The sequence below is a fragment of the Hylobates moloch genome, unplaced genomic scaffold (assembly GCF_009828535.3).
Source record: "Hylobates moloch isolate HMO894 unplaced genomic scaffold, HMol_V3 SCAFFOLD_6, whole genome shotgun sequence".
Classification (NCBI taxonomy): Eukaryota; Metazoa; Chordata; class Mammalia; order Primates; family Hylobatidae; genus Hylobates; species Hylobates moloch.
The window spans coordinates 50,046,169-50,190,347 of record NW_026652281.1 but is presented as its reverse complement, the minus strand read 5'-3'; the positions used below and the strand labels follow the sequence as shown (position 1 = coordinate 50,190,347).

General features: G+C 37.5%; 2 long non-coding RNA genes across 2 annotated transcripts; both read right to left on the bottom strand.

Moving 5' to 3' along the window:
- Window positions 1-33,100: 33,100 nt before the first annotated feature.
- LOC116470373 (uncharacterized) lies at window positions 33,101-103,881 on the bottom strand. Its single transcript, XR_004248596.1, has 5 exons — window positions 103,589-103,881; window positions 103,342-103,434; window positions 102,956-103,061; window positions 40,791-40,962; window positions 33,101-33,516 (listed from the first exon to the last, which is right to left on the bottom strand). It is a non-coding gene; the product is annotated as an uncharacterized LOC116470373 (long non-coding RNA).
- On the bottom strand, window positions 87,867-97,944 carry LOC131383799 (uncharacterized). The gene is made up of 2 exons (XR_009214104.1): window positions 97,722-97,944; window positions 87,867-88,058 (listed from the first exon to the last, which is right to left on the bottom strand). It is a non-coding gene; the product is annotated as an uncharacterized LOC131383799 (long non-coding RNA).
- Window positions 103,882-144,179: the final 40,298 nt, after the last annotated feature.

Genomic DNA, 144,179 nt, shown 5'->3' with positions numbered 1-144,179 from the left:
AAAGGACAAAAACCATATGATCATTTCAATTAATGCTGAATAAGCATTTGATAAAATTCAACATCTCTTCATGAAGAAAAGCGCCCTAAAAACTGTGTACAGAAGGAATGTGTTATCAAACTGAATGGAAAAAAACTTATAAAACTTTCCTCTGACATCTGGAAAAAGACAAGGTTGCCCATTTTCTCCACTGGTATTCAACATAGTACTGGAAGTCCTAGCTAGAGCAACCAGATGAGAGAAAGAAATAAAGGATATCTAGTTTAGAAAGGAAGAAGCCAAATTATTCTTGTTTGCAGTCAGTATGATCTGATATTCAGAAAAACCTCCTCCAGAAAACTATTAGAACTGATAAGCAAATTCAGCAAAGTTGCAGGATACAAAATCAACATACAAAAATCAGTAGCATTTCTATATGACAAGAGTGAACGATGCAAGAAAGAAATCAACAAAGTTATACAGTTTGCAATAGCTACAAATAAACATAAATATCTAAGAATTAAACAAAGAAGTGAGTCTTGACAATAAAAATTAAAACATTGAGGCAGGAAATTGAAGAGGACACAAAATATGAAAATACATTCCATGTTTAGGATTGGAATTATCAATATTATTAAAAATGTTCATACTATCCAAAGCAAGCTACAGATTCAATGCAATCCCTATGAAAGTACCAATGACATTCATCACAGAAATAGAAAAAATAATCCTAAAATGTACATGGACCACAAAAGAACAAGAATAGTTAAAGTCATCTTAAGCAAAAAGAACAGAACTAGAGAAATCACATTATCTGACTTCAAATTATATTATAGAGCTATAGTAGCCAAAACGTGACAGATGCTGGCATAAAAACAGACACATATACCAATGGTACAGAATAAAGAAACCAGAAATAAATCCATGCACTTAAGTAAACTCATTTTTGACAAAAGTGCCAAGAACATATATTGGAGAAAGGACAGTCTCTTCAATAAATGGTGCTGGGAAAACTAGATATCCATATGCAAAAGAATGAAACTGGATCCCTGTCTCTCACCACATTCAAAAAATCAAATCAAAATGAATGAAAGACTTACATCTAAGACCTCAAACTATGAAACTACTAAAGGAAAACATTGGAGAAAGTCTCTAGGAGATTGTACTGAAAAAATTTTCTTGATTAGTGTTCTATAAGCACAGGCAATGAAAGCAAAAATGGACACATGGGATCATATCAAGTTAAAAAGCTTCTACACAGCAAAAGAAACAATCAAATAAGTGAAGAGAAAATGCACAGAACAGAAAAAAAAGTATTTGCAAACTATCCATCTGACAGTGGGTCAATAACCACAATATACAAGGAGGTCATACAACTCTATAGGAAAAAAATCTAATAATCCCACTAAAAATGGGCAAAAGATCTGAGTAGATTCAAAAGAAGACATACAAATGGCAAACAGAAATATGAAAAGGTGCTCAACATCACTGATCATCAGAAAAATGCAAATCAAAACTGCAGTTATCTCACCTCAGCTAAAATGGCTTTTATTCAAAAGACAAGCAACAACAAATGCTGGCAAGCATGTGGAGAAAAGGAAACCCTCATACATTATTGATGGGAATGTAAATAAATACAGCCACCATGAAGAACAGTATGGAGGTTCCTCAAAAAACTATAAATTTAGCTACCATATGATCCAGCAATCCCACTGCTAGGTATATATTCACAAGAAAGGAAATCAATATACCAAAGAGATAATATGCACTTCCATGTTTATTGCAGCACTGTTCACAATAGCCAAGATTTGGAAGCAACCTAAGTGTCCATCCACAGGTGAGTGGATAATGAAAATGTGGTACATTTACACAGTGGACTACTATTCACCCATAAAAAAATAAGATTCTGTCAATTGCAACAATATGGATGGAACTGGAGGACATAATGTTAAGTGAAATAAGCCAGGCATAGTCAGACACATTTTGCATGTTCTCATTTATTGGTAGGAGCTAAAAATTAAAAAAATAAAACTCATGAAGACAGAGAGTAGAATAACGGTTACCAGAGGCTGAGAAAGGAAGCTGAGGATGGGAAGATTAACATTTATATAGTTAGATAGAATGAATAAGATCTAGTATTTAATAGCAAAACAGAGTGACTACAACCAACAATAATTGATTGTATATTTTTAAATAACAGAAAGAGTATAATTGAAATTTTTAACACAAAGAAATAAATGCTTGAAGTGATGGATACTCCTTTTACTTTGATGTGATTGTTATGCACTGTATAACTATCAAAATATCTCATGTACCTCATAAATATATATACTTACTACATATCCATAAATGTTTTTTAAAGTTTCAAAAAATAAAATTCAATTAAAGTTAAAGTAGTAAAAAGTAATAAATTATAAGCCCCCAATAAATTGAGTAAAGAAAAAGAAATTATTATCCAAATTACATACCTATGAAGAGGGGTTGTCAAAATTAAAAACGAATGCACAAATCCACTTTAAAATACGAGAGGATTAAGCCTCTGTGAGCTTTTGTCATCAATTATGTTGGGAATTGGTCCAAATTCTGTCTTCATGCATGAACAGTTCATATTCAGATGGATGAGGCTGCCCCTTAGAATTCTAGGCCATACTTTATCCCACTACCTACAGGCAATACTGTTTATAAAAGCAGTCCTGTAGAAGGGCTGTTCCTTATATTTCAGAGAAGTAAACATTGGCGTAATTTTAAAATCACAGCCGCAGAGGTTCACAGACTGAAATTGTAAACACAAGTTTGCAGCACTGACATTGATTCTTAAAGATTCAAAATCTTCCAAGCTTCCATACATGGTAAAAAATTGTGTTGGAATGTGGAGGAAAATAGCTGTTAAAAGATTTCTTAAATAAATTGCTCGTTTTTTCAAATGAGCGGTTACTTTTCTCACGTAACCATTCAACTTGTATTTTGAAATATTGCAAAAATCTTGATTTTTTAGTTTATCTTCAGAGCATTATAGTAATTGAAATTCTTAAAAGTTACATAAACTACCCCACTATTAATAAAATAATAACATTAGCTATTATTTATATAGTGTTTATTATGTTCTAGACAACTCTTAAGAGATTTTACTTATATTAGTTTGTTAAATACCAGCCAGTTGTTCAGTAAAAAAGCTATGGGACGCAGATACAAAATATAAAGCATCTACATGAATGAATTGGCTGTGGACCCAAACTTCAGAATGGTTCTAATTGTTTCCTTGGGCTGTTAAAAAGTGTATAAATAAGTGGTGACCAGATAGCCTGCATTATCTAGTATAGCACTAAATTAATATGTTCTTTCTCATGTTTAAGACTCTGGGATATTCCAGGCTTACAACACATGTTCAGCTATCTACATTTTAAAGAAGATTCCAAGAACTGAGGACAGAAAAGTAGAGGTAACTATTTTGAGACAAAAATGAAATCTGACTTCTCATTGGATAACTCCAAGTTAAAATGTCTCAGGATCCACTGGATCAAGAGTTAGAAAAAAATTCACGGAGGAGTCCTCTAAAATTTCAAAAGCCACTAAAAATATAAGAACAGCTGGAGACTCTCCTATAAAATGTGGAGGTATCTTCGGTAGATGCTGTTTACTGAGGCTATTATCACTGTGAACTGACTTTAAATACAATGTATGAAAATCAACTATTTTTATGACAGAAAAAAATGAGTACAGTAAAAATAAAATTGAAACATTACAAAAAGGTATGAATTGATGTCTCACTTTCAACTGTGATCACCTGTCTCTCAGGGACAAACATATTTTATTTGTTTTTGTAACATCCTAGGTATTCTGTGCGTACAGAAATTATGACGATTCATTCATTTTACAAAAATGAAAAATGGGAAACATAAATGGTTTAAAACAGCAGAATACTACACATACTATATTTGGAAGATTATTCCAAATAGCATGTATTTATTTTAATGGTTGCATAATATTCCATTGTATGAATGTAACATAATTATCAAACCAATGTCTTTTCATCAGATGTATGTTTGGTTCTAGTCTTCTGGTATTATAAACTATACTGCCATGGGTCACCATGTAAACATTTGTTCAAATATCTCAGAAGTAGAAATGCAAAGTTTAAATATAGTCTTAATATTAATACACATTGCCCAATTTCCCTTTGGAGAATTTGTAATAGTTTGAATGCTTATAAGAAATGTATGAGTGTTTTCCACTCAGTCAGAGACCAACACAAAGTGTTATCAGACTGATCTTTGCAAAATTAACAGATGAAAAATGAGCTCTAGTATTTTTAAGTTGTATTTATTTCATCTTGAATGCCATTGAGTACTTTGTCTTAAATTTAAAGGATATTATTTTTAAAAAATTTTGACTTCTCTAATCATATTATTTGCAAATATTTTTTTCCTATACCATAGTTTGTATTTTGGTAATTAATTTTTTCACAGGAAGAAAATTTTACACTTTGTATAGTTAAATTCATTAATCTCCTATTTTGGGCAAAATTTGGGTATGATAATATAGATGCACTAACTCATTCCAATGAGTTTTTGATTAATTAACAAACTTACAATGGATTTTATTTATTTTTTCTTGAGAAAGAGTTATTCTTAAAATTTTGGCTCAAGATCAGTTTGCCATTGAAAATGAAACAATGAAATTATTTTCTCCTTTTTACCATATTGAGCAAGCATTCCTATCCGTATTTTGTTACAGAAGACAAATATTTGGAAACATTAATGATTTTGCAAAATAACATATGTAATGCATCCATCCAAATATTCTGATTTTAAATGTACTGTGCTTCCTACTATACTGCTCTCTTCTCTACCCTAATCAATTTTAAAAAATATATTTTTATCTAAAATTAACAAATGTCATGTTAATGGTTCAGGATGTCCTTTTAATACCAATTATCTTAGAATGATTCTAGGATGTATTTATCAAGACTCAGTATATGAATAGGACTAAAAAAACTGCAGCAAAGCTCACCTTGGGAAAGTCAGAAACCAACCTATAAATATGGATGATTAATTGAAATACATTACTTAGGATTTGATGTAGAGACATATGCAATCAAAGTCGAGTTACAGTTGCCAAATAAAATAGATGAATGAAAATATAGTTTGACACTCTTGGACTAAGTTCCCAATAATATAAGGTGCTATTTATCACCATTTAAATTGATTTACATTCACATTTAATACCCAATTAAGGCTGATATCCTTTTTATTGTAGATTTTAATTATTGAAGCCCTATAAGGCAGTTAAGTATATTAATTCCTCCCAAAGCAATTGTTATTGTTTTTAAGCAAGAGCTCTTCTACACTTTTCCTGTTAAGATATGTCTTCTCCTTTTTGATATCTATGCCAAATGTGATTTCAGCTGAAGCACAGAAACACTGATGCTTTGGAAATTATAAATGTACCTTTCACTTCTCAGTATCATGTCTCCAATAGTGATACTTCTATGCACACCAACACTAAATATTTCACAATATGTCCCCCTTTTAGGATCATGCCATGTTCATATTCAGTTTTAGAACTTGACTTCAGGGGTGTTTTTGTTTGTTTGGGGTTCTTACAAAAATAAGAAATCTAACAAAATGATGTCTAAGTCACTTCCAGGTTTAACTTCTATAATCCTGTGATGCATCAATAAAAAAAAAAACCTAGAACCTAGGTATGTTTGAGAAAGTAATTGGACTTCAACACAAAAATCTTAGATTTTTACTAAGAGACATGCATGTTTTTTAAGTTTTCTCTATTAGATTGATTTTACTATTAGTATGAATATTTTATAGCTTTGAAAATTTCTCATCCCTTAGGAAATAATGCCACTTGACTATAACCCACATACAATATTGGAAATGCAGTGTTTTGAAGGATGATCAGGTTGTTTCTGACCATTTCCAACTGCATCTTCCCTGTCATCAGTTTACATGTTCACGCTTACCCTGTTCCTCATTTATGACGGCTATTTCTTTTTCCCCTACTTGCTAAATGTAATGTCAAATTTATCACTAGAATTCAATCTTCTAAAAGAATGTAAATATTTCCCCTTGAAAGACAAATAAAATTGTTCTGCAAACATAATGAAAATCATTAAAAACATACCACTGATACCCAAACACATTATATACTAACTTTACTCTCCATTGACTCTATTAAATATGTGCATTTGATCTCACAACATCTTTGCTTAATCTAATATCCTTTACAAATAACTAGCATTGAGTGTTATACATGTAAAAATCAAGGACTAAGTTGTGTTGGATTCTATAAATACTTAGAGTCCTGCATGGCTTGTGTATATAACAATATATATCAAGATTGCTCTGATTTAAGAAGTAATGTGACTCAATTATGCGTGATAAAAACTGTGAGCAAAAAATAAACAAATTATTTTTTGTACTTTAGTTACTCCACATAAGTATAGGAATTCACCTCATAGGGAGCAATGTTAAGCTCTTTAATTACAAAACACATAAAAAGCACAAAGAACTTTCTTATTTTGAACATAATAAAACCAGGGTTATAATTAAGCATTATTACATATATACAAAATACAGAGAAGGGTATGTACCCAAACGTGTAGTATCATGAGGCTATTTTTTTAAAGCCTGTCATAAAATTTACATATCCATTTTTATTTTGTGCCCTCACTACCTCCCTGATTACATTCGAAAGGTGAGTGATGAATTAATCTAGTCGACTTTTCTGTTCTTGGCTCACTATCATTATTGGTCTAAGCAAAGTTCCTCTCTTGATCAAACTATTTTCTAGTCCCATTATTTTCTCTCTTATTCTACAGGTTACTATTCTATATTTATGCATATGCATTCTTTTGTGCCTCTGTGAAATATTTAGTGGTGGTGTGTATAGAAGTACCTTAAATTTGTGTAAATAATATTGTGTTAAGTTGCTGATTCTTTCTTTCTCCACTTACCAGTGCTTGTAAGGCCTCCCTATTTTGCTACATCTGCATCATATCAGTTGCTTTTCATCCTCTCAGAAACAGACAGCTGTACTATGCTTAACAGTACAACGTCACACACAGACACAGAAAGCTGTAATGGGCATTCCCATTCTTGATCTCCTATTTACCTGTCTTAAAATCCTCAGCAACACATAAAACATTAAAAAATTATTTATAAATAATGAGAAAAATACTTTAAAAAATATATGTCAGTAAAGGACAAACTAATATTCCAGAATACATGCTCAAAACAATATAAAAGATTAGTAGTCTGTTAATTCCATCTGCTTCCTATGTAAAGGGGAATATGTAAGATAGTTTCTGTTGTTGTCAGAACCCATAAAAAGAAATTCCTATGAGGATTTCAGAATAAATGTATAGGAATAGATTTTAAGAAAGAACTCTGTAAAACCAATATGTTGAAACTTATAAAAATATGCTGAAGAACATAAAAGATAATGAATAAATGGAGTGTCATAATATGTGTCTAGATTGAAGGAGTCGGTATTTCGATGATGTCAATTTCTCTCAAATTATTCCATGAAACCATCGAAGTGAATACCAAATGTTAACAAAATATATCATGGAATTTTCATGATTAATTCTAAAGTAAACACTGAAGGAAAAATATCTAATAATAGTCAAGAACTTATGAAAAATGAAAAATAAATGGAATGAGTTATTTTACCAGAAATCAAATATATAGCAGCAATGTAAAGCTTGAACAATTAAAATGACAATATATTGGGGAGGAAATGCACAAATATCTATGTATCAAAATAGAAAATTTAGAAACATACTAGTGTATATGTGGAAATTTAGTATGATGTAGATGTAGAAATCAATGGGGTAAAAAGAAACCTAGGAAAACTTAATATGCATTTAGAAATAAATTCGTGTTTTATTTAATCCTTATCTGTCATAATTTGCAAAGATACCCCCAAATGGTTTAAAGATGTATATTTAAATCATGAATTTAGTAGAATAACCTACAGACTAACAGTTAATTATCTTGAGATGGTGAGAGTTTAATCTGATTAAAATGAGGAATCCAGAAGCCAAAATATAGTTGGATATGAAAAAATGCTCAACATTACTAATCATCAGAGAAATGCAAATTAAAATCACAATGAGATTTTACCTCCCAACTGTTAGAATTGTTATCATCAGAAAGACAAAAGATGAGTGTTGGTAAAGATGCAGAAGGAAGGGGACACTTGCACACTGTTGATGGGAATGTAAATTAGTACAGCCATTATGAAAAATATGTAGATTTCTCAAAAAATTATAAATAGAGGCCAGGTACAGTGGCTCACACCTGTAATCCCAACACTTTGGGAGACTGAGGTGGGCAGATTTCTTGAGCCCAGGAGTTCGAGACCATCCTGGGCAACATGGTGAAACCCTGGCTCTACAAAAAATGCAAAAATTAGCTAGGCATGGCGGCCTGTGCTTGTAGTCTCAGCTACTTGGGAGGCTGAAGTGGGAGGATCACTTGAGCTTGGGAAGTTGAAGCTATGGTGAGTCGTCATGGTGCCACTACACTCCAGCCTGGGTGACAAACTGATACCTTATCTCAAAAATAAATAAATAAATAAAATAAAAATAGAACTATCATACAATACAGGAATCCTAGTACTAAGTCTATATTCAAATAAAATGAAAGCAGTATGTGGAAGAGATATTTGCACTACCATGTTCATTGCAATGCACTACAATGCCAATGCCATCATATATAATAAAACAACCTAAGCATCCATCGGTTGATGAATGGATACATAAAATGTGTTTACATATATACAGTGGAATGCTATTTAGCCAAAAGGGAAGGAAATATTGTCATTTGTGACAACATAGATGAGCCTAGGGGACATTAAGTAAAGTTAAATAAGCCAGGCACAGAAAGAAAAATACCAAATGATCTCACTTATATGTGGACCTTAAAAAACAAATTGATTTAGTTGAGGTAGAGAATAGAATACTAGTTACCAGGGGCTGGGAAAATGTTAGCCAAAGGACAGAAAATTTCCATTGGATAGGAAGAATAAGTTTAATAGATCTATTGTGCAACCTGATGACTGCAGTTAATGACAATATATTGTATTCTTGAAAAATACTGAGAGTGAATATTGTGTTTGCACCCCAAAAAATGATCACCATATATAATAATGCCCATGTCAATTAGCTAGATTTAGTCATTCCACAATGTGTAGATACTTCAAATATCATATTATATATAATAATTATATACAGTTTTATCTGTCAATTTAAAAACATTAAAACAAAAAATATAAAACATAATAGTTTGAAATAGATACCTACAAATTAACTGTAAATATTTTACAAGGGACACAGATGGCATATATTAAAGAGAGAGAAAAAGAAAAAGACGGAGAGAAAAAACAGGAATATCTGTCACAGATAAAACAAAGGCTTGTTATCCATTATAAATATCATAAATCTATCATAGATATCAAAAATTAATTTAAAAACCCTAATTTTTTAAATGTACAAATATATAAGCAGGCAATATAAGCAGGAAGAATGATTTTAAAATTACAGAAAATATATAAGTACATCCTTAACCTCACTGGTGATCAAGTAATTATAAATGTATTTATTGGTCATCAGCTTTCCAAAGAAAAAGAATTTAGAAATTGCTAATACTGAGAGTTGTGAAGGTGTGGGAAATGAGTATCTAGATCTGTTTCAGAATGCAAATTGTTTATCAAAATGTATTGTGTGCAATTACTATTTTTTTTGGAGATGGGGTTACACTATGTTGATCAGGCTGGTCTTGAACTCCTGGTCTCAAGTGATCCTCTTACCTCAGCATCTCAAAGTGCTGGGATTGCAGGCATGAGCCACTGCACTCATAAAAGGATTTTTAATTTTTTTTTTGAAACAGAGTCTTTCTCTGTAGCCCAGGCTGGAGTGCAGTGGTATGAGCGTGCCACGATGCCTGGGGATAATTTTTTTTTTTTAAATATTGTGGACAGGAATCTTGCTATGCTCCTCAGGCTAGTCTCAATCTCACTGCCTCAAGCATTCCTCCTGCGCTGGCCTCCCAAAGTACTAGGATTACAAGCATGAGCCATCTTGTCTGGCCCTCCAATCATTTTTGATTCTAGAAACTCCACTGACATTTACAGTTATACATAATCATAGATATATGCATGTGTACATATGCACATGGATGTTCTTTACAGCACTGTTTGTAATATTGGGAAAAAGTGGAAATAATCTATATTGTCATCGCTAATAAAAAGGTTAAGAAATCATGTGATTCTATGGTATAAACTACTATGGAGCTTTTCTTCCTTACATGAAATAGTATTCTATGTACACAATGAAATTATCTTTAAGACATTTTGAAAAGTATAATAAAGCTAGCTGAATAACTTGTATAGCGTAGGATTTCATTTATGTAAAATGGCACACAACGTGCACTTGTTCGTGTATACACATGTGTATTTGAACATATAGAAACATCTCTAGAAGTAAATATACCCCACTTGATAATGATTATCTGAAAGAAAAGAGTGAGATTAAAGGCAATAGGGTAGAAGCGAGAAGACTTTTACTTACTATTCTGTGGATCCTTTTGAAATTTTTTAAACTTCAAATATTACTACATTTAATTAAATTATTAAAGGACAATTTAAAAGTGAGAGCTAAATACAGTAACTACCGTTATTGGCATTCAAAGACATGTTTTAATAAAAGATGAAACAAATGTTTTGAACACTGGCTAGAGCAGATAAGATCAATCTCTCTGTAACAAATACGAGGGTTTATCTTTTTGTTGGAGTCAGAACCAAAGCTCAAATCTCAAATCTGGCATCTTAATTATTTCTTTAATTTGAACATCTTGACTGCAGAAAAAGCTGCCTGGTTGTTTCTAGGAGGCATGAGGAAAACTCAGAGACACTCCCTCTCCATGTGCCTTAGAGCCCGGAGCCACAGGGAGGACACCCCAGGGCAGCTAGGGTGTTGGAGAGTTTTATGTGCAGCTGCAAGAACTTATGCCCACAATTTCACTGTGTTCAGTCTGAAAGAGCAGAGAGAGTCATCAAACCGCCTGAATAGAGGGAACGTTTTCTATTGAACCATCTACTGGGCTAAATTAATTGAGCAATGGAACATGACAGTTCAATAGGTGAGATTATCAAAAGAAAACTGCCCCCCTAGGGCAGGAGCCTCAGATGGGTGCCTGAGCTTTTCCGAGAAAAGTGATTGCTTCATGATGAAAATATAATTGCCCCTATTGTTACATTGCCCTTTAATGAATCCCATCCAGCACCTACATATGACAAATAGGAAGGGATGGTGTGCAAGAGGGTTGACAGTTACATCTGATGTTAAACCATATCAGGCTACATGGCTTTGAAAAGTTGCCAACCTTTGTCTTGTTAAATCAAAGAACCTTGTCTTGGGTGCTTCAGCTGGACTTTCAATGTAAAACTTGAAGAATGTTGCACCTTATTTTCAATGACCCAAATAAATTATCTCAGAAAAAAATAAACCAAAAAGGCGCTTTTTTCTGTGAGAAAAACATAAAATATTAAGTGAAAGGAGCTTTGTAATTTATTTATTCTTTTATTAGTTGGCCAAAAAAATGTGAGTAAAGGATTAGTTATAATGACAGCATCCACCATTTAAGGGAATCAAAGTTCTTATTTGGTGCACAAAATATCTTAATGTTTAATGTTTAAACAGCTTAACTCTAATTAGCTAGGATGCTTCCAGCTAGAAGGAACTGAACACTTAGCTCAAACTGGCTTAAATAACAATGGCATTTATTTGTTCACATGTCTGAAAGTCCAGGGGTAGGGCAAGTTTCAGGACTGATTTAATCTCATGTTTGCAGTGCTGTTTCATTGTGATTCTCTAGACCAACACCATCCAATAGATCTTTCTCTAATAATAGAAATGTTCTTTTCAACACTATGCAGTGTTAACCATTAGCCACATGTGGCACTGGGAAAGTGCAAGTGACTTTTAGAAACTAATTTTTTTATATTATTTAATTCTCAGTAAGTTTAAATTTAATAACCACTTAGGGCTAGTAGCTTCTATATTAGACAGTGCAACACTACACTCTTTCCCCCTTAAATACTGTGTGACAGCATCACTCACAGGTTTATCATGTGTTGGCAGCAACCAAACATGAAATCATTCAGATCAAAACAAGAAATAGCTATGAAAGTTCACCCAGAAGAGCAAATTCCTTCTTTTCACGCTGCATTGGCCAAAACGAGATCATAAGCCTATTTCTGAACTGTTTACTTGCAGAAAGATGATATAATCATTAGTCCTCTTGTGCGCATTCCTGGAATAGGAGCAGAGTTGGCTTCCTCTGGGAGGAAGGGCTATGGGCTTCCTCTGGGGCCCATAGCCAGGGTGAGATGGATGACAAATGTTAGTGTTTGCATGGGAGGAAGAAAAGGATGCGGTGAGTGCAACTAACTACATCCCTCCTTGCTCTTTAAATTGCAGTTAGTACCAACTAGAAAAGGAGCTAAATGTCTGAGCTTTGGTTCCTGCCACTGCCTCATGTCTAATATCCTCACTCTGCCAGTCTGCCAAAAGTTACTGGGAAAAACATCTCCTTATGAGATTTCTGCTCATATCCTCAGTAGGGTTGCTACAAGTGACCACAATCTGCCCCTTTCCTATCCTTCTATGGATCAACTATATTCCCTGACATTCAAAAACCACTAAACTTTCATTTGAGTCTCACAAAGCTCCTGATGTTGTTTTGATGTAGCCATACTTAGATTATTGCAGTTTTCCACCATGCTCCCTCTCAGTTAACATATTTCAAATTTATTAAATTTCTTTATATGCAACTCCTTGCCACCATCTCCACGAGACATTTCCTTTTCCAAAAAAGCTTCCTAGACCCATCCAAGTCTTAAGTTCGGTATTCTGTTTTGTGCTCCTATAGTGTTCCAATCTTTCACTGTCTTAGCCCTTCTCAGACTCTTGTTTTCTTTATTTATTCGTGTTCATCTTCTATTGAACTGAAAGGTCTACAATGTCAGGGATTTGATTTTATTCACTTGAATATCGTTAATGTATATCACACGTATGTAGCAGGCAATCAATAGCTTTTTGAATTTATAAATGATACATGTTGAATAGATGAATCGGTTAATAAACGAATAGGGTGGCCAGTCTATATCTAATATATCACATCATGTAATACACATATTTGTAACCCTAAAAATTCCTATGTATATTTATAACACATATAAAATGCTTCAACTAGTTATATTTTAATAGTCAAATTCTTAAAATATATTATTTTCTAAATTAAAGATGTGCTGCTTACTTCCCAAATTTTGATTCACCAACATTGGCAAGACTCTCCTGATTCAGAAATTTCATAGTTGATCTTTTGGGAATCTATCTACAGAATTTCATTTTCAGCATCTGTGTGCAACACAGTGCAAGTCTTTATTTCCAAATAGATCATCTCATTTAAAAGGCTGGAAATCCTTTGGGAAGTAGAGAAAACATTGCAGCAGACCCTAAATAACAAGATACAAAGTCCTAGAGTGAGCCTCCCATGCAAATACTCTGTTTTTATTCAATACAGCATGCTTTTCATCATTATTTGTTTTGTGCTGACTGCAGAAACCCATTTCTGTCTTACTCTCTGCATCATTAATTAAAAGCTTTAAGGAGTTAAGACACAATATAGCAAAGTAAGTCATGCTTTATTGTCATCATCCATTATGTGAATCTGCTGGACTATATACAGTCCTGCATTCCCAGGAAAAGAAAACTACAACTCTTAAAGCCCTTTCTCTTTAGAGAGGGAAATTTATTTCTTAAATGCAGAAGTAAAAGTAGATATTCTCCACCTTCCTATGTATATGTAACTTTAATCTTAGGTTTTAGCCCTTTATTTCCATAGAAAATAGGTTAGAAGCACATTGAGGACAATAGCTGAGCATCTAGGAACATAATCAAGAAGGCGTATATTTGACTACAGAGTCAGAAAAGGTGCTAGTGTAACAAAGTTGTTCCTCCTGTGGAAGCTCACAGAGGGGCTACACTGGAAATTTATGGGCATGTATTCTTGATTTATAAAACCCGCACATGTCCTGATGCTCAATATGTATGTATAGAGAGAAACTCTAATAATTTTTAAAAATTTAACCAACACTTTTACACAAGCTACAATTTCAACCTTAGAGACATAATAGTTAAAATACAGATTATTGAGAACCCACTAGAATGGCACTTCATAAAAAGCTACTAACAGTGGAATGAATAAAACTATGTAAGGTAGCTTAGCCTTTAAATAGCAGTAAGTAAGGGGGAACACCAAATAAAGTAGTCATCACCTACAAAAGTCAGTGCTTTTTACCCTTAAAAGCACTCATTTATTTGTTTATTCAACAAATATTTATTGCTCAACTATAACGTGCTAGACATGGAAAGATCTCCGTCCATAAGTAGACAATAGTTCAATAGATAAAATAACTATTAGCAAATATAAATTACAAAATCTAATTGATATTGTTTGATACATGGGTGTACCAAATAAAGATGGTGGAAATGAATTATAATAATCTTGACTTTCAAGCTGGGTAAACTTTCATAGAAGAGGGATGATACGGTTTGGCTGTGTCCCCACCCAAATCTTATCTTCAATTGTATCTAATCCCCATGTGTCATGAGAGGGACCCGGTGGGAGGTAATTGAATCATAGGGGTGGTTTCTCCCATGCTGTTCTCATGATAGTGAGTTCTCGCAAGATCTGATGGCTTTATAACCATCTGACATTTCCCCACATGGCACTCATTCTCTCTCCTGCTGCCCTGTGAAGAGATGACTTCCGCCATGGTTGTAAGTTTTCTGAGGCCTCCGCAGCCATGCGGAACTGTGAGTCAATTAAACCCCTTTTCTTTATAAATTACCCAGTCTCAGGTATTTCTTCATAGTAGCATGAGAATGGACTAATACACGGCGCCACTTTTGCATGGGACTTGAGACTCATATGAGTTTGGTAGAGGTATGTAGAGGGAAAAAGATTCCCTTCAGGCATATGTTAAAGTATGGAGGCATACACTGCATAATATACTTAGGAAATAAAAGAGACCTATGCAGACAGAGAAAGATATCCTTGAAGAAAACTGTCAAAAGACTAATATGAAAAGATAATTGTGGTCAGAAAGGCAAAGAACCTTATAGTATAATCTACCTAGAACTTCTTCTATAGATAACAAGGTAGGCTTTTAAGCAGCATAGAACACACATAAATCACACATTTTAAAAGATTTTTCTGACAAAAAGGAAGAGAAAGACATGAAGCAGGGAGAGATTGGGAAATAACTTCCTTTGATACCATTAGGGGAAATGATAAGCATTTGGATGAAGACACTCCAGGGGGCAGTGAGCAGGGGATGAAGGTACAGAGGACATGGGAGAGGTAGGCAGTCTTTGTTGATTGTATGGGGTGGCAGCCGTAAGAAATGAGTTAAGGATGGTTAAGGCAACTGGCTCAGTGATAAAAATATCATGCTGGATAGGAAATACTAAAAGAAAAGTACAGTTAAAAAGAAAGGGAGTTTAATTATAGACATGCTGAATCTCTCATATCTCTAGGACCACCAGATGTGGTTGCTCAGTGAGCTGATGAGAATATCCATCTGGAGCTAAGGGAGAAAGTTAGAGCCAGAGGTATAGAAACTGGAGTTATAGCTATAAAGATGATTTGTTCTCTGAAAGTAGATGAGATTTTCCGCATTCAGAGAATGTAAAACACATTTACATAGATGTGTAAAACAAAAATGGAAGAGTCTGCAAACTACACTTATGGAGTTCACTCAACTAACTAAATAATACACAGAGGTTGAAGAGTCTCTGACAGGACAACTGGAATGAAGAACTTTTTTTTGTTTTTTGTTTTTTCAAAAGTAAGAGTGGAGAGAAATCTGCATGACCAGATGCTACTGGGAAGTATAACTAAATAGAAAAAAAAAGTCCCTGGATATAGGTAAAGGGAGATCTATAGTGACTTGAGTGATGTTTTTTCTGTTCAAGTCATGTAGACAGAAGCTGGAATGCAGTGCATTGGATTGTTGATCACTATTCTAGGAAGGCTGACAGTATAGACAAAGGGAGAGGACAAGAGTAGGTAAATACTGTCAAAGAAACTCCGTACATACCATTGTGAATAAAGGAGGTATACCTATTAATAAGGGACACTAAAATGCCAAACTTTGGCAAAAATATCTTTTTTAGAAGTATTGTGTTTCTAATTTCACCAGTCGTTAGCCTGTAATTTAGATCCTCCATCAGCTAATTGAAAATTAAAAATATTAAAGAAATAAATACCTTTGGGTAAGTTGGTACTTAATATTTTAGCACTATGCTCTCTTGAACGTACCCTATGACAACATGTAATTATGTGTTTGGGACAGTGGTATTGGGAAGCAGCTATCGGCAACACTTATGCGCAATCATTAGCATCATTGTCACAGCCATAATATGAAATAAATGGGATATAGTTTTATTCTGAAGAGACCTTATTTTGCTTTTCTTTGTTCTCTGCTAGCTAGCTACAACATTTAATTACTGAGGATACAACAAACATAATATCTGTGAGCTATGCATAATTGTCTTCCAGTTCCAGTGAGAATCACTTATATTTTCCCCCTGAAAGTAAAATTGAAACCGAAATGCAAACTAGATGACTCATATATAAAATCAAAGCCCTGTGGTGTGTCTTTCTATTCTGGATACATCTGTCACCTTTAAAATGAAACAGTTTCTTTCCTCTTGAATTTGTACTTAAATCTTTTAAATAGTCTGAGTCTGAATTAGATTTGGGTTCTAAAAGCTTATTCATGCTATTTATGTGCTTATGAATGTGGACACCTGGTTATATTTTTAGGTATTAGTCTAATTTAGCCTATTTTTTTCAACCAGTTTCCAATGTGAGTCAGTGTAGGCTTGATGCAAGAAAAAACCTTAAGCCTAGCTAAGGCAGACTCTTGCATACCCTACACTAGTAGTATATAACTGTGTCTCTGAGACTAAAGTGGATCTTTTCCTATCATGTGACCCAAACTTCCAGGAATGAATTCACTTTTACTTTCTGTTATTCCTGAGTCTAGTACATTAAGTGGCATATGCAAGGTTATATTTTATTGTAACCAAAGAAGTAGAGACCTAAGTTGAAACTAAATTTGCTACCACTTATTTGGGTAATTCCCACCACTGCTCACAATCTTGCTGTTGTGTTTTCAAAACTTCTGTTCATCTCCTGCAAGAAGCTCAGTCCTCAGGGCAAGCCTCCTCAAATCCTTGGCCTCGAAGAAGACAAAATCTTTGATATTGTGCTCAAATCCATACAACGCATACACTGTAATGTCTCTCAACTCCAAAATATTAGTTTTCACTCAACAATAAAACTTACATAGATGGTTAGTCTGTATCAGTTTAAAATTATTATTTAATCATGTATGTTAAGTTGGATCTCACACATTATATCACATAAATATGCTTGATAATGCACTAATCCAATAAAAAAAATCACTTTAGTTGAACACAAATGTACTTTTATACCTGCTGGACTGAGCAATTAGGTAGGTATAGAAACTGTGGTAGACAGTTTCTGATGTCGCTTCCAATTATTCCTGCCTCCCAGTCTTCATGCCCTGTGTTATCTCCTCCCCTTGAGTGGAGGCTGGATCTAGTGATTTGCTTCTAATGAACAAAATAGCACAAAAGTAATGGGATATCACTTCTGTGATTAGTTTATAAAAAACTGTGACTTCAACCTCTCTCTTACTGACTTTGATGAAGGAGGTGCTATATCTGAGTGGCATGGAACTGAGAGTATCCAATGGCCAGTAATAGCCAATGAGAAATTGACATCTTCCTTGCAGGAGCCCTGAGGAACTGAACTTGGTCAGCAATCACATAAGTGATCTTGAAAGTGGATTATTCCTTAGTAGAGCCTTTCAGGTAACACTCCCAAAGCTTGATTAAAGCCTGGTAAGAGGCTGTGATGATTGAAGCTGATTTAGTTGATGTGAGAAGAAAAAAAAAAAAAGAGAGAGAGAGAGAGAGATAGACTGTAATACATAGGGCCTAATTAATCTGCGCCCAGATTCTGGACCCACAGAAACTGAGATATTAAATGTGTACTATATTAAACTGCTATATAAGTATTGAGGGTAGTTTGTTACAAATAATAAACTATTGAGGGTAGTTTGTTACAATAAATAAGTATTGAGGGTAGTTTGTTAGCTACAAATAACTAAAACATTTAACATTCATCAAATGGCAATTAAGCAGGACTGTAGGACTGTTCAATAGCTAGTAAAAAACAGGATTGAGAAGAAAAAAAGAAATTCTCAAATAGATAATGATCTTAACTTTATTATTTAACAATAGTGTCAGGTCTTCATCCAATTCTTATTTACTCTTACTTCAGAGACAATTCTAAAAATCTAAATTATCAGATTTTCCAACAAACAAACAGAAGCAAATTTTTTAAAAATTGAGGTGGAAACTAAAATACATCCATATCACCAGCAGTTAGATGTGACTCTAGGGAATCCAATAGGAAAGAAAGAATGTATTGTGAGGCTAAGTTTTAATAAGATAATTTAATGCATGAAAAAACAAAGTTTAAAAGTTCTTTGACAGAATTAATATATTCAACACCTTAAAATAATTAAGATATTAATAACTATCAATAAAAACTTAGAATATAATTTTAAAATAATTCTAAATATTTTTAAATTGATTGTAATTTCAGTAATCTTTGGAAAGATTTATTACAAAAGTATTTACATTGGCATTAAAAATAAACTATTTACTTCAACATTTGTTTTATAGAGCAATTTATTCCTAAATGAAGCTGGGTAAATGAAGTGCTGCTTTTATAAAGAATTGTGTGTTTGGAATAAGTCATTATGTCCATCTCATGCTTTCAAGAAAATTTAAACCATTGCCAAAAGAGTTGAGAAGGTGACCTGCCTGTGAAAACCTCCAATAAAGAGATTAGAGTTTTCATTGGTTACACATTCCATGCCTTAATAAATATCACTGTCAGAAAATTCTCATATCCAACATAAATCACTTTGGTTTCACTTCAAGCCCAAATAGTTGTGTTCTCTGTATCACACAGATGGAAGACAGTTGGTGGCTGAGCTCTGTGAAGATACCATAAGAGACTTGAAAACAAGTATCATGCGCTGGAATCCTTCACACTGATTGATTCATAGCTCGGAGCTTTTAAATAACAGTGGTGTCACTGCCATCCCTACTCCAGCCCCACTCTAGAGATATGCTTTAATTGACCCTCATGGTATAGAGTTTTGAAAAGATGAAAGTCAATATTTTGAGAGTCAAGAAAACAGCTCTTTCCATAAATTGCACGCAGAAGGGCCTATGGCTATGAAAATTCCAAACAGATATGTTCTCACTTTCTCATCACATTTGTTCAAACATTGGGAAATCACTCTCTAATCACTATTATTTTCTCCTGTAGAATGAAAACGTTAATCTTCCTTCTATCGATTCTTTCTGTTAATATGAACTTGGGATCTCTTCACTATTCTGATCTTTTCATCCGGACACATTATGGCATGTTTCTATGTTTTTCCAAATTTCATTTTCTCTTTTATTAGCATATAACTTTCATATTCTCTCAATGGACTATGACTGTGACTGAGACTAATGGTATATTTTGTCTACCTACTCTACCTACTGCAATTTTAAAAGTTTTTTTTGCTTTATTTTCAGAAATTTGTATTTAAATGTGCTAAAATAGTTTTTGATTTTCAAATTCAAAATATTATATTGAACTGATTTTCAAATTCAAAATAGTATTATTATATTGAGTATTATATTTGAATATTATATTGAATATTATATTTGAATATTATTACATTATTATATTAATATTATATTCAAACTAAGCATTTCTATCTGTGATTTTTATACCACCAGGAGACCTATGTCACTTACCTTTAGTTCACAATAATTGCACATAAGTTTGAATTTTTTTCTCAGATTATGTGACGTTGAGTTAGTTATAATACTCTAAATATTATGTGAAGTAATATAGACTTCAAAGAGATGTTTAATTTCATTCATATGGCAATATATTTATCACATCAACCAACCAGGGCAGTTTAGTAAGTTTTGACATTCAGAGATTTTAGTGAGTCTTTATTATGTAGGTGTGATTAATTGATTGACTTCCGATGTGTTTGAACTCAATCTTCCTTTAAATTGAACCACATGACCAAAAGCCCCTACTCCGAAGTGGCCAGCCTCCATCCCAAATCACATGGTTAGCCTGTATGGCATGGCCAGCCACCAATCTAACTGTCTAGTGTGGCGAGCCCCACCCTAAGCAAAGGTACTGTCAGATATTACATAGATTAGATTCCAGAAGACAAGACAAACGCCAGACCTCTTTTTTGACAAGGGAAATTTTTTACTACACACAGACAATCTCTGCTTTTTAAGTGACGTAGTTAGACCATTAACATTTAGGTAATTATTGATATGGTTGAATTTAATGCTACCATTTTGAAATTTGCCTTCTATTTGTCTTATCTGATTTTTTCCTCTCTTTATGACTTTAAATTGATTAATATTGATTTAATTTTATCCCCACTATTAATTAGTTACATCTCTTTGCTTTTATTCTTAGTAATTGCTTTAGAGTTTATAATGTACATACTTAACTATTACAGTCTAGCTTCAAATATTATCATTTTATTGTATGATATATGAGAACCTGACATCAGTATACATCCATTATATCTCTCTTGGGCTTACTTAGTTTTATATGTCATACATTTAAATATGGTATATCTCTTTTGATACATTCTTATTATTTTCATTTCAAACATTTGGTTATCTTTCAGAGGAATAAAAAATAAGAAAAATTATATTTCTCATATATATAATTTGTGGAGATATAAATTCCTTTTTATAGTTCCAAATTGTTATCAGGTATCATCTTCCTTTTGTCTTTAGCCTTTCTTGCCATGCAGGACTGTGGTTATAAATACTCTCAACTTTTTTTTCACTGAGAAATGGTTGTTATGTTTTGCTGGCTGAGGAATTCTAGGTTAATGTTTTTTCTTTCACTGTTTTAAAGATGTCATTCCACTATCCCCTGGCTGGCATTCTTTCTGACAACAATTTCTGCTGTTATTTTTTGTTGCTGTTTCTTTGTGAGTAGAGTATCTTTTTGCTCTCACTGCTTTAAATTTTTGTTATTAATAATTCATTGAAGTTGATTATGGTGGGCCTCGTTGTTTTATTTAGCTTTCTTTATTCTGCTTGAAGTTCATTAGGAAAATGTTCTGATCTTATTTTTTTCCCATATTTGTATGTGCTTTCATCTTTTCCTTTCATCTTATTTTGGTATTCCAATTATACATATATTATTGGGCCATATGAACTTATTCCACAGCTCTCTGATACTCTGTTCAGTTTTATTCTCCTTGTGTTTACTTTTGATGTTTCTCTTGCTATATCTTCAAGCTCATTAATTTCTTCTGTAATATCTAATATACCCTCAGTATCATATGATGTGTTTTTTTCTTAGACATTATAGTTTTTATTTCCAGAAATTTGATTTGTGTCTTTCTTATATATTTTGAACATCTCTAATGTTCAATCTTCCTTCTTGCTTCTTGAACATATAGAATGTCATTTTAAAAACTGGTTTGATTTTATTTTCTACTAATTTTATCATCGGAATAGTTTCTGGGTTCTTTTAATTTGTTGATTTTTTTCCTCTTGATGAGTTACATTTTTCTACTTCTTTTCACTTCTGGTAATTTTAGATGTGTTGTAGCTACTGTGCATCTTATATTATTTGATTTGGATATATTTATAATTCCCACAAATATTCTTAAGCTTAATTCTTAGATGTAGTTAAGTAACTTGGAAAAAGTTTTATCCTTTTGGGTCTTGCTTTTAACCCACACCAAACAGGTGAAAAGCATCATTTTAAAAAGGGCAGATTTTGTGTCATTACTGATGTAGGAACCTTCTAAAAAGGCTACCTGATGCTGTTTTTCAATTTTGCTGGTGGTAAAAGGAATGATTTACGTATTTGTGTTTTAAAGATACTTCCATCTAATCCTTTCAAAGGTTAATTTCCCAGCCTTGATTAATTTTCCTGCATGAATGACTTTATAAGTGTTCAGCTGATAGACTTGAGGGAGAACTATGGATATATTAGACCCTATCAGTTAGGCTTTGTGTCCCCACCCAAATCTCCTCTTGAATTATATTCCCCATAAATCCCATGTGTCAAGGGAGAGACCAGATGGAGGTAATTGGATTATGCGGGCACTTTCCCCATGCTGTTCTCATGATAGTGAGTTCTCACCAGATCTGATGGTTTTATAAGGAGCTCCTCCCCTTCGCTCGGCACTCCTCCTTCCTGCCACCATGTGAAGAAGGAACTTTGCTTTCCCTTTGCCTTCCACCTTGATTGTAAGGCTCCTGAGACCTCCCAGCCACACTGAACTGTGTCAATTAAACCTCTTTCCTTGATAAATCACTGCCTCTGGCCATTCTTTATAGCAGTATAAAAATGGACTAATACAGACACAATCAGTAAAAAGATTGTAACCATAATCTTTTATGCCACAATCTAAGAGTTTTATCTTATTCAAAGGAAAATATCTAGATTTTATCAATTATAATCAGTATGAGAAATTGTAATAAATCTCAAAATTTGACAGAACAGGGGAAAAATAGACATGTTTTAAGTATAATAATTAATATATAAATTCATCTATCTTTCCACTCTTGTGCTTAGCAATCTTTTTCTATCTATTGATACAGATCATGGAGGTACAGTTCATAACCCTGACAAGGCGGTCAGAATGGCTTTCTGAAGCTGAGCAGACAAAGCAGAGGAGGAAAATGTCAGACAGAGAAAGTAGTATGTGTTAACTAAGGCACAGAGTCTTGAGAAATAATGCCCCATTCAAGGCTGTAAGTACAGAGCTAATTCAGTATAACAAGAACATTGGACGGCCCTTTGAAAAATGATCTGAAGGCTGGGCATGGTGGGCTCATGCCTATAATCCCAGCACTTTGGGAGGCCAAGGTGGGCAGATCATCTGAGGTCAGGAGTTCAAGACCAGCCTGGTCAACATGACAAAACCCTGTCTCTACTAAAATACAAAAATTAGCTGGGCATGGTGGCACACGCTTGTAATCCCAGCTACTCAGGAGGCTGAGGCAGGAGAATCGCTTGAACCCAGGAGAAGGACGTTGCAGTGGGCTGAGATCATGCCACTACACTCCAGCCTGGACGACAGAGCGAGACTCCATCTTAAAAATGAAAACAAAACCCCAAAACAACAACAAAAATATCCAAAGAGATACATAAGGAGTCAGTCCGGAGAGGTTTTTTTTGCCTGCCAGATTGCCTAGATTTTTTATCTTGTTAGTGATAAGAAAACTGTTTGTTGCATACACCGTAAGCTCTGGATGGGAGTAGGCTTAGCTCCAAATGTGACTTTGAGACTTACCAGTTATGTAACCTTGTATACTTTACTTGGCATTGCTGGCTGTCATTACTCTCTTCAGTAAAATGGGGGTAAAAAATGCTTAACTGTAAGAGTAGGAGTGAAGATTAGAGCTATGTAGTATGGGACATATTGGAGCTACTCAACAAATATTAGCATTGTTTCTGAAGCAGAAGAGTAGCATGGTAAGTTTTTCCTTTAAAAATTGCTGCATTTTCAGCAGGATGGAGCAGGAGACACAGAAGAGCCATGGAGATGCCTTTGATAATCAAGGTGAAAAATTATATGGCTCTGAAATAGAGCAGTGTTGGGAGTGAGTGAATGTGGGGTTGAAGTGGAGGGAAGGGAATAGGTTAATTCAACTTTTCTGGTTCGACTTATTCACTTAAAGAGGAATTGCATGAGCAGAAGTAGGTTCGGAGGTAACAATCATAGCTGCGCGTATAGAGCTCTTACTAATTTCAGGAATATAGTGACTACTACAGAAGTATAACTACCATATGGTCATCAAAATCAGCATATATGGTTACTGCCATCTCCATTTTACAAATAAGGAAAGTGGGATATAGAGAGATACATTTACTGGCCCAAGGTCTCACAACTGATAAATGGCAGAGCTGACACACAAACCTGGCAGAAATGTTCCATTAATCATGTTGTTAACCATTTTACTCTATTGCATAATTACGAAAATCTTATGAAATATGTAAATCAGATGAGGCAATGTTCTGAGTCTTTCCACTAGAATACTTAAAATATTAGTCTTAGTTTCCTCACCTGTAAATTGTGATTATAAGGGTAGTTGAGAATTTTCTTTCATTTCTAAGATGCCATTAACTTTACATTAATAATGGTGAAGAAGAAAGCCAGTGATATACAGAGAGGTAGCAACAGAGTCTAATTGGGAATACAAATTTTAAAATCCAATTATTTTTCTATAGTAAGGGCTAAATGTAATGGGATTTTAAAATTATTATTTAGTTTTGTTTTGTTCACAGAAAATATTACAGCACATACGCAAGCAAGCATCGAGATGAGCTTGTGCTTCTCTCTATCTCGGTTCATCTTCCTTATCCTTGGACCTTTATCTCATTGCGTCCAGCCACCCTTTGTATAAAACATCCCCGTACAAAAATAAAAAGATGGTATAGTTATTTTAAATACGAAAGTACTTTTTAAAAGAGCACAGTAAAATAAAATTAAATGAATATCTCGTGAAATATATTATGGAGTAAAGTTGTACATGGCTACTCCACTACCAATCTGTTCATTAATACCTCTCTCTCTTTTTTACTCTGTTATTCATATTTGGAAAGGAAAAATTAAGAATAAGAGGGAAAAGGTGACTGCAGAAAAAACATGAAGCCAGCTGTAGGAGAAAAAGCTAAGAGACAAAAGAGAAAACAGAGACTAACAAAGTAGAAAAGAAGAAGAAAATGAATCAGAAATAATGAAAATACAGATGGGGTGACAAAAGGAAGGCTGATTTATGAGAAACTGTATGCCACATTAAATTAAAATCCTTAAGCAAGAAAATACACACAGTTTTAAAGGTTTCTTTAAAAAAAATAGGTGGTTATGTGGCTATTTTATCTACCAGCTTTTGATGTGCAGAATTTTACAACAAGAACACTTGGACACAGGAAGGGGAACATTACACACCACACCAGGGCCTGTTGTGGGGTGGGGGGAGGGGGGAGGGATAGCATTAGGAGATATACCTAATGTAAATGACCAGTTAATGGGTGCAGCACACCAACATGGCACATGTATACATATGTAACAAAACTGCACGTTGTGCACATGTACCCTAGAACTTAAAGTATAATAAAAATATATTTTAAAAAAGAATTTTAATAATATTTCTTGAGCACCTCGTATTCTGTACCATTTGCACATGAGTAATTAATGAGAATGCTGTTGTTGCCATCTTAGTATTCACCTAAGTGCATACAAGATTATTTGTTATGCAAATAAGATGTAAATGAATCCATTCTGACTTAAAACAAGAGACTAGATGACTCAGGGCTATCAAATTCACCTAGGACAGGCAGTTAGGAAACAGAAAAGCAGCATTAACTACTGAATGTGTTATAAAAGAGACCAGCGTGATGGTGATTTGACGGGCCTGGATGCTGTTCAACGTGGAGCTCTTTTCCAGATGTAATGCTGGCTGTAATGTTGCCTAAACCTATAGTTAATTTATCTTCTTCCATCAAGATCCAAATCACACACAATATAACTGCCTTTGTAAGTAGACTATCCATCATGGCTAATGATGCAAAGATGAACCAGATGGCCAAAGGTCTGATACACTTATCTTTTACAGAATAAAAGAAAAGAACATCTGATTTTTTCATAATATACAAGTCTCCAATAGGTAGAAATACTTTGAATTCTTAAACTAGTTGGGTTTTAATCAGTATACCCTGGCCATCTCTAATTTTCAAAATACATTGAATTTCAGCAATATATACCAATTCAAAAATATTTTTTCTACAGGAGAATGTTAGAAGTGGTGGTTAGTTTCCAGGCCAGCCCCAGTAAGCCTAAATTCCTTGAGTCCTCATGTATTATGTATCAGGCCTCTGAGCCCAAGCTAAGCCATCATATCCCCTGTGACCTGCATGTACACATCCAGATGGCCGGTTCCTGCCTTAACTGATGACTTTATCTTGTGAAATTCCTTCTCCTGGCTCATCCTGGCTCAAAAGCTCCCCAACTGAGAACCTCGTGACCCCCACTCCTGCCAGAGAACCCCCCTTTTTCCTTTACCTACCCAAATCCTATAAAACGGCACCACCCCTATCTCCCTACACTGACTCTCTTTTCGGACTCAGCCTGCCTGCCCCCAGCTGATTAAAAGCTTTATTGCTCACACAAAGCCTGTTTGGTGGTCTCTTCACATGGACGTGCATGAAATTTGGTGCCGTGACTCGGATCCGGGGACCTCCCTTGGGAGATCAATCCCCAGTCCTCCTGCTCTTTGCTCTGTGAGAAAGATCCACCCACGACCTCATGTCCTCAGACCGACCAGCCCGAGAAACATCTCACCAATTTCAAATCTGGTAAGTGGCCTCTTTTTACTCTCTTCTCCAACCTCCTTCACTATCCCTCAACCTCTTTCTCCTTTCAATCTTGGCGCCACACTTCAATCTCTCCCTTCTCTTAATTTCAATTCCTTTCATTTTCTGGTAGAGACAAATGAGACCCGTTTTATCTGTGGACCCAAAACTCCGGCGCCAGTCACAGACTGGGAAGGCAGCCTTCCTTTGGTGTTTAATCATTGCAAGGATGTCTCCCTGATTATTCACCCAGGTTTCAGAGGTGTCAGACCAGGCAGGGATGCCTGCCTTGGTCCTTCACCCTTAGCGGCAAGTCCTGCTTTTCTGGGGGAGGGGGAAGTACCCCTCAACCCCTTCTCCTTCCCCCTTAGCGGCAAGTCCCACTTTTCTAGGAGGCAAGAAGCCCCAATCCCTTGTTTCCACACCCAGACCTCTTATCTCTGTGCCCCGATCCCTTATTTCTGCGCCCCGTCCTCTTATCTCTGCACCCTGATCCCTTATTTCCATGCCCTGACCTCTTATCTCTGCACCCCAACCCCTTATTTCCGTGCTCCGACCCCCTTCCCACTTTTCTGGAGGGTAAGAACCCCCCACCCCTTCTCCGTGTCTCCACTCTCTTTTCTCTGGGCTTGCCCCCTTCACTACGGGCAATCATCCACCTTCCATTCCTCCTCCTTCTCCCTTAGCCTTTGTTCTTAAGAACTTAAAACCTCTTCAACTCTCACCTGATCTAAAATCTAAGAGTCTTATTTTCTTCTGCAATGCCGCTTGACCCCAATACAAACTTGACAGTAGTTCCAAATAGGTGGAAAACAGCACTTTCAATTTTTCCATCCCACAAGATCTAAATAATTCTTGTCTTAAAATAGGCAAACGGTCGGAGGTGCCTGACCTCCAGGCATTCTTTTACACATCGGTCCCTCCCAAGTCTCTGTTCCCAAAGCAACTCGTCCCAAATCTTCCTTCTTTCCCTCCCACCTGTCCCCTCAGTCCCAACCCGAAATGTCGCAGAGTCTTTCTAATTTTCCTTTTCTACAGACCCATCTGACCTCTCCCCTCCTTGCCAGGCCGAGCTACATCCCAATTCTTCCTCAGCCTCCACTCCTCCACCCTATGATCCTTTTATCACCTCCCCTCCTCACACCCGGTCCTGCTTACAGTTTCGTTCCATGACTAGCCCTCTCCCACCTGCCCAGCAATTTACTCTTGAAAAGGTGGCTGGAGCTAAAGGCATAGTCAAGATTAATGCTACTTTTTATTTATCCCAAATCAGATAGCTTTTAGGCTCTTTTTCATCAAATATAAAAGTCCAGCCCAGTTCATGGCTCGTTTGGCAGCAACCCTGAGATGCTTTACAGCCCTAGACCCTAAAAGGTCAAAAGGCCGTCTTATTCTCAATATACATTATATTACTCAATCTGCTCCCGACATTAAATAAAACTCCAAAAATTAAATTCCGGCCCTGAAACCCCACAACAGGACTTAATTAACCTCGCCTTCAAGGTGTACAATAATAGAGTAGAGGCAGCCAAGTAACAATGTATTTCTGAGTTGCAATTCCTTGCCTCCACTGTGAAACAAACCCCAGCACATCTCCAGCACACAAGAACTTACAAACACCTGAACCGCAGCGGCCAGCGTTCCTCCAGAACCGCCTCCCCCAGGAGCTTGCTACAAGTGCCAGAAATCTGGCCACCAGGCTAAGGAATGCCCGCAACCCAGGATTTCCCCTAAGCCGCATCCCATCTGTGCAGGACCCCACTGAAAATCGGGCTGTTCGACTCACCTGGCAGCCACTCCTAGAGCTCCTGGAACTCTGGCCCAAGGCTGACTCCTTCCCAGATCTTCTCGGCTTAGCGGCTGAAGACTGACGCTGCCTGATTGCCTCGGAAGCTCCAAAGACCATCACGGACGCCGAGCTTTAAGTAACTCTCACAGTGGAGGGTAAGTCCGTCCCCTTCTTAATCAATACGGAGGCTACCCACTCCACATTACCTTCTTTTCAAGGGCCTGTTTCCTTTGCCTCCATAACTGTTGTGGGTATTGACAGCCAGGCTTCTAAACCTCTTAAAACTCCCTAACTCTGGTGCCAACTTAGACAATACTCTTTTAAGCACTCCTTTTTAGTTATCCCCATCTGCCCAGTTCCCTTATTAGGCCAAGACACTTTAACTAAATTATCTGCTTCCCTGACTATTCCTAGGCTACAGCTGCACCTCATTGCCACCTTTTCCCCCAGCTCAAAGCCTCCTTCACATCCTCCCCTTGTATCTCCCCACCTTAACCCACAAGTGTAAGACACCTCTACTCCCTCCTTAGCGACCGATCATGCACCCCTTACCATCCCATTAAAACCTAATCACTCTTACCCCACTCAATGCCAATATCCCATCCCACAGCACACTTTAAAAGGATTAAAGCCTGTTATCACTCGCCTGCTACAGCATGGGCTTCTAAAACCTATAAACTCTCCTTACAATTCCCCCATTTTACCTGTCCAAAAACCAGACAAGACTTACAGGTTAGTTCAGGATCTGCGCCTTATCAACCAAATTGTTTTGCCTATCCACCCCGTGGTGCCAAACCCATATACTCTCCTATCCTCAATACCTCCCTCTACAACCCATTATTCTGTTCTGAATCTCAAACATGCTTTCTTTACTATTCCTTTGCACCCTTTATCCCAGCCTCTCTTCGCTTTCACTTGGACTGACCCTGACACCCATCAGGCTCAGCAAATTACCTGGGCCGTACTGCCACAAGCCCTCACAGACAGCCCCCATTATTTCCGTCAAGCCCAAGTTTCTTCCTCATCTGTTACCTATCTCAGCATAATTCTCATAAAAACACATGTGCTCTCCCTGCTGATCGTGTCCGGCTAATCTCCCAAACCCCAATCCCTTCTACAAAACAACTCCTTTCCTTCCTAGGCATGGTTAGTGCTGTCAGAATTCTTACATAAGAGCCAGGATTGCACCCTGTAGCCTTTTTATCCAAACAACTTGACCTTACTATTTTAGCTTAGCCCTCATGTCTGCGTGCAGCAGCTGCTGCTGCTTTAATACTTTTAAAGGACCTAAAAATCACAAACTATGCTCAACTCACTCTCTACATTTCTCATAACTTCCAAAATCTATTTTCTTCCTCATACCTGACGCATATAGTTTCTGCTCCCCGGCTCCTTCAGCTGTACTCACTCTTTGTTAAGTCCCACAATTACCATTGTTCCTGGCATGGACTTCAATCTGGCCTCCCACATTATTCTGATTGCCACACCTGACGCTCATGACTGTATCTCTCTGATCCACCTGATATTCACCCCATATCCCCATATTTCCTTCTTTCCTGTTCCTCACCCTTCTCACATTTAGTTTATTGATGGCAGTTCCACCAGGCCTAATCACCACACACTAGCAAAGGCAGGTTATGCTATAGTATCTTCCACATTTATCATTAATGCTACCACTCTGTCCCCCTCTACTACCTCTCAGCAAGCCGAACTAGTTGCCTTAACTCAAGCCCCCACTCTTGCAAAAGGACTATGCGTCAATGTTTATATCGACTCTAAATATGCCTGTCATATTCTGCACCATCATGCTGTTATATAGGCTGAAAGAGGTTTCCTCACTACGCAAAGGTCCTCCATCATTAATGACTCTTTAATAAAAACTCTGCTCCTTTACTTCCAAAGGAGGCTGGAGTCATTCACTGCAAAGGCCCTCAAAAGGCATCAGGTCCCATTGCTCTAGGTAACACTTATGCTGATAAGGTGGCTAGACAAGCAGCTAGCTTTCCCACTTCTGTCCCTCACGACCAGTTTTTCTCCTTCATATCGGTCACTCCCACCTACTCCCCCTCTGAAACTTCCACCTACCAATCTCTTCCCAAACAAGGCAAATAGTTCTTAGACCAAGGAAAATATCTCCTTCCAGCCTCACAGGCCCATTCTATTCTGTTGTCATTTCATAACCTCTTCCATGTAGGTTACAAGCCGCTAGCCTGCCTCTTAGAACCTCTCATTTCCTTTCCATCATGGAAATCTATTCTCAAGGAGATCACTTCTCAGTGTTCCATCTGCTATTCTACTACCCCTCAGGGATTGTTCAGGCCCCCTTCCTTTCCTACACATCAAGATCGAGGATTTGTCCCTGCCCAGGACTGGCAAATTGATTTACTCACATGCCCCGAGTCAGAAAACTAAAATATCTCTTAGTCTAAGTAGACACTTTCACTGGATGGGTAGAGGCCTTTCCTACAAGGTCTGAGAAGTCCACCACGGTCATGTCTTCCCTTCTGTCAGACATAATTCCTCGGTTTGGCCTTCCCACCTCTATATAGTCTGATAATGGACCAGCCTTTATTAGCCAAATCAGCCAAGCATTTTTTCAGGCTCTTAGTATTCAGTGAAACCTTTATATCCCTTATAGTCCTCAGTCTTCAGGAAAGGTAAACAGACTAATGGTCTTTTAAAAACACACCTCACCAAGCTCAGCCACCAACTTAAAGAGGACTGGACAATACTTTTACCACTTTCCCTTCTCAGAATTCAGGCCTGTCGTCAGAATGCTACAAGGTACAGCCCATTTGAGCCCTGTATAGATGCTCCTTTTTATTTTTATTTATTTTTTATTTTTTTATTTTTTTTGAGATGGAGTCTCGCTCTGTCGCCCAGGCTAGAGTGCAGTGGCGCAATCTCGGCTCACTGCAAGCTCCGCCTCCCAGGCTCACACCATTCTCCTGCCTCAGCCTCTCCGAGTAGCTGGGACTACAGGCGCCCGCCACCACGCCCGGCTAATTTTTTGTATTTTTAGTAGAGACGGGGTTTCACCATGGTCTCGATCTCCTGACCTCGTGATCCACCCGCCTCGGCCTCCCAAAGTGCTGGGATTACAAGCGTGAGCCACCGCACCCGGCCGATGCTCCTTTTTATTGGGCCCCAGTCTCATTCCAGACACCAGACCAACTTGGACTGTGCCCCAGAAAACTTGTCATCCCTACTATCTTCTGTCTAGTCATACTCCTATTGACCATTCTCAACTACTCATCCATGCCCTGCTCTTGTTTACACTGCCGGTTTACACTGTTTCTCCAAGCCATCACAGCTGATATCTCCTGGTGCTATCCCCAAACTGCCACTCTTAACTCTTAAATAAATAATCTTTGCTGGCAAGGCTATGCTGAACCTCCTTAGGCACTCTAATTAGATGTCCTAGGTCCTCCCAATTCTTAGTCCTTTAATACCTGTTTTTCTCCTTCTCTTATTCCATTTAGTTTTTCAATTAATACAAAAGTGTATCCAGGCCATCACCAATAATTCTAAATGACAAATGTTTCTTCTAACAACCCCACAGTATCACCCCTTACCACAAAATCTTCCTTCAGCTTAATCTCTCCCACTCTAAGTTCCCACAGTGCCCCTAATCCCGCTCGAAGCAGCCCTGAGAAACATCACCCATTATCTCTCCCTACCACCCCCCAAAATTTTCACCGCCCCAACACTTCACCACTGTTTCTTTTTATTTTTCTTATTAATATAAGAAGACAGGAATGTCAGGCCCCTGAGCCCAAGCTAAGCCATCATATCCCCTGTGACCTGCACGTACACATCCAGATGGCTGGTTCCTGCCTTAACTGATGACATTCCACCACAAAAGAAGTGAAAATGGCCTGTTCCTGCCTTAACTGATGGCGTTATCTTGTGAAATTCCTTCTCCTGGCTCATCCTGGCTCAAAAGCTCCCCTACTGAGCACCTTGTGACCCCCACTCCTGCCTGCCACAGAACAACCCCCCTTTTTCCTTTACCTACCCAAATCCTATAAAACGGCCCCACCCCTATCTCCCTTCACTGATTCTCTTTTCGGACTCAGCCCGCCTGTACCCAGGTGAGATAAACAGCTTTATTGCTCACACAAAGCCTGTTTGGTGGTCTCTTCACACGGACGCACATGAAATTATGGAACACTCTTTATGTGCCAGGCAGTAATTTATGTTCTTGGAATACAAATACAACAATGAACAACAGGGATGGGTCCTTGCCCACAAAGAGCAATAAATGAACAAACAAAAAAGTAAATAAGCCTGGGTGCAGTGGCTCACACCTGCAATCCCAGCACTTTGGAAAGCCGAGGCAGGCAGATCATGAGGTCAAGAGATCGAGACCATCCTGCCCAACATTGTGAAACCCCGTCTTTACTAAAAATACAAAAATTAGCTGGGCATGATGGCACGCATCTGTAGTCCTAGCTACTTGGGAGGTTGAGGCAGGAGAATTGCTTGAACCTGGGAGGCAGAGGCTGCAGTGAGCAACAGAGCGAGACTCCATCAAAAACAAAAAAACAAACAAACAAAAAAGTAAATACACAGCCTTGCCTTAGTTGCTATGAAAACATATATATATATATATATATATATATACACTAGACAAAGAGGAGGTGAAGTAACAGGAAATAGTTTCAGGTAGGTATCCCACTCTAGGTTCTGTGAAATACTAAGCAGGTACTGAGACAGAGTTTGGAGTTCAAGATTTTTATTCGTTTTTAATGCCTGTGAAGTAAAAGGAAAAGAAGAAAAAATGAATAGTGGAAGAAGTCAAGCTGTGATGCAGGCAAGACACACCTGAGAAGCCACTGTGGAGCTCTGGAGCAGGTATTGCTCATTAATGCCCCTGTAGGGTGAAAATTATCAGTCCTTTTTTATCTCTGCCTCACTCAGTGGTTGAATGTAGACTGCTATAGGAAGGGCATAACTTTGAATGGACCATTTCTGCAAAGAAGGCAAACCTTGAAGTTGCTGACAGACCAAGGTTTTCCACTGATTGTACTTCCTACAACTCAGCAGCATGTTCTTCCCTGGAATGGGATCTAGGTGGCACAGTTTTATGTCCACCACAATAGGATCACCAAGGAAGGTTTTTTTCTGAACAGAAACCTGAATGAAATACAGAAATAAACTTTGCTAACATATAAAAATGTATAGCCACACTCAAGACCCTAAAAAAAAAATTAATAATCTATTTTACCATTCTTTAATTTTATTAAGCAACAACTTTTTTTATAAGAATATCTGAAGGAAACAAGGGACAGGCAGTCAATGAAGAGATCAGGAAAGGGGTTCAGAGAGCCTGGGAAGTGATAATAAGGACAGAAGTACAAGAAAGGGGAGAGAAGATAAGGGTGTACTAGGCACAACGATCAAAATATTCATTGAGCCAACATTTCTTAATAATTGAAGGTGCCTCATGGCAAAGGCAGCCAGGCGGCCATGTTAAGTTCTAGGCCACCCTAAACCCACCTTGGCATAGCCGTTTGAAGCCAGCACAGATACTTCACCCAGGGAAAACTAGCTCACACAGGCTAGACAGCACCTATGACTTGGCATGTCATAGAACTATAGCATTTTTTTTTTAATTCAAAGAAAACAAGCCAAAACAATACTTATTTGCAAAAATCTTTGTTGATTTATTCGACCTTACTTGATGTGCATTATTTAACTTCACAGCGAGATTAAAAAATTCAGCCAAACTATTCATAAACGTTAGAATATAATTTCATATAATTCACTAATTTCATATAATCCTAAGTAATCTACTATAAACAACGAAAGTGAAGAGTAGCTGAAGCATTTTAAAGAAGAGACGCTAAGACCACCAAAAGTGAGAACCAGCAATATTTAGGAATAAAAATATCTGTACAAATCTACTTTCTAGATGAGCAGTTTTTGGATGTATTTTAGAACATGCATAGGTAAGCCTATAGATTTCAAATTATATATTCACAGACAAATCAGTTTTCTAGGATCGTAGAATGTGACAAGACAGAAAAACAAAATGAAACAGCAGTATATTATAACAAATATCTAGTAATACAAAGCTCAGGCTACTTCACAGCCCACCATTATCCTTAATTATGCCAACAGTTAATAACAAAAGTATTTTATTTGCAATATTACATATCTGTGGGAAAGTCATAAAGCTGATGGAGACCTACCAGGAGCAATAGCCCTGCCCAGAATTCACAGATGACAGAATAAGAAATGATGCTGAATTTCATAAGGTGCCTGATATTTAGTAAGCAACACAATTATCATTCATTTTTTCCATCAATATTTATCAAATGAGAAAAAATGTTTATATTTTACTATTTCCAAAATCTACTTCCCAAGCAATTAGCCTTTTTAAAATAACCAATTAAAGCACAAAAATGTGGCATTGAATTTTTATATTTATGTCTTTTTTTGTATACAGTAATTAATTATAACAAAATGTTTTAGTTCTACCCAAAGGGAGTTATGCTTGAAAAGTATAAGACAATTTACTTTAATTAGGTAACACCCTTATTTGAGCTATGTTATATGAGAATTTTTAAAATATCTTTTTTCTCAATATATTAGGGTACAAACAATTAAAAAGATGGAAGTCAGAGACATTTTCAAAAGTACGTTGAGCTTGGTTTAGCTGCTGAAGGATAGCAGATATACAGACACGAAGTCTTCAATATTTATTTTGATGTTGTCTGGGGATATCTGCTGAGCATGGCAGCCCACTCTCTTTAGATCTGGCTTCAATCTTTAGCAGTGCAGGAAAAGACTAGGCTAGAAGTGGGCTGGCATTGACAGAACTGACCGTCTCTACTCTTAGTCCAAGCTCAGTGTCAAAATATATGACAATATACAGAACGACTCAGACAAAAAGTTACCAAGTAGGTGAAGTCCCATGATAAAGTATGAGAGTATCTCAACAGGTGCCTGGGAAGGTGAGGGCTGCAATGGTTGAGGTGATACTTAGGTAATCATGTCAGCAGAAAGGTCCTTACCACTGCACCAAAATCCCACTCACTAGCAAGTTCTGCTCAGACCTATCTGTGGTTATAGGTATGAGGAAAGCTACTGAAATAAAAGCTTGGGAAAGGAAGCATAGATCAAGCATAGTTATATGATATGAGGCACCAGATGTGAGCTCCTCCCTGGGACTAGGAAGAAACACAATTGGTCTGACTATGTGAACTGATCTCCAAATGTACTCAGTACTTCCCCATGTCAAATGAAAGAATGCTTTTATTTGGTCATAACTTGTCATCTCTCTTTTTTCTTCCCTTCCAAATATCTTATTTAATGAAATTGAATTAACTCTAATTTTTACTCACCAGTATCACCAGTACCCAGATAACTCTCAGATCCAATGGTTTCATTTCAGTCCTCACCCTGAAACATACGTCCCTGTGTAGAATACTTCCACTTTTTTGGAATCAGCTCTCACTTCTCTTCCTTCTTTCTCTCCCTTCAATCCTGGGACAGAGCAGGAAAGAGGAAGAGAACTGCAAGATGGGTAGATTTTTACAATCCATCCCAAGAGGGAGAAAAGAGGAACTCTGAGGTTACATGAAAGCCAGGTTTTGAGAATTATTTAGACTCGTCATTGTATTCAGTGGACTGAAACTATTATTGAAAATAAAAAAAAAAATGACCACGGTCATTTTTATAATAAGGAATTATGTAGAGAAGGATCTGTTGAAGATATTATCCAAGTGGTTAGAAAATAGCTCTTTGTGAGAGTTTTAAGGGCCAGTGAAAAGAAAGGATAAAGCTATTTTCTGCTTATAAGTAATGAAGTCTGGGATTTCCACATGGATAATTATGCTAATGAGTATCAACATGCTATCTTCAGCCCCCAGCTCATTTAAGACTCACATTTCCAGCTTCCTATTGAGTATCTTCACCTGTTAGTCAGGCACCACGTTATTTTCAGGCATCTTAACCAAGCATACTCAAAACCAAATTTGTACCTATCAAGCATGTTTATTTTCCTATATTCTCTCTCAGTAATAAGGACATTATAGTTCGTCCAGCCTAACATGTTAGCCATTTCAAATCAATTCTGACTTCTACTTTTCTCATGAGTCTGACATTTAATTCATCAAGTACTTTGTCCTGTCTCTTAAAGAAATTTCACTTCTAGCCCTTGTCCTTCTTTGTGTCCAATCCATTGACTAAATTCTAACCATCAAAATCTTTTGTCTAGACTTTTGAAATACTCCCTTATCCATCTTACTGTCTCCAATGTGTGTTAGTCCATTTTCACACTGCTATAAAGATACTACCGACTGGGTGCAGTGGCTCACGTCTATAATCCCAGCACTTTGGGAGGCAGAGGCAGATGGATCACCTAAGGTCAGGAGTTTGAGAGCAGCCTGACCAACATGGTGAAACCCCATCTCTCCTAAAAATACAGAAGTTAGCCGGGCATGGTGGCATGCACTTGTAGTCCCAGGTACTGGGGAGGCTGAGACAGGAGAATTGCTTGAACCCAGGAGGCAGAGGTTGCAGTGAGCCAACATCATGCCACTGCACTACAGCCTGGGTGACAGAGCGAGATTCTGTCTCAAAAAAAAAAAAAAAAAAAAAAAAGATACTACCTATGACTGGGTAATGTATAAAGGAAAGAGATTTAATTGACTCACAGTTCCACATGGCTGGGAGGCCTCAGGAAACTTACAATGAAGGTGAAGGGGAAGCAAGGCACATCTTCAAAAGATGGCAGGAGAAAGAGAGCACAAGGGAAACTGCCACTTTTAAACCATCAAGGGGGAAATGGCCCCCACAATCCAATCACCTCCCACCAGGTCCCTCCCTGGACATCTGGAGATTACAGTTCAAGATGAGATTTGGGTGGGGACACAGCCAAACCATAGCACCCTGATTAAACAATTAGCCCCTAAACTAGGGACCATGTAGCAATATAATTCCTGATGTGTGCTTAATTTATCATCTCTATGAATTTTTTGTCATAATTTAGAAATTTCCTTTTTTTGGTAAAAATTCAACATGTATTTGTGATTTTAAAACAACTTCTCAGTAGATTATGAATAAAAGGAAAATATCTTTATTTTTTATATTTATTTATTTATTTATTTATTAAAGACAGGGTATCCCTCTATCATGTGGCAGGATCATGGCTCACTGTACCCATAACTTCCCAGGATCAAGCGAGTCTCCTGCTTAGCTTCTGGAGTAGCTGGGACTATAGGCGTGTGCTAAGTTTTGTAATTTTTTTTTGTAGAGACAAGGTTTCACTATGTTGCCCAGGCTAGTCTTGAACTGCTGGGCTCAAGCAGTCTGCCTGCCTCAGCCTCCCACAGACATGAGCCACTGTGCCTGGCCCAAAATTTCTTCTTATTATTTTTTTTAGAATTTTTAAATTGACAAATGAAACTTTAAATTGACAAATGAAACAACAAGTTGTTTTGAAGTCTGTATACACTGTGGAAAGACTAAGTATAGCTAACTAACATGCATTACCTCTCATAATTATGATTTTTGTGATGCAAAGATTTTATATCCACTCTCAGCATTTTTCAAGAATATAATTTATTGTTAGCTATGGTCACCATGTTGTGAGATAGATCTCTTGAATTGAATCCTTTTTCCTAGCTGAAATTTTGTATCCTTTGACCAGCATCTCTCCCCTGCCCCCCAGCCAACCACCCAACTCCTGGTAACTATCATTCTACTCTCCAATCTATACTAATGTCCTAATAGATAAGATATCTCCAAATGACATATGATGGCAACAGTGATTGATGCATGCAGCAAAACGCAGGGCACTCTACCTTGAAAATGATACTGTAATGCTGTAGATGTAGAGTTAGTTAACAATTGTAAACTAAACAGATATATATCCTTAACACCAATAATTTCACTTCTACACATAAGCCATTTGAGAAAGGAGATTCTGTCTCCATGTCTCCCAAAATGCCTAGCACAGTGGTAAAAAAGATAAATATGTAATAACTGGTTATCTGTTAAAATTGTGTAAAATTTTTGAGGAGGCACAGACAGGCACCTACTTCTTTCTTGGGTATTGCAATTTTCTCTTCCCACCATTTTCTATTACTATAATCATAGTCATCTTTATTACTTACTTACAATATGTGACTGTTATGTTATCATTGCAGAGACCTTTTCCTTATTACCAATCTTCTTTTAAAGCATTACATGGAGGAACATGAACATTCAAAGTTCAAGATTTCAAGACAATCAGTTCTGTTTGCCTGATTTACAGGATGAAGGTAACAATAAGAGAAAGTGATCATAATAGTCAATATTTAATACATATTTTATATATATATTTTTTTTAGATTTAACAACTGGTTAAATCTATTAACCATATATCACCTAACCATTTCTATACCTTCCTATCACTCTTCTTTTCCCATTCTCTCTTAATTCCAATTTTCCTACAACACACACACTCATATACATATACACACACATGCACCCACTATCCATAAGACCATCACGTCTGGAGATTTTGGACATACAGAGACTAATAAAATTCAGCAACAAAGATCGTTCAAATTCATAACTCAAAAATTATCAGATACAGAAATATATGAGCTGAGATGAAGAAAAGCCAAAATACTGTGAGAAGTGGAGTATCTTTCACAAAAGACCTTCTAGGAAGATCATATGGTACTGTTCTGCAAATCTTTCCTTTTACAATATTGAATGTTTTAATGTGAGCTTTGCTGATTCAGTTTCAAATCTTATCACTAATCCTGCCCCTAAGCAAAGCTGTAAAGAAAGTGAAATTAATTTTATACATTTCCTATTCTGCATTCTGTGATCCTCACCTTCCTTTGAGGGTCTAGCAACCACTTTCTGCTTGTGCCCATTACAACCCAGATTTTCACCTTTTGCACCTGGAACAGGCCTGGCCTTCCACAATGCTCTATGTGCTATGAAATCCAGTTTCTGCTATTATCAGTGTGTTCTATTATTTCATGTATTTTCTAATAGCCTTAAAGTTTACTTTGAATAGGCCTGGAATCTCTAACACAATTAAATACTATAGCAGGCATATAGTATTACCAAGGAAAGTAAAGCAAGATATAGAACAAACTTGAATGACGAAAACTGAGACAAACTGGAGACAGGGACCATGTCCAAAACGGACATCCATTATTCAACTGTAGCCTAATGTTATCATGTGGGAATGAAGGCCTGGTGTTGTAAGATTTTAGATTTTTAAAGAGGAGCCAGAAATGTGGATCTTCATATAAAAATTTCAATATTTGTAAAACACTGTAAAAGTGAAAAAAAAACCTATAAATCAGAATTTAGACTATGTTGACATTAACTTGCTTCCTCTGTTATAAGCGATTTTAGAATAAGATTTTATTCTTGCTTAATTCTTCTCTTCAGAGATACCTAGTGTAGTAGAAAATCTAACACTTAAAAACAGGTCAGGTATGGTGTCTCACACCTATAATCCCAGCACTTTGGGAGGACAAGGTGGGTGGATTGCTTGAGCCTAGGACTTTGAGAGCAGCCTAGGCAACAGAATGAGACCCTGTCTCTACAAAAAATACAGAAATTAGCCAGCTGCAGTGGCCTATGCCTGTAGTCCCAGCCATTTAGGATGCTGAGGTGGGAGAACACTTGAGCCCAGGAGGTCAAGTCTGCAGTGAGCCATGATCATGCTACTGCGCTCCAGGCTGGGCAAGAGAGCAAGACCCTGTCTCAAATAATAATAATTAGTAATAATACTAACAATTTTGTGATGGGTGATAAATATCATAGGGGCAAAATGTCATGGGAGCACAGAGAAGGGAGAGGGGACTTTCATAAGCCTAGAATGTTCTCAAGGAGTATGTCTCAGAGAATATGAACCTCAAATGAAAGTAGGCCTTTACCAGAGAGAGAGAAAATAAAGGGTATTCCAGAGAGCTGTGTGTGGGAAGATGCAGATGTAAGAAACAGCAGCATTTACTTGGGGAAAAAATAGTTTAGGTTCTGTTCCCAGGTAAGTGGAATTATAACAGATACAGTTTTTGAGGAGAGTCTATTTGGGGCAGGAGGGCCTCTTGAGTTCTTATTAATAGTTTTAAAATGTGAACACACCTTACTGCACATTCGGCACATGTACCCCAGAACTTAAAGTATAATAAAAAAAAAAAATTTTTTTTAAAGAAAAAAAATGTGAACACACCTCTATTTCTCTCTCCAGGTAATTTTAACATGACCTTGCTACTCCCTTGGATGAAAGGATCATCACAAAGTTTTACAACAAACTTTATGGTTATGGAAGTTCTATATTTACATTTGGAAGATGACAAGTTTGCCAGTAGCAGATATTTTAATTAAAAATATTTTCCTTACTGTTCCAACATCTCTAATGTTTTTAAAAGTAGATTTATGTTACTTACAGGTTCATATGAGGTAATTGAAAACATGGTGATCTCAGATACAGCAGCACACATGTGAGGAAATGTAGTAGTCAGTCACATTGGAATACCTTCAAAATCTTCACTAAAATATGGTTGACGTTGACAAATAGTTCATTTTCTCTATAGAGCTGTCCACAGAGGCTAAAAATAGCTATAAATATAAGAATCCAGATAAAATCATGTTGTATCATGTGTCATATCAATAGTAATATATACAAGTGAAAAATATTGTGAAAATAGTAGAGGTAGAGGTCAGATATGTTAATAAAGGGGTTTAGAGATAAAAGCATGGATAAATAAATATGGCATAGGTATTTTGAGCCAGGCTTTTCAACGATCAAAACATATTCTATATTTATATATTCACATATTTTTGCATATATACAACCTATTCACATTCAAAGAAGTTGTTGCAAGAGTGTACAAAAATGTCACTAAGAAAAACAAGATTTATCAGGTAATTGCAGTGTTTGCCATTACTTTTAATTACTTTTAATGGCGAACACCGCAATCCCTTTTGCACCAACCTAATATGTGGCCTCAGGTAATATGCCTGTAATTAGCTTGTTGGTTTTATTTGAAAACAACTATTGTGTAGCAATTGGAAAGTCATTAGCAGGACTCTTTTGTCACATTCATTTTATGCAGGATAACCTTGAGTCCACTCTGTTATATACCTATTTGCAAGAAAAGTCAGTTTAGTTCATCTGTTTCTTTTACCCTGTTCCCCCACCATGTTCTTATTTTATGAATGTATTTTGAGTGTGTTTACTTAACCTGTAGATTTCTATTTTGTGTGGATTTTTTCATGGCATTTTCAGCTGATCTGTTGATTAAATTTATTCATATTCTTCACCAAATCCAAGCATGCTGATCAATATTTTCTGAACAGAATTGAGTGTGAAACACCAGATAATAGGAGCAAATGCACATTCATTGATGTTTCTCTACAGTGAAAATTATTTTAAGATGTGGAATGATTTATGTGTGTGGATGTGTGTCTCTTGAGATATGATAGTATAATCAATATGTCCCACTGAGGACAAAGTCCTAAGGCTAAATGGTTTCAGCTGGGCTGTGAAGGAAAGCAACTGAGAGTATCATTATTTTGAGAAAAATATGTATGAGTTTATCTAGATAATGAGAGTTTGCACTGTAGCAACATTCCTAGATGAAATCTCTGTACACCAGAGGTTTCCTCTAAAGCTTCATCTTATATACTTAGGTGAGGGTGAGGCAAGGGTTAGGTGGCCCACTAGAAGGAGACTTCTGTGAGATTCTTCATTATGCATCTATTATTCTAGGATTTTCTCACTTGCTGAGTTCCACAGTTTTTATTTATTCATAAATATCAGGAACAGGAACAACCAAGCCAGATTCAAAGAGCCTAACAAGGAAGAAGATAAAACAGCAAAAGTTGAAAATGAAATGTAGATGATGACACATAAAATTAAGGCATCACTGATTCATTTTTAAAATAATTTTTAAAAAGTCTTTCTTTTGTGAAAATCCAAAGAAAAAGCTCCTGGATAGAGTAGGGGGAAGAAAATGGCATTTTCTTGGTATCCTTCATCTCAGCCAAGAAGGAAATCTTAAGTTAAAAATGAGTGGTTGCGTTAAAACCTTTTTTTTCTGAGAGTCTTTAACATCATCAGAATAAATTATCCTTCTGTATCAAATTCAAATGAAATTTATCTGGAGCATTTAATGTAGGTAATATGGCTTGGCTCTGTGTCCCTATGCAAATCTCATGTTGAATCGTAACTCCCAGTGTTGGGGAGGAAACTGGTGGGAGGTGATTAGATCATGGGGGTGGATTTCCCCCATGCTGTTCTTGTGATGTGAGTTCTCACAAAATCTGATGGTTTAAAAATATGTGGCACTTTCTCTCTCTCTCTCTCTCTCTCTCTCTCTCTCTCTCTCTCTCTCGCTACCATGTGAAGAAGGTGCTTGTTTCCCCTTTGCCTTCCACCATGATTCTAAGTTTCCTGAGGTCTCGCAGTCATGCTTCTTGTCAAGCCTGTGGAATTGCGAGTCAATTAAACTTCTCTTCTTCATAAACTAAACAGTCTCAGATAATTCTTTATAGCAGTCTGAGAATGAACTAATACAGTAGGACTATCAGTTTAAAATACATAAGAGACAGAGAATTACGTAGTTTAAACTAATTTTTGCAGATGTGAGGTGTTCTTTCCTCTTTTAATTACTAGACAAAACATTTGAATCTTAAATGTATTCAGATAGATGAAATCACTTTTCCACCAACCCATCCCCAAGGCCGTCATGAACTACCAGTTAAGAAAATCAAATTCTGTGCATTTCTATTCTTTTAACTTTTTAATTTTATAATTTATACTCTAATCCAGTATTTATAGCTTTTTGGGTTGTATATATTTTGGGGGCAATATTACTTAGGGATAAGAAAATGGAGGCATGAGAACTTTATCAATTATTCTAATTTTAAAGTGCAAGTTGCACTGTAAACAGATCTCAAAGTACTGTGTGAAGTAGATTGGAGTCACAAGTAGTACTATTAAAATTGTGAATAGCTTGATGTTGCAGCTGCAGTTGAAGCTTGAACAAGTAATTGTGAATGTGATACAAAATGAGACTGATCAGCCAATAACCAGAGTCATTGCTTTAAGTTCAATGTCAAAGTCACTTCAGACATGCAGCACAATCTTTTTGAACAGACTTGAGTGTGTAATAAGTGGAATAAATGTTTACCTAATAATTTACCTCTGCAATATAAGTTATTCTAAGGTATGAAATGCTCCTTGAGCATTTACGTGTTCTCCAAGGTTATGATGGAATAATTTATTCATTCTTTTAAAGATCAATTGCTAAAGCTGCATAATTTCAGCTAGAAATGAAGGAAAGGAAGAAGCAATTGCATCATGCTTAGAAAGGCAAATGTGAGTTACATTGAGTAATAATGGCTTACACATTCCAATGAAACCTCTGTGGCCCAGTATCTCCAAAAGTAAATAAATGCCTTGAAGAAAGTAAGATATAAACCTAAATGGCCTGCTAAGCAAGCTCTGATCTAAGGCCTTTCATTTCGTATATCTGTTATCCCAGGCATGTATCTTACTAACAGGACTGTAGATATTGATTTATGCATAAGGTGTCAGACATAGGAGCTCACATCTTTGGTCTGAATATGGTTTTTAACAGTGTATCTATCACGGCAGCTTTTTAAAGTTAAGTTCCTTCAGGATATAGAAAACCTTTAAAGAAAAAAAAGTGACATGTGGATAAGTTGTTTTCTTCTCATTTCCAAGGATGGACAATTTTTTCCTTCCTTCCTTCTTCCTTTCTTTCTTTTTTCTTTTCTTTTTTTTTTTTTTTTTGAGGTGGATTCTCACTCTGTCACCCAGGCTGGAGTGCAGTGGTATGATCATAGCTCTCCACAGCCTTGACCTCCTGGGTTCAAGGAATCATTCCCACCTCAACCTCCAGAGTAGCCGGGACCACAGGCACATGCTACCATACCCAGATTGCCATTTTTTTAATGCAATATTTATAAAAAGTGTTTTCCAAGTCTATAATCTATGTGATATAAATGGCATTTATTCACTTTATAATCCACAAATATCATTTTTCTCATTTGAGAAAATCCGTAATTATGAACATTGTGGCCAAATAATTGGCACCATGCTATTTACATTTGCTGTCTCTAAGTTTTATAACCTATTTTTATTTCTTGATCCTGATTATTTTATTTAATGATTCTTCTATATTTAATGAGATGCCTTCTAGTTCTAATATTCTAGAGCTGAATAAATATTAATCATATTCACATCTTTTATAATTTTATAAACTTTGATTCCTCCAACCCTATGTTCACTCTTACCTCTAAGTTTTTGTCTCTTTAAATCACATGTCTTAAAAAGCCCATTGATCTTTGTACAGTTGTTCTTTTCTGGATCAGTTTCTATATTGTTATTTCTTTCTTAAGGTATGGCATACAGAACTGCATTCAGTACACTAATTTCAATAAATTATATTTTATTCAAGGATAAGAATAAACTAACTAGCTAATTTTCCTTTTAACTACATTCTCAATAATAAGCCTTATTGTTCTGTTGACCTCATGTTTTTCAGAAAATATTCTTAGGAATGATTCTACAAGAGGAATGCATTTTCCTCGCAGTACAGAAAGTATGGATGTGAGTATTGTGTGTGTGTGTGTGTGTAATTTTTATTTTTCAAATGCATTATTATACTAGTTCATTCGGATATTTATCTTCTACTCATATGCCAATTTATACGTAAGACTCAGTTGTAGCCTATACTCCTCCACCAGACATTTCATTTTCTTTAAGTATTTAGTGCTATTTGAAAGTCATGAAGTTTCCTTGCTGACTTTCTTTCATAGTGAAGATGTTCAGGTAGGTCTTGGCAGATCACCAAGAAGGTTAAATCTTATGTATTAGTCAGGGTTCTCCAGAGAAACAAAACCAACTGAATATATAGAAAGAAAGAGTGATTTATGGTAAGGAATTGGCTCACATGATTATAGATGTTGGCAAACCCAAAATCTGCAGAGCCAATGTCCCAGTTGGTGACTGAAATTGGAAAGCTGCTGTAGAACCAGGAAGAGCTGATGTTCCAGTTTGAGGACCATCAGGCAGGAGAATTCTCTCCCTCAAGAAATTGTCAGCCTTTTCTTCTATGTAGGCCTTCAACTGATTGGATGAGGCCCATCCACACTATGGAGGGCAATCTGCTTTTGTCTAATGACTTCATTGTTAATCTCATTTAAAAATACTCTCACAGAAACACCCAGAATAATGTTTGTCCAACTATCTGGGCACCTGTGGCCACTGTTACATCATGGTATCTGTTTCTCATTTTTGAAAGGAGCCTATCGCTCCCTAGCCTTTTTTTTCTGTCTACGAGTCATCCCCTCTTTAAAGAATTTGTTCTTCCCACTTCATACTGATCAACTGCTTTTAATACCCTTAGTTACATAATTTTGTATAATTTAAATTCTGAATAAATTGTTTCTCATATAAATGATCTATCAAATAATTCTAAAATTAATAGAAACAATTTCCCTTGAAAGAATACCATATTGCCTTTCCACTAAATTTCTATGCATATTTAAGTGTAAAATAATCTTGCCTTTTATTGTAATTCCAGACAGTCAGATATGGTAGTGTATTTTAACAGTTTGTACTTTTCGGGGTCTTTTCTGGGTGCAAATTACATTAGCTATGAGCTTGTTCCAGTTGTTCAGCAGAGTATGGATTTGGATGTTGTTTCTTGACAAATGAGCTGAATAATTACTTACTTTAGCCATGATATTGTTTATATTTAAGTTCTAGATTGCAATTAGATTTGGAACAGTGATTCCTAAACAAACCAATCATCAAAATCACATGGAAACTTATGAAAAATACAATCATAGGCCCCCAAATCCATAATTTTAAAATATTACTTTTCTAATTCTAAGCCATTGATGAAGAGAATATTTGGATTTACAAAGTATTTTTATTAATTGTCTGGTTTTTTTATTTTTTACAATTATGTATAGCTAGATATTAGGTAACTTTTTCATAATAAAAATCAAAATAAAGAATCCATTGATTCTCTTTGTTGAATTCTATTTCAAAGGTCAGCTTTTCAACTATCATCATTGTATAGTCCTGGTGATTCTCAAGCTGGCATCCTACTATTGATTGATTGATTGATTGATTGATTGATTGATTTAAAGATGGCGTTTCACTCTTCTTACCCAGGCTGGAGTGCAATGGCGCAATCTCGACTCACTGCAACCTCTGCCTCCTGGGTTCAAGCGAGTCTCCTGCCTCAGCCTCCTGAGTAGCTAAGATTACAGGTATGCACCACCACACCCAGCTAGTTTTGTATTTTTAGTAGAGACAGGGTTTCTCCATGTTGGTCGGGTTGGTCTTGAACTCCTGACCTCAGGTGATCTGTCTGCCTTGGCCTCCCAAAGTTCTAGGATTACAGGCATGAGCCACCATGTCTGGCTGTTGATTTATTTTTTTAAAAAGCTTTTATTATTTTCTTTGGAATATAAAGCACAGTATTCCTTAAAGTCTTTTTTTTTTTTTTTTTTTTTTTTTAGCTAGTCTTATGGGGTTTTTTGCACCTGATTTACCTTACTTAATAGATTTTCTTGTTTTGTCCCCTTTACCAGTTGTACCTTTAAAAAATGCCATCTCCTTTTCCTCACCCACAATGACCTTTTTTGCTTTGCCAGTTAGGCATACAGGGTTTTTGTTTGAGCACCTGGGTTTCTTGATCCTTGGCACATATTTTCCCTGGGCTTCTAATAAGGTGTTTTAAACAGTTTCCAGGTTTCTGGTAGATTATTTGCTTTTTTTTTTTTTCCAACTCCCTTGCATTTTATTCTAATATTCACATTTTGATGTAGGTCTCTTTTCCAAAAGTGAGTTAGCATGTGTTCTATGTTTCTTGGCTTTTCTACCCTCAGTAGAAAGTGAAACTTAATCATATACTAATCACTAATATATAATGATTTGTATAATTCCTGATTCACTTCCTGTCTTTTATGCAGAACTTAGTGTATTTCCTTTCAATGTGAATTCGAAAATTACTTAATCTAAGAAGCAGTTATTTATTCTCTCAAAAATGTATTCCTCATACCTATCCTTAATGAGAAAAATCTATGAATCCAGATGTGAATAATTAAAATTGTATTTGATTACCGTCTGTACTGATTTCGAGTATTCACACCTAGTGTCAATATTCTTAGCATATATATTATATTATGTGTATAGCATATTACACATACTAGCATACATACATGTAGCATATTATATATGCTAAGAACATATATATATAATACATATATAATATGTATTTGGGCATAAGATGAAGAGGATTGAAGTAATCATAAATCTCAGTGCATAGCACATTATTTTTATTAGCTTCTCTCTTGATTGACTGATTAATTGATCAACTATCTTCCTGCCATAGTTCTCTATTTTCTCCTTCTAGACATGCAATGATGCTAAGAAATTTAACACATCATTTTGCTTATTTGTGTTCTTGCAAAATGTGCATTGTTATTTTATTTGTATTTTGTTGCTTATTGTACTTGGTATATTTGTAAAAAGTATTTTGATAGATATTTCCCACTGTTCTTTATGTTTAAATCCGTGCTCTGTTTCTGTATAGTGCTATGAGTCTATCTAACCTTTTGTTTCTAACTGCTGTATAGCACTCTGTGGTGGACATCCATGACTTTTCCTTTATTTTCTCTTTTAGTGATGGTGACTCAAAGTGCCTCCAACTCTCCTACATTATTTAGCCCTGGTTTATGGCACCATCCACCACTAATCTCTTGCTTGCAATTAATTTAGGAAATTAATTCTCCTCCAAGTGGTTTCATAGTAAAATCTTTATTTAGATGAGTGCTTCTGAACCTTGGCACTTTTAACATGTATTGTAGGATATTTAGCAGCATCCCTAGCTCCACCCACTACATGCCAATAGCACCGTATTTGTGAAAATTAAAACAAAAACAAACAAACAAAAACCTCTCTAGACATTGTCAAATGTCTCTTGGGGGAGCAGAATCAGTCATCGATGAGAACAATTGATATAAATCTTCTAAATTTGTATTTAGATGCTACTTTTGTTAAATCTGATATATTCTTTGTTGTCTATTACCACCTGTAACTCAGTGGCACTATATCTTGGCTTCTTTTTCTACTCATTTGTTGTTTTTCCAAGATGTCAATTACAGAATTTTACTCATTTCTTGACAAGCATTTTATTGAGGAATACAATCTATCTGCTTGCTTGATTGGATTTTTACATAATCACTGGGGAAGAAAATCCTGGCTTCTTTGCCAAAACACTTCTGACATTTTTCAGTGACTAACTCCTTGTATGATTTTTGTTTTTCATTTTTTTGACAGGGTTTTGCTCTGTCACCCAGGCTGGAGTGCATGGCCTGATTAAAGCTCACTGCAGCATCCACCTCCTGGGCTCACACTATCTTTAGACTTCAGCCTCCCAAGTAGCTGGGACCACAGGTGTGCCACTATGCCTGGCTAATTTTTCTATTTTTTATAGAGATGGGGTTTCACCATGTTGCCCAGGCTGGTCTCAAACACCTGGGCTCAAGCATTCTGCCTGCCTTAGCCTTCTAAAGTGCTAGGATTAAAGGTGTAAGCCACCATTCCTGGCCTGTGTACATTCTTTATATATAATGATGTTCTTTTTTACTTAATACACATAAGGCAGACTTGAGGTTAAACAGAAATGTCAGCACTTATCTTTAATTACTTAATTTCAAATTTGCAAGGAAACAAGCCCATGATTTTTGTCATACCCTGATTTTAATTATAACCTGAGTTATCCAATTATTTCACAGATTTGATTTTAGGCTCCTTCTGTCTGTATTAAAAATGAAGCTTCACCAAAAGGTCCAAGATCTCATTACTCAATTAAGTGGCAGATTCATTACCCAAAGAATCCAACTATCAGCAGCTATCTTCTTTTTAATTACTATCAAATATGAACAAGAAAATTACATATTTAGAGCCTGAATTAACATTTCATTTCAATGACTTCTAAAAATATATGAAATGTTATGTTGAACTTCCAATTCATATGGTCTGAAATCATGCAAGCAGCATATTTTTAGAAGTTTAAATTAGTGACAAGGTTACAACTCTCAACAAAGGGTTGAGAGTCAAAATATTTGAGTTTAATAACTGATTTGTCCTTATTCATTTTGCTTTAAAGTCTCTAAATTTTGTTTTTTCAACTGAGAAATGGCAAAATTATTTTAAGATAAAATTACATTAAAGTCCATTAAACTCAAAGATGCTATCAAATAGATGGGATCATTTAATTCTTTACTGGAATTTTAACAAAATTTTGACTCTGTCATGTATGAGACCTTATTTGTAGTGGCAGGAAATTATCTAGAGAAATTCATCTGGACTCCATGAAGCTACCAACATCATCTGGTATTGGTTACATACTCATCTTTGATGCTCCCACCCCTCTATTTCTGCTATGACATCATAACTCACCACTTCCAGTTTGTCATTTGTTTTTCCTCCCTATCTTATCCATCTATTCTTGGCCAACACAAAAGATCTGCTTACTTCTGATTTTTGGTCCAACATTTCTTCAACCTGTCCCCCACCCAGCTCTGGCTCACAAATATTTCTCACTAAATATTCCATTAATGGACCTAGTCATAATCCCTAAACTGGTGTTCTTATACATGGAACTCAAGAATATATATTGCCCATAAAGATCCAGCTTACAGATATTCATCAAAAGAGCAGAAACAAGTCAAGATAGTATTGGATTCTGAGGTCATGTAATGCCCCCAGTGAATAGTCTCCATCAGCTTCCCATTTAACCGAGAATAGAATTCAGTATCCCTACAAACACATCCAAACATGATTTGACATATCTATACCATCTAACTTCATCTGCTGCAGCTGTACCCTAGCACATTCTACTTCATCCACACTGATTTTGTTTCTCATCGTTGAATAATACAAAATAGACCTTGCAGAGTTGTTTTTCTTTCCGCTTGGAATACACTCCTTTCACAGTAAATGCCTAATAAGTATTTGTTGAATGAATGAATGTTTCATACCTCTCACTTACCTCTGTTGCCACTTGTAAGGGCTAAGGATGAAAGCCAATGTTCTATTATGTGACTTACAAGGCCATCTCATCTAAATGCTATGTCTATTCCCAGTTGCTCACTGGTGGTTATCCACTGAACTTCCCTCCAAAAATAAATGCATAACTATGTATCAAATTAATATTTTCATAAACCTAAAAGGTCAGTATGTAATAATATATTTTACAATATTTTAGAATAGATCACGTGAACTTAAAATATGCATTTTTTGTACCTGATCTGTTTTCCAGCTATACAAATCATAAAAAGTAATTATTAGTTAATGACATTAAAAATCTGTAACCAACTTATTTTGCTATTAGTTATGTGAAAGTTGTTGTTGTTGTTTTGAGACAGAGTCTCGCTCTGTCCTCCAGGCTGGAGTGCAGTGGCACTATCTGGGCTCACTGCAAGCTCCGCCTCCTGGGTTGACGCCATTCTCCTGCCTCAGCCTCCCGAGTAGCTGGGACTACAGGCGCCCGCCACCACGCCCGGCTAATTTTTTGTATTTTTAATAGAGACGGGGTTTCACCGTGTTAGCCAGGATGGTCTCGATCTCCTGACCTCGTGATCTGCCCGCCTTGGCCTCCTAAAGTGCTGGGATTACAGGCATTAGCCACCACTCCTGGCCATGAAAATTTTTTTACTTCTGTGTTTATTGATTTATAAAATATAAATGAATTTGTATGGAAAATGGGTAAAGTAAAAAGGAATGAAAATGTTTATAACATTCAAAATTGAAATCTGTGATACGTAATTTTTTAATGATTACAGGAAACTGGCAGACCCATGAAAAGCAGGTTAAATTATTGTTTGGATTGATTCTCTTTATTCATGCTGAACTTTGCTAATACTATCTAACATATGAAGAAGCTGCGAGCTTAATCGTTGCCATAATCAGAAAATATAATAGTGATAATACACTGCAGGCTCGCATAGTGCTGTGTAATGTTTCCAGCCAGCTGCAATCTCTCTCTGGCAACCAGATATGCCGAGCCGTATCTCCTGGGGGATGAAGGAGAGACAATGCATTTATACATTCAAGTGAGTGTGTATCCAATTTGAACATTCTCATCAATGAGAAAGACTGGTATTTTATGATTATTTTTCCTTTTGTTTCCATTTCTGCATAAAATGCTTCTTAAACAACATAGTAGGAGGAGGTTATTAATATCTGTTACATAAACTACCTAAGTGAAGAACACCAGCACTTACATGTTAACAGGCCATTGGTGTTGAGTCATAAAAACATCTAAATCTCAATTCTGCCATTTATAGCTAAGCTTGGGCAAGTTTCTTCATTGTTCATAATTTAGTTCATGTCAGTAAAATGGTGGTAGGTGATGTTTAACTTATAGGTCTAATCAGAAAGATTACTGTTTAAATGCCTTGCACAGTTGTTGACCCACTGAGCACTCAGAAAGTTTAGGCCTTGAAAAACCACACCATCAATTATCTAACTAATGATAGATTCAAAGCCATGTGGGCAGCACTCCATTGAAGAATTTTTATTGGTGTTATGGTTAGGAACCATGTCTTGATTGACTTGGTGTGATTAGGATCTTGCTCTGTGCCTGGCTCATGTGTGATTAGGATTGTGCTCTTTGCCTCTCTCATAATACATGCTCATCAAATGTTGATTGCTGTTGAATGATACTCAGCTGTTCAAAGTGAATATGGAGAACCGAGGGTAGGGGAGAAAGGGGAAGGTGGGTCATCTCCCTTTGTTTACCTTTCTACCAAAGAGTTTGTTGATTGTTTTTATCCTAATGATTTGAGTGTTCTCTCATCAACACTTAGTTTCTCAACAGCTTTGAGTTTAGCAATCTGAACCTTCCCCTTGTCTTCTACTGGCTAGACTCTGGATTATTTTTTAGTCCCCTGGGTTAAGTCCTGGGTGATTATCACAGCATCCCTTTCCTCCAGATCTTGCTGCTCTACAAAGCCATACAGAGCCCTTCAGATATTCAAATATAGAAATGGTTTCATAATAATTTATTTGTAACAGAACTCTGTTGTTTGCTTTTCTGAGATCTGCTCACTCAGGAAGCAGGGTTCCTTAGGGCAAAATCTCTGTGCAAGGCACAAGGTGAGAAGCTCAGAACATACTGCACCGATTTAAATAAAAAAGCCTCTCCTAGGCCTGTGTGTCTAACTCCTCTGCTGACAAAGTCTTTCTCATAGGAGAAAGAAGAGAACCAGGAAAGGTGGTCTGCCCTAAACACACTCTACCATCTTAGATATCTTTAAAACAGGCTTTCAGAACTCTTGTGGGGGACATATTGCACTGCCCAATTTAATTGCCAGTGTCCTGCAGTATCTTACCAGGGCAGCTATGGTTCTGCCCACTGTCAATAAAATGGGCAGAGTTTCAGTGAAGCAAAATAAACAGGCTCTAGAGATCTGCTGTAACCACTGTCAACAATAATATACTGTACACTTAAAAATGTGTGAAAAGAATGGATCTCATGTTGTGTTCTTATCACAATAAACTAAAATTTAAAAAAACACGTATGTTTTAAAAAATAAATAATACAAAATTGTGCCTTCTTCCCTACTAGTGTGGGAAGAAAGGAAGCTAGACTCTTAGAAGCAGCAAAGGCAGGCATAGAATAAGATGAAATCACATTTTAATGTGGTGAAATCTAACAGCAAAATTTTGCGTGCAGGGAGGGGAGGGTGCAAGGGGGAAGGAAACGATTTACCATTCTCTGTCACTCTGGGGTTAAAATTAGTTTCAGTGATTCACTTGTTATTGCTGTGTACTGTGAAGGCTTTATTTAGCTTCCCATTTGGGGATTTAAGTCCTTTGTTCATTTAAAACCAATAAGGAGAGAATATTAGTTCATGAAAGAATAATATTCTTCGTATCATCTCTCAAGGACATCTTTTCTCGTTCTTCCAGAAACCTGGGGCTATTGCATTGATTTGCTTTTCCATCTACAGGCAAGTAGAGAACACTAGTAGAGCTTTGCTTACAGTATCATAGACGATTTCCCCTCATTTTCCAGTGTTGAAAATCAGAATATCTAGTTCTAAACAGGTTGTCATGGTTGTGTGTGTCTCTCTTTTCAGGTTGGGTTTCAAAGCGAGTCTGCTTTATAATTTGTTTCTGAAAATGCTCATTGACTTGAATGCCAGTTGGATTAAAGGGAAAAAAACCTTATTTTATGATTTGTACAGCTGTTTCTGAGCCCAAATTCTTATAAAAGGTACCGTGGTGGCATTTCCTTACCACAAGATTGACAGACTGGGGAAAGCTAAACATTTTCTTTTCTAAAGAACTAGTGGAAAACGGACCTATTTTCAGGATTGGCTTGTCCTTGGTAACAAGTTTGAAACCACTGAGTTGCATCATGACCATAAAGCAAAGAAGTTATTCCAATGTTTTAATTTCTAGCCAGTGTTTAAGCAGCTGCAACAGAAAATATAATGGCTCCTGACCTTCCATGTCATTCCCAGTAAACTGATTTTGCTGAGAAATTTCACCATGGTTATTTCCTCTTCATGTCCAAACAGACGTTTAGTGTTTTTAAGACCCTTTCTGTAAATGTCATATGGTACTTAAAGTATAATTTAGTGTGTACATGCGTACGCCTTGGTGGTATTCTTTCATATGAGAAAATATCAAAAATATCAGAGAGTAGGAGGATAGGAAGTTTAGGTAGGATTTCTTGGGGGAAACCACATATGCACATGTTTCTTGAGGAGCAGACATCATTGAGATTTAGCAGTTGGAGTATCATTTAACCTAGCCTTTTTTTTCATAATTTTTCTTGCATTCCTTAGTGAGTTTCATTACCATGTGAAGGCAAGCTCTGCAAAGATGAAGAGGCATCATCTGCTCCCCAGAGAGGGAGGGAGACTAATATAACAGCATTTCAGGGTGTGAGCAAGAGTGCAGACACACAAACCTCCTGTGGATTGTGGGAAACCAGACAGCTTTTTTTTTTTTAATATTATTTATACTCCAAATCTAAGGGGAGAAACACCATAAGACTACATGTTACAGTCCAAAAATAATTCCTTTTTCCAACAGAAAAAGGCTATGATATGGTTCTAATTGATAACATACTTGTACCTTTTTTCCCACAAACAAATCTTCTTTCTAAACCTGCTGGCTGTATTCCTATGGTCTTTGAACCCCACAATTTCTTCCCATGTCTGTCTAACTAAAGAACTTGGTTAAAAGTTAAGTAAAAAATAAAAATAAAAAACATTTAATTTCTTAAAATATTTAAGTATAGGTTGGTTTCTTTTTTTTCTGTTTTCCTTTTAGATGAACTATTTAGTAATCTAAAACAATCATCTTATTATTGTATGATTTAACTTTCCTGTCTATGCAATAGAAATTGTAAAATGCTAAATATAAATCTCTCAACAAAAATATTTTTTTCTCTTGCTCTCACTCCTAATGAGTGGTATGTTCAGATGGATCAGAGATGAAAAACAATAAGAGAAACCTGAAGTTGACTTTATTGGACATTTAGAACATTGTTGACCTAAGAGACATTAGAAATTGAGGTGGGGATATACAGAACATTAAAAGAAAGAGAATTTACTGCTGAGAATAGGGAAAAGGGCAGGAAGTGGCTATAAAATAATGATTTCTGTTTTCCATAAACCACATAAAAACCCCATCTCATTACCATATAGACATGGGTATACACACAGTAAAACCTTTGTAATACTGCATTTTAGAGGAAATGAGTTGCCAGCTAATGTCAAGTTATGGTTAATAAAGACTTAGTTCATGTTATCTCAGGTGGTATCCTTCTTGTACCTCCCTTATTCTCCCCTTAAAGTCTTAGACCTAAGGCATAAAAGGTCAGTGGTTTATAGAAGTAAATCATTATTATCTATTTAAAGAGAAAAGACTAGTACAGCGGGGATCTACCTTGTCACTATTCATCAAAACGGTTACATGACAAAATGGACCCATTAACCTCCATGTTTCTCTCCTTTCAGCATCCTTATCAATGAATCCTTTGCAAATAGCTAGATTCATCTCATTAATTTTAGGAGAAAGGGATCAATACACACACATATATCTTATATGTATATATTAGATTCCGTAGCCCTTGAAACAGATATATGACACTCTGAGGAAAAGCAAGGAATAAAGCCACTCACTGATCTTTTAAAGTAGAGCTAAATATAGCTGTCCAACTTCCATGTCCTTGATCATTTAAATGTTAGTCTAAACCTCATGCAGTATGAAAGTAGATAATAGACATCTATATCTAATATACTTCTCCTTGTTCTTTTTAATTTTTGGTCTTCTCCTCTGAGTTGCACAGACCTTAAAAAATGTTGATGGTCCACTCTCCCCAGTGAGAATGCTGCTTTCATTGATCAAGCCCTTTTTAGCTTCAAATCCTGTGCCAGAAGTGAGGATGCAAATGAGACACAAATGTTGCCCTTGAGGAGTCTGATGTGCTAGCCTGGGGGACTGACTCTCAATTCCCTTTACCTAAACATCTGGGCCTAATACTGGCCCTTTAGAATAACTACTCTTTCCCATGTCCTCAGAGCTTTGGTTCATCAGAATAGTTCTCATATTCTTCAAGCATGAGAGAGTAAGCTTTATGATTGGGATTTGTGTTAGGGGGAAAGTGATGGTGCTGTGAGTCAGATGTTCTTAAAGTTAAAAATATAACAAATTACTTAGATATCTAGAGGTTTTTTAACACATACATTCCTAACCCCAGTTTGATTCTTCTGAATTAGATTTTCCATACATGAAGCCTATGGGATTCTGGTGGGCAGTAGAAGATAAACTGTACTTTAAGTAAGGTTTTTATAAGCCAGCTTGGGATCAGGCAAAGATCAGGTGAATCCTTCTTGATCTATATTTGTATTTTAATCTATTTAAGAATTGTATGTAAAATACTTTAAAAGCTTGGACTGGGGAATCCTTCATTGTCCAAGTGTGGGGTACATTTTCACATCAATTTTTCTGTTTCCGTTCTTATGCAATTATAAGTCCACATTATGCATAATAAATAGTGCAAGAATTTCCTCTGTCAGTATATTGCCATAGGTATTTCTGACAGATGCATGCAGACAGACGTGGTTTTTTTTTTTTTTTTACTGTATAAGCATATATAACCACATTACATATTTTTTACAGAATCAATCTGATTATATGTTAAACAAATATATGCAGTGTATGTTTAGTCAGAGGGTCTTAGGAATATATCCAGAGACAACTGGAAAATTTTCGTTCATAATCAAAAATTTTTACCACCAGTTCCAGTGAAACATTTCAAAGAGATCCATGTGTACTAAATACAAATTGTACCTTCATTTGGAATTATTCAATCTTTAAAGTCCATGTAGCCTCAGAAAGCCCATCTTTCGTCCACACAAGCCTTGGGATGTGTTTAATGCATTACAGGTAGAGTGCCAGAGCCACTGACCTTGCTGCTTTCCAATCCTCTTCCTTCTCCCCCCTTCAGAGTGGAGAGTACCAGCCTAGTAGACTGGCACAGGCAGCCTGAGCCACGCTAGCCTCTATGTGGTGTGCTCTGTAAGCCTTAGTTGGAGAGGTTCTGGCTCCCTCTGTCACCTATGATTCTGTGGTTTTGAACATCAGTTTTCCTTTTCCACTTTTTCCCTAGTGCTCCGGACTTTTTTGTGCAGAAAGCAGCCTCTCACATCATCCTGCATTAATCATCATAAACCCCTCAAATCAAAAGTGGAAAAGACCCAGTGATTCAGTCATCTGTTTGCTAACAGTAATCTTTTTGTGGGTTTGTGTGTCTGTGTTCTTTGTTAAGTTCTGTTTTAAAAGAATACAGGCTCCCATACTGCTGGAGTGTGGTGTGCTTGCAGTAACCTCTCTGTGAGATGCTCCAGAGAGAAAGGCTTCCCAGTGAAAACACTAGACTCAGAGTTGTTTTCAACTCACATAGCCCATGACTCTGAAAAAAAAAAAAAAAAAAAAGAAAGAAAAGAAGAAAAAAGCTCTTTTTGGAGCACATTTTTTCTCATCATTAAAGTGAAGAAATAGAACCAGGCTGACTTTAAAGTTCTCATTATTTTATCATTCTATGGCTCCTTCTAGGAAGTTTGTCTTCTTTACTTTGGCCCAGCATCCCATATATTTTATTTAGTCATCATGTTTTCCCCATATCTTTATTTATCTGAGTGGGGATGTCATCTTTCCTCAGGGCTGGGTGGTTTCTATTCACATCTTTGCAGACTGATTGCAAAATTATCCTTAAGGGAACACAAGCATTGACCAGCATTTATAAATCCCTAGCAGCACACCACAGATGGTTAATGAAATAAAATGCATTATCTCATAGGCTTAGCTAATCTCAAAGTTATGGAGCATCTCTGGATGTGAGGACTTAATACGGAGGCAAGCTGTAGAGTGACAAATTAAAGCTGATAAGTTTGCTGCTCTGCCTCATCCTTCAACTATTCATAAACTTTGAACCGAGTCTCTCACAGGAAGCAGGGATCACTACGGAGATATGCTACATATTGCACTTGCTTGACAAACATGCATGAACATGAAATATAGGAAATACTAGGCACAGTTACCATCACCTGTTGCTCAAAGTAAAATTAAGAAAAGAGCCGGGTTCAGAAATGTTTGCTTTAATCTAATTATATGGTATGTTCAAATTTGTCTCACTTAAGAACTAGCTAAGCAGTGGTCTCCAACCTTTTTGGCACCAGAGACCAGTTTCATGGAAGACAATTTTTCCACGGATGGGAAGGATTTGTTGTGGGGCGGCTGGGGGGGGGGGGGGGGGGGGGCCTGTTGGGGAGGGTTGTGGGGAATGGTTTTGGAAAGTCTTCCACCTCAGATCATCAGATAGTCTCATAGCTGCACAATCTAGATCCCTTACATGCCCAGTTTGCAATACAGGGTGCAAGCTCCTGTGAGAATCTCATGCTGCTGATGATCTGATCTGACAGAAGGAGGAGCTTAGGTAGTAATGCTGGCTCGCCCACCACTCACTTCCTGCTGTGCAGCCTGATTTATAACAGACCATGGAGGGTACCAGTCTGTGGCCTCATGGTTGGGAGCCCCTGAGCTAAGGGACTGATAGAAACATTTTATAAGTAAAATTAATTAAACGCACACACAAATACTTATTTTTAAAAAATAGTCCACAAATATCAGCTTATTGATCCCAAATGTAAAAGAAAATCTTCAAATGTTTATATAATTAAAGAAATGATCAGTATCTTTATTGAATTTTCACATGCTTTATCATTCTTAGCTTAATCTGGTAAGAATGAGGTCATAGCAAATTCTTTGGGTAGTGAATTCTAGGTCTCCAGATTTGTAGTAAAATAAGGTACATAAAGTAGACAAAGAGAAACAAAAATGCATTTTAGTCTGGTTCCTCTTTCCTCATTTACTTGAAATGCAAATATATATCTATGAATAATCACATATAACTTCTCCTTTCTAATATTCTGTAAATATAAATTACAATTTCTAAGGATTGAATATTTAATAAGTCTTTTCAAAATGATAAAGCAAGCACATAATCTTGCTCTTGTTTATTGTAGGAGATGTCAGAGCAGTTTACTGCAGAAATTAAATTGTTATTTATTTTGAATGTTGGGTTAAACAATTCTCTCATTCGGGGAAAAATATACTGCTAAAATAAGTGATAGTTATATCAAGAATTAGATAAGAATTAGTGGAAAAAACCCACTGTTTTTCTGACACAGACCCACTGTGTCTCTGTTTCCTTAGCAGAACAGGCTCTACAGTGTTGCAGCAAGACAGGCATCCTCACACAGCAGAGGTGCTAGGGACAGAGCATCCCTATAGGCAAGTACTGGAACTTCTCTAATGTATTTGTAGTTTGCAGATTCTCTAGTTACACTAGCCCTTGCTAACATTGTTTTTCTTTGAATTTGATTAGTCTGAGCTCATTCACGATTCTGTCACCATGTGAGTGGGAAGGGAAACAGGGCTCTGTGCTGCCATATTGCTTGGTTTTCATGCCTAGATTCAAGAAACACGCTTGTAATCCCAGCACTTTGGGAGGCCGAGGCAGGCGGATCACGAGGTCAGGAGATCGAGACCATGGTGAAACCCCGTCTCTACTAAAAATACAAAAAAAATAGCCGGGCGTGGTGGCAGGCGCCTGTAGTCCCAGCTACTCGGAGAGGCTGAGGCAGGAGAATAGCGTGAACCCGGGAGGCGGAGCTTACAGTGAGCCGAGATTGTGCCACTGCACTCCAGCCTGGGCGACAGAGCGAGACTCTGTCTCAAAAAAAAAAAAAAGAATTCTTAAATGTGCACTGGACACAGATCACTCATGGATGCTTTCCACAGCAAATGGTTAGCTTCTTACAAATAATTTAAAAGCATTGAGGATTGTGATACTTATCTGGTTTTGTCCTTAAATTTTATATATAACTATTTATTACATTTACTAGCTATTTTTGTGTGTCTAAGTAGCAAAGACAGTGTTACAATTGCAAATCTAGACTAGGATCCTTGGATAACCAGCTTCCAAATGGCCCCCAATGATCTCCACCTCCTGAAGTTTATATATTTGGGTAGTTCCCGTGTATGTTGTTCCAGGAGATTCCAGATCAGTGTGACCAATAGAATATGGCAGAGGTGATCTTATGTCACTTCCAAAATTAAGTTATAAAAGATTCCCTGCTACATGCTTCTGTTGTACTCTGTACATTTCCTTCATAATACTTACATGTAAGTAACATTCTGTGTCTATCTTTTTTTTAAAATTTTTTTATTTTTTGATGGAGTCTTGCTCTGTCACCCAGACTGGAGTGCAGTGGTGCAATCTTGGCTTACTTCAACCGCCGCTCCCTGGGTTCAAGCAATTCTCCTGCCTCAGGCTCCCGAGTAGCTGGGATTACATGTGTGTGCCACCATGCCTGGCTAAATTCTAAATTTTGTATTTTTAGTAGAGATGGGATTTCACCATGTTGGCCAGGCTGGTCTAGAACTCCTGACCTGGTGATCCAACCACCTCGGCCTCCCAAAGTGCTGGGATTACAGGTTTGAGCCAACACACCCAGCCTATTCTGTGTCTATCTTCCAAGCCTGACATTAAGCTCATCGAGGACAGAAATCCTGCCTTTCTTATAAATTATGCATATCACAGTACCTAGCAGACACTCATTGTCTAATAACAAGAGAGTTAAGGGTGAGAAAAGTAATGAATTAATTTAAATAGCCACCATTTTTAAGAAATCCAAAATGTTTTCCCACTTTTTACTGATCCCTAGTTCAAGGGGTTCCCAATCCCCAGGCCATGGTGTCGGTCTGTGGCCTGTTAGAAACCAGGCTGCACACTAGGAGATGAGCAGCTGGAGAGCAAAGCTGAGCTCTGTTTCCTGTCAACTCAGCAGCAGTATTACATTCTCATAAGAATATGAACCCTACTGTGAACTGCACATGCAAAGGACCTAGGTTGTGCACTCCTTATGAGAATATAGCTAATGCCTGGTGATCCGATGGGGAACAGTTTCTGAAGCTATCCTCCCCACCCCACATTGTCCGTGGAAGAACTGTCTTCTGCAAAACCAATTCCTGGTGCTAAAGTGGTTGGGGACTACTGCTCTAGTTCTCTCAAATATTACCCTGAAAGCACTATAAGGTGATTATCTGGGGGGTGGTTCCAAGATGGCCAAATAGGAAAAGCTCCAGTCTACAGCTCCCAGCATGAACGACACAGAAGATGAATGATTTCTGCATTTCCAACTGAGGTACCGGGTTCATCTCACTGGGGATTGTCAGACAGTGGGTGCAGGACAGTGGGTTCAGTGCAGTGAGCATGAGCCGAAGCAGGGCGAGGCATCGCCTCACCCGGGAAGTGCAAACAGTTAGGGAATTCCCTTTCCTAGCCAAGGAAAGGGGTGACAGACAGCACGTGGAATATTGGGTCACTCCCACCCTACTACTGTGCTTTTCTGAAGATCTTAGCAAACGGCACACCAGGAGATTATATCCCAAGCCTCGCTCAGAGGGTCCTACACCCACGGAGCCTCACTCATTGCTAGCACAGCAGTCTGAGATCAAACTGCAAGGTGGCAGCAAGGCTGGGGGAGGGGTGCCCGCCATTGCTGAGGCTTGAGTAGGTAAACAAAGCAGCCGCACCACTGGGAAGCTCAAACTGGGTGGAGCCCACCGCAGTCCAAGGAGGCCTGCCGGCCTCTGTAGACTCCACCTCTGGGGGCGGAGCATACCCAAACAAAAGGCAGCAGAAACCTCTGCAGACTTAAATGTCCCTGTCTGACAGCTTTGAAGACAGTAGTGGTTCTCCCAGCATGCAGCTTGAGATCTGAGAACAGACAGACTGCCTCCTCAAGTGGGTCCCTGACCCCCGAGTAGCCTAACTGGGAGGCAACCCCCAGTAGGGGCAGAATGAGACCTCACACAGCCGGGTACTCCTCTGAGACAAAACTTCCAGAGCAATGATCAGGCAGCAACATTTGCTGTTCACCAATATTCACTGTTCTGCAGCCTCCACTGCTGGTACCCAGGCAAATAGGGTCTGGAGTGGACCTCCAGCAAACTCCAACAGACCTGCAGCTGAGGGCCCTGATTGTTAGAAGGAAAATTAACAAACAGAAAGGAAATCCACACCAAAACCCCATCTGTACGTCACCATCATCAAAGACCAAAGGTAGATAAAACCACAAAGATGGGGATGAAACAAAGCAGAAAAACTGAAAATTCTGAAAATCAGAGCTCCTGTCCTCCTCCAAAGGAAAGCAGCTCCTCACCAGCGACAGAACAAAGCTGGACGGAGAATGACTTTGACGAACTGAGAGATAAAGGCTTCAGACAATCAAACTTCTCCGAGCTAAAGGAGAAAGTTCGGACCCATGGCAAAGAAGTTAAAAACCTTGAAAAAAGATTAGACGAATGGCTAACTAGAATAACCAATGCAGAGAAGTCCTTAAAGGACCTCATGGAGCTGAAAACCAAGGCATGAGAACTACGTGACAAATGCACAAGCTTCAGTAGCCAATTTGATCAACTGGAAGAAAGGTTATCAGTGATGGAGGATCAAATGAATGAAATGAAGCAAGAAGAGAAGTTTAGAGAAAAAAGAATAAAAAGAAATGAACAAAGCCTCCAAGAAATATGGGACTATGTGAAAAGACCAAATCTACATCTGATTCGTGTACCTGGAAGTGACAGGGAGAATGGAAGCAAGTTGGAAAACACTCTGCAGGATATTATCAAGAACTTCCCCAATCTAGCAAGGCAGGCGAACATTCAAATTCAGGAAATACAGAGAATGCCACAAAGATACTCCTCGAGAAGAGCAACTCCAAGACACATAACTGTCAGATTCACCAAAGTTGAAATGAAGGAAAAAATGTTAAGGGCAGCCAGAGAGAAAGGTCAGGTTAACCACAAAGGGAAGCCCATCAGACGAACAGCTGATCTCTCGGCAGAAATTCTACAAGCCAGAAGAGAGTGGGGGCCAATATTCAACATTCTTAAAGAAAAGAATTTTCAACCCAGAATTTCATATCCAGCCAAACTAAGCTTCATAAGTGAAGGAGAAATAAAATCCTTTATGGACAAGCAAATGCTGAGAGATTTTGTCACCACCAGGCCCGCCCTACAACAGCTAATGAAGGAAGCACTAAGCATGGAAAGGAACAACCTGTACCAGCCACTGTAAAAACAGGCCAAATTGTAAAGACCGTCAAGGCTAGGAAGAAACTGCATCAACTAACAAGCAAAATAACCAGCTAACATCATAATGACAAGATCAAATTCACACACAACAATATTAACCTTACATGTAAATGGGCTAAATGCTCCAATTAAAAGACACAGACTGGCAAATTGGATAAAGAGTCAAGACCCATCAGTGTGCTGTATTCAGGAAACCCATCTCATGTGCAGATACACACATAGGCTCAAAATAAAGGGATGGAGGAAGATCTACCAAGCAAATGGAAAACAAAAATAGGCAGGGGTTGCAATCCTAGTCTCTGATAAAACAGACTTTAAACCAACAAAGTTCAAAAGAGACAAAGAAGGCCATTACATAATGGTAAAGGGATCAATTCAACAAGAAGAGCTAACTATCCTAAATATATATGCACCCAATACAGGAGCACCCAGATTCATAAAGCAAGTCCTTAGAGACCTACAAAGAGACTTAGACTCCCACACAATAATAACGGGAGACTTTAACACCCCACTGTCAACATTAGACAGATCAACGAGACAGAAACTTAACAAGGATATCCAGGAATTGAACTCAGCTCTGCGCAAAGTGGACCTAATAGACATCTACAGAACTCTCCACCCCGAATCAACAGAATATGCATTCTTCTCAGCACCATACCACACTTATTCCAAAATTGACCACATAGTTGGAAGTAAAGCGCTCCTCAGCAAATGTAAAAGAACAGAAATTATAACAGTCTCTCAGACCACGGTGCAATCAAACTAGAACTCAGGATTAAGAAACTCACTCAAAACTGCTCAACTACATGGAAACTGAACAACCTGCTCCTGAATGACTACTGGATACATAACGAAATGAAGGCAGAAATAAAGATGTTCTTTGAAATCAATGACAACAAAGACACAACATACCAGAATCTCTGGGACACATTTAAAGCAGTGTTGTAGCAGGAAATTTATAGCACTAAATGCCCACAAGAGAAAGCAGGAAAGATCTAAAACTGACACCCTAACATCAAAATGAAAAGAACTAGAGAAGCAAGAGCAATCACATTTAAAAGCTAGCAGAAGGCAAGAAATAACTAAGATCAGAGCAGAACTGAAGGAGATAGAGACACAAAAAACCCTTCAACAAATCAATGAATCCAGGAGCTGGTTTTTTGAAAAGATCAACAAAATTGATAGACCGCTAGCAAGACTAATAAAGAAGAAAAGAGAGAAGAATCAAATAGATGCAAAAAAAAATGATAAAGGGGATATCACTACCAATCCCACAGACATACAAACTATCATCAGAGAATACTATAAACACTTCTATGCAAATAAACTAGAAAATCTAGAAGAAATGGATAAATTCCTCGACACATACAGCCTCCCAAGACTAAACCTGGAAGAAGTTGAATCTCTGAATAGACCAATAACAGGATCTGAAATTGAGGCAATAATTAATAGCTTACCAACCAAAAAAAGTCCTGGACCAGATGGATTCACAGCCGAATTCTACCAGAGGTACAAGGAGGAGCTGGTACCATTCCTTCTGAAACTATTCCAATTGATAGAAAAAGAGGGAATCCTCCCTAACTCATTGTATGATGCCAGCATCATCCTGATACCAAAGCCTGGCAGAGACACAACAAAAAAAGAGAATTTTAGACCAATATCCCTGATGAACATCAATGCAAAAATCCTAAATAAAATACTGGCCAACAGAATCCAGCAGCACATCAAAAAGCTTATACACCATGATCAAGTGGACTTCATCCCTGGGATGCAAGGCTGGTTCAACATACGCAAATCAATAAATGTCATCCAGCATACAAACAGAACCGATGACAAAAACCACATGATTATCTCAACAGATGCAGGAAAGCCCTTTGACAAAATTCAACAACACTTCATGCTAAAAACTCTCAATAAATTAGGTATTCATGGGACGTATCTCAAAATAATAAGAGCTATCTATGACAAACCCACAACCAATATCATACTGAATGGACAAAAACTGGAAGCATTCCCTTCGAAAACTGGCACAAGACAGGGATGCCCTCTCTCACCACTCCTATTCAACATAGTGTTGGAAGTTCTGTCCAGGGCAATCAGGCAGGAGAAGGAAATAAAGGGTATTCAATTAGGAAAAGAGGAAGTCAGAATGTCCCTGTTTGCAGATGACATGATTGTATATCTAGAAAACCCCATCATCTCAGCTCAAAATCTCCTGAAGCTGATAAGCAACTTCAGCAAAGTCTCAGGATACAAAATCAATGTACAAAAATCACAAGCATTCTTATACACCAATAACAGACAATCAGAGAGCCAAATCATGAGTGAACTCCCATTCACAATTGCTTCAAAGAGAATAAAATACCTAGGAATCCAACTTACAAGGGATGTGAAGGACCTCTTAAGGAGAACTACAAACCACTGCTCAATGAAATAAAAGAGGATACAAACAAATGGAAGAACATTCCATGCTCATGGGTAGGAAGAATCAATATCGTGAAAATGGCCATACTGCCCAAGGTAATTTATAGATTCAATGCCATCCCCATCAAGCTACCAATGACTTTCTTCACAGAATTGGAAAAAACTACTTTAAAGTTCATGTGGAACCAAAAAGGGCCCACATCGCCAAGTCAATCCTAAGCCAAAAGAACAAAGCTGAAGGCATCACACTATTTGACGTCAAACTATACTACAAGTCTACAGTAACCAAAACAGCATGGTACTAGTACCAAAACAGAGATATAGACCAATGGAACAGAACAGAGCCCTCAGAAATAATGCCACATATCTACAACTATCTGATCTTTGACAAACCTGACAAAAACAAGAAATGGGGAAAGGATTCCCTATTTAATAAATGGTGCTGGGATAACTGGCTGGCCATATGTAGAAAGCTGAAAGTGGATCCCTTCCTTAGACCTTATACAAAAATTAATTCAAGATGGATTAAATACTTACATATTAGACCTAAAACCATAAAAACCCTAGAAGAAAACCTAGGCAATACCATTCAGGACATAGGCATGGGCAAGGACTTCATGTCTAAAACACCAAAAGCAATGGCAACAAAAGCCAAAATTGACAAATGGGATCTAAGTAAACTAAAGAGCTTCTGCACAGTAAAAGAAGCTACCATCAGAGTGAACAGGCAACCTACAGAATGGGAGACAATTTTTGCAACCTACTCATCTGACAAAGGGCTAATATCCAGAATCTACAATGAACTCAAACAAATTTACAAGAAAAAAACAAACAACCCCATCAAAAAGTGGGCAAAGGATATGAACAGACACTTCTCAAAAGAAGACATTTATGCAGCCAAAAGACACATGAAAAAATGCTCATCATCACTGGCCATCAGAGAAATGCAAATCAAAACCACAATGAGATACCATCTCACACCAGTTAGAATGGCCATCATTAAAAAGTCAGGGAACAACAGGTGCTGGAGACGATGTGGAGAAACAGGAACACTTTTACACTGTTGATGGGAATGTAAACTAGTTCAACCATTGTGGAAGACAATGTGGCGTTTCCTCAGGGATCTAGAACTAGAAATACCATTTGACCCAGCCATCCCATTACTGGGTATATACCCAAAGGATTATAAATCATGCTGCTGTGAAGACACAAACACACGTATGCTTATTGTGGCACTATTCACAACAGCAAAGACTTGGAACCAACCCAAATGTCCAACAATGATAGACTGCATTAAGAAAATGTGGCACATGTGCACCATGGAATACTATGCAGCCATAAAAAATGATGAGTTCGTGTCCTTTGTAGGGATATGGATGAAGCTAGAAACCATCATTCTCAGCAAACTATCACAAGGACAAAAAACCAAACACCGCATGTTCTCACTCATAGGTGGGAATTGAACAATGAGAATACATGGACACAGGAAGGGGAACATCACACACTGGGGCCTGTTGTGGGGTGGGGGGAGGGATCGCATTAGGAGATATACCTAATGTAAATGACAAGTTAATGGGTACAGCTCACCAACATGGCACATTTATACATATGTAACAAACCTGCACGTTGTGCACATGTACCCTAAAACTTAAAGTATAATAAAAAAAAGCACTATGAGGCAAAGTTTGGATATTTTATAATAATATACATGCCTGTCTTCAAAGATCTATAGTATTCATTTTTAATAAATCATGTAATAAATAAAATTAAAATTCCCAAATTAAAGAAAAAAATCTTTTGTTTCTTAAAAGCGATAAAACTGCATCCCTCTTTTGTTTAATTCTGTGACATATTTTAAAGCATTTTCATATTAATTTTTTTTAAATTTTGTCATTATACCTATCCTGGGAAGTAGCCTGTTTTGTAAGTGAGGAAGTGAATTCCTAGAGGATAAGCAAATATGCTTTGGGCTGCAAAGCTCTCTTTTGGTGGGACCAAGGCTAGAATCAAGAGAGCAATACTCATTACACATTCAGAACCCTTCCAACCAGTGCAAACTGCCTCAGGAACCTAATAACCAACCACTGAGGATCTAATTCCAAGATGTATCTCTCTCTCTGCTGTCTTTAAATCTCGTTAGCTTCTTTCCATTCTCTGCTTTGTGACATATTATTATTATTTTCTCTAGTGAAGCAACTTGCAGAAATCGATTTTTCCTCTTCTTCCTGAACTCCAAAGTGTTTGAGGGGGCAGATCGGGGCTTATTTGTGTTTATCTATGCTTCAACCTATAATATAATTTCTTACATAGATTAGAGGATGAACAAATTATTGTTGAGCTAAGTTGGAATAAATTTTATAAAGAGTTATCAGCAAAATTATTCAATGCTTGATTATTTTTGATAGAAATCATACAATAAAAGTACATTTGGGGTTACATTTGGTTTTATGTAATCAACATTACAGTTATTCTTTAATGGAATTCTACAGTTAGTGCTTTTCCAAAAAGTATATGGACCACTTGAGGTTGCTTGTTTTCTTGAGTTCCCCTGGACTTTTTTACTTTTTTGTACTAAGTGATTTGGCTAATATAACAATAATAACTAATAACATCTAGCATTATTCAGTGCTTACAACTTAATTTTCATAACACTAGAAAAATAGGCAGTATTAACTATTTTTATATTTCAAGTAATTTTCTCAAAATTATACAGCTAATAAAGGCAGAAGCAGGTTTCAATTCCACATTGCTGAAACACAAGGCCCATGTTCTTAATCAAAATAATCAAGAATAAATAACACCCATTGGTCAGTTGCTCCTTAAAACTTCCACCTAATTACTCAATGTATGAAAAGATAATTCTACATTCAATTTAATTAAATTAAATATCTTTAGAGAAAGGAAATACAAGATAATTATCTGAATCATACTCTGACAGACAGTTAATGAATTCATAAATTTTTTCCAAATTTTAAGGAAGATATTCACGTTGAAGGGTTATGTTTTTATAATACAGAACACATGTTTCTGCAAGAAGACAAAGATTCTCAAATTGCCATTGCCTTAAAAAGAAGGAAATTCACAAAGGAACAGCCAAGATGGCCAAACAGAAACAGTTCCAGTCTGCGGCTCCCACTGAGAAGAATGAAAACAGTCAGTGAATTCTGCATCTTTAATTGAGGCACCCAGGTTCTTTCACTGGGACTGACTGGGTGATTGGCGTGCACCCACGGAGAGTGAGGAAAAGCACGGTGGAGTGAGGGCCCACCTGGAAGCTGCTTGGGGCAAAAGGAGCTCCCTCCCCAAGGTGGTTAGGGATTGTGCTACCCCCCCCGAAATCCATGCTTTTCCCATGAATCTCTGCAACCCCTGGATAAGGAGGTCCCCCTGTGAGCTCATGCCACCAGGGCTTGGGTCCCAAGCACACAGCTCTGTAGACTCATGGTGCCTGCTCGGGTGGGTGGCCACTCAAGCAGGCACCGAAACACAGGAGTTTTTGCATACTCTGGCTCCAGGAACTCTGGTGTGGCAGGAGATCCATCCACTCCCATGGGATGCGGCTAAAGCCAGGGAGCCAAGCAGCCTTGCTCAGCAGGCCTCAGTCCCACAGAACCCCACAAGCTACAACCTACTGACTTGGAATTCCTGTCAGCCAATGCAGCAGGCTGGAGACTGCCTAAGAAGACTGAATTCGGGCACAGGAAGGGGTGGCTGCCATCACTGCAGCTCCAGTCAGTCATATTCCCCTGCTGCCAATGTCTGCAAGACTGGGTGGTTTGGTCTGGGAGGAATTCCCCACAGTGCAGCATAGCGGCTGTGAGAGTTCATGGCAAGACTTCTTTAAGTGGGACCCTGTCCCATTTCTTCTTACTGGGCAGGGCCTCCCTGCAGGATTCTCAGCATCGCCAGCCAGGGGTTTACGGACAGAACTCTGATTTCTCTCAGAGAAGCTCCTAGGAGGAAAGGTGGCCACGGTATCATGAATCAGCGGTCTTAGTCTTTTATGCCTGCCAGCTCTGGAGAGTCAGGACAGCCCAGACAAGGGGGATTACCCCCTGCACAGCACATCTGCTCTGCAAAGGGGCAGCCAGGCTGCTTATTTAAGCAGGTCCCTGATCTTGTTCTTCCTGACTGGGTGAGACCTCCTACAGGCGTCTCCAGACACCTCATACAGAAGTATTATGGCCAGCATCAGGTTGGTGCCCCTCTGGCACAGAGATCTCAGAGAAAGGACCAGGCTGCCATCTTTGCTGTCCTGCAGCCTCCACTGGTGATAATTCCAGGTTTAGGAGGGACCCAGGCAAATAAGGTCTCAAGTGGACCCCCAGCAAACTGCAGCAGCCCTATGGAAGATGGGCCTCACTGCTAAGAAAAACAAACAGAGCAACAACAACAACATCAACAAAAAAGACCCCACAAAAACCCCACCCAAAGGTCAGCAGCATCAAAGATCAAAGGTAGATAAACTCATGAAGATGAGAAAGAATCAACACAAAAACGCTGAAAACTCGAAAAGCCAGAATGCCTCTTTTCCTGAAAAGGATTGAAAACCCCCTCTAGCCAGGGCACAGAACTGGGCTGAGGCTGAGATGGGTGAATTGACAGAAGTAGGCTTCAGAAGAGATGGGTAATAAAGAACTTCACTGAGCTAAAGGAGTATGTTCTAACCTATGCAAGGGAGCTAAGAACCATGGTAAAACATTACAGGAGCTGTTAACCAGAATAACAAGTTTTCAGAGATACTAAAATGAACTGATCGAGCTGAAAAACATAACATGAGAACTTGACAATGCAAACACAAGTATCAATAACCAAATAGACCAAGTAGAAGAAAGGATATCAGAACTTGAAGACTATCTTGCTGAAATGAGGCAGGCAGACAAGATTAGAGAAAAAATAATGAAAAGGAATGAACAAAACCTCTGAGAACTATGGAATGATGTATAAAGACAGAACCTATAACTGATTGGGGTACCTCAAAAAGACAGGGAGAATAGAACCAAGTTGGAAAACATACCTCAGGATATCATCCAGGAGAACTTCCCCTACCAAAAAAGACAGGCTAACATTCAAATTCAGGAAATGCAGAGAACTACAGTAAGATACTCCATGAGAAGCTCAACCCCAAGGCACATAATCACCGGATTTTCCAAGGTCAAAATGAAAGAAAAAATGTTAGGGCAGCCAGAGAGAAAAATCAGGTCACCTATAAAGAGAAGCTCACCAGATTAAGAGCAGACCACTCAGCAGATATCCTACAAGCCAGAAGAGATTGCGGGACAGCCAGGGGGCAATATTCAACATTCTTAAAGAAAAGAATTTCCAACCTAGAATTTCATATCTAGCCAAACTAAGCTTCATAAGCAAAGGAGAAATAAAATCCTTTTCAGACAAGCAAATGCTGAGGGAATTCATCACCACCAGGCCTGCATTACAAGAGCTTCTGAAGGAAGTACTAAATATGGAAAGGAAAAACTGGTACCAGCCACTGCAAAAACACACCAAAGTACAAAAACCAATGACAGTATGAAGAAAGGGCATCAACTAGTGTGCAAAATAACCAGCTAGCATCATGATGACAGGATCAAATTCACACATAACAATATTAACCTTAAATGTAAAGGGGCTAAATGCCCAATTAAAAGACACAGAATGGCAAACTGGATAATCAAGATTTGTTGTTGTGCTGTATTCAAGAGACCCATCTCATGTGCAAAGACACACATATACTCAAAATAAAAGGATAAAGAAAAATGTACCAAGCAAATGGAAAACAGGAAAAAAGCAGAAGTTCCAATCTTAGTTTCTGACAAAATAGACTTTAAACCAACAAAGATCAAAAAGACAAAGAAGGGCATTACGTAATGCTAACGGGGTCAATTCAACAAGAAGAGCTAACTATCCTAAATATATATCCACCCAATACAGGAGCACCCAGATTCATAAAACAAGTTCTTAGAGAACTACAAAGAGACTTAGACTCTCACACAATAATGGTGAGAGACTTTAACACCAAACTGTCAATATTAAACACATCATTGAGACAGAAAATTAACAAAGATATTTAGAACTTGAACTCAGCTCTCGATCAAGTGGGCCTAGTAGGTATCTACAGAACTCTCCATCCCAAACAACAGGATGTACAGTCTTCTCAGTGCCACATGGCACTTACTCTAAATCTGATAACTTTGTTGGAAATAAGTCACTCCTCAGCAAGTGGAAAAGAGCTGAAATCATTCATAATAAAAATCTCTTAGACCACAGCACAATCAAATTAGAACTCAAGATTTAAAAACTCACTCAAAACCATACAACTCCATGAAAATTGAACAACTTGCTCCAGAATGACTCCTGGGTAAATAATGAAATTAAGGCAGAAATTAAGAAGTTTTTTTGAAACTAATGAGAACAAAGAGACAATGTACCAGTCTGTGGGATGCAGCTAAAATAGTGTTCAGAGGAATTTATAGCACTAATGCCCACCTCAAAAAGCTAGAAAGATCTCAGTCAGTGTTGTAACATCACAACTAAAGGAATTAGAGAGCCATGAGCAAAGAAACCCCAGAACTAGCAGAAGACAAGAAATAAGGAAGCTCAGAGTGGAACTGAAGGAGATAGAGACACAGAAAAACCTTCAAAAAAATCAGTGAATTTAGGAGTTGTTTTTTTTTGAAAAAATTAATAAAATAGACTGCTAGCTTGACTAATAAAGAGGAAAAGAGAGGAGAATCAAATACACAGAATAAAAAATCATAAAGAGGATATCACCACAGACCCCACAGAAATACAAACAACCATCAGAGAATACTATAAACAACTCTATGCAAACAAACTAGAAAATCTGGAAGAAACAGACAAATTCCTGGACACATACACCCTCCCAAGACTGAACCAGGAAGAAGTTGAATCCCTGAACAGACCTATAACAAGTTCTGAAATTGAGGCAGTAATAAATTGCCTACCAACCCAAAAAAGGCAAGATTCAGGTGAATTTACAGCTGAATTCTACCAGAGGTACAAAGAGAAGCTGGTATCCTTTCTTCTGAAACTATTCCAAAAAATTGGAAAGAAAGGATTCCTCCCTAACTCATTTTATGAGGCCAGCATCATCTTGATACCAAAACCTGGCAGAGACACAACAACAAAAAAAGAAAACTTCAGACGAATATCCCTGTTGAACATTGATGCAAAAATTTTCAATAAAATACTGGCAAACTGAATCCAGCAGCACAGCAAAAAGCGTATCCACCACAATCAAGTTGGCTTTTTCCCGGGAATGCAAGTCTTGTTCAATATATGCAAATCAATAAATGTAATTTATCACATAATCAGAACTAAAGACAAAAGCCACATGATTATTTCAGTAGATGCAGAAAGGCCTTCAATAAAATTCAAAATCCCTTCATGTTGAGAACTCTCAATGAACTAGGTATTGAGGGAACATACATCGAGATAATATGAGCCATTTATGACAGATCCACAGCCAATATCATACTGAACGGGCAAAAACCAAAAGCATTTCTTTTGAAAACCAGCAGAAGACAAGGATGCCCTCTCTCACCACTCCTATTCTACATAGTACTGGAAGTTCTGGCCAGGGCAATCAGGCAAGAAAAAGAAATAAAAGGTATTTAAACAGGAAGAGAGGAAGTCAAATTGTCTTTGTTTGCAAATGGCATGATCCTATATCTGGAAAACCCTATCATCTCAGCCCAAGAGTTTCTTAAGCTGATAAGCAACTTCAGCAAAGTCTTAGGATACAAAATCAATAGGCAAAAGTCACAAGCATTCCTATATGCCAACAACAGATCAGCAAAGAAGCAAATCATGAACGAACTCCCATTCACTACTCCTACAAAGAAAATAAAATACCTTGGACAGCCAACAAGGGAAATAAAGGACCTCTTTAAGGAGAAATACAAACCACTGCTCAAGGAAATCAGGTGAGACAAACAAATGGAAAAACATTGTATCCTTATAGATAGGAAGAATTAATATTGTGAAAATGGTCATACTGCTCAAAGTAATTTATAGATTCAATGCTATTCCCATTAAACTACCATTGACATTCTTCACAGAATTAGAAGAAACTATTTTAAAATTCATATGGGACCAATAAAGCTTGAATAGCCAAGACAATCCTAAGCAAAAAGAACAAAGCTGGAGGCACCACACTACCCAAGTTCAAACTATTACGAGGCTATAGTAACCAAAACAGCATAGTACGGTACGAAAACAGACACATACAACAATAAAACAGGATAGAGAACTCAGAAATAAGACTGCACATCTACAACCATCTGATTTTTAACAAATCTGACAAAAACAAGCAATGGGAAAATGATTCCCTATTTAATAAATGGTGCTGGGAGAAATGGCTAGCCATATACAGAAAATTGAAACTGAACCCCTTCCATACACCATATACAAAAAGTAACTCAAGATGCATTAAGACTTAAATGTAAAACCCAAAACTATAAAAGCCATAGAAGAAAATTTAGGCAATACAATTCAGGACATAGGCATGGGCAAAGATTTCATGATGAAATCACCAAAAGCAATTGCAACAAATGCAAAAATTGACAAATGGGATCTAATTGAACTACACAGCTTCTGCACTGCAAAAGAAACTATTATCAGAGTGAACAGGCAACTTACAGAATGGGAGAATATTTTTGCAATCTATCCATCTGACAAAGGTCTAATACCCATAATCTACAAGGAACTTAAACAAATTTGCAAGTGAAAAACAAACAACCCCATTAAAAAGTGGGCAAAGGACATGAACAGACACTTATCAAAAGAAGACATTCATGCAGCCAACAAATGTATAAAAAAAGCTTAACATCACTGATCATTAGAGAAATGAAAATCAAACCATGAGCTATCATCTCATGCCAGTCTGAATGGTGATTATTAAAAAGTCAAGAAATAACAGATGTGGGCAAGGTTGTGGAGAAATAGGAGCACTTTTACACTGTTGGTGGGAGTATAAACTAGTTCAACCATTGTGGAAGACAGTATGGTGATTCCTCAAAGGTCTGGAACCAGCAATACCATTTGATCCAGCAATCCTATTACTGGTTATATACCCAAAGGGAATACAAACCATTCTATTATAAAGATACATGCGTGTGTATTTTAATTGCATCACTGTTCACAATAGTAAAGACATGGAATCAACCCAAATGCCCACCAATGATACACTGGATAAAGAAAATGTGGTATATATACACCATGAAATACTATGCAGCCATAAAAAGGATCAAGATCATGTCTTTTGTAAGGATGTGGATGGAGCTGGAAGCCGTTATCCTCAGCAAACTAATGCAGAAACAGAAAACCAAACACCGGATGTTCTCACTTATAAGTGGGAGCTAAACAATGAGAACACATGGACACAGGGAGGAGAACAATACACACTGGGGCCTGTTGGGGAGTAGGGTGGAGAGAGGGAGAGCATTAGCAAAAATAGCTAATGCATGCTGGGCTTAATACCTAGGTGGTGGGTTGATAGGTGCAGCAGCCACCATGGCACATGTTTACCTATGTAACAAAGCTGCACATCCTGCATATGCACCTAAAACCAAAAACAAATTTAACAAAAAAAAAATCTCTAATGTAAGAATTAAAATTCTGATTTTACAGATAAGAAAACTATATTTTGGTCACACTATTAGTATGAGATTGATCAAGGCCTCAAACCAGGGTCTGATTAACTCCCAAGCCCATGCCTATAAGTTTGATATGCACTGCCTTACCACATTAAATGTTCCCAGCATCAGTCTCATAAAGAAACATAAATTTAAAAATACAAATAAGAAGGAAATTCACATATAGCTCTTATAACTTTTTTATTAAACTAGACTGTGGGCTCCTCCAAGATAAGAATTATAGGGTTTTTATCAACATATTTTTTTCAATATGTTTTTTGACAAGTAGGTGCTCAATAAATGCTTAATGAATTAGTAAGTTAATGTGTAAGTAAATAAATGAATGAATTTTCACAATTTTTGTTGATATTTTCTTCATTATTTGATGTCCACCAATCACAGGAAAGTCATTAGAAGGTGAGAACAGCACTAAATCTTTTCATTTTTGATAACAGCATCTTCTCCTCCCTCTGCATACTTGAGATAGGGCAGACATTCCAAACAAGATAGCTAGCTACTAAAAAAAAAAAAAAAAAAAGATGTCCATTCTTTTTTGCTTTGTTACTTTCAACTTATATATTAGGTCAGTAGTTATTTTGGAAAACCATGTTTCATATCTTTAGAGTTGTCATTCAACACATCCTACATTAGGGTAAAGTAGCTTGAAAATAGCATGACTTTTCTTGAGTAAGTAGCTCTTCTGCATCATACCTATGTAGCTCAACTCTGAGTTTCAATTTCTTCCTCTACAATGTAGTGTTTAAAAACTCACTTTCCATTGTGTGTGACAGCAGAGAATGAAGGTAAGTTCTTTTGTTCAGTGCTGGCATATGGTGATGTTAATAATAGCTATGATGAACACCTGCCAGCAGCCATTCATTGGACTGAGTGCTTCCCATGTGCTGTGGTTTGAATGTCCCCTCTAAAACTCATGTTGAAATGCAATTATCCTTCTAACAATATTAAGAGGTGGGGCTTAAAAAAGTGATTAGGTCATGAAGGCTCTACTCTCATGAATGGATTAATCACATTATCGAGGAAGTGGGTTAGTTACTGTGTGAGTGGCTTTGTTATAAAAGCAAGCTCTCTTTTGCCTTCCACCCTTTCACCATTAGTGAATGGGTTGACTCTCTCAAGATGCCAGCACATGTTCTTGAATGTCCCAGCCTCCAGAACCATAAGGCAAATAAACCTCTTTTCTTTGTAAATGTTCCAGTCTGTGTTATTCTGTTATAGCAGCAGAAAAATGGACTAAAACAACATGCACCATCACACTTAATCCTTTCCACATACTCCAAAGGAGGTCTTCTCGTATCCCTTCACTTCACAGAGAGCTTAAGTCACCAGTCCTAAGTAATAAAGCTCCTAGATGGCAGAACTGGACTCACAACCCAGGTCTGCTAAGGCAATAATTACAGGCTCTTGTCCATCATACAGCACCAGCTGCCTAGATGTCCAGGGTAGTTCTCAAAATAGCTGTTATAGTCATGTATCACCTAACCATAAGGATATTTTTAGAAACATATCATTAGAATACTTTATCATTGTGCAAACATCATAGAATGTACTTACACAAACCTAAATGGTATAGCCTATTACACACCTAGGCTATATGATATAGCCCCTTGCTTCTAAGCTACAAACCTGTACAGCATATTACTGTACTGAATACTGTAGGTAATTGTAACCTAGTGTTAGTATTTGTGTATCTAATCATATCTAAACATAGAAAAGATAGAGTAAAAACATAATATAAGAGATTTTGAAAATAGTATACCTGTATAGGGCACTTACCATGAATGGAGCTTGCAAAACTGGAAGTTGCTCTGGGTCTTGGTGAGTGAGTGGTGACTGAATGTGAAGGCCTAGAACATTAGTGTATACTACTGTAGACATAAACACTGTACACTTAGCTAACACTAATTCTTTTTTTAAAAAAAGTCTTTCTTCAATAATGAATTAACCTTATATTACTATAACTTTTTGACTTTATAAACATTTTAATTTTTTAAACCTTTTGTCTCTTTTGCAATAACACTTAGCTTAAGGCACAAACACGTTGTACAGCTGTATATAAATTTTTTAAATCTTTTTTTAGGCTTTTTTTTTTTTTTACTTTTTAAACTTAAAAAAAATAACAAAGACACAAGAATGCGTATTAGCCTAGGCCTACATATGGCCAGGAACACCAATATCACTATCTCCCACCTCTACATCTTGTCCCACTGGAAGGTCTTCAGGGATGATAATAGGCATGAAGCTTTCATCTTCTATAGTAACAATGTCTTCTTCTGAAATACCTCCTGAAGGATCTGTCCAAGCCTGATTTATAATTAACTTTCTTTTTTTCTAAGTAGAAGAAATACATTCTAAAAAAAAAAAAAAATGATAAGCTAGGTACAGTGACTCCTGCCTGTAATCCCAGCAGTTTGGGAGGCTGATGTAGGAGGATAGCTTGAGGCCAAATATTTAAGACCAGCCTGGACAACATAGGGAGAGCCTGTCTCTATCAAAACAAACAAACAAACAAATAAATAAATAAATTAGCTATATGTGGTAGTGCGTGCCTATACTCCCAACTACTCAGGAGGCTCAGGCAGGAGGATCATTTGAATCCAGGAATTCAAGGCTACAGTGAGCCATGATCATACCACTGCACTCCAGCCAGGGTGACAGAGAAACAACTCATCTTTAAAACTGTAAATAAATAAAAATATATATTAAATAAAATAATGATTAAAAAATGTAATAAATTAATAAATCAATAACATGTATTATCATTATCAAGTATTTCATGCTGTACATAATTGTATATGCTATACTTTCATACAACTGGTGGTACAGATTTTTTTACACCAGCATCACCACAAATATGTTAGTAATGCATTAAGCTACAACATTATAATAGCTATGACATCACTAGGGATTTGAAATTTTTCAGCTTGGAAATAATATTATGAGGCAACCACCATATACATGGTTTGTTGTTGACCAAAACATCATTATGTGATATGCATGACTGTGACTGTATTTGCTGTTCTAAATTTATCTTAAAAAATAATAATAAGCCGGGCACGGTGGCTCACGCTTGTAATCCCAGCACTTTGGGAGGCCGAGGCGGGCGGATCACAAGGTCAGGAGATCGAGACCACGGTGAAACCCCGTCTCTACTAAAAATACAAAAAAATTAGCTGGGCGTGGTGGCGGGCGCCTGTAGTCCCAGCTACTCGGAGAGGCTGAGGCAGGAGAATGGCATGAACCCGGGAAGCGGAGCTTGCAGTGAGCCGAGATTGCGCCACTGCACTCCAGCCTGGGTGACAGAGCGAGACTCCGTCTCAAAAAAATAAAAATAAAAAAAAATATAATAATAATAGATGGAGTGCGTGTACAGATTCAAGCAAGTAAAAGGAAAATTATACATGTATCCAAACAACATGCTCCACAGTCATCATTCATTTACCAAATGAGCTCTCGAGTGGGAAGATTACGGGTTTTCCAATCTTAATGAAAATAGACAAAGTGAAAACAGGTGTCTTTCATGTGTTTGCTAATGCGTTTTCTCTCATGTGGTTGGAATTGGAAGGGATTCAAAGCCTGGCTTAAGCACAATGTAAACTGGGCATAAGAAACCATACGGATGCAACTATTTATTGCTGACAGGGTGTTGACCAAATTGTCACATACATTGACTGCCTTACTCAGAGGGCTGGGAAAAACCACTCCAGATGGCCTGTATTCCAAAGTGGTGCCACTTTCCATGATGGCCATCGTGAGGTTTTACCAAATCCTAAAGGCTATCTGATTTTGAGGAACTGCCTCAGAAAACCTGAGCAAACCTGTAACAAGATGTAATGATCACAAAAAGGCATGGGGTTTATAACTGGCCCATGTAAATAGAGCATAGCCTCCAGATTTAAGGCTTTGTGGTTCTAGTTTAGAATATTAAACAGGAGGTCTATACTGGGTTCACTTGCTTCCGGCTCACTTAAACCCACTTCTGATCTTGCCTACTGTTCTTCTGTCATTATTCCTGCTGTTGCTATCTGTAGACAGCCCAATCTAGTACCTTTTCCCTCTTAAATAGTCAGTAGTTATTGGTAAGTTGTATTAAAGGCATAGTAATCTTTGAAGACTTTTTTCCTAATGTAGGAAAAATTTAAAGAATTTGAAAAGCTGCAAGATAACTGACAGCTTATATATTAAAATTTTATTCCCTGAAAGAACAGTCAATTAAAAAGGCGTCCAAAATAGATACTTACATAAAAAATTTAAATGCTCATCATAGAATGTATTATTCTTTAAGAGCACCTGACTCAAAGTTAATATGATATCTTGTTTCTGCTACATTGACATTTGAGTTCAGTCTTCCTGTGTTTCTAGCATAAAATGATGAGAATGGAATGAAGAAATATAAAGGTATATCTTACCCTGGTAAAGAATGGCATGCACAGAATTCTACTTAAGAGTGAGGGGATGGTGTGGTTTCACTAAACTTAGAGTCTCAGAAACAAGGCAATTAAAGCAGGTGTGTTCAGAGGTGCATTTCTCCTACTCTCTCCACATTCACCCTTCCCTTGTCAATGACTTGAAGTGGTAGTATCTCATTTGGAAAATATTAGTGAGTAATTTTTAAAAGAACCAGAAATAGTAAAAGAAAGAAAACATCATGGCAAGTGTTGTTCCACACATGTGAACTAAACAATTATATCTGCATTTTATATTTTATTCTAGTTGAAAAAAATCTTTTTTCCCTTTTTCTTTTTAGTACTCAGGTAGACTACATTTTCCAGGCTCCCTTGCAGTTAGATAGAGCCATGCACATGCATTTTAGCCATTGGGATGTGAGTGGAAGTAACGCATGACACACAGTTACCTCCCACAAAACTTCCTACGTGAGATCCTCCATGCTCTTTACCCATCTGCCTCAGAGAGAACTCAAATGACCTAGGAGAAGGAGAGCCACGGGAGCTTGCATACCTTAGTCACTACTACAAGGATAGCTGCTAAGACAAAGAACATCACCTTAAGATGGTTGTGTGAATTACGGTGCACTAAACTAGTGATCTTTTTGATATAATTTGAATAGCAGTTAACCTACCCTCACTAATATAATCAATTATAAATAAATCAGACCCCTTTGAAATTCAGTAAGTGACAGCTTATAGCTCTTGAAAGTGTGCGTGTGAAATATAAATTACATGCCCTCCTAAATTGTATTTAATTGCATCCAATGACCTGAGCCCATACTACAGATGTACAGTCCTTATATAGGTAGCATGGGAACACCTGAGAATAGATGTGGTAGAAAGAAAAGGGCCTGTAAACTAAGAGAGGCATAATTCTCACCTCCACATCTGTCTCCTTCCAGATGTTTACAAACGACTTTTTTTGAACCTCATCTCAAAATGGTGAAATATTATCCGTCTCAAAATGAGATAAACTGGCCCCTGCAATGTGCCTGGTATAAAGTAGGCACTCTGTATCAGGATTCTTATCAACCTAAGGTAACTTTTAGGACATTAGCATATTTCTGAAATATATACTCAATTTTCTTCTTGAAACTCTTTTTCTATTTTTGTGAAAGCAACCTTTTTTATTAGTCATTATTATTTATATAGTATTTAGTGATAGTAGACACTCGGTATATATTTCCTGAATTAATAAAAGAAGTAAGTTAGGAAGGCAGGGAGGGTAGGACTTTGATTTAATTGCTTACACATTTAGCCTGAACATTGAGAGTTTTGAAAGCTCCCCAGATGACTTGACAATGTTGAGAACCAGTTATCTAAAGCCTTGATAGTCAAAATGTAATTCATAGCATCACCATCATCTCGAAGCTTGTAAGAAATGTAGAATCTTGGGCCCCACCTTGGAATTTACTGAATCAAAACCTGCATTTAACAAGATGCCTAGGATATTCGTATAAACATTAAAGGTTGAGGGGTCGTAGTCATATCAAATGCAATTCAGTTATTCTTTAAATACCATGATGTCAAATTCAGTGAAGAGACAATTGCAACATTATTTCAGTTGGCAGTCCAATGCAAAAGTCATACAAAGCAGCAGGTGATGCTGGAAAATTTGTTCATAAAAGTGATTGCATGTTGTGCATCTAAAGCATCAATAGAATATAAAGATTCTCTTTTGGTGTGGACTAATGTTAGCATTCCAGCAACCCCATGAAGTAAGTATTGTTCTCTCCATATTACAGATGTAAAAACAAACATTTACAGAAATTACACAATTTGACCACATTAGGGAATTTGAAAATGCAGTATCCTGGACACTGGGCTGGTTCAGTATGGCAGTTGGAAATACTGCTACTTGAAAGCTACAAGGCCACCAAAATTCACCCCACATATCTCAGGTCTCAGGACTGTTTGCTAGTGAAAGACATTTAGGAATGAATATGGGAGCTCAGCTGCAGAGCAAGATAGCTCAATCAGGTGATCATAAATAATCATAAGTGTAACTCAAATTAAGAAAAGGAAAACCCAGCTGTCAGTGAGGGGCAGCATAAGCAGGCCTAGGAAGAGAGGTCACCTAGGACATGGGCCTGAAAGCAAGTGTTCCGAAGAGAAATGTAAGCTATTCCATAACGGGAGAAATTTGGGAGTTCCCAAACTCTTATATTCTCATTGTAGGGAAAAATCTTAATCTATGTTTTTAAAGCAAATGTGGAGGGGATGTCCTTTCTAGATTTTGAAAACTATGTCTTTTCTGGCTTGGATATGCAGACACTATGTAAATTGCAAGGGTTTGACATTAATCTGGAGTTACAATGTCAGCAGGAGGCACACTAGTTAACTAGGCAGCAGCTTGCGAATTGATAGATGATGTTTTGGCACAGTATAGAGTCTTGTAATCATTAAGCAATAGTCAGAAATTGTATAAATTTGCTACTCCCAAATAAAAATAATATGAAATGCTGCAAAACCTGAGGTGCTCAATGGGATTTACACAGTAGTTGATACCTTTTTCTCTTGAATTGCCTTGAAATTTTACCAGTGTTCCCAAAAGAAAAAGAATAAAATATGCGGTGACCTTAGTAGTTTTCATTGGGTCTTCTCTGAGCAGCCCTCTCTATAAAAGAAATGCTGTCTCTTTACCATTTGCACTCCAACTGGGACTGGATTTAGGTAATTAACTAGAAAATGCCCTACTTTGAAATACCAATGTATCTGCTGTTTGATTTTCTGTGTTATGTTTGAGCCATGACTTAAATGTATGTATTAGGTACAAGAGCCAGAGGGAATTGTCAGGGTACTTGGGTGTATCTCTGTCACAGCAGAGCTGAGAACACTACACATTAAAGATGAAGTTATAACCGTAGTATCCTGGGCCTTAGTTCTAGAGAAGTGGGACTAGATTAGAAGATTGGAAGAAAATGAGCCTCACAGAACATATTGGCTTCTTCTCATAAACTTAACTGAGCACAAAAAAATACATATATATATATTTATGAAAATTATACTCCTGACTAAACCCAAACCCACAGCAGGTCACTTCTGTATCATTTAGCGACATATTCAGTTGGTTCAGTGGCCCAAGTGGGTGTGAAATCTGCCAGAGCTGAAAGGCAGTTCTTTCTACTGCTTGTTAGAGGGGTCATATCACTGCCTAGAAACAACCTGCACTAGCATGCTGGCCTCCATTTGTAAAGGTCAAATAACAGCCTTGTACATTTGTAGGTCCTTCTGATCTACAAGCTTCCATCTATTGACAGACATTAAAGCAGTCTAATGATCTGCCAGAGAAGCATCAGGAACTTGCATGCTCAGAGGGAGAGGGCACCTCTCCCTTCCTATATCATTCATCAGCAGGAGTCTCGCAAGAACCCCAGAACTCCTGGCAAGACTTCCAACCTTCCCCCAAACAACACTAACAGATGTTCCACTTTGATATTCCTTGGAACCATCAGGACTTATTTTATCATATTCTTTATTTATGTTTTTGTCAGTCACAGAAGCCTAGGTGTCCCAGGTCATACTTCACTGTCTAATTTCCATAATTTTTGTATATTCCCTTCCCGATTCCTGAAACCCTTCTATTATACTCGCTGGAATTTAAAGGGATAAATTCATCAGCAAAATATCCTGTACTCTCAAATCCTTCAACTGCTCACTTCACTATCTGGCTCTAAATGAAAACTGGGCCTCCCTTGAAGACAACACTTCGCCTGTGGTCCCCTCAAGCGAGGGCTTGTTCTCTTCCTCAAGCCCTTTACTGCTGGGCCTGGAGGTAAGTTAACAGTCCTCTTTGCCTCCCATTCCTACTTGCAAACAATTTAGACTCTTCTCCTTGCACACCTCGACCCCCAGCTTTGCATCTCATTTCATCTTCATGAGCCCCACTACCCTCCTTGTTGCCCTCCGTGATCAACCTTTCAAGCACTTCCCCTTGTTTCTTAAAGACTCACTGTCACTCTCTCCAAGATCACGCTATTTTAATTCTTGGTGATTTTAATGACCATGCAGCTATTTCTTCTAATACCGTAGTCTCTCAATTCCTTGAATTCCTCTCTCTAGTGATCTTTTCTTCCATTCCCTGAGCCACTTACTCTATGGTTATTCCTTAGACTTGTTATGATTTTTCTAGTTTGCTCCCTGACATGAGGTAATTTCAGAAATACCTTATCCACGTAGGGATCTACAATCTACTGATCCTCCCACCTTTCACTCTGTCTCTCCCCTTTCATACCCTTGCTTCCCTCCTTCTCAGGTTGGTTTTTCATGATCAGTTATAATCATTCTTTTCTATGCACTGTCAACTCCTTTGTCTCTCTCTTGCTTTGTCCCAGAAACCAACAACATTCTTGATTTAATCCAACTTTCAATATACTTCACAGCTTTCTCCTTCACAGCTGACCCATATTCTATGTGTTGTCAAATGAGATTTCCTTTTATCAGCCATGTAAGCATTATTTGGCACATTTGAGCATTTCTTTCTTACTTACTTGGCTTCAGAAATCATGCTCTCCCGGTTTTCTACCTTATTGGCCACTCACTTTCAGTTTCTTTTCAGCTTCTACCTCATCTTCCCATCCTTATATTTTTGGAGAGCTTCAGGACTTGGTGCTTGGATATTTTTTCTTTCAAGTCTATACTCACTCACTTATTGATCTTATCTGCTATCACAGTTATAAATACTACTTAGATTTATATACTTTGCAAATTTCTATCACTAGACCAGACCTCTCCTCTTAGAGTCCAGAATCATATGTCCCACTATTCAGATAACTATTCAGCATCTCTACTTAAATATCTAAGAGAGTGGGATCCTACTACAGATTTTTCTGTGTATCCCAACTCTCACTATTTAAACTTTTGTCACACAAATCTAGGAACGGAATGGATTCAAACAGAGAAAGATCATTCTACATCCAAATTCAATTGCTGATCCTCTTTCCAAAACATACTACTCTTACTGTCTTTCTTATACCTGAAAATGATGATACAAGCTTTCCAGTTTCCTCAGGCCAAGAAACAAAAAGACCTTGGACCCATCTTTGTCTCCTCTCTACTCTGTCAGAAAATCATGTTGGTTCCACTTTAAATTTAAATTCAGAATCAACTCTGTCTACCAATCTCACCATCACTTTCCTTGTCAAAGCTACCATGTTCTCCCTCCTAACCAGTCTTCTGCCTTTACCCCTGCTGCCTTCAGTCTCTTCTCAGCACAGCAATCTGAGCAATCCTGCTAGTCAGATGGTCTCTAATGTGCTTACAAAATGCAGTGGCTTTCCAGTTCGTACTGGCTAAAAATCAAATGCACTAGCATGCCCCTCAAGACTTTCTCCTGTGGCCTCATCCCTTAGGACCCCTCCCCGTGCTCACTCTGTTCCAGCTGCACTGGCTTTCTTTCTGTTCTGTTCTTTAGACAAGTCAATCCTGCTCTTACTTCAGAGCCCCTTTCCTTGATGTTGTTTCTGCCTAGTATACTTTCCCTTGGACTCTGCATATCTTCCTTCCTTGCCTATATCAGGTCTTTCTTAAAATTGCATCTTGTATCTGTAGTCTTCTATGACCACTGACCAAAATGAAACAACTCCAGATGCACACACTATCCTCCCTGCTCTCTTTCCTGCTTTAGCTTCCTCCATGTGATATGCTACACATTTTGCTTATGTATTCAGTTATTGTCTATTTCTTTCCCAGAATGTAAACTCCTTGAAGATAGGAATTTTTCTGTTTTTTTTAATTGCTAAGTACCCAGTGTCTGTAACAGTGCTTGACACATTTTAGGCACTCGATAAATAAATACTGAATGAATAGACAGAACTGCTACTCATAAACAAAATCACTAACATCACCTAGGCCTTATGTACGGGTTTTGAGCCATGACATTCTTCCTGCACTGGCACTTGGTGGAAATCCCTACTGTGACAGCACTTATGCCCTTTCTCTCTCTCCGTTTCCCCTACCCTCTTTACATTCCAATTTTCAACACTTCTTTGTCTGCATCTACTCTGTAGTGACTAGGAACTCATGCATGTCTACCCAGTGTCTTCATGAGCACACCTGGCCATAGCTTATCACACAAAGGTCTGTGGAGACAGTACTTAAGCAGGGGTCTGGAAGAGTTTCCTAAGGCTGCATAACAAAGTGCTACAAACTGAGTGGCTTAAGCAACAGAAATTTATTATTTCACAGTTCTGGAAGCTAGAAGTCGAAGATTAAGGTGAGAGAAGGGTTAACTCCTTCCAAGGGCTGTGAGGAAAAATCTGTTCTATGTCTTGTCCCCCAGAAGTTGACTTCACCAGAGGGTGATTTTCTCCCAGTCTTTGGCATTCTTTGGCTTATAGATGCATCACATTGATCACTGACTTCATCTTCACATGGCCATCTCCGTGTGTCTATATCTTTCTCCAAGTTTCTCCTTTTTACAAGGACACCAGTCAAATTGGATCAGGGCCCACTGAGTGACCTCATTTTAACTTGTTAACCTCTGTCAAGACCTTATCATTAAATAAGGTCACATTCTAAAGTACTGAGGGTTAGGACTTCAGTGATGATTTTTGGGGGGACGCAATGCAACCCATAAAAACTTTTATATCCCTGCTTGGAATAGCACACTGCTAGAGAGGACGAGTGTTTGATTCTCTTGAAGGTCTCAGAAAGAGCAAATACCTAAATGATAAGAATGAATTCCCTGAGTTTAGACTCCCTGATGGTCTCACCTACAGTTCCAACAATGTTACAAAACCCTTTGAAAAAAGCCTTAATTAGGACATGTAATATTAAAGATAATTAGGACACATAACAATTAGTAAGGAACTCAGATCAAAATAATACAATTTCATGGATTTCATGTTACAATTAATTCATCATAGTGGAAGGAATTTACATATAGAAAAGTAATTGAAATATTTCAATCCAATTTAACAGTTTCAAGAGAAGTCTTGGGAGACAAAGCAACAGATGTCAGCCTGACCAGGCTAACAGAAGTGAAAGCACCCAGGGGGTATCTCTGGAATTATGGGTAATGAATGAAAGGCTGATTTTGTCCAAAGGCACAGACTTTAATTCCTTCCAACAAATCCAAATACAGAGCTTACTATTTTCAAGGCTGAAAATATATAACAGCTGCCACAACTTCTGAAGTGGTAGAGGAATGACTTCTTGGGGCTGGGAGCATGTTTCAGCAAAAGCCTAAATATAACAGTGAAAATAAAACGATGCTCACATAAGGTGAACAGATTTCTATAGTAGAGAATAATGAATTCTGATTTGTTATGGTTAGAAAATAATGCACACATCTTTATTGACTTAGCACTAATGATGTGTTTATTATTATGCCTTCTATGTGTTAGACATATTTCAGATTAATAAGACACAATTCCTGACCTCAAACTGCTCACAATCTAATGAGATAGTTAAGAAAATTAATCCTTTCAATACAATGAAATAAGTGACCTAAAGAGCATATTAGATGAGTACAGAACAAAACAACTTCCTTGTCTTAGCCTGGAAAGATTAGGAAATACATCCAAAATCCGGATCTCAGCTGAGTCACTGAGGAACATTTACTTGGCAAAGAGGGGTTGGCAGGTGTTTCAGGTGTCAGGAGAAGCAAAGAGAGAGGCAGGAAGGCATGAGGTAACACAGTGGGCACAAAGCACAGGAAGTAATTCAGTATGGCTGGAACATATTTTTATGAAGGAGAAAGAACATAATCTTTTCTTTTAAAGACAAAAAATAAAAAGTGAAGAACAAGCAGGAAGAATGGTAAAATGGAACAGCCTGCTACCTGAAGGAGAGTGTGTTTAATGATATTGAGTATCTCAGAAAGGCAAGCATCAATGATGAAGAAGAGCCCAGAGTCTGACACAGAAGGTCATTGAAAATCTTGGTAAATACTTTCTCAAAAAAAATCTTAGATAATTAAATGTCATTAGCCTTATGTGCTGATATTTAATTGATGTCTATGATAGTAAAATAATAAAAAGTTACTGTCTTCTTGCAGAGCTTAAGTTCTAACATGAATGAAGTAAAACCATGGGAAATATTTTAAAAAGTGATGCATACATCTACAAGGAAAAGAAAGCTTGTTGGTAATAAGTTTGCATTTTAATTTTTGTTTTCTGTAGTTCTCTCTAGATTATTTTATGTATTATAAAGCAACTGGGAAAAAGGAAAACTGAAGAGAGAGAGATTACGATGTGAATTTATGAAGCCGTGGTAATGGAGTGTTTGTGTCATCAGATAGAAATTTCCAACAGGTATTTCAAGCCATTTCTTCTCATCTGTCAGCCATTTTCTATTCTTATTTTCTCTTTTCCTTTATCTTTTCACCCTCGGATTTTTCTCTCTTCTGACAGCTTCATCAATAAAAGAACATTGCTGGATTAGTGAGAAACACAATAGAATATTTTAGATGGGGTAAGACTGAGGATTCCACTGTACAAGCAAGGCAGATACAGGGGGTCTGAGCCAACTAAGACCTTACAAACTATACATTTTAGTGCAGTATATTTTTTGCAAATCAGTGACAAAAATCTTCCATAGTGGGTTTTTCTAGGTTTTGAAATGTACATGTAACTATTCATCTCCATGAACATCAATGAGCTTTACAATGTTGAGGGCATTGTAAAAGGTGGTTAAAAAAATGAAGGTCCATAAGACACAATACTGCTCTGAAGATGCTTGCAGACATGTACAGAAATGTGGCTTTTACATCAATAGTAGTTCGGATTGAAACAATTTCCAATGTTAAACTTCTGTGAAAATGATAACACATACCAAGCCAACTTAGATTTCATTTCATGGAATTGCTATCCCAAAGGGCTGTGAAGGCCTTTTTGCCATTACATCACCATACTAGGTTACCCTTTGTCCACATTCTCCCTTCACCCATTTGGTACAGACCCAGACCCGTAACCTCCACTGACTTCTGGCTGCTTATTTGTTGCTAGAATTGCTTTGTGTTAGGGATTGAGGGTGGGAGAAGCATGTCTTAACGAGTTCTCTCTTCTTTTTTTTACCACTACACACTGAGGCTGTCACCTTTAATTTCTATGTTAAACTTCCAAGTCTTTCTTGGTGATAAAAGAAAACAGTCAGCAGCAGTCTAGCTTTAATCTTAGTTCAGGGCTCTAGAAACCCCAAATTCACTGTTGTCATCTATGTAAACATTGTCTTTTCCTAGATGGAGACAGAGGAAGGAAGCAGTACACAAATAGAGGGCATGTTAGGTAAAAAAAAAAAAAAAAAGAAGAAAAAATAGGATAACCTGATTTTACCCAGATTACTCCTAGCTGGCTATCGTTGTCCCAGTGAAATTATATAATAGCAATCCTTTCAGTCTCCAAAGTGTCCCATTCTGGACAATAAATTATATAATCACTGCAGTTAAAGTTCTATTCCAGGTCCAAGGAATTACTAGTGATTAAGTGAGGTTCTCATAAATATGGGAAGAAAGGGGTGGAGCCAAGATGGCCGAATAGGAACAGCTCCAGTCTACAGCTCCCAGCGTGAGTGACACAGAAGACGGGTGATTTCTGCATTTCCGTTTGAGGTACCGGGTTCATCTCACTAGGCAGTGCCAAACAGTGGGTGCAGGACAGTCCGTGCAGCGCACTGTGTGTGAGCCGAAGCAGGGTGAGGCATTGCCTCACTCAGGAAGCGCAAGGGGTCAGGGAGTTCCCTTTCCTAGTCAAAGAAAGGGGTAACAGATGGCGCCTGGAAAATCGGGTCAGTCCCACCCTAATACTGAGCTTTTCCAACGGGCCTGGAAAATGGCACACCAGGAGATTGTGTTCCGCACCTGGCTCGGAGGGTCCTATGCCCACGGAGTCTCCCTGATTGCTAGCACAGCAGTCTGAGATCAAACTGCGAGGCAGCAGCCAGGCTGGGGGAGGGGTGCCCGCCATTGCCCAGGCCTGCTTAGGTAAACAAAGCAGCCAGGAAGCTCAAACTGGGTGGAGCCCACCACAGCTCAAGGAGGCCTGCCTGCCTCTGTAGGCTCCACCTCTGGGGGCAGGGCACAGACAAACAAAATTCAGCAGGAACCTCTGCAGACTTAAATGTCCCTGTCTGACTGACAGCTTTGAGGAGAGTAGCGGTTCTCCCAGCACGCAGCTTGAGATCTGAGAACGGACAGACTGCCTCCTAAAGTGAGTCTCTGACCCCTGAGCAGCCTAACTAGGAGGCACCCCCCAGTAGGGACAGACTGACACCTCACTCGGCCGGGTACTCCTCTGAGACAAAACTTCCAGAGGAACTATCAGACAGCTGAATTTGTGGTCTCACGAAAATCCGCTGTTCTGCAGCCACCGCTGCTGACACCCAGCCAAACAGGGTCTGGAGTGGACCTCTAGCAAACTCCAACAGACCTGCAGCTGAGGGTCCTGTCTGGTAGAAGGAAAACTAACAAACAGCAAGTACATCCACACCAAAAACCCATCTGTACATCACCATCATCAAAGACCAAAAGTAGATAAAACCACAAAGATGGGGAAAAAACAGAGCAGAAAAACTGGAAACTCTAAAAAGCAGAGCACTTCTTCTCCTCCAAAGGAACACAGTTCCTCGCCAGCAACGGAACAAAGCTGGACGGAGAATGACTTTGACGAGTTGAGAGAAGAAGGCTTCAGACGATCAAACTATTCCGAGCTACGGGAGGAAATTCAAAACAATAGCAAAGAAGTTAAAAACTTTGAAAAAAAATTAGACAAATGGATAACTAGAATAACCAATGCAGAGAAGGGCTTAAAGGAGCTGATGGAGCTGAAAGCCGAGTTTCAAGAACTACGCGAAGACTGCAGAAGCCTCAGTAGCTGATGCGATCAACTGGAAGAAAGGGTATCAGTGATGGAAGATGAAATGAATGAAATGAAGTGAGAAGGGAAGTTTAGAGAAAAAAGAATAAAAAGAAACGAACAAAGCCTCCAAGAAATTTGGGACTATGTGAAAAGACCAAACCTACATCTGATTGGTGTACCTGAAAATGATGGGGAGAATGGAACCAAGTTGGAAAACACTCTGCAGGATATTATCCAGGAGAACTTCCCCAATCTAGCGAGGCAGGCCAACATTCAAATTCAGGAAATACAGAGAACGCCACAAAGATACTCCTCCAGAAGAGCAACTCCAAGACACATAATTGTCAGATTCACCAAAGTTGAAATGAAGGAAAAAATTTTAAGGGTGGCCAGAGAGAAAGGTCGGGTTACCCACAAAGGGAAGCCCATCAGACTAACAGCTGATCTCTCGGCAGAAACTCTACAAGCCAGAAGAGAGTGGGGGCGGATATTCAACATTCTTAAAGAAAAGAATTTTCAACCCAGAATTTTATATCCAGCCAAACTAAGCTTCATAAGTGAAGGAGAAAAAAAATACTTTACAGACAAGCAAATGCTGAGTGATTTTGTCACCACCAGGCCTGGCCTAAAAGAGCTCCTGAAGGAAGCACTAAACATGGAAAGGAACAACCGGTACCAGCCACTGCAAAAACATGCCAAATTGTAAAGACCATCGAGGCTAGGAAGAAACTGCATCAACTAACAAGCAAAATAACCAACTAACATCATAATGACAGGATCAAATTCACACATAACAATATTAACTTTAAATGTAAATGGGCTAAATGCTCCAATTAAAAGACACAGACTGGCAAACTGGATAAGGAGTCAAGACCCATCAGTGTGCTGTATTCAGGAAACCCATCTCACGTGCGGAGACACACATAGACTCAAAATAAAGGGATGGAGGAAGATCTATCAAGCAAATGGAAAACAAAAAAAGGCAGGGGTTGCAATCCTAGTCTCTGATAAAATAGACTTTAAACCAACAAATATCAAAAGAGACAAAGAAGGCCATTACATAATGGTAAAGGGATCAATTCAACAAGAAGAGCTAACTATCCTAAATATATATGCACCCAATACACGAGCACCCAGATTCATAACGCAAGTCCTGAGTGACCTACAAAGAGACTTAAACTCCCACTCAATAATAATGGAAGATTTTAACACCCCAGTGTCAACATTAGACAGATCAATGAGACAGAAAGTTAACAAGGATATCCAGGAATTGAACTCAGCTCTGCACAAAGTGGACCTAATAGACATCTACAGAACTCTCCACCCCAAATCAACAGAATATACATTTTTTTCAGCACCACACCACACCTATTCCAAAATTGACCACATAGTTGGAAGTAAAGTGCTCCTCAGCAAATGTAAAAGAACAGAAATTATAACAAACTGTCTCTCAGACCACAGTGCAGTCAAACTAGAACTCAGGATTAAGAAACTCACTCAAAACTGCTCGACTACATGGAAACTAAACAACCTGCTCCTGAATGACTACTGGGTACATAATGAAATGAAGGCAGAAATAAAGATGTTCTTTGAAACCAATGAGAACAAAGACACAACATACCAGAATCTCTGGGACACATTCAAAGCAGTGTGTAGAGGGAAATTTATAGCACTAAATGCCCACAAGAGAAAGCAGGAAAGATCCAAAATTGACACCCTAACATCACAATTAAAAGAACTAGAAAAGCAAGAGCAAACACATTCAAAAGCTAGCAGAAGGCTAGAAATAACTAAAATCGGAGCAATACTGAAGGAAATAGAGACACAAAAACCCTTCAAAAAATTAATGAATCCAGGAGCTGGTTTTTTGAAAAGATCAACAAAATTGGTAGACTGCTAGCAAGACTAATACAGAAGAAAAGAGAGAAGAATCAAATAGATCCAATAAAAAATGAGAAAGGGAATATCACCACCGATCCCACAGAAATACAATCTACCATCAGAGAATACTACAAACACCTCTATGCAAATAAACTAGAAATTCTAGAAGAAATGGATAAATTCCTCGACAAATACACCCTCCCAAGACTAAACCAGGAAGAAGTTGAATCTCTGAATAGACCAATAACAGGCTCTGAAATTGTGGCAATAATCAATAGCTTACCAACCAAAAAGAGACCAGGACCTGATGGATTCACAGCCGAATTCTACCAGAGGTACAAGGAGGAACTGGTACCATTCCTTCTGAAACTCTTCCAATTGATAGAAAAAGAGAGAATCCTCCCTAACACATTTTATGAGTCCAGCATCGTCCTGATACCAAAGCCTGACAGAGACATAACCAAAAAAGAGAATTTCAGATCAATATTCTTGATGAACATTGATGCAAAAATCCTCAATAAAATACTGGCAAACCAAATCCAGCAGCACATCAAAAAGCTTATACACCATGATCAAGTGGGCTTCATCCCTGGGATGCAAGGCTGGTTCAATATACGCAAATCAATAAATGTAATCCAGCATATAAACAGAACCAAAGACAAAAACCACATGATTATCTCAACAGATGCAGAAAAGACCTTTGACAAAATTCAACAACCCTTCATGCTAAAAACTCTCAACAAATTAGGTATTGATGGGATGTATCTCAGAATAATAAAAGCTATCTATGACAAACCCACAGCCAATATTATACTGAATGGGCAAAAACTGGAAGCATTCCCTTTGAAAACTGGCACAAAACAGGGATGTCCTCTCTCACCACTCCTATTTATTATACTTTAAGTTCTGGGATACATGTGCAGAATGTGCAGGTTTGTTACATAGGCATACATATGCCACGGTGTATACCTATGTATACACGTCTCCTCCTCCTCCTCCTCCTCCACCTCCTCCTCCCCCTCCTCCTTCTCCTCCTCCCCTTCTTCCTCTTTCTCTTCCTCTTCTTCTTCTGTCTCACTTATTGCCCAGGGTAATCTCAAACTCCTGGCATCAAGTAATCCTCTCACTTTGGCCTCCCAAACCACTGGGATTGTAGATATTAGTAACCATGCCTGGTGTCTTTTGTTTTCTTATAGTTGAGCTCCAAGAGCTCTTTCTGTGTTTTGAATATAAATCTTTTATTGAATATACATTTTCTGTTTTCCAAATATTCTCTTTCAAATTTTTTTGTGTGTCTGTCTTTTTATTCTTTTAGCAGTGCCTTTCAAAAAACATATTTTTTAGTTTTAATTAAATCTAACATTAAATTATTTTTCATGTATCATGCTTTTAGTGTGTGTCAAAAATTTAATGTCAAACCATAGGTCACCTATATTTTTTCCTATATTTTCTTCAAGAAGTTTAATATTTTGTATTTTACATTTAAGTCTATGATCCATTTTGAGTTAATTTTTGTGAAAGATATAAGGTTTGTGTCTAGGTTAAGTTTTGCATGTTGGTTTCAATTGTTCCCACATCTTTGCTGAAAGGAGTAGTATTTCTCTATTTAGTGGCCTTTATTCTTTTATAAAGGATTGGTTTACTATATTTGTGTGATTATATTTCTATTCTCTTCCATTTATCTAAGTGTCTGGTCTTTTACCAGTATCACACTGTGTTGATTACTCTGATATTATAGTAAGTTTTGGAATTGGATAGAATTTCTCCAACTTTTTCTTCTTCAATATTATATTGGATATTCTAGGTTCTTGGCCTTTCTATATAAATTTTAGAATGAACTTGTCAATATTGAAAAGATAGCTTTTTGAGATTTTGTTGAAATCTATAGATTTGAGATTTATGTTGAATCTATAGATCAAATTGGGAAGAAGAAACATCTTTACAACACTGAGTTTCCTAATCCATGAACATGGAATATCACTCCGTTCAATTAGAGCTCCTTTGATTTTCCACAGAGTTTTGTATTAATAGCTTTTAGCATATAAATTATGTACATATTTTGTTAGATTTATGCCCAAATATTCCATTTTTGGGTGTTATTGCAAATGGCATTGTTATGTTTATTGCTGGTATGTAGAAAAATAATTAACCTTTGTAGGCTTATCTTTTGTGAGATACAAAAATATAATAAATTATAATAAGTATACATCCCCTCCAATTGATTTACATCAGAAAAGGCTCCTTCTGGGAGAGAAGAGGTGTTAGGAAAGATACAAGTGAAGGAAAAAGCAAAAGGAAAGAGTTTGGACCAGAAAGAGATTAGATAGATAGGTAATTAGATTAAACATGTGTAGTAAAAGAACAGTCATGGTGAGTGAAACTGAGTAGAGAGAAGGGTGAAGAGAAATTTTGCTGTGTATTAGGCAACATAACCTCTTCATTGTACCACATTGAGCATATTTAATAAACAGTTGCATTCATTTTCTTCAATATTGAAATAGTGCTTCCTTCTCTGTGACCTCACTCAGATTACTTGGTTACACTAGTTTCTTTCTTTCTGCCTAACCCCTTGCATACTAAGACTCATTGGCTGCTTATGAGGCCTGATTCTAGTTTTGCCCCTAGAATCTATGGCTCAATTTTCCCTTGATTCTAGCCCAGCCTGCCTGCTGGAACAAGCCTATGCTAACAGATACCCCAGCCCATATCCCACATTCTGCATTCCCTCTTGCCCAAGGCTCTTGGACAGTCAATTGTGTCAGGAAATTCATAACAAGTGATTACATTAAGAAAATCAAATTTTATATGGCATACTAGTTATAAAGCTTCCAGGAGGATGATAAAACAAAGAAGAAACAAATTAACAACAGCAGGAATTGACTAGCATTACTAAGACGGCAAAGACACAGGGAGAAGATGTTATACAAGCTGATAAGCCAGGGCCATGCAGTGAGAAATCAGAGTCAATTTAGGGGAGCTGGGACTATGGAGAAGGAGACACAGCCACTGCTAAATACTGTCTGAAACCAAAAAGGTAAAGAGAATACTCTGGCTTCTCTCTTCCTTCCACCTTCCAGTTTCCCACCAGTGCTTCCCATTGATGAAGCTTAGCCAGAAGCCAATGGACAAAGAAGCTAAGAAAGGTGATTTTTGAATTTGTGGGGTCAATCAGCTCCCTATAATTCAGAGCAAAGCAGAGGAAGAACAGAGAAATAAGCTGAAAGCAAACAGAAAAATTACATACAAAGACAGTCATTCTCTGAGGACCTAGTTCACAGGTCCTCACCACTGATCTCAATTCTCAGATCTGTCACTATTACAGATACTGCCTGCCCATTGAATATTCATTCATAGTTGCTGCATTGTATCCCAGTTAATAAGGATGTGTCCAGAGTTTGGGGTTTAAGGATCTTCAATGCTATGCTATGACCACCTACAGCTTTAGACACTTTATGAATCGATGCTAAAACTGCAGATGGTTCTCTGGATTTCGGTCCATCATAGAGAGCACCACCCCTGCTGTCTCCCACCTCCACAAGAGCAATTTCTGGAGAAATGTATGTGCCTCTTCCTGGTTTCGTGCCTTGCACAGAAGCCATATAATTGGGCCATAACCCTCCTTTCTCCAGGTTGCTTGCTGAAGATACCTTACCTCCAAGCAGTACTAAGCAACATCTTTCACAGGTTCACCCTGGGATGATGCCCACCGATAAGATGGGTAGATGCTGACAGGATCAGAATCAATGACCTGTTGCCCTGTAGAACGTTGGCCATAAAATTCCCAGACAACATGCCCCAGAACAACCAGTTAAAAGGGAAATTTAAAATATCACAAGACAAAATGGAAACGCAAAATACCAAAACTTATGGGATGCAGCAAAAACAGTTCTAAAAAAATGTTTATACCAATAAACACCTACATCAAAAAGGAAGATCACACCTGTAATTCCAGTTACTCAGGAGGCTGAGGAGGAGAATCACTTGAACCCAGGAATCTAGACTGATGAGCTATGATCATGCCACTGCACTTCAGCCTGAGTGACAGAGTGAGATTCCATCTCTTAAAAAAAATTAACAAATAAACAACATTTTGTCTTAAGAAAATAGACAAAGAAGAATACGCTAAGCCCAATGTCAGCAGAAGAAAACAAATAATAAACATCAGAGCAGAAATAAATGAAATAGAGGCTAGAACAATATAAAAGATTAACAAAATGAAGAGTTTTCTTCAAAAAGATAAAATTGACAAATTTTTATCTAGAAAAAACAAAAAAGGCTCAAATAAATAAACAAGATATTAGAGAGGAGATATTACAACTCACATCAAATAAAAATATCATGAAACTGTTATAAGCAATTATATGCCAAAAAATCGGATAACCTAGAAGAAATGAATGAATTCCTAGACACATACAACCTACCAAGACTGAACCATTAAAATTAAAAAAAAAAAAAAAAAAAAAACAGAAAATCTGAACAGACCAAAAAATGTAAAAGAAAAAATGTAAAAGAGGCATTAAAAATAAACAGGCTTTGGAATAATGAGTAAACAGATTGAATCAGTAATAAAAAGTCTTCAGCTGGGTGCAGTGGCTCACACCTGTAATCCCAGAACTCTGGGAGGCCAAGGCAAGCAGATCAACTTGAGGCCAAGAGTTCCAAACCAGCCTGGCCAACATGGTAAAACCCTGTCTCTACTGAAAATACAAAAAAATTAGCCAGGCTTGGTGGCACAAGTCTGTAATCTCAGCTACTCAGGAGGCTGAGGCACGAGAATTGCTTGAGCCTGGGAGGCAGAGGTTGCAGTGAGCTGAGATTGCTGCACTACACTCCAGCCTGGGTGACAGAGCAAGACTCTGTCTGGAAAAAAAAAAAGTCTTCCATCAAAGAAAATTCCAGGACCCGATAGTGTGATCATTAGATTCTACCAAGCATTTAAAGAACTGTTACCTGGGATAATGCCTATGTGACATAGCTGAATTTCTACCCTGCCCTAACTCTGCTTATCTTTAAGAAACAAGACACCTATGATTAAAATTCTCGTTGTAATCAGACTGGTTAGAACCAGAGCTCTTTGTTTTGAGATTGTTTAGAACCAAGATAGCCAATTAAATGACTTCAAAAAGACTCAGGCTTTATTATAATCTCATTTCTACACTAAATGACACTACCTTCAGTGCCATGACAGTTGACAATTGCTGTGACAATGACCAAAAGAAGCCATGAAAGGAAGAAAAAGGGAGGAAGCACTCCATTTCCAAAAAGTTCACCACTCATTTCCAAAAAAGACATGAATATCCTTTCCCTCACTTTTAATGCCCACCCCATGCATTAGACATACCCCATATTTTAATCCACTCACCCTTTGCTAGTCAAGAAGTTCACTCATGAGCCATGCTACCAATTCTCAATTCCATGGCCATTAAATAAAGTCTGCACTGCTTGAAACTCACTTTCGGTTTCCTATATTTGGTTTCATGACACTGAACAGGGAAAGACTCCATCTTATAGGGGACCAGCTTTGTCAGTAACAGAACTGGTTAACCAGTATGGGGCCCTGGACTAAATGGTCCACCTCCCTCTATGGGAAGCCCATTATCTCCCTGGAGACCCAGCAACTGGCACCGGACAGCATCAGCTGACAAAGAATTCTGACCTATACAGAATATTCCATCCGACAGAATACACATTCTTCTCAAGAACATACAAAACATTCTCCAGGATAGATCGATGTTAGGTAACAAGACAAATGTTAGCAAATTTGAAAAGATCAAATTATATCAAGCATCTTTTCCAGTCACAATCAATAACAACAGAAATTTTGGTAAATTTGCAAATACAGAGAAGTTAAACAATATGTCCCAGAACAACCAGTTAAAAGGGAAATTTAAAATATCATGAGACAAACGAAATGGAAACACAACCTATAACTTACGGGATGCAGCAAAAACAGTTGTAAAAAAATGTTCATACCAATAAACACCTACATCAAAGAATGTATGTTTATCCTGACTCTCGGTGCCAGGGGTCAGCTTTGAGGAATGTAATATATTATTGTTGTGATGAAGTAGGCAGGCAAAGGGTTATAAAACTGTACTGGGAAGGACCCGCTGAGCAATGTATGATGGGACATTTTCCCAGGATTATGGTTCTGCATGGGGTCTCCTGGCACCACATTATTTTCCCATCCTCAGTAAATGGCTCCTTACGTCGCAAGACTCCCTTAAGTGTCTCGGCAAAGGTGAGAAAGGAACTGAAGGGTGGCTATGCCCCAAGTAGAGGGCCTGCAAAAGGTTCTTGAAAAGATGAGAGAAGAAATGAAGGGCTGACAGTCTAGACTGCAGGATTAGGAAACAGCTTATAGGTAAATTGTGTGTGTGTGTGTGTGTGTGTGTGTGTGTGTGTGTGTGTGTGTCCTTCTCTGTTTCTCTCTGTTTACTCCTCTTAGTGTTTGTTCTCTTACATCTATAAAAACCTCCAACGTACCATTTTTCTTGCACTGGAGAAGCTTGGGTTTCATCCTTCTTGGAAAACACCTCCTCCTACTCTTTGACAAAGCCACAAGGACAAGGTGGCCTTGGCTACTCTCCTGAAAGGAGAGGTGCCAAGGATGCCTAGCTGGCCTTCAAGGAGATAATCAGGGATGCCTGCATGCAATGATAAATAGTAGCTTTGTGCACAGTAAGAGATATTTAGAATTCAAATGGCTAGCCTGCACTTACCGAGTTAAGTAGTTTTCTAAAGCTATTTTCCCCTCTCTTTTTTTGCCTGCTGTGAATCCCCTGTTACTCAGTTGCTGGTGCTGAGATAAGACTTATTATTTCCGGTCTAACTGAAATGGAGACACTGAAAACCCATTTGAAACTGAAGAAAAACTGTAAAAGAGGATTACAAAAAAAAAAAAAAACTGCCATAAATACTGCTTTACCCAAATTTTCCAATTTTGTCAAAAAAAATTAAATCCAGTATTTTATCATTTATAAAATGGTGAGTCTGTATTGTATCTCATGGCTAAAATTCTGAGGTAAAAGCTCTTGGATCTTTGTGTATGTACAGATGTATTATCTTATGTGGGAAGTCTAGCATACCACCAAAGTGGCTTATAAGTAAATAAGTACTCATGAATTAAGTCCAAATGCTCTTCAAGTTCACATGAATTTAGTAACCTTCGATAAAAATGGTTTTCAAATTAATAAAATTAAAATTTTAAACATGTCTTCAATATTGTTAGGATATATTTTTGTCCAGATTTGCTAATTATTTTATACTTAAAACTCAGTGAAGGGAAACAGAGCCTCTTACCCGCAGGAAAGAAAGAGAGGTGGCAGGGTTTTGGAAGAGAGGCAGACCTGACATTTTCACATTCCTTCACACTCACCTTCCAGGATCCTGGGCGAGGCCCCAGTTGAAATGGGAAAGGTTCCCTTGTCCCCCTCGCAGGGAATGTGATGAGGCTGTGGCTTGCTTCTCCAGTGCCCCACTGCTGGAACCTCTACGGGAGCGTACAGACAGGCAGGCTGTGGGGCAACAACCCCGCGGCAGTGTCTAGGGGTGAATGTTTACAGCTGAAGCCCCAGTGGGCGTGTGTTACAGGGACCTCTTTTAGTTTCCCTGTATAGGCGACTTGTGATAACCAGCTCAATTAGACCCTCTTCCTTATCACAAGGACAGAAGGATTTCTGTATCCCAGGGTTTCTTGCCTTGGTGTACCAGAAGAATCAGATCACATGTGGGCTTGGAGAAGGAGTGCAAGGTTTTATTGAGTAGAAGTAGCTCTCAGCAGATGGGGGAGTCAGAGGGGAGATGGTTTTCCCCTGGAGTTGGGCAGACTTTCTCTGACTGCCCCAGCTAAACTCTGCCTCATCCCACTAGTGGATGGCCTGTGATGTGCTAGCGTGCCTGCCTGCATCTGTCGGTATGCTCTTCTGCTGGCATGCTCCCTCCCCATCCTCTCGCGTCCAGCCGCTTGCGTCTTCCTCTGCTGATGTGTTCCTCTTGATATCTGGCTGCCTGTGTGTCTGCCCACTAAGGTCTTGGGTTTTTATAGGCCTAGGATAGGGGCCTGGCGGGTCAGGATGGTCTTGAAAAATGCAACATTTGGGCATGGAAGCAGGAGTGCCTGTCCTCACCTAGTTTCATGGGGGTGAAGCCCTTGCCAGGGACCTGCCTGTCTCTACCAAGCACTGCCCTGCCCCACTCCTATATCACTGTGTGGACCCAGGCATTCAAAAACTCCCCCACAATATTTAGAGAAGCCTTAGCTAGGGACCCGGAGCACCTGATTTTTCTGAATGGACGGCATAATGTGACCAAGCATTCTGAAAACTTAAAACCCAACTCACGAAGCCCCCACCATTAGCCCTAACCAGCTTAAACAAACCTTTTCATCTTTATGTTTCATAAGAGGAAGGAATTGCTCTAGTAATACTAACTTGAAGATTGGGCCCACTGACCTGGATAAACGATCTACTTTTCCAAGCAACTGGAATTACTTGCTAAATGCTGGACTCCTTGCCTTGGGTCAGTGGCAGTCACAGCCCTCCTTTTAAAAGAAACAGAAAAGTTAACCTTTGGCCAACCCCTAACTATCTGGACTCCCCACCATACCCAGACCTTCATGAATGAAAGGGGGCAGAATGGCTGTCCCCAGGCAATGCTCTCCAGTTACAGACAACCATCACATAACTTTGAAGGTATGCAATAGCTTGAACACAGCCACTCTCCTTCCACCTGAAGATGGTCACTTATCTCACAACTGCTTAGAGGTGATGGAGTAAGTTTACTCCAGTAGGCCGGACCTTAAACGTGACTCTAGTGAGAATGCAGAATCTCAGTGGTTCACCAATGGGAGAGGCTATATGCAACAGGAACAGGGGAGGGCAGGGTATGCTATGGTCTCTCTCACGGATACTGTAGAAGCAGGCACTCTTCTACCAGGATGCTCTTAGCCTGCACTGTCAAGCCCGCACTGCTTGACCCTCACTTTCAGTTTCATTGTATTGGCTTTGTGATACTGAACAGAGAAAGGCCCCATCTTTTGGGGGACAGAAGGCAGAGCTTGTTGCTCTAACCGGGGCATAAAAATTGAGTGAAGGGAATGCACTTAAGCATACGCTGATTCCGGGTACTAATATTCCATCTTACACACACACGGCACTAGTTAGAGGAAAAGGGGCATGTTAACCTCTGATAATAAACAGGTCAAAAATGGCACCATCATTTTAAGGTTATTAGAGACTGTAAGAAAACTAGCCCAAGTGGCAGTAGTTCATTACCGCAGCCACCAGAAGTGGGATGTTAAGGTAATTAAAGAAAAGAATAAAGCCAACCTAGTGTCAAAACAGGTGGCTTTAGGGAAGGTCACTTTCCAAATGCCACCTTCACCTTCTTTCCTGGGTCCTGCTCTTTTTATCCTGTTTTACTCTCAAAAGGAATGAAAAAAGCCTCCAAATGGGGTTATACCAAAAGTATTGATCAGTCAGGATGGCTAATAAGCCCTCATGGACAATTTCTTTTCCCAAAAGCAGTTGCCTTGCAGACGGTTAAAACAAAAACCATTCTAATACTCACTGATCAAGAGGCCCTTTCACTGGCTTTGCAAAAGTATAACTGCCCCAGCCCTCAGGGAGCTAATCAAAGAGGTGGCTGAGACTAGCCCCATCTGCTATGTTAATAACCCTAATATCCACCTTATGCGGTGGGGAGAAGGGAAGGGAGACTACTCAGCTGGTCTAGTACCAGGTAGACACCTAGGGAAAGCTTGATAAATCGGTTTCACAGTTATGCCCAGAGGCTCTAAAAACTTATATACTTCCTGGTTCTTACAGACACCTTTTCAGGATGGGTAGAAGCCTTTGCCACCCACACTGAAATTGCACATGAGGTGGCAAAAGTCCCCAGATCCAAGCTGCCTTGGTCAATCCACAGTGATAATGAACCAGCATTTATAGCTTTCATTACTAAGGCTGCTTCTTGGAGCTTATAAAATGATCCCTATATACCACCTGGAGACCACGGTCTCAGGCAAAATAGAGCACACCAACCAGACCCTTAAAAGGACTTTAGCCAAAGTAAGCCAGAAAACCCATGGATTTCATTACTCCCTACAGCCTTGTTAAAAATAAGAAAAACTCCAAAAGGAAAAATCAAACTGAGCCCTTATGAGCTAATGTATGGCCAACTGGTCCAGGTCTGGTAAGGTAACCAGGAGGTCCTCAGAAACATGAAAAAAATAAAATATGCTACCAAGGTTAGAAAAATAATAAAGGCCTTTCAGGAGTATAGAATTCAAGGATTACCTTCATCATCTCATTTGGCCCTTCATCTTTTACAACCCAGGACTGGGTGTTGTTAAAAACCTAAAAGTGGGAAGACCACAAGATTATTTAGAACCTAAATAGACAAGACCATATCTGGTAATTCTCACAACTAACTCTGCCTTAGAATTACAGGGAGTGATGCCTTGGGCCCACCACACCCAGATAAAGGCAGCCATGGAACCTAAGGAAGAAAGTGCCACTTACTGAGCTGAAGCAGTCTCAGACCTGAGGTTCCTTTTCAAAAGGACGGGCAAGAAACCTCAAACAGATAGGTTACCTTGGGACCACATATACTTTTTCGTCAGGACTTAATCTACTTGTCTTGCTTGCGGATATTCTAAGCTTTGCTCTTGGAGTCACCCTGTTTCATCCAGAGCCTACCCCTGTTTGGAAAACACATGACATCAAGGAGAGTGCAGTTAGGGAACCTAACCCCCAGACAAGTCAAAATATTTAATTGTTTTCCATTCCCCTCTTGGTCAAGGAATAAAACGGCGATTAGGCTTATTCTGACTGGCATCAGGATAGTGGGCAGTCTCCTTGCCCCTTAGGGAAGGTTTGCCTACCATGAAGTTACCCTCCACAACTTTGAAACAGTTATAGAAACTTTAGCCAATAAGACCGGTGATGGCCTTATCTGCCTCACAGTCTCCCCAGACTTACTAGCCAATATCGTGCATTATAACCATCCGGCTCTTGATGACCTCTTGGCAGAACAAGGTAGGGTGTGTGTAGTCACCAACTCTTCCTGTTGTGCTTGGGTAAATAATTTTAGATAAATAAAAAAATACATTAAAGTCATCTACAACCAGACCAAGTGGTTGCACCAATTTAACCAAAAGGGCATGGGCCCTCAGGGAATATAGAAAAATTATAAAACAGGCCATCTCTAATCTCACATGGTTCTTACCCTTCCTGGGCACTTTAGCTGACATCCTACTTCTCATGATCTTTGGGCCCTGTTTCTTAAACTGCCTTGTTTCTTTTGTGTCTAAGCAAGTTGAGGCCATATAGCAATATGAACAGCTAGGCTTATACCCAGGAGATAACTAGACCTACCCAAGACTAGCTAGGAAAAATTTCACTCCTCTAATGGGGCCCATATCAACAGCTGGATTCAGCTTAAAGAAGTTATAGAAGATAGACCTTTGTCCCTTCATACCCCTCAAGAATGAGGAGTAAATATAGAGAAAAGGAGGAATTTGTTACATAGTTTAATGGTAATATGACATAGCTGAATTTCTACCCAGCCTTAACTCTGCTTATCTTTAAGAAACAGGACACCTGTAATAAAAAATTCCCTTTGCAACCCTTACAAGCTGAGACTGGTAAGAACCAAGACAGCCAATCAAATCACTTCAAAAAGACCTAGGGCTCCATTATGATCACATTTCCATGCTAAATGGCACCATGACCACTGACAATCACCATGACAATGACCAAAACAAGCCATGAAAGGACAAAAGGAAAGGCAGCTCTCAGGTTCTGGGACATTTCCCTCCCATTACCAGAAAAGACATGAATATTCCTCTTCTCACTTTTAAGGCGAACCCTTTCATTAGAGAAATCCTGTATTTTAACCCTTTCACCCCTCGCTAGTTGAGAAGTTGATTTGTGAGCCATGCTTTTGCTTCTCAATCCCATGGCCATTGAATAAAGCCTGCACTGCTTGACACTTTCAGTTTTAGGTATTGGCTTTGTGATACTGAACAGAGAAGGACCCCATCTTTTGGGGGACCAGCTTTGTCAGTAACAGCGTTAATACCAATTCTCTACAAACTTTTCAAGAAATTAAAGGGAAGGGAACACTTCTAAACTCTGTTTACAAGGCCGATATTTTTCTGATACCAAGGCCAGACAAGGACATCACATGAAAAGAAAACTACAGGCCAATATCATTAATGAACATGATGCAAAACTCCACAACTAAATACTAGCAAACTGAATTCAGCAACACATTAAAAGGATCATTCACCATAATCCAGAGAGATTTGTCTCTAAGATACAAGGATGATTCCACATTCTCAAACTGATAAATATGATACACCACATCAGCAGAATAAAGGACAAAAATCATATGGACAAAAATCACCTCAAAATGTATTAAAGACTTTAAACATAAGACTTGAAACTATGAAACTGCTAGAGGAAAACATAGGAGAAAAACTACATTACATTGAGTTGGGCAATGATTTTTTTAGATTTGACCCTAAAAGCATAGGCAACAAAAGCAAAAGTACACAAATGGAGTTACATCAAAATTTAAAAGTGTCTGCACAATAAAAGAAGCAATGAAGAGAGTAAAGAGAACTTACAGTTTGGGAGAAAATATTTGCAAGTCATATATCTGATAAGAGATCTATATCCAAAATATAAAAGGAACTCAAACAATTCTATAGAAAAAAACAAATACTCTGATTAAGAAATGAACAAAGGACTCGAATAGACATTTCTCAAAAAAGACATACAAATGGCTATTAGATATATGAGAAAATGCTCAACATTACTAATCATAAGAAGATGCAAATTAAAAACACTTCACCCCTGTTAGAATGTCTGTTAGCAGAAGACAAATGATAACAAGTGTTGGCAAGGATGTAGAGACAAGAGAACCCTTATACACTGTTGGTGAGAATGTAAATCAGCACAACCATTAAGAAAAACAGTTTGGAGATTCCTTTAAAAACGAAAAATAGAATTATCATATGACCTAGCAATCCCACTACTGGGTATTTACCCAAAGATTTGAAATCAGAATGTCAAAGACATGTCTGCATTTCCGTATTCACTGCAGCACTATTCACAATAGCCAAGATATGGAATCAACCTAAGTGTCCATCAAGGTATGAAAGGATAAAGAAAATGTGGTATATGTACACTATGGAATACTATTCAGCCTTAAAAAAGAAAGAAATTCTGTCAATTGTGACAATGTGGATGAAACTAGAGAACATTAGGCTAAATGAAATAGCCAAACACAGAAGGCAAAATATCATGTGTTCTCACTTATATGTGAAATCTAAAACTATTTAACTCATAGAAGCAGAGAGTAGAAAGCGGATTACCAGGGGCTGGGGGCAGGGTGGAGAACGGGGAGATGGTAATTGAAGAGTACAAGCCTCTTAGCAGGGATAAGTTTGATTTGTTTTGGTTTTTTTTTTTTTTTTTGGAGATCCATTGCACAGCATGGTAAACATAGCTTATAATTGACTACTGTACATTTCAGTATTGCTGAGGGAGTAAATTTCAAATGCTGTCACAAAATAATTGTAATACTTGAGGTGATAGATGTTAATTAGCATGATTTATGCATTCTACAGTGTATTCCAAAATCATAACATACTTTTTACCCCATAAGTATATTTAAGCATTATATATATATATATATATATACACCTCCAATTTATCAATATAATAAAAATAAAATACCCAAAACTACAAAATTATATTCAGGTCCCCCAGATTAGACCATTTCAACTTAAATCTTAAAATACAAACAAATAAACACAAATTCTCCATTTTTTAAAAATAACTATCTTTTTAAAATGTCTCATTTTATCACAGTTTTACAGCAGCAATAGCATGATGCACATAAGCTTGAGTATCCCTTATCAGCTTTCCCGGGAGAAGGATGGCAGAATTAAATTTCCATGCAACACACTAAGAAATAACAGGCACGACTTAGAATCAGGGATAAAAATTCAAATGGACTAGATTCTGGGACGAGATACCACCTAGAAAATGTGGCAAACATTAATGTTTCCAGGCAGTGCCACTCTGCCTTGTGAAATTACCTGGGTCTTTTGGTGTGCCGGCTACTTCTTTGTAAGTGGTTGAGTAAATTCATCATCTCAGTGTCATATGAGCTCACTGCTGGCATGGTTTCAAGAAATCTCATTATTTTTTGATGTCTATGATGGATTAAAGATGAGAATATTGCTGGCCTAAGGGTTCGTTAGCCTTGCCTGTCATATTTGTCAGCTACAAAGCAGCTCTGCTAAAGGGTTAGGAGGGCGTTTGGGAGAGTGGGCCATTAAAACACAGTTCCATTACTTACACTCAGTTAGACTGAGGAAATGGAGGGTAACAAGTGTGAGAGTTGCCCCATGGGATCCATTTTCTTTGTTACACACCCGAAAAGAAAAAATCAAGATGACAGCAGAAATGGCAAGAAGCTCTCCCAACACAGGATGGTTACATCTTGTAATTTCTCACTGCAGGTGAAAAGTGCTTGATTGGGTAACCTCACAGGCCATTCTGGGAGTTATGCGGCCAGGCAACATCCTGCATGATCAACCCCAATTCTTACGTGAACTGACCTTAGATTGCTCTCTAGCCACTTAGAGGTAGAACAAGGCTATCTGTTCTAAGTCCTAGGAACAAAGGCTATTTGTTTCAATCACAACAACACATTGTGATTGAAAATATTAAACATATTCTCAAAGATATTTTAAATGCCTAACATGACGATAGTAAAATTATCTTTAGTGCTGTAATTTTTAAGTAGATATTATGTTCACAAGTTTTCAGGAATGTTGTACATACAAGGTAAAGCAATGGACATCCGCAATGTTACTGAAAAATTGATTACCTAATTCATGGTAATGCCTTCCAGGATTATTCTTCTCATGTTCATGTAGGAGGTGCTACTTATAGATCAGACTATGCAGGGATGTAGATACCTTTGGAAATTTCTTTCCTGAAGTCCAATATAGCCATTTACTGCACCAAGTATTTTACTAACTGATAAAGTGGTGAAAAAAAAATACAAGTCCTTTCCTTGCTTTCATGAAGCTTACAATTTAATATGGTTACAGACATTAAACAAATCTTATCCTATAAATACATATTTCTTATTTGCTTTAGTTCACTTAAAAATGTGTGTGTATCTACTACTTGTAAGATAATGCGTTAGTAGTTCTGGATTCCACAGACATGAAAACAACACAATCCTTTTGGCCTGCATGATGCTTACAGTTTTGTGGGAGAGAAAGATATGTAAACAGATCATTACAATACTTTGCAATACATCTAGGCTTCTGTCTCATTCAAGAGAATCCCTTCCCTTCCCCTTCTGCTTCTGCTTCCTTTCCCTTTTCTCTTCCCCTTTCCTTTTCCCTTCCTTCCCCCACCTTCCTTTTTTCTTGCTGTTTATTACATTGCTAATATATATCAGGGACTATATACTAAGTGAAGTTCAGATGGGATCAATTGTCTGCTTACTATGTGCCAGGCACAGTGCAAATTGTAGTACATGCATTATTAACTCAAACAATTCTCAGAATGGTATTATTATTATTATTCCCATTTTATAGAAAGATTAAGTAACTAAAGAGTCAAATGGGAATGCTTACATTTGAGCAAAGATCTGTGTGATTTCATAGTGTGTGTTCTTATCCACTATATGTCTATATAGGAGATCTGTGTTAGAGTGAGATGTTATTCAAGAAAAACAATAAACCTTAGCCAAAAGTGAATAAAGATAAATTATTTCTATAAAGTGAAAATATGTACCCAAGAAAAATTAAACTTGTCACTTTGATTTATTAACATTGTCCCCAAATGGATTAAGTAACACTCAAATGTATTTTTAAATAGTACAGTATAAAACCTTTCATTAAGTAATACTATAAAATAGTGTGTATATGTGTAGGTACATGTGTCCCCACACATGCAATTGAAAAAACTTAAGTAAAAATATTTTTATCTTTAAAATATTAGCTCTGGGCTTAGTGGAAGAATTATTGGGCCTCACTAATTGCACCAAAAGCAATGGCTGTAACAGTGTAACCCTGAGAAAGTGTAACTTTGGATGAGTGGTGGTGAGGGCTTGGGGGACATCACCACCTGCTCTGTCAACTCCACATGCACATCCAGGAGGATGGAGGGAGGCAAGTTGATGGTTGTTGAAGGATTATGTTTTTTGTTATCTTAGTTAACATGGAGGCCACATGAAAACACACATTAGCTCTTTCTAAGCCAAATTTTCCCCTTGAGGTAGTCACGCAAGTATACAATACAATGCCTTATAGCTTATTCAGTGGTGTTAGAGGGAAACAAAGTTAAAAATGAACTGCCGGAGCCATGGATCCTCCCGTTCCGCCTCTGAGGGTGAAAGTCAGTAGAAAGACAGATCAGGCTCTGCCTTGAGATACACACAGGCTAGCAGAACCGAACCATCACTTGACACTGTAGAGACTACTGAGCTTGCAGTGTTGGTAGGACCATAATGAAGCCAGGTCATTCCTACATATTTAAATTCTCAGAAACACCAAAGCCAAGCATGTTTCTCTGGATTCACCATGGGCTCTGGCTTAAGAAACAACTCACTCATTTGTTTGCAGGGATGTGCCCATCTAACCCACAGCATAGGCCATTCACATTTTCTCACTCCCACAGGCTCTTGTAGGGGAACTGTTCTTACTCAAGAGAAGAATCAGCTGTCTAGAGTCCCCAAGATAAGTAAACTAAAAATCTCTGCCTTAGGGCCTATTTGGTAGACAACAATTGTAAACAAGCTAAGATTTGTACTCCTCACCCTTACAGTGTTATATAATAAACAATTCAAAACCTCCAAATTTGATTTTATACATTCAGGGTTTTAAGAATTTAATCTTACTGTGTCAGTCTCCAAATCAATCTCCTAACACATTGTTTTGTCCATCCACCACTTACTGAAATTTGTTCAATAATGTTTCTCATCTGCACCCCTTACCCATTGTACATACAACTTCTGGCTGCAGGATAGCGTCTACAGTCTAGAAGATTAAGGAAAAAGTGTTGAATCTAAATTCCCAGAAGTGTTCCCATAGTATTCTCATGAGTTCAAACATCCTAGAGTAAAAGGACCATGTCTATTTTTTTTTTTTAATTCCCAAGTGCAATATCTAGCGTGGTGCCTTAAACATAACATGTTTACATTAGCACTTGAGAATATCTGCCTCTTTAATATTTATTATTTATTTTTCATACATTATTTTGGAGGGTACTTGTTATTTTTTCTATTTACTTATTAAGTTTTGGGGTATATGTGCAGGATGTACAGGTTTGTTACACAGATAAACATGTGTCATGGTGGTTTGCTGCACCTATCAACTCCTCACCTAAGAATTAACCCCAGCATACAGTTAGGTTACTAATTTGGAAACAAAATATATTAGGAAGTGAGAATCATTCATCCCATAATTTTTAAAAGAGAAAAATAATATATTTTAACATTTATCTGTGCTTACTCTATGCAATATCTTGTTCTACCGAATTTTTAGAATTTACTTTTAGCTATCCATACTTTTCTAAGAATGGAAACATGTCTGCTATATTTTGCACTAGAGAGTTACTGAAGCTTGAAATTTTCACAACAGAAACAACGTCTTTTGCTTTCCCTTAGACAATTCAGCTGCTTCTTTTCAATACAATCTAGTCATTACACTTTTTAAGAGCCACAGAAATATCCCCTCAGGGATGTTTTTCCCTTTCTTTCTTCACTCCAGCACTTTCTAATCTCAGGGGAAAGGACGGTCAATGTTTTCTGCGTACATTTTCCATACTGTACAAATTCCCTGTATTTTCTTCCAATGGACACAACCAGTCACCTTTCCTTTTATTAATTCCCCCATTGCAAAATGAAAACTTTTTTTTTTAAATGAGTATTAGGTTTTTAAATTTGTTATTTTTCGTGAAACAAAATAAACATTTTAATTACTCAGATAATATAGAAATTAAATAGAACGATGAAGGAATATAATAAATGACTATATGCTGAAAAATTCGTATGTAGATAAAATAGCAATATTTCTGAAAAAGTTGACATCAGGAAAAAATAGAGAATTTGAAAATACAGTGTTAAAGAATGAAAGATGAAGATAAATTATTTAATTTTAAAATTATCACAAATTAATGTAACCAGAATAACTATTTAATTTTATGTTATATTCATTTGAAACTGAATATTTAGTACTTATACTTGTGAAATTACTATAAAGGCATTTGATATAATATGAAAATATTTTTCTATGAATCCATCTTATTTATGAATATTATTTATGCTAGATACAGTGGGCATTTAGCAAGCTTCTTGGAAATTTTGAATGGTAAGACAAGATGCTGGACACTAATTCAAGGACAAAGAGAAATTAGCAACTTTCTAAACTTGGGGTCATTAAACCCAGTGAGATCATTACTTTTTAAATAATAGAGTAGGTGAATAAATATATAGATAAATAATTTAAATATATAAATAATTTAAATATATAGATACATACTTTAAAACTTTTTCCCTTCTTTTGAATTTTTCACATAAGTTCTACACGTTACATAGATAATACAGCATGTAAACCTTAAAAACTTTGATTCACTTTTTGTACCTTATGCCCAAAAGCTGTTATTTTATTCATGGCAACTCAAAAGGACTATAAAAACCATACGAATTAAGTCACACAATTGTCTGCATCTCTTGTCCAAACTCATTGATTAAAAGCCAACTGGTAATTTATCCCAACATATCAGGAAATGATCATTCTGTTCCTTGTTTTGTAGCTGTAATGGCTTTACAGTTATTCATAAGACTCCAGAGAATAAACATTTAATAAATTTTCATTCTCACATCCTAATGTTTATACTTGAGTAGTAATAAGAGGAAGATTATTTTTCTTTCATTTCTAAAAGTTATATTTTAATTGTGTATGGTAATAGAGTGAGATTATTAAAATACCACATGAAATGTAAAAACTATACAAATGGTACTAGTAGCCAAATTAATCCTGCAAAAAGGAAAACATTGCAGAAAACCCAAAAGGAAATTTAAAGTTTTAATGCTAGAACTTACAGATTCCACTTCAAGTTGTCTTAATGAATAATGAGGGTAATAAAATGACCCTTAATATACTCAGTGAGTTTTCATCAATCACTTCTTAAAATGTCTGTAACAACAAATTGCTAGCTTATTTCTGATAGCAAATTGTTGTGTTGAAGGATCAGGTACACACTGATAGAATTTTAAAACCAACATAGCTGTGAGTTACTCCATATAGAAGAGGTAGATCGTGAGTCATGAGTCTTGTGTACAGACAACATCGATGCAGTTGGGAAAATGAGGTTGAGTAAGGTGATTGATCCGGGAAAGGAAGCTTCTATATCTGGATGAGTTATATCCTGAGTTGTGTGAAAAATTTACAGAAGGAGCTCATTAAAACTAAATCAATCTTTAAAAATGTCAAGGAGATGAGAATAATGTCAGAAGACAGAAGAAAGACCAATAAGATAAGACTTTCTAAATGATGTAAAAAATGGATATTTGACAGTGACCTTCCCCCCAAAGATACTATGATAGATTCTCCAACTGATGATCTAAAAATTTAGTTAAAAACCCACTCACTTTTCTCTAGGAGCACATACCAATTTACTAAAAGCAAATCATTTCCAATAACTTTCTTTTCTCTTTTGTTGAGCTTGTCTCAAAAGCAGAGATTGATTAGTAGGTTTCATTTGAATCTTTGGACTCAGTAAATTAGGGGAAAAAGACAAGATTACCTACCAGAATATGCTGAGCAGAATGAAGTAAGACATTTTTTGCAATAAAGATCATATATTCGTACTGTTTGAGAAATAAGATGCAGGATTTCATCAAGTCATGTTTGAGATCACAAGTTACTCTTCACAGAATTCTGTAGTTTAGCAACATGGAGTTGAAGAAGTGAAACAATTTTCTGTGGTGTGTAGATGAGGTAGCATAGATGCCATTTTGGTTCCATTGAAATCAACATCCTGACAAACCGGCCCATAAAGTCCCATTCCTGATACAACTTTAAGCTAGTTTTCCTTTTTTAAAATGAGAATTTATATAGTTATACATTTTAATAAGTTTAAATCAAATGTTCATTAACATTTACAATGAGTTAATTTAATTTGAAAATAGTTTTAGGAGCCATCCTGCTCTCATAAATATTTTTATCTCTAAATATTTTTAGATATTTTTAGATATTTTATCTCTAAATATTTTTAGATGATTTTTGCTGTTTTCTACCAGTTCTAACTTTGCTAGAAGCTTGAAATGATCAAAAATATTTTTGTGAAATTGATATAACAATTTCTCCTTGGTCTTAAACCCAGAAGAAATTATAGACTTTAGGGACCTTTAGGGTATTGCAAAAGGTCAAAAGCTCTATAAAAACGCAAAGGTTTAATTAATGGAGATGATGAAGAGCAGACAAGGCTTGATGGCTGGTAAGAAAATGTGTGGAAAATTGTGCTTCAGAGTACAGCAAATAAAGCAAAACATTTATACAAACCAGCCCTAGTCTGATCTGTATCTGAAACATACTGTCATCCTTTTGATTTTTACTTGCTTGGTTAAATTTCATTAAACAAAATATATAAGCATCAGTAATTTCCTGAGAAGCACTGTCATTTGAGAAAAGTGTAACTACAAAAGGAATAAAAAATGCACAATAATTAAGCCCAAGCTGATTACATTGAAATAAATTTGTTAAGTCCTCTTACCTTTAAATTACATAGTAAACATATCAAATAAATGCCTGTACACAAATCAAGTTTTTATATTTTATTTTTGTAAAAAGGGTATTTATTCCATTGACTCAAATTTATCAACTTACAAAAACAACAAAAATGCTAGACATTAACCAAATTTAATTTGAAGCTTATCTCTCTAAGTCGTCGTCAAAGAATATGAATCCAAGGAGTGATTAGCATATGTGCCTAATATCCTTACGTGTTGCTTTGGCTGTGATTCAAATGCACAGTAAGAAATAGGGTTGGGCTCACTTTTTTGATCTATACGACTCTGAAAATGTCAAGAGGCGAAGCCTGAGTTTCCTTTGCCTTTTGTCTGCTTGTGGTGAGATAGGATAACTATCCCTCTGGTTTTCCCTCTGGTATAAGCTGAGCATTAGGGAGAATACAGGGCAATTTGAAGCAGCTGTTAGAAGTAAAGCTGGAGAGTGATAAAAAATTTCTAACAACTGGACTAAAGGATCATAGTTCCTTATAAAGTCCCTTTAAGCAGCGATCCCCAACCTTTTGGGATCCAGTGACTGGTTTCATAGGAGACAATGTTTCCATGCATAGGGTCGGGGGTGGAGGTGGGGTAGAGGAGATGAAGAGTTCCACAATAGGGTTCGTGCTCCTATGAGACTCTAACGACCCTGGCTGATCTAACAGGAGATGAAGCTCAGGTGTTAATGCTCCCTCCCAGGCCGCTCACCTCCTGCTGTGCATCCCTGATCCTAACAGGCCATAGACTGGTACTGATCTGTGGACCGGGGTTGGGGATCCCTACCTTTAAGGGCCAAATAGCTTTGTCCTGGTAAACAACTTACAAGAAAGTAACATGTGCTTCCTAAAGTCATGGTTGCTGTCTTAAAAGACATGGATGAGAAGAGTTAAGAGGAGGGCTGGAAAATGGCAGAAAATACAACTGTATCAAAAATAAGAAATGAACAATTCTATGAGGAATTTGATTCTTTTTCACCTTAACCAAAGTGACACTATTTGATTACTTTCTTTTTTTCCAATCACTCATTATTTTCTGTCTTTCTAATCACTCCTGTCATTGTCTTACATTTACATTTATTCTTTACTTTTGTCTTCTCCAGTTTTGGTCCTTGGATAGCTTCTTGTTTCACTTCACTTTCTTTTCCTATGTAATCTCACTATGCACATCTTTTCCTGTCTAGCATTCCTCTTCAAATCCTGAAATTCTTCTCCTTTGCTTCTGTAGATGCAGAGCATCATTTACAGAACCCCCCAACCTGTGCTTTGAACATTCATCTCACCTTCTTGCTCTATGGGAAATCTGGCTTTGTCCTGAGAACACTGCTTCCTCTGGGACCCTCCAAAAAGTATCTATTATCTGTAATAACACTGGGCCCTAGGGATAAGGTATTTCCTCATTTCCATTTTTATAACATTCACTTTCCCCTTTCAACAGAAAACCTTATGTCATAAGTGTATCCCCACTCTCTGATTATTGCTACACTCTACTGAACCCCAAGTCATACCCCTCATTTCTGAGGAATGTCATTGTCATTATTTTTTCCAAATTCAATATATGTACAAGTGAGTTAGTCTTAAGCACTCTGACCTCCCAATTGCTTGAACTTCTCTTCCTTAAAGATCTTATATGGCTTATTAATTTATCCACTCACCCCTTCTGTCATACTCCAAATTTTGTTATTAGCACTGCCCATGCCTTTTTGAAATGCAATTCCCTGCATCCCACCTTCTGACAGCCCCTCCTATCTATCCAGGTCCCTCACTCTAGTACTCTTCCTACTCTCCTGTAGCTGAAATTCTATTGTCAATCTTCTTTATTCTTTTGTATATACTCTTTCCCTTGCCCATCTGTACTTCTGTGGTAATCTCTTGGCAAAACTAAAATGCTGGTTAAATCTGTCTTCCATCTATTCCATGCCTGTATCTGTTCAGCTGAATATAATGAAGAAAAAAATCCCCAGTAATACTATTAACTCTTTAATGTGATGGCTACTAATACAAAGTTGGCTCTAATTGCTCCTGGTAATCACACTACACTTCAGGAGTCCATGCATTCACCTACTTTCTTAGGTGACTATGTCACACATCTTTTCTGCAAATCTCCAATAGCTCCTCTCCTAGCTTCGCATTGCCCTGATAATTTAGCTTCTAACTTTATCAAGAAAATTGAATAATTCAGAAGAGAGCTTCAATAATCCTTTCAACATATTCACCCACATTTCAGCATCTGAACTCACATGTGCCTTACTTAATGTTACCCAGAAGAATACCCATGACCCTATCTAAAGCCAGTACCACCACTTTTACACTAGATCCCATTCCCACTGCCTCATCAAGAACATGCTGGCAATTCTCACCTCCCATTTCTAGATCATTAATTTTCTCTCTACTGGCTAATTCCTCCCAACCTACAAATTTGTTCTCCCTCACATCTCAAAAGAAAAATATTATCTCTCAATACCTTTTCCTGACTACCATCCATTTTTGTGAAATCCTTTTCAGTAGAATTCTTCAGAAGAGTAATCTATATTCTCTGCGTTTAATTCCTGTCCTTGATTATCTTTTAGACTCATGGCAGAAAGGCTTTTCCCTCTTACAGTTTAAAATAGGTACAAACTATTGATTGTGTTCTAACACACTAGTCACTTCCTCTCAATCTGCTTTGCTGGTTCTGCCTCTTTTCCTTGATATATAAATATTATAATGCCATAGAACTCAGCTCTTGGACCCTCTTGTCTTATATACCCACATTAATTTCTTCAGTTTCTCATTCAGTTTCAAGGGATTATATCTCTCCAGCCCTTCCAAGTTCCACATGCCCATAACCAACTGTTTACTGGACATATCCATATGAATGTCTAATAAATGCTGCAAACCCAATATAGCTCAGATGGAATTCTTGGGCTAGACATTCCCATCTCAGTTGATGGCAACTCTATCCTCCAATTGCTGAGGTCAAAATCATTGCAGTCATCTGTGACTCCTCCCTTTCTCTCATGTATCCCAAAAGCCTGCTAACTCAACTTTTGAAACATTCAGAATCTGACCGTCACTCACCCCTCAACTGCTACCACCTTGGTACAAGCTATTGTATCCTCTAACTTGAATTACTATAGTAGTTTCCAACTGTTGCCTTACTTTAACTCTTCCCTCTTATTGTCTATTCTCAATGAAACAGTCACTGTAAAAGTTTGAAGGTGTGAGTTGAACCATGATAGGACTCTGCTCAAATCCTTCTAATGCCTCCTTATTTTTATCTCAATAAAGACCATACTTCTTCAGGGGGGCTACAACTTTCTATCTTCTGCCTGCTACCTCCTTCCTTCCTCACACACTCTCTCACCCTCTCTCTCTCTCTCTTCCAGGGACATAAGCCTCTACTCTACTAACTTTTTTCCCTTGTAGCACATATCACCTACTAAAACACTGTATTATTTGGTTATTTAATATGCTTATTCACTTACTTAATATGCTTACTCACTTTGTAGATGCAGAACCTCAGAAAAGGATTCTACTGACAATTGTGCTTTAGGGAGAAGTGGAGTAGGGAAGAAGGACAGAGAAAGGAGCAGAGCCAATAAAAGATGTACTATCAAGCAAGGTACTACTATGGATAACTGGAGATAATCCTAATATTCTCCAAGTGATGAAGAATCCTCCAAAAAATTTATGCAAGCAAATGACACAACTGGATTGTGCTTTTTAAATATAACTCTAAAAACATTGTAAAGAAATACAGCTGAGAGACTCAAATTAACCAGCAGAATTTTTTTCAGGATATTTCAGATGTTATTGCTGTTTTCATACAAGAAACGACAAATTCTAAACTGAAATATTTGCAATAGAGCTGGAAAAGAGACTGACAGATAGCATAAATAATCCACATGAAAGGTATAAAGGAGATGGGACACATTTTTGCCAACTGTTTTAGATTATTGTTTGCGGGCTTCTTTTGACAAGGCATAAGAGAGTCCTCAGAAAAAAGATACAGATAGTTGGAAGTTAACAGTGATGGGAATTATTAGTACTAAGGGACCATAGGCAGGGCACTAATAGAGTTTTGTACAGTTTGATATAACATTTGTGGCCCCAAATAAAATATAGGCTGCAAGAGAGCGGAAATGTTCATTTGATTAGTTCATAGATACATCCCAATTACCCAGAGCAGTCCTTGTGAAAAAGAGGTGCTGAGTAGGGATTTGCAAAATAAATAAATAAATAAACTAATCTGCACTTGAATTTGCCTGCTACATACATGCAATGACTTCCTAGTCTATTTGTCTACCTCTTCTCTGATATCCTCATGAACATTTCTAAAAGCATCCTGGATATGTCCAGTGGAGGTTCTATAGGCACTACAACTACTGGATGTTGTGAAACACACTTATCTACACATAATTCACATCAGCCTTAGACTTGGCTACTGTATTGCCATCCACGCTATTCTTAAGACCAGAAGTCATGGGGTCAGCTCAACTTCTTTCCTGTCATGAATCAATCAACAACTTTTACCACTAAGCTACTTTTTGCATGTATTCTCCTTTCCATCCCCATTGCAAATAGTTTAGATTAGAATGTGGTCATTTCTTCCACGAAAAAATGAAATAATTCCTAAAATACTCTGAGAAAAATTTTGCTTATTGAGTCTCTCAACTGTATCTATTACAGTGTTCTCAGAATTATATTTAAAGAGCACAATCTATTTGTGTCATTTCCTTTCTTACAATTTTTGGATGACTCTTAGTTGTTTGGAGAATATACTTTAAACTCATTATTAAGGTATACAAGTCCATTCCTTTCTGACCACAACCTTTCTCAGTTACTCCTCAGTTTCATTTATTTATCAGTGGATTTAACTAATATATGCTAGAGGTGCTATATGCTAGATGTGCTGCTATGTGCCACACCCTGTGCTAAGCGCTATTACTTAAGAGTATCTTTCTTTTCTAGAGTGGGCCTAAAGTTTACTCTTTTAAAACAAAAAAAAAAATGACTTATCAAAGGATTTTCACTATTTCTTTATTCATAATAATAAACAGCATAACATTTTAACCATGTGATTGTTTCAAAGGAATCAAACCTTTTCTGTTCCCCTTTTTTACCTCTCAGGTGCAGAAATCATTGGTCATGGTGAGCCCGGATCAAAGCACCATTACCTTATTTGAAATGCATTTGATGACCAATTTCCCCTCTGTTTTTTGATAATAACAATATAGCAACTAAGAGTTAAAGGTTGTATTTGTTAAAATACGTGCATTTTATTTTATAATTTTTTTAAAGTTTTAATTTTTAAATTTCCTGTATATATTATAGTTGTACATATTTATGGGATGCATGTGAACTTTTGATACAAGCATACAATGCGTAATGATCAAATCAAGGTAACTGGGATTTTGTTTTTGTGAAATCATATAAATCTTAATTCAATTATCTAAAAACAGCAAAGAGTAATAATTTTCTAATCTTATTTCTATGGGAGAGAAAAGTATTTTTAATTCTATGTTTATATATATTTGTATCTTTCCAAAGTCTCTCAGTTTTCATTTTTGACTTCTTATCCCTAATATTTTGAAGAAATATAGTCTCTTTTGTTTCTATATTATACATTTATAAAACTATACATTTTACTGGATTGATAGATTTGCGTGTTAACAGGTGGTCCTACATATAGGATGATGAGAATTCTCTCTCTCACCCATTTCTGTTTAGTGCAAATGATTCATTCGGCCTTTTAGGTACTGATTTCAGCAATGAATTAAATCAGTTCTGTATGGTTGGCAAGGCTTCAGGAAACTTACAATCATGGTGGAAGGGGAAGCAGGTATGTCTTACATGGCAGCAGGAGAGAGTGTGTACATGTGTGTGTATGAGTGCAGGAAAAACTACCAATTATAAAACCATCAGATCTCATGAGAATTTACTCACTACCATGAGAACAGCATGGAGGAGACTGCCCCACAATCTATTCATTTCCCACTTGATCGCTCCCTCAACACCTGGGGATTACAATTAAAGATGAAATTTGGGTGGCAACACAAAGCTAAACCATGCCATTCCATTCCTTGCCCCTCCCAAATCTCATGTTCTCACATTTCAAAACCAATAATACCTTCCCAACAGTCTCACAAAGTCTTAACTCATTTCAGCATTCACTTAAAAATCTGATTCCAAAATCTCATCTTAAAAAAAAAGCAAGTCCCTTCTGACTATGAGCCTGTAAAATCAAAAGCAAGTTAGTTCCTTCCAAGATACAATGGGGTTACAGGCATTGGATAAATGTTACCATTCCAAATGGGAGAAATTGGCCAAAATAAAGGGGCTACAGGCTCTATGCAAGTACAAAATAAAGTGGGGTGATCATAAAATCTTAAAGCTCATAAATAATCTTGACTCCATGTCTCACATCTAGGTCATGCTGATGCAAGAGGTGGGGTCTTCTGCCCCTGTAGCCTTGCAGCATACAGCCGCACTCCCAGCTGCTTTCACAGGCTGGTGTTGAGTGTCTGTGGCTTTTCCAGGCACATGGTACAAGCTATCAGTGGATCTACTACTCTGGAGTCTGGAGGACAGTGGCCCTCTTCTCACAGCTTCAGTAGGCAGTGTCCCAGTGGAAACTCAGTGTGGGGGCTCCAACCCCACATTTCCCTTCTGCACTGCCCTAGCAGAGGTTCTTCATGAGCACCCCACCCCTGCGGCAAACTTCTGCCTGAACATCCAGGTATATCATACATCCTCTGAAATCTAAGTGGAGGTTCCCAAGCCATATCAAGCATTTAGATTGATTCCATGTTTTTGCTATTGTGAATAGTGCTACAATGAATGTATGCATGCATGTATTTTTATAATAGAATGATTTCTATTCCTTTGGGTATATATCCAGTAATGGGATTGCTGGGTCAGATGGTAGATTTGTTTTTAGCTCTTTGAGGAATCACCACACTGCTTCCACAATAGTTGAACTAATTTACAATCCCACCAACAGTATATAAACATTCCCTTTTCTCAATTTTGCTAGCATCTATTATTTTTTTGACTTTTTAATAACAATCATTCTGACTGGTGTGAGATGGTGTCTCATTGTGGTGTTGATTTGCAATTCTTTAATGATCAGTGATACTGAGTTTTTCATATGCTTGTTGGCTGCATGTATGTCTTCTTTTGAAAAGTATCTCCTTTTGCTTTTTTCTTGTAAATATGTTTAAGTTCCTTGTACATGCTGGATATAGACCAATGGAATAGAATAGGGAGCCTAGAAATAAGGCCACACACCTACAACCATCTGATCTTCCCAAAGTTAGCAGAAACAAGCAATGGGGAAAGGACTCCCTATTGAATAAATGATGCTGGAATAAGTGGGTAACCATATGCAGAAGATTGAAACTGGACCCCTTCCTTATACCATATACAAAAATCGACTCAAAATGAATTAAAGACTTAAATGTAAAACCCAATACTATGAAAACCCTGAAAGACAACCTAGGCAATACCATTCTGGACACAGGAACTAGCAAAAATTTTATGAAAAAGATGCCAAGGCTGGGTGCGGTGGCTCACATCTGTAATCCCAGCACTTTGGGAGGCCGAGGCAGGTGGATCACGAGGTCAGGAGATTGAGACCATCACCCAACACTGAGAAATCGTGTTAGTAGTGAAACCCCATCTCTACTAAAAATACAAAAAATTAGCCGGGCCTGGTGGCAGGCGCCTGTAGTCCCAGCTACTTGGGAGGCTGAAGCAGGAGAATGGTGTGAACCCAGGAGGCAGAGCTTGCAGTAGCCGAGATCACACCACTGCAGTCCAGCCTGGGTGACAGAGCAAGACTCCGTCTCAAAAAAAAAAAAAAAAAAAAGAGAGACGCCAAAAATAATTGCAACAAAAGCAAAAATTGACAAATGGGATTTAATTAAACTTAACAGCTTCTGAACAACAAGAGAAAATATCAACACAGATCATGGCAGATGGGAGGCAGAACTAGATTACAGCTCCCACTCAGAGCAGTGTGTGGAGGCTTGTATTGTGAAATTGTGCTTCAGAACGACTGCAGGAATACATTAGGAAAGCCAAGAGAACCCACAGACCCTCTGAAGGAAGTAGATTGCTCCTGCAGGACTCAGGAGACACCCAAATACTGTGAGTGCCCAAACTGTGGAAGCTGGAAAAGAGGATTGTCTGCCCCAGAACACACCCCCACACTGGGGAACCCGAAGGTCTAGATTACAGGAGAAGATTCTTATCTTACCTGGAGCTGAGTCAACTTAGAGACCTGAGAGGAATACAAGGGTAGAGAAAGCAGCTGGAAAAGCCCTGTGGGCTTGCTAGGTCCCCAAGCAAGCTATTTCTACCCTGCCTCACAGGGGTCCTTGGAGAGGGCAGCCAGAGGTACTGGAAAATGGCTTCCAGGAGAAGGAAACCTCCAGCTGAACTTTGTTAACAATTTGAACTGATGGAGAAGTCTCCTGGCCAGAACTCAGGAGAGAGTTTGAATCCGGTGTGCAGACTCCACAGGCAGGGGAAGAACAAAAGCCCTAATTGTTTTTGCAGCTGGGAGGTGGGTAGCCTGGGGCAAGTTCTCTAACCTGCTTGCTCACTGCCTGGAAACAGACTCGTGCTGTTGGGGGAGGCACAGTGGGAGTGAGACCAGCCCTTTGGGTTACGTGGGAGCTGGGTGACTGCTGGCTTTCCCCCACTTCCTTGACAACCTGCATGACACAGTACAAGCAGCTGTAATCCTCCTAGGAACATAATCCTATTGACCTGGGAACCTCACCCCCATCTCCCAAAGCAGCTGCAACAAGACTAGCCCAAGGAGGGTCTGAGTTCAGACATGCCTAGCCCTGCTCCCACCTAATGGTCCTTCCCTACCCACCCTGGTAACTGAGGACAAAGGGTATATACTCTTGGGAGCGCTAGAGCTGATGCTCTCTTGAACACGCCACCTCCTGGCAGGAGGCCAACCAGTGCAAAAATAGTGCATTAAGCAACCAAAGCCAAAGACCCTCACAGAGTCCATCTTACTTCCCTGCAATCTCCACTGGATCAGGTGCTGGTATCCATGGCTGAGAGACCCACAGTTTACGTCACAGGACTCTGTGCAGACCACTCCCAGTACCAGCCCTGAGTCTGGTAGCCTTGCTGGGTGGCTAGATCCAGCAGAGAGATAAAAATCACCATAGCTCAGCTCTCAGGAAGCCATGTGCCTAGGAAAGGGGAAAGAGTACAACATCAAGGGAACACCCCACGGGACAAAAGAATCAGAACAACAGCCTTGAGTCCTAGACCTTCCCTCTGACAGATCCTACCCAAAAGAGAAGGAACCAGAAAACCAACTCTGGTAATATGATGAAACAAGTTATTTAATACCACCATCCCCCCAAAAAAATCACACTAGCTCACCAGCAATGGATCCAAACCAGGAAGAAATCCTTGATTTACTTGAAAAAGAATTCAGAAAGTTAGTTATTAAGCTAAACAGGGAAGCACCAGAGAAATGCAAAGCCCAATCTAAGGAAATTTAAAAGATGATACAAGAAGTGGAGGGAGAAATAGTCAATGAAAAATAGATCGCATAAATAAAAAACATTCAAAACTTCAGGAAACAAGGGACATACTTATAAAAATGCAAAATGCCCTGGAAAATCTCAGCAATAGAATCAAACAAGCAGAAGAAAGAACTTCAGAGCTCAAAGATAAGGTCTTTGAATTAACTCAATCCAACAAAGACAAAGAAAAAAGAATACAAAAATATGAACAAACCATCCAAGAAGTCTGGGATTATGTTAAATGACCAAACCTAACAGCAATTGACATTCCTAAGGAAGAAGAGAAATCTAAAAGTTTGGAAAATATATTTGGGGAAATAATCAAGGAAAATTTCCCCAGCCTTGCTAGAGACCTAAACATCCAAATACAAAAAGCTCAAAGAACACCTGGGAAATTCATCACAAAAAGAACATCGCCTAGGCGATGCATCAGGTTATCTAAAGTTAAGATGAAGGAAAGAATCTTACGAGCTGTGTGGCGAAAGCACCAAGTAACCTATAAAGAAAAACCTGTCAGATTAACAGCAGATTTCTCAGCAGAAATCCTACAAGCTAGAAGGAATTGGGGCCCTATCTTCAGCCTCTTCAAACAAAACAATTATAAGCCAAGAATTTTGTATCCAGCAAAACAAAGCTTCATAAATGAAGGAAAGATATAGTCTTTTTCAGACAATCAAATGCTGAGAGAATTTGCCACCACCAAGCCAGCACTACAAGAACTGCTAAAAGGAGCTCTAAATCTTGTAACAAATCCTGAAAACACATCAAAACAGAACCCCTTTAAAGCATAAATTTCACAGGACCTATGAAACAAAATACAATTAAATTAAAAAAAAAAACAGCATATACAGGCAGCAAATAGCATGATGAATGGAATGGTACATCACATCTCAGTACTAACATTGAATATAAATCACCTAAATGCTCCAATTAAAAGATACGGAATTTCAGAATGGATAAGAACTCACCAACTAACTATCTGCTGCCTTCAAGAGACTCACTTAACACATAAGGACTCACATAAACTTAAAGAAAAGGGGTGGAAAAAGACATTCCATGCAAATGGACACCAAAAGCAATTAGGAATAGCTAGTCTTGTATCAAACAAAAAAACTCTAAAGCAACAGCAGTTAAAAAAGACAAAGAGGGACATTATACTATGATGAAATGCCTTGTCCAACAAACAGGAAAATATCACAATCCTAAATATATATGTACCTAACACTGGAGCTTCCAAATTTATAAAACAATTACTAATAGACCTAAGACATAAGATAGATAGCAACACAATAATAATGGAGACTTCATTACTCCACTGACAGCACTAGACAGGTCATAGAGACAGAAAGTCAACAACAACAACAACAAAAAAACAATGGATTTAAACTATACCCTGGAACAAATAGACTTAACAGATACATATAGAATATTGTAACCAACAGCTGCAAAATATACATTCTATTCAACAGTACATGGAACTTTCTCCAAGATAGACCACATGATAGGCCACAAAACAAGCCTTGATAAATTTCAGAAAATTGAATTATATTCAGCACTCTCTCAGACCACAGTGGAATAAAACTGGAAATCAACTCTAAAAGGAACCTTCAAAACTATGCAAATACTTGAAAATTAAGTAACCTGCTCCTGAATGAGCATTGGGTCAAAAATGTATCAAGATGGAATTTAAAATTTGTTTAAACTGAATGACAGTAGTGACACAACCTATCAAAACCTATTGCATACAGCAAAGGCAGTGCTAAGAGGAAAGTTCATAGCATTAAAAAGTCTGAAAGAGCACAAACAGACAATCTCAGGTCACACCTCGAGAAACTAGACCAACAAGAATAAACCAAACCCAAACCCAGCAGAAGAAAGGAAATAACCAAATCAGAGCAGAACTAAATGAAATTGAAACATAAAAATCACAAAAGATAAATGAAAAAAAAATGCTGGTTCTTTGAAAAGATAGACAAAATTGATAGAACATTAGCAAGATTAACTAAGAAAAGAAGAGAGAAAATCCAAACAAGCTCAATTAGAAACAAAACAGGAAATATTACTACTGAAACAACAGAAATACAAAAGATTCAAGGCTACTATGAGCACCTTTACCCACATAAACTAGAAAACCTAGAGGAGATGGATAAATTCCTGGAAAGTTACAACCTTCTTAGCTTAAATCAGGAAGAAGTAGATACCCTGAACAGACCAATAACAAGCAGTGAGATTGAAATGGTAATAAAAAATTACCAACAAAAAAAAGTCCAGGACCAGACAGATTCACAGCAGAATTCTACTAGACATTAAATAAGAATTAGTACCAATCCTATTGACACTATTCCACAAGATGAAGAGGGAGCCCTCCCTAATTCATTCTATGAAGCCAGTATCACCCTAAGACCAAAACCAGGGAAGGACATAACCAAAAAAGAAAACTATAGAAACTATAAACCAATATCCCTGATGAACACAGATGCTAAAATCCTTAACAAAATACTGGCTAACCAAATCCCACAACATATCAAAAAGTTATTCTATCATGATCAAGTGGGTTTCATACCAGGCATGCAGTGGTGATTTAACATATACAAGTCCAAAAATGTGATACACCACATAAACATAATTAAAAACAAAAATCACATGATCATCTCAATAGATACAGAAAAACCATTTGACAAAATCCAGTATTCTTTATGATTAAAACTCTCAGCAAAATTGGCATACAAGGAACACACCTCAATGTAATGAAAGCTATCTATGACAAAACCACAGCCAACATAATACTGAATGGGGAAAAGTTGAAAGCATTCCCTCTGAGACCTGGAACTAGACAAGAATGCCAACTCTCACCACTCCTCTTTAACATAATACTTGAAGTCCTAGCCAAAGCAATTAGATAAGAGAAAGAAATAAAGGACATCCAAATCAGTAAAGAGGAAGCCAAGCTGTCACTATTTGCTGATAATATGATTATTTTCCTAGAAAACTCTAAAGACTCTTCCAGAAAGCTCCTAGAACTGATAAAAGAATTCAGCAAAGCCTCCAGATACAAAATCAATGTACACAAATCAGTAGCTCTTCTATACATCAGCTAAGCTGAGAATCAAATCAAGAACTCAACCCCTTTTAGAATAACTGCAAAAAATAAAACAAAATAAAATAAAATACTTAGGAACATACCTAAGGAGGTGAAAGACCTCTAGAAGGAAAACTACAAAACACTGCTGAAATAAATTATAGATAATACAAGCAAATGGAAACACATCCCATGCTCATAGATGGGTACAATCAATATTGTGAAAATGACTATATTGCAAAAGCAATCTACAAATTCACTGCAATTCCCATCAAAATGCTACCACAACTCTTCACAGAATTAGAAAAAAAAAATCAGAATTCATATAGAACCAAAAAAGACTAAGCAAAAAGAACAAATCTGGAGGCATCATATTACCTGATTTCAAACTATACTATAAGGCCATAGCAAAACAGCATGGTACTGGTATAAAAACAGGCACATAGACCAGTGGAACAGAAGAGACAACCCAGAAATAAACCCAGATACTTATAGCTGACTAATCTTCACCAAAGCAAGCAAAAACATAAAGTGGGGAAAGGACACTCTATTCAACAAATGGTGCTGAGATAATTGGCAAGCCATGTAGGAGAATGAAACTGAATCCTCATCTCTCACCTTATACAAAAACCAACTCCAGATAGATCAAGGACTTAAATCTAAGACCTGAAACTTTAAAAATTCTAGAAGATAACATTGGAAAACCCCTTCTAAACATTGGCTTAGGCAAGGATTTCATGTCCAAGAACCCAAAAGCAAATGCAATAAAAACAAAGATGAATAGCTGGGACTTAATTAAACTAAAGAGCTTTTGCATGGCAAAAGGAACGGTCAGTAAACAGACAACCCACAGAGTGGGAGAAAATTTTCACAATCTACACATCTGACAAAGGACTAATATCCATAATCTATAACGAACTGAAACAAATTAGCAAAACAAAGAAAAAGCAAACAATCCCATCAAAAAGTGGGCTAAGGACATGAATAGACAATTCTCAAAAGAAGATATACAAATGGCCAACAAACATATGAAAAAATGCTCAACATCACTAATGATCAGGGAAATGCAAATCAAAACCACAATGCAATACCACCTTACTCCAGCAAAAATGACCATAATAAAAAAATAATAGATGTTGGCGTGCATGCAGTCAACAGGAACACTTCTACACTACAGTGGGAATGTTAACTAGTACAACCACAATGAAAAACTGTGGAGATTCCTTAAAGAACTGAAAGCAGAACTAGGATCCAGCAATCCCACTACTGGGTATCTACCAAGATAAAAAGAAGTCATTATACAGAAAAGATACTTGCACACACATTTATAGCAGCACGATTCGCAATTCACAATTCGCAATTGCAAAAATGTGGAATCAACCCAATCAACAAGTGGATAAACTGTGTGTGTGTGTGTGTGTGTGTGTGTGTGTGTGTGTATGTGTATATATATGTATATATATGTGTGTGTGTATGTGTATATACATATGTATATGTATACATATATACACACACACATACACACACACATATATATACATATATACACACACATATATACACACACACACACACACACATATATATATATATATATATATATATATGGAGTATGATGGTATACTACTACTCAGACATAAAAAGGAATGAATTAATGGCATTCCCAGCGTCCTGGAGGGGACTGGAGACTATTATTCTAAGTGAAGTAACTCAGGAATGAAAAAGCAAACATCGTTACATTCTCACTCATAAGTGGGACCTAAGCTATGAGAATGCAAAGGCATAGAATGACACAATAGACTTTGGGGACTCAGGGGAAAGAGTGACAAGAGGGTGAGGGATAAAAGACCATATATTGGGTGCAGTGTATACTGCCTGGGTGATGGGTGCACCAACATTTCACAAATCACCAATAAAGAACTTACTCATGTAACCGAACACCACCTGTTCTCCAATAACCTATGAAAATAAAAAAAAAATTAAAAAATAAAACTACCAACACAGTAAATAGATATCCTGTGGAATGGGAGAAAATATTTGCAAACTATGCATCTGACAAAAGTACTTGGTTATATTTTCCTCTAGTTAAATCATATTTCTGGTATATGAGTAATATTAGAAAAAAAATCAGTAAACGAGAATGTTTCAGTTCTATCCTGTATGTTCTTGCTAAGAAATTCTAAGAAGGAACTGAGAGTCTGTTTTATTACAGACATCAGCTTGTGTTCTCTTAACAGAATGACATAAATGACAGTAGAAAAAACTAGGAATAGCATGTGGACGGGTGAAAATGTAAGTACACTCAGGTTTTTGGGCAATCATACATGATTGGTATATTAACGCAGAGATTTTGAAGACAGTAATTTCCCTCTTTCTAGCACCTCTCTTCCAAAGTACATTACAAAGTAACTTTTTTTTTAACAAAAGCAACTATAATTCTTGTCCAGGCTTATCATATATCAACAAAGTTTGAGAAAGGCAAGTGGAGAATAAATAGACCTCAAATACTCTTGCCTTATCTGGTTTTGTTACTTTGAAAGGCCCCCTTCACTCATCTCTCAATCTGCAGTCTGTGGGTCCCAGGTGTTGCTGAGATTTAGATAAATAAAGACACCTCAAGGCACAAGAAGACATACTGAACATGATTAGTAAATGTTCAGTGCTTCCCTTGGTAGACAGTGTGTAGCCAGTGAATTTAGGGCTGCACTAAATGACTTCTAAAACCCTTTGCAGGCCTGAAATTCTATTATGAGGAATCAATTAACAAGAGCAAGTTTCTGATGTGTACACCTGCTCCCCTTATTTTGAGGAAAGAGCAAGATAATATATATCCCAATAGAACAGATTAACATGTAGACAAGCTGGAGAGGGGATTGGCCTAATATTTTGAAACCCTTGCTTCACAGCTTGGGCCATAAAGATACAGCTGGTATATTAGGGGTATTTATAAGAGTATTTGTTTTGAAATTCAAGTTTGGTTTACCTGCAGTATATAAAAATCACTTCAGATTTGTATATATATATAGGATTGTATATGGAGAATATACAAAGATGGTGTGACGTCCCAAAGGTAATATTTATTTCATTATTTGAAAGAGATATTTCAATATTACTAGAACTATAAAGCACCTTGACTCCTAGGATAAAATGATACTTCATATTTTAATATTTGGGGTAAAAATTATATCTCTCCTTACATGTTTATACTGAACCTGGAACCCAAAGAACATTTTGTAAACACTGGTGGGCTGTATCCTGTCCCTGTTCTATAATTACTAAATCTAACATGCAGTAGGTTCACATGACAAATGTCTATTTCTATCTGTTGAGCTGCCGCTTCTAATTATTTGCTTGGATTCAAAGGGGCCTGATTGATGCAAAATTCCTAGCCAAAGCTTTTGCTAAAGCAAAACTGTGTCTATTGATACTGCAATTTGTGGGGTTCAATATTTATGAATGGTGAACCAGTCACAGGGGAAATGACTAAAACAGAAAGCATTGAGCAATAAGATAGGTCATGTCCCAAACTTTAACATAAACTTTGGTCAAGGAATTGGCTGACTCCTAGGTATCTGGAAAAGAGAGATTCTGTGTTGTATTGTTGTGCCAAAAAGTGGTAGGTTAGCGGACTACTCACAGAAATGGTTGCAGACTAGAAGCTACAACATCTTGAGTGTGTGCCCACATATGGCCTTTCACTGCCCATTATGTACATCAAGGAATGTCAGGATGCACTTCAGGCCATTTTCTAAAGAACAGTCTGGAGTTGTTGATAGGAAAGAAAGCTGACCTTTTTATATAGCATAATTTTCCCTGTCAGTGCTTCATAAATACAGGTATACCAACCTGCTGCCTTTCCCTCAGATACTCTGGTTTAGAAAATAAATGAAGATAATTATCACTTTTAATTGTGGCTCAGAGCTCTCAATTCTTTGTCCAGGTTAGTTTTTTCTAAACTGTGTATTAAGGTCAGTTGAACTTCTCTAATACAACCATATTTATTTCAATGAGATAAAAGAAGGAAAAAATTAAAAAGTCATCCGTTTCCACCAGTTCTGCATTTGCACACCCCTACCTAGGAATGTATTCACCACCACAGATGGTTACAGTGTCGTCCTTGGGTGTTAAGTTCTCTGTTCTTGATGCTCCAGCTGTTATTTTCCAGTAATGCAGCAAGTATCTCAGAAACAAACGCTATCGAGGCATGTTTTCCCATCTGTAATACATAAAGGTGTATTTATACAATGCTATTAAGTGTGCGGTTTTACAAAGCACCTCTCATAAATTTTACACTCCTTTGAGAGAAATGTTTTTTCTCATATTTCATTTGCTTTACTTACAATCTCTAATTCACTGAGTCAGATAATATTAGAGCGAAAATTACAGTGCAGGCAGATCACTCAGGCAAATACAGTGCAGAACTGAAAAAAATTTGAATTGTTTGAATTCCAATTCAAGTTTAAATCTACTAGGTAAAGTATATATTTTGATATATAAACCCTCATGAATCTCATTCCAGATATAAATTTTATTTCATTTCCATCAACTTTCTAATCAGTTAGTGAGGCACACAAATACACTTAGTGCACTGGGAAATGCAAGCTGTTCTCAATAAAGGCCAGACAGAACATTTATTTTCCTTTATCAGAACTGGCAAAGCAGAAAACAAAGTTGGAACATTACTTTGAGACTTGTTTTAGCAAAGGGGTTAATGAACTCTCAAATTGTTTTCTGCTCTATTTATGCTTTACATGAAAATCTATGATGTTCAACTCCATCCTATTTTATCCCCAAATTAACTTCTGTAATGGCAGGCTCCAAAATGTATCCTGAAGAGAATGCTGAAACAGAAAGCAACGAGCAACGAGGCTGCCATTCAGGCTGCAATATAAATGACATTTACTTTGAAGAAACAGGTAACACCTCATCGATAGGAGTAGTAGTCCTATTGTAAGAAGAAGTGATGAGGAGATAATTGCTTATTGTATCACTTTTCTGGAATGGCTATAACAAGGGCCACAAACTGAGTTATTTAGAACCACAAAGATGTATAGTCACACAGTTCTGGAGGCTGGAAGTCTGAAATCAAGGTATTTGCAGGGTAAATTCCTCCTGAAGACAGTGAGAGAAAGATCTGTTCCAGGACTCTTTCCTTGACTGGTATATGACCATCTTCTTTTTTTTTTTTTTTAATTATACTTTAGGTTTTAGGGTACATGTGCACAACGTGCAGGTTAGTTACATATGTATACATGTGCCATGTTGGTGTGCTGCACCCATTAACTCATCATTTAACATTAGGTATATCTTCAAAGGCTATTCTTCCCCCCTCCCCCCACCCCACAACAGTCCCTGGTGTGTGATGTTCCCCTTCCTGTGTCCATGTGTTCTCATTGTTCAATTCCCACTTATGAGTGAGAACATGCGGTGTTTCATTTTTTGTCCTTGCGATAGTTTGCTGAGAATGATGGTTTCCAGCTTCATCCATGTCCCTACAAAGGACACAAACTCATCATTTTTTATGGCTGCATAGTATTCCATGGTGTATATATGCCACATTTTCTTAATCTAGTCTATCATTGTTGGACATTTGACTTGGTTCCAAGTCTTTGCTATTGTGAATAGTGCCGCAATAAACATACGCGTGCATGTGTCTTTATAGCAGCATGATTTAGAACCCTTTGGGTATATACCCAGTAATGGGATTGCTGGGTCAAATGGTATTTCTAGTTCTAGATCCCCGAGGAATCGCCACACTGACTTCCACAATGGTTGAACTAGTTTACAGTCCCACCAACAGTGTAAAGGTGTTCCTATTTCTCCACATCCTCTCCAGCACCTGTTTTTCCCTGACTTTTTAATGATGGCCATTCTAACTGGTGTGAGATCATATCTCATTGTGGTTTTAATTTGCATTTCTCTGATGGCCAGTAATGATGAGCATTTTTTTCATGTGTCTTTTGGCTGCATAAATGTCTTCTTTTGAGAAGTGTCTGTTCATATCCTTTGCCCACTTTTTGATGGGGTTGTTTGTTTTTTTCTTGTAAATTTGTTTGAGTTCATTGTAGATTCTGGATATTAGCCCTTTGTCAGATGAGTAGATTGCAAAAATTTTCTCCCATTCTGTAGGTTGTCTGTTCACTCTGATGGTAGTTTCTTTTGCTGTGCAGAAGCTCTTTAGTTTAATTAGATCCCATTTGTCAATTTTGGCTTTTGTTGCCATTGCTTTTGGTGTTTTAGACATGAAGTCCTTGCACATGCTTATGGCCTGAATGGTATTACCTAGGTTTTCTTCTAGGGTTTTTATGGTTTCAGGTCTAACATTTAAGCCTTTAATCCATCTTGAATTAATTTTTGTATAAGGTGTAAGGAAGGGATCCAGTTTCAGCTTTCTACGTATGGCTAGCCAGTTTTCCCAGCACCATTTATTAAATAGGGAATCCTTTCCCCATTGCTTGTTTTTGTCAGGTTTGTCAAAGATCATATGGTTGTAGATATGCGGCATTATTTCTGGGGCTCTGTTCTGTTCCATTGGTCTATATCTCTGTTTTGGTACCAGTACCATGCTGTTTTGGTTACTGTAGCCTTGTAGTATAGTTTGAAGTCAGGTAGCATGATGCCTCCAGCTTTGTTCTTTTGGCTTAGGATTGACTTGGCAATGCGAGCTCTTTTTTGGTTCCATATGAAATTTAAAGTAGTTTTTTTCTTTAATTCTGTGAAGAAAGTCATTGGTAGCTTGATGGGGATGGCATTGAATCTATAAATTACCTTGGGCAGTATGGCCATTTTCATGATATTGATTCTTCCTACCCATGAGCATGGAATGTTCTTCCGTTTGTTTGTATCCTCTTTTATTTTCATTGAGCAGTGGTTTGTAGTTCTCCTTGAAGAGGTCCCTGGGATGCAAGGCTGGTTCAACATATGCAAATCAATAAACGTAATCCAGCATATAAACAGAACCAATGACAAAAACCATATGATTATCTCAGTAGTTGCAGAAAAGACCTTTGACAAAATTCAACAACGCTTCATGCTAAAAACTCTCAATAAATTAGGTATTGATGGGACGTATCTCAAAATAATAAGATCTATGACAAACCCACAGCCGATATCATACTGAATGGGCAAAAACTGGAAACATTCCCTTTGAAAACTGGCACAAGACAGGGATGCCCTCTCTCACCACTCCTATTCAACATAGTGTTGGAAGTTCTGGCCAGGGCAATCAGGCAGGAGAAGGAAATAAAGGGTATTCAATTAGGAAAAGAGGAAGTCAAATTGTTCCTGTTTGCAGATGACATGATTGTATATCTAGAAAACCCCATCGTCTCAGCCCAGAATCTCCTTAAGCTGATAAGCAACTTCAGCAAAGTCTCAGGATACAAAATCAATGTACAAAAATCACAAGCATTCTTATACACCAATAACAGACAAACAGAGAGCCAAATCATGAGTGAACTCCCATTCACAATTGTTTCAAAGAGAATAATATACTTAGGAATCTAACTTACAAGGGACGTGAAGGACCATCTTCTTCCTGTATATCTTTAGATGGCATCCTCCATGTTTGCATCCCTTTGTACAAATTTCCCTTTTATAAGGACACCAGTAATATTGGGGTAGGGCCTCACCAAACTCCAGTATGATCTCACCCTAACATAAAGAATCACATCTGCCACAACCTTATTTCGAAATAAGGTCACATTATGAGGTACTTACTGCTAGAATTTTAACATATGAGTGAGGGGGGAGCACAATTCAACCTATAACATTCATATATTTTAGGCATGTTCTCATACTTGCAAAAGATATGAGAAGAGCATTCAACATCATATACCCTCAGGGGAATGAAACACTGAAGCCATGAGAAATACCATTATACCCCACCATAATGGCTAAGGATTCACACATCTTTCAGTAGTAGAATGGATTTATTTGTTGTGGAATATTCTTAGTAAAACACTACACGGGAATTAAGAAGGAAAAACTGCTACATGCTACACAACAGTTGAATTACACAAACTTTGGCAAGGATGTAGAGCAACCAGACCATTGTTTATTGCCAATGAGATTATAAAATTGTTCAACCACTCTAAAAAACTGTTTGGCATAATCTAATGCCACTTGAATTAGTCCATTCTCACACTGCAGTAAAGATACTACTTGAGACTGGGTAATTTATAAAGAAAAGAGGTTTAATTGACTCACGGTTCTGCTTGGGTGGGGAGGCCTCAGGAAACTTACAACCATGGTAGAAGAAGCAGCAGGTACCTTCTTCATAAAGCAGCAGGAGAGAGTGTGAACAGAGAGCAAAAGGGGAAGAGTCCCTTATAAAACCATCAGATCTCATGAGAACAGCATGGGGGAAACCACCCCTATGAGCCAATCACGTTCCACCAGGTCCATCCCTCCACAACTGGGAATTACAGTTGGAGATGAGATTTGGGTGGGGCCACAGAGCCAAAACATATCACTACTTATCCTATGACCCAGCAAATTTCACTCCCACGTATATGCCAAAGAAAAATGAGTGCATATGTGCAGCAAAGGACATGTACAAGAATGTTCAAAACAGCTTTGTTAAAATTATCAAAAACCTGGAAACAATCATGTCTTTCAACAGTAGAATTGATAAGTGAACTGTGATATATTCATAGTAGAATTCTACCCAGTGATTAAAAAAAAAAACAAACTACTGCCACACACAACATTATAGCTGAATACTATAGGCATAATTTGGGCCAAAAAAACCACAACATAAATGAGTATATACTATAAATTTCTATTTATATGAAATTTGGAAAAAGGTAGAACTAACAGTAATAAAAATCAGAATAAGAATTACCTTTAATGGGGTGATATTGATGAGAGGGGCATGAGGAAAGTTCTTGTGATATACTTCATGTTCTACATCTTACTCCAGGCTGTGGTAAAGTCAGTAGATATATATGTAAAATTTCAACATTTTTTGTATGTGTGTTATTATCGAAATAAAAAAATTACAAAATACAAGAACGATAAAAAAGATTAGGTAACATGTATAGTACAGTTCTCATAAAATCATAAACAGAGTTGAAATAGCAAAAGCCAATTACTAAAGGCAGAATCTAGTCATCCAGTTTTAAGATTTTATACCACTGGTTCAGAGGCTCAGCTATAGTAGAGAATTGGGAAATTTCACTTAACCTAAGAAAACTCTTTGCTTTCTACCTGCTTAAGTTGGGAAGCAGTGGTAGTGAGATGCTTTGGTCCTCACTTTCTGCCTCACCAAGGCCTCTCTCAGACATCACACCTACACTATACTTTCCTAATTCAACATGCATTAGGAAGTTCCCATTTTATGATGGGTATTTATGGAAAATATAGGACTCAGGGGGATAATTAAAGATGTCCCTATATATTACATTCATTTTCAATCTTTTACATTTGAATCAAAACTCAAGACCTAGGCCTGAGGCATTTTCAGTTTATGCCAAAATACTGTAAGGAGAATATTTCCACTGGAATGACTCAGGCTACTCACCAAATATTTACACGTCCTTTCACACCCTTACCTCTAAAGAGCTGTAATGCAATGAAGAATTTGTAAATCTGGAGATGTTCCAGAATCATATAAATCCTCATATTTTGAATTCGAAACCGAATATCTTAAAAGAGAAGACTAACCCTTATTGAAAGTATTAGGAACATTGCTTATAAATGTCAGAAAATAAAGATTGTAAATAATTTATCTAGCACTGTGTATGTTTCACCAACGGAAGAAAGGCAACAACAATATACACTTCAGGTTAGAAGTTGAACTCCACCTATTTTTAACTTTCAGTTGTGCATAGAGAAGAAGGAAATTCTTCTGGAGTCCATCAACTCATGGACAGATGTACATATGTTCTGAGTAATGTTGCAAGAAGTCTTCCTTTTTCTTTCTTCTCTTAATCAATTGCCTAATTAATTGCTTTTTTTAGCAGTAAGCATCAGGTTGCCTTAGGGCAACTGCCTTCTGATGCATAGCAGAAAAGTAATTTGTAGTTTTAAGTCCGTGAGATCACTAAACTTTTGAGTCAAGATTCAAGACACTCTCTCTCTCTGGCACTTTTCATGGACAAAGGCACTGAAGTATTAAAAAAATGTAAGGGATAAAAATGTATGGGTAAAAAACAATGAAGAGTGAAAAAGATAATTAAATATACTAATTATTAGGCCATTGATAACTTTTAAGGAAGTAGTTTTAGTAGGGTGATATTGGAGTAAAAGCCTTTGTTTTATTAAAATCTGTAGTGATGACTGACATCATTGGGTGGGCTAAGTATGGACTCTACATAGACATTTCAAGCATTGCTGCTATATTTTCTGGATATTTTCTCTCTTCGATTCAGCAAAATAACTGTCACCTACCATTGACAAATGCCTCTAGTCAGGGCTGATCCCAATCAATGGTAGAATGATGATGAGGTTTGATCCAACCACCTTTCTGTTTAGTTCTTGCTCTAAAACCCAGAGACCCAGTGCTTAGAGACAGCCCTGTGTGGGAGGAGCAGCTGCCTGTGTATTCTTCCTGGTTTAGGATAACGCACAGTCTCCCAATTTACTGCTTCATTAAACTCTGTCTACTTGATCTCCATTGTACTAGACACTGAATGTGGCAGCCACGAGTGGCACATGCAGGAAACCAATGCAATGGCTTCCTGAAAAGGTACCAATCTCAGCTCAAATGATCAGTTTTTATGAAGGTACTTTAGGAAGTATTTAATACGGGAAAGTTCAAACAACTTAAGGAGGGTCCATTTGAAGGTGAGGGTCTATTTCTCTCTCCCCTTCTAATCACACCTCATAAGTCATTATTGGCTCTGCTTTTTTAATGCTGCCCTTGCCTAGAGTATTAAAGACAAAAATAGGGAAGTAAAGGGAAGTGGAAATTATTCATCAACATTTACTCTTCTTTCTATGTGTCCAGGGCGTAGACACAGAGCTGTGGCATTCTGACGCATCTCTGGTTTCACCAGCTGCGGAAGTGCACGTGTATGTTTTCTTGATACTGAGAGGTTCTGTAGATACGTTATTATTGAGTTTTTCCTCTCAAGGGTCTTCTGCTCTTGATGCTTCCTGAAACATATGTAGATATTTTATGGCAGGAAGCTATAGAATTGGGCCCACTGGGAATACTTTTATTAGAACTCAACATGGACTGAAATAAAGTTCTATTGCAATTGGGACAATTTGCAAGCTCTCCTACTTACTAGTACATTCCTAATTTCCAAAAGCTCATCTCTTCCCTACACACAAAGTACCCTCGGGAAATGTCGGTTGACGTATGTAAGTAAACCACAATTATGTTTTATTGTGCATGACCAGTCTATTAAGGGGTAGATTCATTATGTACTAGAGACAAAAGTATTTTCCCTCTTTCTCATTACTCTGACTTCTAAAGTACTAATAAAGGTTTTAAAATAAAGTATGAACAAGCACTGGATCCTTTCTTCTCCCAGGTCTCCCTCTTCAGGTCCTCAAATCAGATCCTTGATATCACAGTAAGTGAATCCCTCATTGATCGAATCTCTGGATAGCATACAGAGTGGAGTATTGCTGAAATCACTTTCCTCTGCAGCTGCAATTTAATAATTCCAAAATAGTTTATCAAAGACAAAGAAAACATAGATTTATAAGAGCATTTGAAGGAAAACTTATTCCCACCATGTCTAAACTTCTCATCAAAAAAGAAATATTTAGAAAATTCAGGATATATAGATTTTTTTCTGACTTCAAACACAAACCTGTTCATTACTTTGTTCATGCTAACATTTTACCAGTATCTCTGGTGGTTCTGAAACTTAACATTATAAAGTTTTGGTTGTTGATGTTATTTTTTTACATTCACCTGAAAAATGCTGAATATGACATGATCAGAAAGTATTATTCCTTAATTCACTTACCAATGGTGATATATGTTGGGAAACCTTTGCACGTAATTCTTTGCTAGATACTGAGTTTCTGAGAAGGGGAATGAGAAAGGTAATATTTACAAAGGCTATTTTGCTGTAGGAGACATTTTCCTAAATTATTTTATTTCTTTCTGACAATTTATTTAAAGATAATTATTGCTATATGGGACAATTTGCCATACAGAAAAAACATAGATGATATAGGTAGCAGCTGAGTACTTTGATATCAAAGGTTTGTGTAAGCCTCTTTCTAATAATAAGGAATGGAAACAATCATGTTTCTCATATACTTTTCTGAGCTATCAATTTATAAATAATTTATTTGTATTAAAACCATTACAGCTTTCTTTTACATCAGAGGAGAATATAATTAGAAAATGTTTAATGCCATAGAAGCATAATAATGAATTTGAAAACCTGTCCATAATCTCACAAAATCCACATAAGACATGTGCCACTTGCACATAAAACAAAGCTGTTTAATCAGTATGACTGAAAGATCCTCAATCCTCGAGGCAGAAGAGGTTTAGAACAATATTGTCCTAGTGATGATAATAATAATTAGGTGCCATAAAGAATTATGTAAAACCTACAAAGCTAGTGGTAGAAATTAATGTTTTCCCGAAAGTATTAGTTACACATTGATTCTTGTAATGTTTTAGCCTAGGATTATAGGAAAATGAAGCTTAAAAAAGCATGAACAATCATCTCGGAACACATTTTTGGGAATTGTTGCTTTCTGAATTTTGGAATAATAGGAAATATAACTAGAAGAAAAGAGAAAGATAAAAGCAGAGAGGGATCTCAGTAAAAAACTGATGACCTTATTTTGTACATAGCAAAAGTAAGGCAGAAAAAAATTCTATTATTGGAACATTCAGGGTTTACTTCTCAGAACAATAGTCCCATGCTCTGTGCCACACAAGGACAAAAAAGTCAAAAATTATTCACATACATGTACGATATTAATTATAATCAGGTGGTGAAATTTTATATTCAAATTCCTCTATTTAGCAATATTACTTTAACCATTATCAAAGTAAAGCAGAGTGTAAATTGGGACTGAAAAGATAAAAGCAAATATTGCACCACTTCGTAATTCATTCTGCATAATTTTAATTGTATCACATTTTAAGGAGTAGCATCTTACTATGTAAAAAAAAAAATGCATTTGACAAATACTTCTATCTCTGTTGATGTGACTGGATGCATTAGAAAAGGTTTGTTCCAGGACGGAAAGAATTGCCTGCTTCCAAAATCTCTTTGTAAATCAGTTAGCCATAGTTCTTTTATTGTCCTTTATGGGAAGGAAATTCAGGTTGTTGAGGCAAGTGTAGGTTCATCACCCCTGGAAGGAACATTTTTACCCAGCCTCTCCTTGAATCAATCCTTTTTTCCTGAGTTATTAGTAAGCCATATTTCCAACAATTATAGTAAGTAGATCCATGAGAAAAACAACAAAAAAATGCTCTTGACTTTTTAGGGAATGTATGCTGGGGTCATTTTCTTAATTTTAGTGATTGATTGCTCCCCAAATTCAATAATTACAGAATCTGTATGAAGAAAGCAGCTGCAAAGCTGCTGCTACAAGTAAAAATATTACCCTCACATAAAAGGTCTCTCAAATGAATGGCTCTGTGCCCATTAGAGAAACTCTATTGTGATAAAACTACTGCAAATGTATGTGAAGAGCATAGGAATGTCAAGCAAATTCATTGTCTATAGTTATTACTTTCTTAGTTCTCTAACCTTTACTTACTAAATAATTAACACTAAAAACAAAACAAAACAAAAAAACAGCAACAGGGAAACAATACTTTCCATTGTGATTCTAAATCTGACTTCAGCACATGTTATAGCATTATAGTTCTCTGTGCTGTGATTTTGATTCAATTACCCACATTTTGTTTCAAAATGGAGTAGAACCCAACTCTGCAGAATGTAGTGCCTTAATTACCCTTCATTTACAGTACTCCCTTTCTTTTAACCAGATTTGTACTATGAGTTAAATTTGAACAAGCACATACCAAAATATTTTATTATTTAATATTTAAATATGTGTTTACCTTAAGTACTTTTGAACAGCCTCATTGTATTCCTTGAAACAATTAAACATTATACCTTTTAAAAAATTATCTGACTATTCTTTGGATATATCTTAATGCAGGAAAAGTCAGATTTCAAATGTGTTAGCAAGATATCTTATTGTGACTTTTAACCATGAAGTTTATATTGATTCAAAGGCTCCATTTAAAAAGAAAGTTGCCATAATATGCAACTCATTGTAAATCTCAATACATAATTGACAAGGCTAATACAGTTTCTTTGAAGGAAGGCTCAACTTCCAATCATATTTTTTCCTGAAAAACCCTAATTATTATATTTTACTGGTTCTTTAGTGGAATAAACCAGCCTTTCTCTGCTGTTTAGTTTAGAGCTATAATGACTGTCCGGATACATAAACCAAAAACTGGTGAAGAGCTTGTGCCATTGTCCAGTGAATTCAAGTTTCAGGAATAGTCACATATTCATGGAACCAATGTTTATTGAACATCTACAATGGACAAGGTACATTTTTGGTATTGGAGAGCAACAATAAACAAAATAGACAACACCCCCTACCTTCATAGAGCTTGCGTTCTAGTTGCAGAAACAATAACTCAGGAAAAAATTAAATATTTATTATATTCTTTATACGCCTCCCGGGTTCACGCCATTCTCCTGCCTCAGCCTCCTGAGTAGCTGGGACTACAGGTGCCCGCCACCACGCCCGGCTAATTTTTTGTATTTTTAGCAGAGACAGGGGTTCACAGTGTTAGCCAGGGTGGTCTCGATCCACCCACCTCAGCCTCCCAAAGTGCTGGGATTACAGGTGTGAGCCACCACACCCGGCCTATTTTTTATAAAATTTCTAACAAGGAATAAAAGCCTAAGAGTGAAAAAGGAACATGTGTGCATGGGGGCAGGGTGAGGGGGGTGAGGCAGTGTCTCTATATATGTTAGCCTAGGAAAAAACTGCTTCCAGATAATTCAAGAAATGCATTTAACTAATTTAGTTTATACCCTGAGAGAAACACACCACTTTATTAAAGAATCAAAATGATGCTTCTTCCAGTGAATTCTGATGAAAATGTGGTAAGAAATATGCTCTTCAAGAAGTATATTTGAATCCAGTATAATAAGCAGAAAACAAATCTATTACATTGCATATTGATATGTTTGGTCTAGTTGGGTCTGTCTTTACCATTATCTTTCACAAAACTGAAAGATTCTGAGGAAAAACAAGCAAGTTGTTTCACCTCAGTTGGAGGTCTAGAATTGCAAATGAATTAACAGTAAGGGAAAAAAAAAATATTTTGGTTCCAAGCTTCAGTCCCACATGTGTTAGAGTGGATTATAAAACACACAAGAACAAGTGATCTTTCAAGTTACTTGGCAAACTAAACTTAAGCATCTTAATATAGGAACCATAAAATAATATTGCACATTTTTGTAGTTCCAACAAGCACTTTGAATTATTTTTAAATAAATTTTTAATAAGTGGTTTTGACTGAAGGAAAACTATCATGGTAATGATGCAAAATATACTAAAAAAAAATAAGGAACATTTCTCACTAAAAGACACTGGAAATACATATACCTGCCTTTGAAGAGATGTCAGCACATCACATTTAAGCCATCTAGTCTGTAGAAAGATGACAAGGTATCTTATACTTTCTGTAAGGTATTTAATATCCCTCTATCATTTTCCCATCAGAACAATTTGTAAATTTCCCAAATCCGTGTTCAAGTTACTCTGCCTCTCAGGATTCTCAGAGCAGCTGCCAATTTCTAGTACCAAACGTAGAGAAGGATTTCTCATGACCATAAGTCAATTCTGTCACCATTTGGGATTACATAAGGACATAGAAGGAAAGACTTTGATCTGGACACTAAATCCAATTAACAATGAACTAGACATTGGAGCAGTCAGTCCCTTTTTCAGCAATCTCTTTTCTGAAGTGTCCTTGGCCTGAGATCCATTGAGATGAAGGTCCTTGTGGGCTCAAAGACTACTGTCTCATAGCCAATATTTGGACCTGCTCTCAGCAAGAGCCAGTGTTCCTATGATATAAGCTCTTTCAGATTCTGGTCTTAGCTAAACTACCTCTGGTGAGGAGTGATCTGTGTGTGAAATCTAATGAAGCACTCAGCAACTGGCTTCTAAAACCTGGGTCCTGCTGGAGGCAGATGAGTTTTATTAAAACGTTACCAAGCCACTAATTTCATTATTTGAAGAGCCCCACTAAGAGTTGCTTACAGAATTCTTTGCTTTTTTTCAAAGAACTAAGAAGCAAAAGTTGAAATTTTTGTTAGCGGTGTTTCATCTTTCAGATACGATCATTCTTGCTCAGCATACCCACCTTCCTCACTAAAATGAAAGGGAGTAATTCCCGTAGGAGTAAAGCTGCCTCTGCCAATTTCATTTTCACTAGAACCAATCAAGAAAGACCATAACATCTTTTATTTCTCAGCAGAGTTCTTCTGTCTTCTCAAACACGGGTGTACTTAGCCAATTATTGCGAACATATGGATCTTTCATATTTATATGATTTAATATCAATGATGACAATCTATCTCAAGGGAACTGACTCATGTAAGAAAAAAAGTTTTCTGGATTTGGATTTTTCAAAAAGGTGGCCAGGGTTTTCTTCTCTAAGGGAAAAATCCCCTTCAAGCTGCCTGTAGGGATGTGATTTCTAATTATGTGTAAGGCATGCCAGGAGGGGCCTGACACCTGTGTAGGGGAGAGATTCTGAGTACTGTGGTAGTGACCAGGGTCAGGTGGCTCAGGTTAGAGATGCCAGGTGTACACGCCCCAGGCCAGTTTCACAGGCAGCCATTGTTTCCCCAAATCTAGACAAGACCAGAATGTCAGTGATGAACAACCTTGAGGGAGGTAGTTCTCACAGCGCTGTGGATCCAACTGTGTTGGAAATTACCCAGGGAAGCCTGTTTCAACAGGACTTCTAGCTGCAGTTGTAGGCCCAAAAGGTTCAAGGGAGTCTTTGAACTTGAGGATGCCTATCATTCCCAGGTTTTGAAGGCTTCTAAGAACTGCTAGCTGCCAGTCACCAGGAAACAGAGAAAGGAAGTTAATAAGCTAACTCACTTTAGCTGTAATTTATTGCAGTTCATGTTTTTCCCTGTCTTTTTCGCACATTTGGAATGCAGTGTTACCATAGAAGGATCTACTCCTCGGAATGTATTTTGAATCTTTTTTCTAATCCTTGCTTCATAGAGTTTCATAATATCTGAAAAAATGTGATTTTAGTTATTCCTGTTGGTAAAATTTCTATAGGATCTAGCCACAACAAGCTCATAGATACACCTAGAGATTAATAGACACATAGTCTAATAGACTCACCTTCATTTCTGCTGAGTTCTAGTGACAGGCACAGACTGCTGTATTGCATGACACAGTGAAAGAACTTGAGAAAAATAATCCAAAATTGGAATGTGAGGCCCCACGCTGCAACTACTGCTTTAGGACCTGGGGATAGTTTTCCTAACCTTTCTACAGTTTTAGATCTATAAAGTAGCCATAATAAAACATGCCCTATATCTCAAGATGCTTGCATATGAATCAAAGGAGATTATTTAAAAGCTGTTTGATAAGGGCAATATCCTGCAGAAATAAGCATTTTGATTTTTACAGATACGCTCCATCCGGAGCTTTCCCAAATTTGGGTTGTGTACTATTGAATATTTTATTTCTTAGGCCTCTTGCATTTATATAATTATATAATTCTCCACTCTGGGTGATAATTATATGTATATGAAGAAAAACCCTCGATAAAGGGAAATAGAAAAGGTTGGATATCTTCCTCCCCTAATGTTGCTCCCCTGAGGGTACAGTACCTGGCCATGGTGGACTAATCACAAGAGAAATGCACTGCAGACATTCCTTCATGCTTCTGAGTTTTTTTTTTTTTTTAAACTATAAAAGTGAAAGCACCATGAGAAACATGCCATCTTGAAGGGGAAAGACCCATTAATTGAACCAGGAGTGGAGTAACTTCTAATGGGGAAAAACAATAAAAGTTAGTTAAAGATAGTGTTTTCAAAAACCTCTGTTATGCCAATTCTCATGAAAAATACATAAGTCATAGGACATTTGATTCTGGCCCTTAGGTGATTTGCAATTCAATGTGCCCAATCCTTCTGACCTCACTGACCAGAAAATAGCCAATGAAATTATTATTAATAAAGCAAATGAATGTTGTTCATGTTTTATGTTGTTGTCGTATATTACTTAGGAGTTAATTAGGGATGAACGGGTAGTGTATGGCTGCTGAGTTGACAATGTGGTTTTAATATCACTACTGATTTCCTACTGTCAAGTTCACATCACATCACCTTATAAAGTTTCCTTCTTCATTTGAATAATCATAATTT